Consider the following 144,179-nt stretch of genomic DNA (forward strand, 5'->3'; position numbering starts at 1 on the left):
CGCTGTTTAGGGGAATGGGGCCAGGGAAAATCACGTCATTTTGTATAGATTTGGGATTCATTTTCTCCCGTAAAATAGCAATATTCAATTACTAAACATCCCATTTGTAACAATTATTGATGCTTATAGTTCAAAGCAAGGTATGAAAACCAGCATCGGAGCACAAAAACTGTCATAACTTTTGTCATTTTTAACCAATTTTAATGTTTTTGTTTCAGCATCGAGTTTTTTTCTTTACAGTTTGGGCGTACTTTTTTATTAGCGGCGAGCTGAATTTCACCCCCCTCCCCCTCCAAAAAAAAAATAAATAAATAAATGGTGAGATTCGCAGTTTTGGCGTTGTTCTAATTATTTCTGAAATTCTACAAAAATATTAACGTATTTTACTCACCCTTTGTCTTCAACTATGATTTACGTCTGTGCACTGACTGTACACATAAAGTTTTCGTCTGATCATAAGGAGAAATGATTTTCTTTTTCCTTTTAATATACACTGAATGCATGTACATCCATCTGAAAATCTTATATAAACAAGATATTTAACTACCGATAACTTCATTGCTTCTTTTCCACACAAAACTTGGGAACGGTATCGTTTTAAGGGAAGTTTCATGTTTTTACGGTTTTTTGTGTGTCTTTTTTGCGTTCCTTTTCTTCGGAAAGCCAAAACAGTGATTTTTCGCCATTTTTTTTCGGGGGTTGGGGGAGGGGGACGAAATTCAGCTCATCGCTTATCAAAATAGATCTAGTACGCCCGAACTGTAAAGAAAAAAAAACTTGATGCTGAAACAAAAACATCAAAATTGGTTAAAAAATGACAAAAGTTATGACAGTTTTTGTGCTCCAATGCTGGTTTTCATACCTTGCTTTGAACTAAGCATCAATAATTGTTAAAAATAAGAATGTTTGGTAATTGAATATTGTTTTTTTTAAAGAGAAAATAATCCAAATTCGATACAAAATGACGTGATTTTCTCAACTGGGAGGCACCTGGTCCCATCCCCTAAAAGAACAAGAAAAAATATTGCGAAATTCTTAAAATAGCTATTAATATTACAAAGTTCGGATTGAGAAGATTTGTCTTACACAATAACTGGAGGAACAACATTGTTATTGATATTTTTGTACTTCAATTCATGTTAGAAGGTCGAAATTACACGTACTACCGACTACAATAGTATTCAAGATGACTGCGCCTCTCACGATGTCTGCGGCACCATCGAGATGCCTGCGGCACTGGACTGAAAAGTCGGCAGAACGAGGGGATATGCCTTTTCCTTGACATGTATTTTATCTCAATCGATCAGATGTCATGTCTTTATATAATATACTACAGAAATACATCATTTCTTTTTCAGCAGGATATGAAATGACTCGGAATATTCACTGCTTTTGTAATTTTCACGTTACTGTATCCGATAAAAAACACGCGCAAAATAACAATATAACATATTTCTTCACAAACTGGGCATGGATTTGTCGGCAAGACACAACTACATCCCGCTGCATTCCCCGATTTCTAAAAAGGTTTTTACTGTAAAAAGACAATAACCAAAAACATTCAATTTTACTCACCTTGCTCGTTATTTCTGTAAACATCCTGCGCAATGCCTGCGCCGTCGGAAGCGCGATGCCTTCATTTCAGTGCGGCACATTTTGTGCCGCAGGCAACGTTTCATACCCGTGATATAGGAATTTATTTGCCCTTTTTGTGTCCGTAAACCTTTTCAAAATAGCTTTTCTTTTTGAAGTTAAAGGTACATTTTCTATCTTGATTTTTTGTTTTAGTTCTGTAGGTATACTTTTTATTAAAGACATGTATTTGAGGTAGTCATGTTCAGGAAGACTATACAGATTTTTAACGTCTTCATATGTATAGAATAGATTTTTTCGGAAATCATATAAATGTTCGAGATATAACACACCTGTGTCGAACCATGTTCTATAGAAAAATGTTTTATCGTTTACTTTTATTTTCCTGTTGTTCCATATTATCTCTTTATTTACATTTGTGCATTCGGACAGAATACCGATTTCAATCCACGCTGTAATGATACTTCCTAAAATGGGATTTGTCTTATATTTTTTAAATATTTCTCTTTCATTTAAATTACATTCAAAAATCAAGTTTGCTCCTATTTTTTCTAGCTTATTTATGAAAATAGCTTTTATTATTGATTTGTTATTATTATCCAGTAACTTTTTAATCCAACAGGCCTTTAATGCTCTATTAAACTTGGAAAGATCTATCATTTTTATACGTCCATTTAAATAGTTTTTCTTTATTGTTTCCCTTTTAATTTTATCCGGTTTCTTATCCCATATGAATTCAAACATGTTTTTTTTTCTAATTGGTTCATTGTTTGTTTTGGTGGGGTTTGTAAAACAGATAAATAGTAAATCAATTTTGGTAGAGCAAAACTTTTTATAACTGTGACTTTTCCCAGTAGCGTCAGTTTCCTATGCTGCCACTGTTAGAGGCAGTTCTTAAAGGATTCAATTTTTGTTTCTAAATTTTTAGATTGTGACTTTTGTATATCTGTGTAAAAGGTAATTCCTAGAGATTGTGCAGAATCTGATGTCCATCTAATTTTTTTATTTTTACAGTATTTAAAATTTGTATTACGTATTGAACCAGCTTTTAACACTTTTTTTCATTTAGTTTTAGACCGGAAATATTTCTAAAATTGTCTAATATACTTATTAATGTTTCAAAAGACTTTCTTGATCCATCAGTTATAAAAGTGGCATCGTCAGCAAATAACACATTTTTAACTTCAATATCATTGATATGTATTCCTTTTACATCATTTTTTTAGAATAAAGTTTGATAATAACTCTATACAAATAATAAACAAGTAAGGTGAAAGGGGACATCCTTGTCGTACACCTCTTTCGACTTCAAACAATTCTGACATATGACCGTTATTTTTAGTGCAACTTTTTGCTTCTTTGTAAAACAGTTTTATCCATTTTGTTATGTAATTACCAAAATTGAAGAATTCAATTGTTTGAAACATGAAATTATGATTAAGGCTGTCAAAGGCCTTCTCGAAATCCGAGAAAAAATAAAACTGCTTCCTGTTCTGAATTTTCCATTTGTTCAAGAACTTCAAAAATAACACGAATGTTGTCTGCTATGTGTCGCCCTTTCATAAAGCCTGATTGACAATTGTTTATTATCGATGGTAAAACATTCTTAATTCTATTAGCTATTACTTTAGCCATTATTTTATAATCTGTATTCAGCAGGCTAATGGGTCGCCAGTTTTCAATATATGTTGTATCCTTGTTTGGTTTCGGTAAAAGCGTTATTATACTTTGTGTTTGCAGCTCTGTTAAAGAGTTAGTTTCAAAGGAGAACTTAATGGATTTTATATAATGTTGTTTTAAATCATTCCAAAATATTTTGTAAAACTCTGTTGTTAACCCATCAGATCCTGGACTTTTATTGTTTTTCATGCTTCTCAAGGCAATGCAGAATTCATGTTCTGTTAATTCTTCACTTATTGTTTTATTTTCTATTTCACTTAGGGTGTTTATTTGTGGATCCATAAAATTGAATTGTGATGTTTTTTGCTCTTCTTTTTTGTATAGATTTTGATAAAAACGTTTTTGCTCTTTCAAAATTTGCTTTTGATCAGTTATAATAGTTCCGTTTACATGTATCTGTTTCATAGATTTTTTCTCATAGTTTTGTTTTTCTAAGTTTGAGAAGAACTTACTATTTTTGTCATTATATTCAACTTGCTGAGCTTTTGACCTCATAACTATTCCTTGTATCTTTTTCTCATTTAATTCATTTAATTCTGTTGTATACTTATCATATTCCTCTGTTAGGTTTTCAATATTGTTTTTGTCATGTGAAATTTGTTTTTCTATGTCTTGTATTTTTAACTGTAATTCTTTTTCCTTTTCTTTTCTTCTTCTTTTTTTACTTTTGTAGCGTATTTTATAGTTACATTCCTAATGTTTCCCTTGATAACTTCCCAAAGAGTATTTGGATTTGCCTGTTCGTTTAATCTAGCTGTTTCCTTGATTATATCCTTTATTTTTTTTGAAAGTCGTCTTTTAATAAGAGACTGTTATTCAGTTTAAAATATCCTTTTCCTTTCGGTTGATTTTGTATATTCAGTGTTAAACCTACTCTTGAATCATCTGACTTATACCCGACATCTATTTCGCATGAGTTTGTATTATTGACAAGACTTTGAGATATCAGAAAATAGTCTAATCTACAAAAAATAGGCGGTTTATCGCTAGAGTGCCAAGTAAATTGTGATTTTTTAGGATTTTATATTCTCCAGATGTCGCAAATACCAAATTTTTCCATTATATCTTTTAATAATTTTCTGCATTTTTTATGAGTATTTGAATTTCCGTTCTTTTTATCTAATTCTGGATCTAAAACTGTATTTACATCGCCTCCCAATATAACATTTTTGCCTTCATGCTCTGTAAGAAATTCTTCTAATTTACTAAAAATTGAAATGTCATCATTATTCGGTCCATATATGTTTACTATCAGAAAAGATTTCTCTTCAATGTCTAGTTCAATTGCTATTAAATGACCCCTGATTATTTCTGTAAATCTAAAGTTTTCAAATGCAAAATAATTGTTTAACAAAATGCATGTACCTGCACTGTTACATTTTTCCCCACTGAAATATGACCCCTTTCCCCAGTCTGATTGCCAAGTACAACTTTTATCGTTATTTAAGTGAGTTTCTTGCAAAAGATATATATCACATGTTTGCCGTTTTAGCCAATGGAATAAGTCTTTACGTTTCGACTTATTTCCTATCCCTCTGACATTGAGACTACACAATTTAATACTCATTTACATAAAACAAAGTCTCTATTCAGAAACACGACAGATGGATACAAAACGCAAAGAAATGGTGAACACATTAACTTATTCGTTTTTGTTCATTTGTATTTTATTGCAATAGACATGTAGCAACTACATACAGGAACGCACACACACATATATATACCCATACACATACATATACATACATATACATATACATATTCATATATATATACATACATACATACACATACATGTGCGTTCGTGACCTTTACTTTTGTTACAGAAAGCGTAATGCTACATATGATAAAAAAATATGCTGTAAGCTAAAACCATTCATGTTTGACCCATATGTACCAAGGTTAATGTTCGTGAGCTGAATCAATATATTTTTTGTTTGTTCTTGGTTATTTAATGACATTACTTTGTTTTTCAGTGTTTTACAATATTTATATATAGTTTTTTCATGTTTCAAAATAAAGTGCTACTGTACTGTAATTTCTTTTCCTTTTTTCTTCTATCCCTATTTTTTTCCTTACCAGAAAAAAAGAGCGAAAATGGTAAGGTCAATTTAGGATAAAAGTCCTAACATATCGAATAATAATAGATATCATTGTCTTTGCGAAAAAAATCTACATAATAAAGACGTCTTCACTAAGTATTTTTTTCTGTAAAAGATAAATACCTGTGTTTGTCTTTCTAAAGAAAAGTAGAGAACGAAAATCGCAAAGTATAGTATACCTACAAAAAATATTAAATAGATTTACTTTTTATCTATCAATAATTTAGAGAGTTTGATCAGTATAATTTGAATAAGTATAGTTATCAATACAAGTATATACTGAAAAGCTGTAACAACATTCTATATTTATAACCTTTTCTATACCACAAAACCACACAAAAGCAATGTTCACCTACAAAAAATATCTTCAAAAAGTGTGCTCTACAAAAAACATTTTCAATAAGCGCACTCTACGTCTGTTTTTGTTTAAAGAAAGTTTTGATCAGTATACTTTGAATAAATATAGTTATCAATACAAATTATACTGAAGAGCTATAATAGCACACCTAATTCATAAACCTTTTTTATCGAAGAGACAAAAACGCAAAGTATAGCGCCCTTACAAAATATATTTTGATCAGTATAATTTAATAAGAATAATCACAAATATAAACTGAAAAGTTATAACAGCCTACTAAACTCATAATCTTTCTATCGCAAAAAAAATCCGAAGCATAGCATACCTACATAAAATATTTTAAAATATGCACTCTACATCTGACCAAATTTTGAAAAATTTGATCATTGTACTTTAAATACGTATAGCTATCAATACAAATATATACTGCAGAGCTATAACAACTTTCTAGATTCATATTCTTTTCTATCACAAATCAAACAAAGTAAAAGTTTAACTAACACTTATACTTTACATATCTCCATATTTTAGAGAATATTATTTTTATCAGTGTACCCTTAATAAGTATAGTTATCAATACAAATACAAAATGTATATACTGAAAAGTTATACATGTAATAGCACACTAAAATTCATAATTTTTTCTTTCGCAAAAAAGAAACAAACAAAAAACTTTGAAGTATAGTACACCTTTAAAGATATATTATATAAGTGCACGTTTTTATTACATCTTTTCATTTTTAGAGAGTTTTAATGAGTATACCTTTAATAAGTATTGCTTTCAATACAAATAAATAATAAAGTGCTGGAAGAAAACAAAGTATAGCACACCCACAACAACATATTAGCTAAGTGTACTTTACCTCTGTCCTAAAAGTTATCGATACAAATGTATTCTGAGAAGCTATAGCAGCACACTAAAATTCATACCCTTTTCTATCGCCAAATAATAGCAAAAACATAGTGCTCCTACAAAAACATTAAATAAGTGTCCTTTATATCTGTCCATATTTTAAATAGTTTTTTAATAATACGTTTTAAGTGTAGTTATCAATACAAATGTCTAAGTACTAAAGAGCTATGACAGCACTAAATCCATAACATATTCATATGCAAAAAAAAACCCCGCAAAGCATAGTATACGTATAACATATATATGCTGTGCCCTTCCTTCGATTTACTACAGTATTATATTTTATATCTTGTTCACTGTCAATAGCAAGAGAACATAGACTATATTGAGTATATACATCAACTTTCTTTCTATAAAACATCAGTCAGTGGATAACCAAAGAGTATAATATCTCTTCTATACAGACATAAGCTACTGAATTAGTATTTTTTTTTATAAATAATATATGCAAAACAACAAGAGCAGATCTTCTATTTTGTAGTCTGTTCAATAAATTACAATCATTCTAAAGCTATAACATTTTTGTTTTATTCCTATTTTACATGAACTTGGCTTTCATGGGATAGTCTTGAAAAGACCTGAACTTCTCTGCTTAAAGCAAGACCTTTGCATGCCTCATGTCTTTTAACGGCTGTATACCTGTTAGCTTCTGCATGAAGGAGATTGGTGTTGACATTTTAGCACGATCCGCAATCTTGTCTAGAGCATGTTGGTTAGTATTGCAATAGTCGACCAAGCAGTTGAACTATGCTCTAAATGGGGTCTCACTGTTTCCTGATATACTGTCTTGTGTATATGCTCATTTGCTCCCCAGGTTGTTCCAGCAAGTTTACGCATCATGACGAGCTTCCTGCGGACATTCCCATCCGCTTGACTAATGTGGGGTCACCAGGTTTGCCGAAGGTCACTCCAAGGTATGTAGCCTCGTCTGCTTCAGTCGACTTTGGCCGCTCTCTGCTTTGACGACAGGGAGAATAATGTGGCTCACAATTTCACTTTATTTATTGCGACACACCAATATTCAGCCCAAGCTGAAAGCTTGTTGACGGCTTCTTTCATCCTGTATGTGGTTGTTGTGTCATCGAACATAAGAACAGGCACATAACGGCAGAGGGCAAACTGTAAACAGCATATAAAACTTAATATGGACTAAGATGATTTCACAAAGAGCCATAAATAGAAACAACTAATAATCATCTCTGACTCGTCAAGTTAAAAGAGAAGTCCTTTTTCCTGACCATTTTCTTATTTCGGCGTTGATTTGCATTTATAGCTCATCAACTTTTCTCAATATATTCAATACGAGCTTCATTTGATATATAATTATGTCAAGAATACAATGTTCTTTCTCTGGTGATAGGTGTAGATGTGAATATCTGGATCTGGGGTAACTGTTTTGGAGGTGAACAGTTACCCGAGAGCCGGATGTTTCCATCTGCTCCTACTATCAGTGATTGAATCTTTTTCTTATATGCCATATTTAACAAATAATAGTAAAAATAAATTCAAACAAATTACTTTCTTACAGCACCATTTTTACAGAAGCGCATTAATAATGAGCGGATTTTTTACGTCCGTAAACTGGAAGTACGACATGATGTTACAAAGACAAAAGCTTTACCAACTGCAGTGAAAATTTATATTTTCAGTACAATAACGATAAATGAATCGGGAAAATATTATAAGGAACAAAGAGGAACTATCGCGGTATTTGATTTTTACCGGATTTACGTAAAATCAATATAATTACTACACGAATCTGCTATATACAGTACGTCATTTAGAACACGAGATTCATCTTACATCCAGGGGTGTAAGATGGAGTTTTCCAGCACCAGTGAAATCACCAGACATCCCAGTCTGATATGCAAAAACAACGCAAACAAGGCCTGAAATCCTCATTAATAATGCCTAAACAAAAGAAAGGTAATTTACAATAAAGCACACATGGTGATTTACATATTGGTCTTATTAGAAAAAAAAGTTATGTATAAAATGATAAACAGTAACATTTTCGGCTGAAGAAGTATAGTAGTATACAAAAAACTGAAATAATAATCATATGTAAAGTGACTTAAATTTTCACAGGCTTACTTAAATATTGTTATTGAATACATCTGTCATTTGTCAACTGTCAGTAATGTTTCTCTATTTTCTAATCCATGTGTGTTGCAACAAAAGCAATCCTCTGTCCCTTTTCCATTTACGATAAGGTTAAAGTTATATTTAATGATTGTCTGACATTTATCGAAATAAGTTGAATTCTAACTTTGTAATAAATTATATTTTGATCAATAGTATTATTATGCAATTCTATTTTCATTTCCGTTTCTGTCTCAACTATAATACTACTGGGTGCAAAAATAGAGCTCCAAACTGCAACAATCATCATACATATTTTATGATTTCATTGGCTGTTTTATGTTATAAGTAGGCATTAGTAGGCTCGTCTCTGTAACTTGGCAGTGAATAATTACTATAATCAACCTACGTGGTTTTGAATATATCAGATGCGGGAAAAGAAGTAGTGAAGTTATAGTTAATATAATAATTCTACGTTGTTTTGAATATATCAGGTGCGGGAATAATAATATCTGTCATGTGTTTATGAATCGGACAGAAATATCCGTCCCGAGGGCACCTGCGCATTGGGTAATGAGGCTTGCCGAATTACCGTCCATGCGCAGGTGGCCGAGGGGCGGATACTTCTATCGGATTCGTAAACACATGACTGATATTTTTTCTTGCATATCGTATACATGCTATTATTCTATACCTATTTTATCTATCCAATCGCGAACGTTCATTTGCAACACGTGACCGTACAATATATTACGGTATTTGGATGCACGTGCGTACAAAAATCCAGTATTTTCTGTATTTGGACGCACGCGCGTACAAAAAATCCTGTATTTTCTGTATTTGGACGGTTCAACAGTCCCATGTTAAACATACGATAAAACCTGAAACGCGTGAAAATGTTCCGAATGTAAATCGGATGAAGTAGGCGCTCTATGTACAGGGTTTGATTATGCGTCTTGAAATCTGGATTTAATTTGAGTTTTTTTGTTTACAACACACAAAAACGATTCAAGGGATAACAATGCTATCTGATTTAGATATTAAAACGGTCGTTAATAATCAAAAACTTAAAAATACAGTAAAAAGGATCATCAGATGTTGGAATATTTGAAAAGTCGCTTAAAAAAGCCGTTCCGGACCAAACCTAGAAATTGGTATCAGCCCTGACTGTCTGAATAGCCAGCAGTTTTTATTTAACCGTTAAGAAACAAAATGGAGAAGATTATGAATGGCAACGGACGGGCGGTCAGCATCCAAAACATGTCTGCTCTATAATTCAGTTTTGGTCTGATCTTCACCAAACTTGCTGACAATTTTTGTGGGCATTACATCTCGGCCAATTTCGATAACCAGCCAAATTGTAGCAGGCACTCTTTGATTATAGTCCTTGAAATACTCGAAAATCGGGGAATTTAGTCTTGTCCGCTCTTTTAAGTCGAATAGTTTTCATCCGATCTTCACCAAACTTGCTGACAATGTTTGTTGGCATATAATATCTCAGCCAAGTATTATTACCACCCAAATCGCCAAATGGCTGTTGTAGGGAGGTTGCACCAGTACTTTTTTAATGATGATACGCAGAAAAAAAACAACATTCAATGAATTACGTACATTACGTATGAAGTGAAATAAATATAGAAAAATAAAGGTTATTTAAGGTCTAACATTGTTCTGTATAATATATATTTGCACTCATACCAAGCTGGGAAAAACAAGAAAAGGCAGGAATACAATAAGCAGTGAAACATTTTTAATTTAAACTATTATTATAGTAAGATAAAATAGATATTGAATAAAAAGGTTATTTAACATTGTACTGTACAATACGAGATAAATTTGGACTCGTACCCAGCTGAGAAAACCATATTGAACTCGCCTAGCGGCTCGTCCAGTATGGTTTTCTCAGCTGGTACTCGTCCAAATATATCTCCGTATTTTACTGAACAATGTTAAATAACCTAATAGCATTTCATTCAGGCAGATTATTTTTCTTGCATACCGTATTTTACAAATAATAGGTAGATATATTTACGTAGCACTCTTTCTTATAGTAGAGAATGAACACAAAGCGCGGGAAATTAACGTCCGCAAGCAGAAGTGACGTCATGATGTTTTGCGTTACGCACAATAACAAAGTTCCACTTTAGTTTTATCGTTTGTAGCGTAACGTTATGTTCTTACGGTAAACTAACGTATTTTGAATCGAGAAATATACTATAAGGAGCGGAGAGAAACTATCAAGGTACCTGCTTTTTTCGTATTTTACAAAAACAGTATATTATCAGAGCATGAACCACTAGTTGTCCTTAACAGCACGAGAGTCATCTGGCATGGGGGTGCCAGATGGGTTTTGCCGGCATGGGTAAAATCACCGGAAATGCCAGTCCGGTGTGCAAGAAAAGAAGTAGTGAAGTTATATTTACTATAACCAATCTACGTTGTTTCGAATATATCAGGTGCGGGAAAAGAAGTAGTGAAGTTATATGAGCAACTTTTCAAATGTTTACCTGCTAGTAACTCAATGGAAACAATGGTATAACAATTCTGTAATCATCAAATACAAAATCATCATAATTTTGCACGTATATCTCGAGATAATATACCATGAATGTTATAATATCATACAAATCTCCCCACACACATTTAAGAATAATTCTAAGATGTCCCCAAATGGTATAACAGAACTATAGTTTCAGATCCATTTCAAACGTTCATATTTGAATCTGCTGCTTGCCGTTTTGTGCGTTGTTGTGTGTTCATTTTTGCATTGGATTTATGATTTCTCTTAACGTGTCTTGCTGGTGACATTTTTCATTTCCACGTATTCTACAACATTCTGAAATTAAAAGCAACCCATTTATGTATGGATTAAGGACGAGAGTATTGCTTTCTTTCGTCTTGTGTCTACCATGAGCTTACACGTTTGTATTATTTTCGATTTTGAATTAAGTGCGTTTAACAACAACTGAATAAAATATTCTGTCAAACAAACAGTTTGGCGTATGGGACTACTGTACCCTTGAACCTTATGATGTTATGATGACCGACATCTACCCTCTATCGAAAACACGTATTGGAACTGCTGCAGGGTCAAACCGAAACAGATTTTTAAAGAGATGTTTAATAGATTTAGTGAAATTTCCAAATCTACAGTACAGGTAAAAGGTTATTTTTAAAAGAATGTCAGTCTAAGACGCATGGTTCTGATCGATGACCCAAAGAATTCGTGCACAATTAGGTTGTTTGAAAATTGTCTTTGAATAATAGCAATGAAATTGAAAAATGCTAAAATGTTTCCAAATAATTGTAGACTGTAAATTTGTACATAATCACAAAAGCGTCTCTTTACGAATGTTTATTGTCCTGGACAGGGGCACTTGCTATAAATTTATATGTCATTAAGTTTATGCAAAAATATACTTTTACAACACATATTGAAAGGACTCTAGTTTTTCATAAGAACGGGAACGTGTCAACAGGAGCACCAAATTTTGCAGTCTGAGTATAACTTTCATTTTCAATTTCCGCCGTCAACTTACAAAAATAATCTAAAGTAGCACTTATCCAGTAGGGTGGATACTGTAGATAAACTAGAGCACCGCCTGCGGTTGCTATCGCTCGTCTGCAAGTGCTGGACAATATGTAATAAAGGAGTTGTAGTTATTTGCCTTACTACTCAAAGCTATAGCAAATATTCAGAAAAAAAGTTAACTTAAACAAAAAAAATAACCAACCAAGAAATACTGATTTCCTAAGTAAATAATTCTGACAAAATGCGGGTTAGAGTTACGGTTCTTGATCTACTTACTCATCTAACGCTGATAAACAAATTTCCAAAGTTTCAAACTGTAGCTGTTATAGAATTTGGAAAGTCTTAAACAAAAATTTAACCAAGAAAATCAATTTTTCTTATTTCAAAAAGGGCCATAATTCTAACTAAATGCAAACAGAGTTACGGTTCTTGGCCTACATAGTCGCTACAAAAAAAATAACCACGAAAATAAAATTTCCTAAGTAAAAAATGGGTCATAAATCTGACAAAATGCATATCAGAGTTATGGTTCTTGGTCTACATAGTCACCTGAAGATGATAAACCCTCAACCTTCAATCCATCAGTGAGTGCCCTCCATCTTTCTATATGTCATAATAAATACCGTAATTTGAAAGTATCACTGATACATAAGGTTGGGGTGGGGGTAAGGGGTGAGCAATTTATTCTGGTTACGCTTCATTAGGGACTAACAAACATACCTATTAAATCTTACTAACTTTTATCTTCAATTAAATTCATACTATCGTGTTATTCTGGAAGGCAAAAAGACGACGTTCAGCGGGGCGACATTCGGCGGGGCGACTTTTGTCGGGGCAACATTCGACTGGGCGACGTTCGGCGGGGCGGCGTTTGTGCGGGGCGACGCTCGGCTTGACGACATAATAAAACTTGCCTGAATTACTTTGGATAGGCGCTCGTCTTAAACACATTCTCGAACCAAATGAGCTGCTTTTTTGAAAATTTTGGTTTATAGCCGTATAAACATACAGCAAATAGAATTCGGTCCTTATATTTAAATTTTACAGAAGCTTGCTACAAAAATAAGTGGTTTGCTTTCAACGAGTAACAAAAAGACAAAATATAAGTCTGGATATCAATCTTTTTGATATCTACATAGAACAGTAAAAATGACAAACCCACGTTCAGTATCGCTAGACTTTTCATTCTAATTATTAGATAAAGGGACAGATTCCTCAATGTTACTTACAGTGTTCTCTTGGGGCTAGCTGCGTTTTAACGGAATATAAATCACATAATGCATTTCAAAGTTAAATCAATTACATTATATCTCGTGTTTTATTACGAGGAGAAAATATATCAGAAATTTGACTAAATATAAGGAATTGTCAGCCGTAAATACTGTATGACACTCTTATCACGTTATGCTTGATATCTGGTGTGACAGTCATCAATTGTTAACGTAACGACTGAATAGACATTTACAGTCCCCCGGGAAACTTTATATACACACTCAAACACCATTAAATAATCGTCAGATGTGATGTTCCACACGATACTATAACTATTAGCAGTAAGCAATGTGCAAAACAAATTACTGTCGACATATATAATTTATCACTTTCATGTCACCGTCAACATTTTTAATAAGAGCTGTAGAAATGGTTACTAAAAGAGACGGTTAATTACTGTATACACAGAACCCAGCTGAAACGTCTCTATTCAAAGCACTTTAACCATTTCCTCATACCCACTCGTCTTTACACTGAATAACTTTTTCGATGCTGTCTGGTTAATTCTAAATTCTATTGTGGTTGTTTCTGTGTCGATATTAACAGTGTGCTAGTAAGTCAAAATGTATATAACACAATTAATACATTTTAAAATCATCCGCTTATACTATTATTTCTAACTTAACCCTTGATACGGGTGTGAGCTAAAAGACTGGTGTTTAAAAATAAGAATAAAATTAGAATAAATAAGAATAACAAAATAAGAATAATATCATTAATGTTCACTCACGACTTAGTCTTTATTTTACAGGTAAATTTAATAGACATTTTTATTATAAAATCTTTTTATTCATTATCATCATTATTATGATTTATTTTCAATTGAATACTCCTGTGACTTTAGAAATTATATTTGTACTATATAGATAGTTACCATATGAAATTTCTACATGATAAGCTTGTATTCTACTGACTTGGGTTCGGAAGTTCAGGTATCTCGGCCTGACTGTTCGGGCCGTTGATTTCGAGGTATGCTAGCTTTTTGAGTTAGTACATTGAACTACGCGGTTCAAGTATTCACGAAACAACTAATAAATTACTAGTGATCCTGTAAAACGTCTTTCATTACAAATACTCTGGTGATGATTTTATTTTTGATCGCGATGCAAATAAACAATGATTACCTTACCTAGACCTCTAAATCGAAGTTTGTCAATATATCAGATTTTAGTGTATTTTGATACAGATTCATTTATGGAAGAACTGATGCATTAGATATAGGTAGAACCCTATTCGAAATGTATCTTTTATTGTATCTTATTGAAATTTAAAAGTATAACTTTTAATATTTGAAAGGGCTTAATTCTAAAAGTAAAGAAAAATTCATGTAAAAGTGAAACATTTATTAAAGAATATAAACAAGTGTAAATGATCAGTGAACACGTCCATTTCTGAAACAAAGTCTTATTGTTAACGTTAATAACAAATGGCTAAATGTTCCATTTCAAATACATATATTTTGGTGTTGTCGGAAAAGCAGCTGTGTTTAGCTGTGATATCTTTATACAGATAACTAACTGAAGTCTAGTGTCAAATGTATCACGCCAACAGTATTAAAAGAACTGATCCATTCCTTTTTAGTACCCGTCGGGTTCTTGTTAATTTTGCTGTGTTTAATATACTATTTTCCGGGTTTTTTTTCGCATTGGTGAATGATCCAATGTGCCTTTTTGTTAGTGGATTTGTAATCACTTTGATAGAATTCATTTCTTTCTTCTTTTTTTCTTTCTCCTCTCTACTTTTATCCATATGTAAAGTTATATTAAGATATCTTAGTCTGCGAGATATCAACTCGTTTTCCCCAATGTGAGAAAAGTGTTTGTACAACAAAGGCTTGTTTTCTTCACATACTGTCGTAGTCATTCATTGAATGGAAGAATCATAGATATTGTGTAAAATATTTCTTTAAAAACGGATAGATAGACAAACGAACACATGGACTGGACAAAGTGATTCAGACCGGTGCACAACATTACGTCGAAAGACAGATGATAAAATAAGACAATTGGTAGAATGGACATGTGACCGAATACGACAAGTGATAGAATAGACATTTGATAGAAATGGTATTAGTGTCGAATTTCGTCGAAACCTTTTCGAAACCTTGTCGAAATTACTTGTCCAAAACATCAAAGGCAAAGAATGAGTTAAAAACGAAAGTTCAGACATAGTCATTTAGTCTAGATCTGCAGCTCTCCAAAAATAAAATAAATAAGATAAAAATTAAAACGTAACGACAGTCATAGAAAACAGATTTTTTGGCAAATTGGCAGTATTATACGAATACAAGTGTATTTTCTTTCCGCTTGTTCATGGTTTGTTTTCCTATTTAGTAAAATGTACTATACGCTTTTTTATTTTTGTTTCATTTTGACAGTGGCCTGGATGCCGTGAAACTATGTTTTTAACATGTCTTTTTTCTGATGGTCTTTATATATATTGTGAATACCCATTTTCTTTAGGTTTATTAGAAACACATTCTGTTTATCTTCTGTGGAAAGTGCATGCCAAAAATAAATTAAATTGGTTATATCATTCTTCAAAGAAAGTAATCTTACTCTCTCAAACGAGACGGAATGATCAAACACTTGTACACAGAATAACACGAAATAGACGTCTGCCTGTTCATTACAATACATTATAAAGAAAATTTCGATTTACGTCTTCATCAGTGAATACAAAATCAATGACATTTCAGATAATGTTTTAAGTCAGTTCTTGTTGTCTGCGAATCTCGATCCATTTATAGAAAATATGTGCATTCTTTCAAGGGAAATGACTTATTTAATGTTTTAATATTTGCAACTGCAACATTTAAATGAATGGAAAATCAATACTTTACGACTTTTAAGCCTTTTGAAATGTCTATATGTTAATGAATTTCATTAGTGTGTGAGCAAACCCTAACCATGTCACTCCTACATACTGAGTGAAGGAGAATTAATTTTTATTACATATCATATGCAAACATCGTTTGCAAGCAAAAAAAAAATGCAAACGCAAAGGATGATTATGACAGGCTTGGTATGAGTCTGTTGATGGGAGAAAATAAAGAACGGATTATCGCTAGACCCCCAAGTGGAATTCTGTCAATGTACAGATAATCAGAGTTTAGAGCTAAATGTGTTATCATAATAACAATTACTTCTCTTTTCTCAAATTAAATCATATGATTATATACACAACAAGTACTTGATTTTTTACATACTCTAGGTAGCTGACAAGGCGATATCATGACGCTTCGCTGATATATCTGTCACAATTTGTGTTGAAAAACTGACAAGATTAAAAACAACTTTTCACGGTCTTTTACGGCGAACGCCGTCTAACAACGAATTCGTGACCTGGACTGACCCATGCCACATGACTGAAGTTTGCAAATCAGACTACTTAATAACGCATTATAGGTAATTTATCAAAGATTTATGCAACACTCTGTCTGATTGGACGAAGGTGTCTTTTCCCCCACTCTGCTGTGCAACGCTGAGTGAAATGACAGACGAACGTTTGTCCTTAATGACGCTTTTTATAGTTTTAAAGCTAAGTTTCGCTCAGTATATTTAGAAGAATATTGATATATCTAAAAATGAGAAGTAAGTTTAATAAATATAATAAAAACCTGTTCAAATAGCAACATATATTAATTTACAGAAAAAGCTGAATATGATCTGCGTATCACATTAAAAAGAGTGTGATTAGCCGATCGATTAAGGTCTTCTGGGTAGAGAGGTGTCTTCCAGACCACTGCTGTAATTATTTGTCGTAGGATAAACGAAATAAAATTGCACCCCTACGAAACCTTTACGGAACATTAAAAGAGAACCATTTAAATTGTTAAAGTGTGGTGTTTAATTTTGTTATTTGAAAAATGTTAAATAGATGACAGAATAACACAAATGATATGAAAACCTCATAAACTTGTCTTATTGCCGACTATCTTTTTTTAAAGGTATTTCTTGTTTATGTATAAGATCAAGATAAGACTATCCCACTCATGAAAACCAGAGATCGCAATTTCACTACTAACTGTGACTATGATGAAAACTGGGGATCGCATTTTCAATACTGACACTTGTGCGCTTAATGCATTCTGCGTTTCGCATAGGAGGAAGTTAGTTTGGTGTTTTATTGAAACAAACAAAACTATATTCTTATTTACATTGACAAAATAATGTAAGCATCGATCGGCCAAAATTAACTCTCAGATATCTATTTTAGATGATGTATTCTAAGATAATGATTTACTTTTTAATGTTAAACATTACAGTTGCTGAAATATTCAGTGAGCTGCACACTTGTTTTTTTTATAACTAATCAAAGCAGCATTTGAGCCTCTGTCCATTCAGTGTTAACACTAATATTTTGAGCTTTACATTTGAAACAGTACGAACGAGGGTGAAGGCGTGGTGGAGAGTCTTAAGTCAGTAGTTCTATTAATATCATGTATACATGTACGATACTAGAAAAAAAATGCCAGTGTAATTTAATTTGTTATTAACTCAAACGTTTAAATTTATACGATATTCACTGCCTTTTTTCTTTACAGGATAGATTAATATCTACAAACATCTGTACAGCATTAGAGCATTAGATAATGTAAATGTCTCTTATACACGACAATATAATTGCAAACGAGAATACTAAACCATAACTTAACACAACTCTAGACATATGTTAGACAAATATGGTCGCCTAGAGGATACATCTAACAGCAGCTGTTACAACTTCATATCCGAGAAAACCAGAAAACAAGCCAAAAGAGATAGATTTAAGAGTTTGTAACTTACGGAAGCTTATTAGGGCCTACAGTTGGTGAGATGTTTTGTGCTAAGTCGACTTGTCTTTACTCGCCTAGATAAGATGTTTTACACATGTCAATAAAATTTATTGACAAAGATTTAAAGTATAGAGGTAATGCAACTTAACCTTTCGCGATATGCTCGATGTTTTTCCCTTTTCGACTTAACTTTTCTCAATATGCTCGATGTTTTTCTATTTTCGACTTAACTTTTCTCAATATGCTCGATGTTTTTCCCTTTTCGACTTAACTTTTCTCGATATGCTCGATGTTTTTCACTTTTCGACTTAACTTTTCTCAATATGCTCGATGTTTTTCTATTTTCGACAAATATTTAATTGAAAAAAAAAATATACATCGTGATTTTCGAGATAAAAATTGTGAGACGGATGGACAGACAGATAGATGGAGAGTAAACCTATAGTAATCTCCAGATTTCCATGTATTCACATACCAAATTACATTAACCTAGCCACTATAATTTTTTGTCATCAAAGGATCCATATGGGAAGACTATATTTTGACTATTTCTGTTGCCATAGCAACATGAGTAGTTCATAATTTCAATATTGCCCTCTATTCACATACAAAATTACATTGATCTAGCTAGTATCAAAGCTTTGATAGTGTTTGATATATTTAGTCGAGCTAAAATGGACAATCATAAATAACTGAATGGGAGGAAGGAGGGGAGGGGGCGGGGGCGTGTGGAAGTGCTCTTTTGAAATTTCACATGTTCATACTGAAATAGAGCTGGAAAATAAAAAGAATAACTGGGGGAGGGATGGCACCCTGGTGGAGGGGGTGCAGGGTGTCGGGATGCGGGGAACTGTTGTTTTGAAATTTCACATTTTCACATGTTCATATTGAAAATATAGCTGAACAACAGATTTTTTTAGGGAGGGGGGGGGGGGGGTAGGTCACCTCAGTGTGGGGAGGGGGTTGTGATGTGGGGGTGGGATGGAAGAGGGTGGAGTGTTGTTGTGTTATTATGAAATTTCACATGTTCATATTGAAATATAGCTGAAAAATAAAATCATAAATGAAACAATAATTCTGTGCAGACAAGACCACAATTTAGACAAGTTTTGCCCTTTTAGGGGATATAACTCTCGAGTCAATCATGGGATATGCCTGGTTCAAGAAAGGAACCAAGATCTTTTGGTGGTAAAAGTTATGTGCAAGTTTAGTTAAAATCAACTCACAAACAAGAAGAGTTTTTGTAACAAAAACACATGTCTCCCCAAGCCTCCATGATTTGTTACAGTGACTATTTATGCCAAGTAATTTGAAAATCCTTTAAGGGGTTTAAACAATACAGCCCGGACACGATTTGTGAAGGACAGACGGACGAACTTACAGGATTTGTGGGGTAATCCCTTATATTACCTTTTATCTTCCTTTGATCCTTTTAACCCCACAATACTATTTTTTAACCCCACAATACCAATTTAATCCCAGAATGACCACAACCTCAGAATGTCAAACTCAACAGAAACGCTAACCCCAAATTTACATGTGGGCACGTCGGGACAGACAGACGGACAGACAGACAACTCTGGGAAAAACAATATGTCTCCCTAGAATATTTCTGGCGTAGACATAATGAAACCATCACTGTGCAGACAAGACCAATATAGGGAATTTTTTAACCTGACGTGTTTAACTATCACGAGACATGCAAAATTATATCGCTTAAAGTAAAAGTTCTCGAGAAAAAGATGTAACAAGTCGAGTAAATTATGTTGAAATACCAAATACATTTATCTTCTTGTTATGTTTCTTGACGACTTCGCTGAAAGATCTAGTTAGACGTGTAGAAGTTCATCGCATTGACAAATATTTCACGCAATTCGATAAAAAAGTATGCGTAATGATTAAAAACATTTACGTATAATGTATTAGTTATCACGCCTTCATCAGATGTTTTTGTTCAAAACGAAAAGACACAAGTTGACTTGACGCGAAACTTTTAGGTAAGTGGAGGCCCTGATAAGCTTCCGTAGTAACTTTCTAAAATCAAGACTGCAAAATTAAATCCAGTCGGATACAATTCTCACAAATTGTAACGTAACTACGGAAGCTTATTAGGGCCTACAGTTGGTGAGATGTTTTGTGCTAAGTCGACTTGTCTTTGCTCGCCTAGATAAGATGTTTTACACATGTCAATAAAATTTATTGACAAAGATTAAAAGTATAGATGTAATGCAATTTAACCTTTCTCGATATGCTCTATGTTTTTCTCTTTTCAACTTAACTTTTCTCGATATGCTCGATGTTTTTCACTTTTCGACTTAACTTTTCTCAATATGCTCGATGTTTTTCTATTTTCGACAAATATTTAATTGAAAAGTATATACATCGTGATTTTCGAGAAAAACATTGTGAGAAAAATTTAAGTTGAAGGTCACCGTGACTATGACATTTGACCTAGTGACCTCATTCTCAGTTAGGGCCAGCTAAGGCACTGGGAGATCGTTGTGGCAAAGCTTCATCAAAATTCATTCAGTAGTTTCAGAGGAGATGCGGAAGAACTGACTCACGGACGGATGGACAGACAGACAGATGGATGGTAAACCTATAGTAATCTCCATATTTCCTTGTATTCACATACCAAATTACATTAATCTAGCCACTATAATTTTTTGTTATCAAAGGATCCATATGGGAAAACTATATTTTGACTATTTCTGTTGCCATAGCAACATGAATTTTAACAAAGTGTGCATAATTTCAATATTGCCATCTATTTACATACAAAATTACATTGATCTAGCTAGTATCAAAGCTTTGATAGTGTTTGATATATTTAGTCGAGCTTAAAAGGACAATCATATATAACTGAATGGGATGGAGGTGGGGAGGGGGCGGGGGCGTGTGGAAGTGCTCTTTTGAAATTTCACATGTTCATACTGAAATAGGGCTGGAAAATAAAAAAAAAATAACTGAGGGAGGGATGTCACCCTGGTGGAGGGGGTGCAGGGTGTCGGGATGCGGGGAACTGTTGTTTTGAAATTTCACATTTTCACATGTTATATTGAAAATATAGCTGAACAATAGATTTTTTTAATGGGGGAGGGGGTCACCTCAGTGTGGGGAGGGGGTTGTGATGTGGGGGTGGGGTGGAAGAGGGGGAAGTGTTGTTGTGTTGTTATGAAATTTCACATGTTCATATTGAAATATAGCTGAAAAATAAAATCATAAATGAAACAATAATTCTGTGCAGACAAGACCACAAATTAGACAAGTTTTGCCCTTTTAGAGGATATAACTCTGGAGTCAATCATGGGATATGCCTGGTTGAAGAAAGGAACCAAGATCTTTTGGTGGTAAAAGTTACGTGCAAGTTTAGTTAAAATCAACTCACAAACAAGAAGGGTTTTTATAACAAAAACACATGTCTCCCCCAGCCTCCATGATTTGTTACAGTGACTATTTGTGCCAAGTAATTTGAAAATCCTTTTTGTGAAGGACAGACGGACGAACTTACAGGATTTGTGGGGTAATCCCTTATATTACCTATTATCTTCCTTTGATCCTTTTAACCCCACAATACTATTTTTTAACCCCACAATAACAATTTAACCCAAGAATGACCACAACCTCAGAATGTCAAATTCAACAGAAACGCTAACCCCAAATTTACATGTGGGCACGTCGGGACAGACAGACGGACAGACAGACAACTCGGGGGAAAACAATATGTCTCCCTAGAATATTTCTTGGGTAGACATAATGAAACCATCACTGTGCAGACAAAACCAATATAGGCAATTTTGAACTTGGCGTGTTTAAATATCACGTGACATGCATAATTATATCGCCTTAAGGTAAACGTTCTCGAGAAAAAGATGTAACAAGTCGAGTAAATTATGTTGAAATACCAAATACATTTATCTTCTTGTTATGTTTCTTGACGACTTCGCTGAAAGATCTACTTAGACGTGTAGAAGTTAATCGCATTGACAAATATTTCACGCAATTCGATAAAAAAGTATGCGTAATGATAAAAAACATTTACGTATAAAGTATTAATTATCACGCCTCCATCAGATGTTTTTGTTCAAAACAAAAAGACACAAGTTGACTTGACGCGAAACTTTTAGATAAGTGGAGGCCCTAATAAGCTTCCGTACGTAACATATTAATTGAACTTGCGTCAGGTCATTTTATATTTAAATGAAGTACGCATATCATCAGGTGTTTGCAATTTAGGAGTTTAAATAGCGTCCCGAGTGGCTTGTAAACTCATTTATTTATTTTTTTGTTAAATAAATTTGTTCAATGTACCCCTGCAAAGAGATTTTATTGCAATATTATATCAAGTGAAAGCTCGAACGTTTTCAGAGAAATCCATTTATGTTTGTTATCTTGTGAACGATATCTCGCTTTCGATTAACATTAAAATATTCCTCAAGTCCAAAACAACAGGTACGTCAAAAAGAAAAAGACCATTAATTTTGTTTTCATGTCGTAGAATCACTGAGACCTTGTGGCTTGTTTATCATTGACAGAGATCCAGTAGATCTACTGATCTCAATTCCAAGTAAAGAGTCAAGATCAATGCAAATGTAATAGTATTGTCTAACATTACAACAGCTTTCTGCAGTGGGATTCAGATATTTGTTTGTTTGTTTTAGGTTTACGCCGTTTTTAAACAGTATTTCAGTTATGTAACGGCGGGCAGTTAACCTAACCTGTGTTCCTTGATTCTGTACCAGTACAAAACCGTTCTCCGAAAGTAACTGCCAACTTCCCCACATGAATCAGAGGTGAAGGTTTAATGATTTCAGACACAATGTGTTTTATCAAATCGTCACGGAGAACATACGCCTCGCCCAAGGCTCGAACTCACGACCCCGAGATCCGTAGATCTGCGCTCTCCCTATTGAGCTAAGCGGGAGGGCGGGATTCGGATTCAGATATAGATAGTTGTTTAAAATAGTGTAGGCGAGGAATAATGCTTTTGTATATTGTTTCCAAATGAAAGTATTTATGATCATGTACATGAAACATGTGCAATATGTCATTATATTAGTCGGTGTCTAGTTCATGTGATATACGAGTAGTTCTTTTTCAGTTCGAAAGCCGAAGCACAATCCTCCAGTATAATGTTGCCATTTTCGACGAATTTCTCATGGGATACATGATCGATCTGGAAGCATTAGCAGTATAAATTTCACATACGCCCAGATGTTTCCAATAAGATAAGCGACAGTTTCTGTTCTTTATTATGCCTCTCTATGTCATGCTACCAACACAAAGGACCACAATGGAAATAAGAGTTTTCTCCTTTTTGTGTAATCCTTGGTGATGATGTGCCTGACTGTGTGCCTGTCATGGCTATTTATAAGTTCATGTATGTTTTATGTTTTATTTATTATACATGTTGTTTTAAATGTCCAATGTATGTGCATTCCTTACCGAAATAAATCTATTTTTATCCATCCATCCATCCATGGTACATGGTATATCCCTTAAACAGATGCTCATGTCCAGTAAAATGTTATTTTAAACTAAATTTATTCAAAATACTGACTTGAAAATGGAGCACTGATGCATACTAGAGAATTGTGAGAAATGTGTTCTCTTTAACGACTACCTAAATTGCTTCTTACACAAATAATTGTCCTTGATTATTAGCCAGACAAAAATTAACACTCACTCAGTCTGATAATATTGCAGCTGTTTGTTGTTAAAGAATTTATAAATCGACCACTGTGCCTTAACCTAGCTCTAGGTACAGTTACTGAACTCATAGACATTATCAGTAATCTTCGCCCACATATCGTGCACATATTTCTCAAGAATAAACAATATATTATTATATTGCCTCCAGTATAGACCCTTTTGTTGTACCAATGGTGGTGATCCATTGGTAGGGCTCGTTCGTTCTATTCTTTTCTGGTTAAACAATTTTGTTTGTCAGTTATTAAATTTGACAGAGATCATGTAGTCATATATATTCTTAATATGTTTCTTAATTTTCGTCTGCAATTGGTTAATGCAAGGACAGGAGGACTGTGACGGACGTCGGATGATGAATGATCATTGTAGCACTCCCATGAGCACGTTTTGCTAAGGTGAGCTACAGGTTGAAGTTATTGTGTAAACTTTAATTTAAATATTTCCAGGATTGAAATCTTTATTTGAACATTTAAGAACATCTCAATATTACAGTCACTGAGAGAATATTGTCACAGATGTATTTTCTATTGTCAAACCATCGGATGAATATTTAACCCTTAGTCTGCTGTCGGCAAGTGATTCTGCCTTTGCGACCAGTGCAAACCAAGATCAGCCTGCACATCCATGCAGTCTGATCATGGTCTGCATTGTTCACCATTCAGTCAGTTTCTGTTTGGTAAACAACCCTTCTTGCAGTTAATGGTACAGTCCAAATTGAAAGTAGGACAAGTTCATTATAGAAACATAGCAGGGCAAAGGTTAAAACAATCCAAACATAGAATGTGTTCCTATCAGGGATGTGCCTTATTATAATTGTAATTTAATTATTAATAATCATAATTAATTACAAATTTTGATCTAATTGAAAATAATGAATAATTAAGCACAAAACTAAATTAAAGTAATTGAAATTAATTAATTGCTGACTTAGATTTGGATTGTAATTGTCAATTAAATCTAATTACTTTCAATTACTTTGGCATTTTTACTGATCAATGGGCGTGTGAAATTTTCACAGTGACAGTAAATAGCTGACAGGTATTGTTGTATCAACAATCAGGTGTTAGAGGTGTTAATCCCTATTCAGTTCTGTTAAGTGTGATCACTGGGTTAACATTTTAGTCCTAATAATTAGGAATGTACAGAAAAAATGATATTGACACTTTGAATTGTAAATAATTATGTTGAATAATAAAAATTGTTTTACAAATGACTGAATTGTTAGAGATAAAATAATTAATTATAATTAATTACTTTTGGCAAAATAATTGTAATTAATTAATTACTTTTTAAAATTGGCTTGTAATTTAATTTAATTTAATTAGCAATGTTCTCAATGTAATTGGAATTAATTAATTATTGAAAATAATTAGACACATCCCTGGTTCCTATTGTTGCTTGAACTTTGATTTCTTAATTGAGATTATCACGGTCACTGAAGTTGATTGCTTTGTGTGCGGGTTACGTAGTAAACCTTTTATTGTAGGAGCTATAGTGATTTCACTAAATGTTATGTTGTTTTTTTAATCAGGGATGGTAATATATCTCCGGCTTTCAACAATAACTTGATAAACATTCAATTTTCTACGCTATTTGTGAGAATATTAATCATGAATTACAAGCTGTTGTCATGTATTCCTCTTTCGTTAACTGGACACAAATTATTTTCAAAGAATGTGTTAGCAACGTTTTGTAAGTCACATTCATTATTATTCACAACTCATTGAGAGAATGACAATAGATGAACAATCCAATACAGTCTGGTCCATGCTAATGATTACTGGATAATGGAGATGAAAGTCATTAACAAGCTACTAAAAACATGATCATGCCAAATACATGCGTTTTGTATTGTTCAACAAATACACTAGGCAAATTATCAGAGACTGTTGCGGTAAAACCAAACTGTAAAATTAATGACGTAAGCTGCCCACATCTTTATGATGATCCTTATTGTGTGTTACTTTTATATAAGATACTAGTATATATAAAGGTGTCCGATTTACTTTTGACAATATATCAGTATTTTTCCAGCAGCAAAATCGGAAAATATTATAACTAACAAACTGTAATTTTAGACTCGTTTATTCTATATCAGAATTTATACCGCAAAAAAATCTGTTTTTATGCTGTGGTGAAACATTCTTGAGTCTACCTTTATTCTAAGAAAAACAGTAATTAAAGTAGTTTAAAAGTCTAAGTGGAAAAGAAAAAGGACTTTTAACAGCTTACAAACTTGACCATGGATTTTAGCAAGCCAGCAGATACTGTTTTGTCAAGAACTTTAATTTCTTTATATAAAGAAAATCAAACACATAATATCACAGACAACTTGAGGAACAAAAGTCATCACGGTCTGTCAAATGGCGTTCAGCTAAGAAACAACCAGTCATCTAAAATGTTTGGCGAATTTGACGAGACTTATCTAGCCACAGGGTCAACATTGTTCATCGAGAATGTTCCAAACTATGTGAAAGCCATTTTTGGTTGTGTATGCATTATATCACTAATGATCAGCAGTTTCTCACTTACTGTTCTAAAAAGAACAAAAAGGATTCCGTATGCAGCAAAGTTTCTCTCGACAGGACTATTGTGTTTCGATTCATTGTACATAACTTCAATTACCGTAAGAAAATTCATACAAGATCCGTTGTATAATACGAGCATCAATGTATTGTCCACAACTGTATTACAGCTGGCCTACGTCACAGTTGGACTGATGTCACTTGAGCGCTTTTTAATGTTTTACAAGCCGATGAGATACATGACAAAATGTACTGAATCATTTCTGCGCACTGTTGCCACTATACTTTGGATTTCAACAGTAGTAATATTCCAGTCTGTAAGGTATGGCGTTTGCTATGGAAAGTTTAAGTCCCCGCTCGTCTTTGTGCAAGCAGGACAGTGTAACCAAATTGTCACTTTTTATTATGCCGCTCTAGTGGTCCTAGTTCTTTGCGTATCAATGAGCTGTTATTTGGGTATATTTAACATTGTTAAAACGCAGCTGGCCGATATCGAGAAGAAGAAAAGTTCATTTGCATCAACGGCTAACCTACTGCGGAGCTACAAATCAACATCGCTCGTCCTCGTTTACTTACTAGTAATATTTGTTACGTCAGTGACCTATGCACTGATTATTGTGTACATTCGATACACGAATCTTGAAGTGCCAAAAGTGCGCATTTCTTTGGAGATCATTTCAACAATTAACTGTATTTTAGATCCATTTCTATATGTTATGTGGTTTAAAGAGAGCCGAATGGAAGTTCTTAAGCTACTTTCACGATTCAACAAGAAATTTGAGAAAAAGGCGGAAATGATGAAATATGAAATATTCTACATTGTAACAGCAAGTTTGGAATCTAGATCTTCGACTATTGATGGTCATTAGTCACATGCTTACTACATTATCCTCAGTCAGTGCAAATGGTTTCTCTTATTGATATACCACTGTGGTAACCTAAATAATGTCAAAGTAGCTGCTTTGAATAGAAAACTCAGGGAAAATGCTTTATGTTTCTCATATATTTTCAATGAAGCTTGTTTACTTTCAGTATTGTTAACAAATACATCATGTAGACTTGATCTGAGTTTATAATACTCTCTCTTTTTCTATTAAATACAGACAGAATATATTATTGCCTACGCTCGGTTTATCATTCCACACTGTCCCTAGGGCAGTGCATGTAAGGTTCTTATAGTCTTCAATGAACAAATGTAATACTGGTTAAGAATTGGCCGTAAACAGTAGATGCTAATGGCCTAAGCATTTCAAACTCTTTGGCAATACACGTAATAAAACAAACCCGTCCGCTTAGCTCAGTAGGGAGAGCGTTGGTGTACGGATCGCGGGGTTGTGAGTTCAAACCCCGGGTGGAGCGTATGTTCTCCGTGACGATTTGATAAAAGACATTGTGTCTGAAATCATTCGTCCTCCACCTCTGATTCATGTGAGGACGATGGCACTTACTTGCGGAGAACAGGTTTGTACTGTACATGACTTAAATACTGTTGAAAAACGGCGTTAAACCCAAAAGAAACAAACAAACATAATAAAACAAAATTTAAAAAAACGCAATATCTAATCACTGGACGGCGTTGTTCCAGCAACATTTCCCCTATGCGTTATTTATCATATTTACACAAGAAATACGATTATTAATGGGGAACGCAAGTGTGAATACCGCTCATAAAAGTCGTATTCGATTCCATTTTATTCGGATATACAGATATCCGGTCGTTGGTGAGAAATACCGAATATTCGTAAAGTCGTGACACCGTTAATTGATAAATAGATTGACCAAAATTACAACTTTAAAAATTTGAGTTGATTTTTATGTTGCAAAACGTTTTCTTATGTAGCGTGACGTAATAAATAATCTCTACGCGTTGATGTCACATAAAGTTTCCTACATTACAGTTTGCACGGAATACCATCGGTGCCCCCTCCTTCCGGGATAAGTACATGCAATCGGTGAATGGTCTTGGGCGTTACTACGCATCAATACGAGACTGTTAAGATGCGCCTATTTTGATAAGAATGATCAAAATATTTACTTATAATATGGTAAATTTTAAAAACTTTTAAGGTTTTTCAGTTTTGGCTCGTGAGTTTTTAATTGGCTTAAACATGCAATTACATTAAGTTGTGTAAATAAAAAATACGGATTTTGTACTAGAATATGATTTAAAACCGGACTTTCGCGTGCATCGACAACTACACAAAAGAAACCATCAAATAAGATATAATCTAATAAGCAACAAAAATATATAGCAAAATGTTTGCCCACAAGTTACAAGAACATTAACAATACATGAATTGTTCGTTTTTACTTTTCTTGAGTGTTTTTATTATATGACTACAACAAATTGGTTTTTCCTGCCTGTGCATTATAATACCGACATGCACATTATTTGACAGGAGTGTAATTAATGGACATTACAGAAATCCTCATTTACTCGTAGTTTTCGGTCTTATACGACCTTTCACTTCTAATAACATATAATTTCTACTGCGCCGCCACAAATGCTAAAGAAGTGAACTTTTTTTTAAATATAAGAGTACATCTAATTCAAAACATTTAAATTTTCATGTTTAAATTCTCAATAAACAAGGGGTTTCACAGATCTCCAGTCTATCTTATGGCCATGGTTCAAACAAATGTTTATTAGTATAGTATTGTCAAACATAAGACTGTTTGAAATTGGTTCGAACTGCATCTCAGTGTATATCAGCAGGTATAAATGTATTTTATTTCATACATGTTCCTATATTATACTGGTGAGAAAACAAAATCTTTAGTCCGTTTTTCTCCGTGTAACTGGCACTGTTTTGGTGCACCGAAAAACATAAACATTTAACTAATTACAAGCTCGCAAAGTAGTATGCATTTAAGACGCATAGTATTTTTTTTTCATAACGAAATACACTCTGCCACGAAATAAGGATGAAACCATACATTATGCTCCTAATAGTCAGATTATTTGTCTAGAAAATACCAATTTTATGATGACATTGCATATCAACGATATGTAGCCTATAAAATGATTTATTTATCTTATCTTCCTGCTGAGACACTATAACTTTGTTTAAAACATTCATTTTTGAATTGTACATGTAATATAGTGTTTTACCAAACACATGTGAGACTGTGTTCAATAAAACTACTGTCTTGAATTCAGTCTTGTTATATTTCCTGGTCCTTTGGTGTCATTTTGTCTATTTAATACATGTGTAATAGACTTCCGCTTAAGCGGGTGCCGAGGGCGTGAGGGATGTTGCATTTTCCATTACCTCTCATGATCAGATTTAAACCGAGTCTGCTATTATTCTGCCTGGTTGCATTCTATGCTTCCACAGGATCTGTTTACAGATCTTATCTAACAGATTTCAATTTAGGAATAAAGAGACATGTCTCTTTTCATATGAATATAATTGAATTATTAAATTAAAAAGTTTATGTTTAACAGTCCGCAACTACTTTTTTCTTAAGCAAATCGAGTGTAGAAACTAATGTTTGATTCAAGATCAAAATACCTATCAATTACAATAAATGCCGACAAAAACGAACGCTTATTGTTCTACTAAACGTTAGCACTGCATGACACGTACTGTACCTATCATATCTTTGGGGTACATGTAAATGTATGTCTTTACAGAACATTCAAGTACTATCACAGGTTGAAATGTCTGGTATCAACAAAGTGGAAAGAGAATTATAAATTTCCTTTTGGACTGAATTAGATTTTTAAACACCCTGTACCAAGACGCGTCTTGGTACATTTTGAGTCTCCTGGACTACAGACTACTAATACTTAGTAACTACTTATAAATAATCACAAAATGTGATGTTCTTCGTGAAATGTAACTTATAAATGCACATTAAATGTACTCTCGCTTTGTATTCAGTACATGTCACTTTCAGGAAACAAGATTGGTAAAATATGTGCCGCACAAGTGACTGCTTCCGGTTTCTTTAAAAGGCTCTGAAAGTTAATGTTGTTCTGAACAGATTTGTACTGAAATATCTCCCTCACACGTCAGATTTTGAATAGCGCGAGTGTTGTAGTATGTTACATTGTATTCTTTGTTTCGGCTATTAAGAATCAAAGTTATTGTGTAAGGTAAGTACATTTAGGTAAATATAAATTTGATAATTCATTCAGTAGTTTGAGGGTTTTACAGAAATCATCAAGCTTCGATCATGATTCATCCTGAACCCTTTGTTCAGATTAGCAAGAAAAACAATGTTTAAATGTACGATAACATTTCAGCAATAAATAATATTTTCTAAATGTTTCATTTGTTTCCCTGAAAATGATTTAGCGCACAATTTCGCGTTAATTAATACCTGGTAGCTGTCACGATAATATTATTGACCTTCCAACAAAGTTGTGCATTTTTTCTGAAAACATTATTGCAATAAATCAATTTTTCTATATACGTTTTTTTTTTTGCAAGAAACTTAAAAACATATCAGGATAATTTCTGAAAGTATCGAGAGATAGCTATCTAGCTAATAAATGGCAGCTGCGGGCACTTACGCATACCGTACAGAGATAACAATGTAAATTGTCGCAATAATATTTCCAGAAAACTTTCAACTACTGAGATACAAAAATACTTTGCAAATTTGCCGGGAAGCCGATATCATAGTGACGCCATTTGCTTTTCTCCACGTTACTCTTGAATATAAATGACAAACTTTTCCACTTTCTTTCCATACTTTATCTTATTCATTTTTCTGTAACTAACTGGAAATCCCTTTTAAAGGACTTTAGAGCGAGACATTTGTAAACGATTTTGAGCAATCATATGACGTTCTCTCATCACTGCGATGAACAAACTTTCTCGCTGCCGGGTGCGCCTTGTTAGCTTCTGGCATAACTTTAAAATGTGTGAAAGTATGTTCACGTTACCGTAGGGTCGGTTCTTGAGCATGACCTTCGGACATGCTATCTGAGCTCGCTAGTACATATAACAATACCTAACATTGCGTCTTTTGGTCGATATGTTTTTATTTCAATATACCTTAGTCATGAAATTTCCGTTTTTATTTAAATATGGTGTCGTATGCGGGCCATAATATTGCGGAAGTTTTAAAGGCTTGACCATCAAGGTAATGGAATATTAACTTTGCATGTTATTATAACTTCAAAGTTAGGTTGATAAATAGTTTCTACATGTTTCTGGCTTTTTAAACTACCACAATACACAAGAATAGTCTTAACAAAGCCTTAACAAACTAATGCGATAATATACCAGTTTCAATTTTGACTTGTGTTAAGAGTAGGCTAGCCAATTTTTGTTTCCATTGCTGTGAAAGTCAGTGATATATGTGATTTAGAACAACACCTAAATAGCATTAATATGTCTTTTAACCTCTACCCTACTAGATTGCTATAATGGACTGGTCCATCGCTAAATTTGGGCAATACCATTTATTATTGAAAGGGGTGTTCACTGAAAATTTACAGACTGAATAGCGACCAGTGCAGACCAAGATCAGCCTGCAAGGATATTATTCGCATTAAATGTGGGGGAAAAAAGTTGTAATAAAAGTTTATCAGGCCTGACTCAATTTTAGTTGCCTCGCATATTGAAATGATTTCATTCAATTTTTCATTATATTTTCAATTTATTTCAATGGAATTTAGCCTTTTTAAATAAAATAATGATCAGTATAGGGTTCCGTAAGGAGGTAAATAAATAGATGAGTTCTCCGATATGGAAGAGTCAATCAAGACTACATTACGGGCCTAAGCGTTTAAAGCACTACTTTGAGATAGCAGATTCAATACCAGTCGATTATGTACTAATGGAAGATAATGTCATTATCTAAGAATTATTATTTCATGTAATATTGGTATGTAATATACAACGTTCTGTGTAAATCAGCATTATGATAAAAACCAGGCTATACATTTGGTCAAGTGAAATTTCGCTGGCAGTTGCCGAATCAATGATGGTATTGCCCTATCTCTGAAAACAAATCAATGCTAACCTTTGAAACACCAATCTAGGAGCAAATTCAAGTATTTTCACTAGACACGAACGATTTATTTAAAAAAAAATAACGTTTCATTGTATATATAATTATGATATTATTTCTTACTACTAGGAATAGTTGTCAAATTATATTTAAAATGTCAGGTTTGTTTTGTAATGTGATACTCCCACTGGCTTCAACATGACAAAAATATGGTCCGATTTAATTTCATTTGAAGTTTTGAATAAGATCAATAAATATAAAATGTTGTTTTCATATCTCTTGGTTTACTTGTGATAGCAATATACAAATCTGCAAATCATTCTCACTGCCTTTCTTCTATTCTAGGAAAATAAATGTTTAATATTTCCATTGTTTATAATGCCTCCAACTTTGAAATTATATATTTTTTCCAACTTTCTTCACATATGTAAACAATATATTTATGTAAGTTTATTAGCCCTCACATTGCTAATGTATGCTTGACCAGACAAACATTTTTATTTAGATTCGGTTCTGACGGATCAAACTTAGATAAACCTAAAATGTAATCTAACTGTCCGAGCCAAAAAAGACACATTTTCTTTTAAAGTAAGTTAATATCTTCATGAAAACGATATCTCTTACGTGATGAAGGCTTACCACAAGTTTTAAGAGACTAGAAAAATGTTAATCTAAGCTTATAAGGCAGCCATGAGAATGGTTGTTTTTCATAATATTGCTTTAATATTTCTCTAAAACTAAGTCATTGTTCGCAGTTCACATACAGGGCTCATTACAATAAAACTGCCTTTCCGTTATATACATGTATTAGCAGAAATTACTACCAGTCATTAAAACTTGTATTAATTCTAATACGTGATCATTAAATTACAGTAGTGTACCTTGGTCTATAACTCAATTTAAATCATTTTAAGCACTAAGTTCAGCTGATTCGGTTTTATGTCTGCTAAATGGGTCTATTTTGTACGTTTTTATAGACGCTCAAAGCATTTTGTAACGAAGACAGATAGATATTTTCAATCTATATTGTCACAAGAGAAAAGTAATTAATGTCAACAACATCGCCAGATGTTATTGTTTAAGATTCTCTAGGTCAAGGCATAGTACATAATTGCTCAAGGGTAAGGCATTTTACAATTACTGAAGACAAAAAATGGTTGTGTTTGTGTTCATTCGAAATGACTAGAAGAGTAAGACAAATAGTCTATGCCAAACTACAATGCCACCAAGGACATCTAACCATGTATAAATGTCTTAAAGTCAATACGGACTGTATCAAGGTTTAGAAAAGGATTTCTATCATGTGAGGAAACCATCCAGCTGAGTTAAGGAAGGTTGGTGCTTCTATCTTGTAGCCAGTCGTGCCTTAAATTATGACCATATGAGCCTGGGATCTTCCCTGCCATCAAAGGCTGGACAGTCGCCATGCGACCTATAATTGTACTAGGTCTTACATTAAACCCAACGAAAAAAAAATTCACTTTTCAAAAACATATTCGATGCAGCGTATGTTAGTGAGTGAAACAGGCTGTAAATGTTAAGCTCTTTATATACAATATCTCAAAATGTTTTGAAGATCCATATCGGACGACTGAACAGTTGTAATTTTGATACAGCGAAGTACGTACAATTGTAAGTAAAACATATAACATAAACACAGAATGTATAGAAAGCCTACTGAATCATTAACACGTGAATCGCACATTTATAAATACTATAAACAGCTAATAAGAGAAAACCATATAAATGACCATATATTGGTCGAAACATCTCCCGGAGCATTACGCTATAATAATTCCATTTTTTCGTGAACTCGTGTCATTGGTCGATCTTAGTTTTAGCCGAAGCTGTCAAAGTCTCGGCACAGAGCGTTCTAATTAATGATTAAAATATACATTTATTCATGTAATTGTGTTTGATACTTTTGGAGACGATTTGTAAACTAAAACTATTCCTTTGTGTCAGCAAATATAGAATTGTAATCCAAATATGACGATTGCAGTTGTGTCCTTTAAGGTAGACACAACGATGTAGCTGTCTTTGTACGTGGTAATTCATGAATGAGACATGATTACAATCACACATTCTAGCTTTGCCAAGAACTGATTGATGTTACAAACTATGGCGCTAGACTTTACCACTGGAATAAAATATGCTCATAAAGTCAAAACGCAACAGTTTGGTCTACAATTAATAAGGTGCAAAGTAACACAGTGAAAATTTCTATCCCACTTTATCAAGACAAAGATGAATGCAACGGCTATTCGTATATAATCAAATGTCAAAAGTGCATGCAGTCGAATAATAATTGTGCACTCTGAAAAGAATATTTATCATTTCAGCACAAACGTTCCTTAAATAATAGTGTTTGGAAGTGTGTTGTCAAATGTCCAGCGATTGTTTGTTTCATTAATAACGCAACATCCCCTACTTATTTTGTATGTCTTCCCAAGAGTATCTTATATCAGTTAAAGTGTACAAATAAAACACAATAAAATGCCAGTAAGTTATTTGCATAAAAAGTCGGGAAATGATTCTAAAATGGTTTGTAACATTGCCTGTAATTTATGGATGAATTCAATAATTAAATATTCCATGTATAATGCATTCCATTATTTATTAATCATATACTTGTGATCGTCTGTTAATGGTAGATAATGGTTCAATCTGTAGAAAAATAACTTGCATAGCTATAAAGCATTGTAATTTGCTTTAAAATGCTTAACCCTATTCCATGAAGAATCGTAACACACGAAAGAAGCATTGAACTTTATTTGTATACTGTTTCTAGTTATCTAGCAGTGTGTCTGGCTATCTATTACTGCGATTCTGTCTAGCTATCTAGCACTGCGTCTTTTTTCTTGCGACCTAGAACTATGTTTCGTTCTAGTTATCTAGTGTCATGTCTCGTTCTAGTTATCTAGTATGGTGCTCCTTTCTAGCTGCCTCGGACTGTGTCCAATATGTATTGTTTCTCTTTCCACTTATCTCTTTTCATGGTACTATATCTATTTCTATCATTCTAGTACTATGTCTCTTTCAAGCTATCTAGTATTTTGTCTCATGTTAGCTATTCAGTACAGTGTCTCTTTCTGGCTATCTAGCAATGTGTCTCCATCTATCTTTCCAGTATTTTATCTCTTTCTATCTCAATAGTACTGTGTCGCTTTCTAACTATCTGGTACTGTGTCTGTTTCTAGCTATATTTCTTTCTAGCTATCAAGTAAGCGTGTTCGTATGGAATTTAGATCTCTTAATGTTACGTTACAGTTCTTTATTCCAAAGCATGTCTGAAAAAGTTGTCTTAAACCTTTGCGAGTAATATTAATTAGCTTCTAAGCGGGATGTTACAGGTTGTTTACCTAACATATGATGGTTGGCGAATAGTTCTGGGGCCGTATTCATAAATCATCTTAAATATAAGAAATTGATTATTTACTTAAGTATTACTTAGGTAAGAAATTTATTTTACTTAAGTATATTTGTTATTCATAAAACAATTTAATAAGTAATTCTTGGCTTTTATTGTGGACGAAAACATTAAAAAACAACATTAATTTCAGACAGATACAACATGCACAATAATGTTTAAAGTGCTTTTATCTGAAAAACAACACTTTAATCGTACTACGACGCCATTTTGTTTTCTGACTTAAGTCATTTCTTACGTATCTTAAGTTTAAGCTGTTTTATGAATAGGACTTAAGTTTTTTACTTAGGCTTAAGCTGAAATCACCACAAACTTAAGTAAAATCTTCAACTTAAGTCAAAACTTATACTTAAAATGCTTTATGAATACGGCCCCTGGAGTATTTTTTACTATCTTTTTGCATGATTTCTGTTCGATGGTATAACAGTTTGTTACAGAACTGCAGTATAGGATAAAGGCTATGTATACCTAAATATTGTCACTCAGTATTGTCATATATACTTTTGCAATGTAAAAAAACAAAATCGGAATTTTCAATCACTTTATTAATCTCTATCTACCGTTTCAAGGTTGGTGCAAAGACTTTTGAATAGCTGTACGGGTACAGAATCAAAGAAAAACCTCGTAACAAAAAGCACAAAAATAGCTTTGGGGAAAACAAATTTGTATCCTACAGCGTTCGGGAGAGACATAATAACAACGGAAGTCACTATAACAAGTTTCAAAATGTATTTTGTGATAGTAATGTAATATAAGGTGTTTAAAAGGTAATACAATTTGAAACATTATGAAAGACCATTTCAATTTGTAACAAAATGACAAAATAGTTTGTGACATAAGTTATATATATCATATATGTTTATAAATTTAACAGATATTCAAATAATTCATACTGAAATACATACTAATCACTTGGTCAATCTATTGCATAAAGCCATGCACCTTTAGGTTCTGACAATATTATCTTTTTACATTGTAGATAATATTAGTTACACTGCTTGTTGGTGACAGGATACGGGATATACGCTGTGGAGGAAATCCATATCAGGCGAGAGCGAGGCTCGAGCCTGATATGGATTTTCGAGACAGCGTATATCCCGTATCCTGTCACCAACAAGCAGTGTAACGATTTTATCTTGCCGACTACCCTTTACTTTACCCTTAATCAACATATTTTGTAAATTAACAAAGCTACTTACAGTGCAGACTGGAACCCTACAATCATTTGTTTGGTCATCATGTTTTGTTTATGGTTGATTTACACCAGCCATAAAACGCACAATGACCTGTGTGTTGGTTAAATCAAAAACACAAAAGCTCATTTACACAGGTTATGAACTGGTTTAGATCAGAAACACTAAAAAAATCTTTTTGTTCCATCCCTCCCAAAGTCACCGGATTTCTGTCACAAATGTCTTGATACTTCGGCTTTCATCCAGTTTCCTGTTAAATCATTTATCTTGCACGTAGATTAAATGATCCTAGAACAAACTGCTGAGTAACAAATACGTCAGTTCCTTTATTTTACGATGATTTAACTTAAAACAAGATTTCAACGTCCGTGTATCCCATATACAGAGTTATTCCGCTTTTACGACTAACTTTTGTCAAACTTCATGAGCTCAACTTAAATAGAATGAAATCGGCAAGAAAACACTAAATTTTCTATCGGAAACGATACTATCGCTGGAGCTAATAAATAATCTGACTTGATTCAATTACGCCAGCAGTGTGGCAGCCATTTTGTTTTAATCAAAATTCATATCTGAAATATACTAGCAGGATATGGAATATACCCTGTCTCCACGTGACGTCTATTGACCAATAGAAATGCAAGAAACTTGTAGGAGGCAAGATAAGTACAGAGATCTGTCATAATTAATGCAGGAATAATTTTTCCTGTTGTTCATATAAATTCTCGCAAAATACTTTTCATATAAAAAGCCTAGGAAGTGCTTTATATCAAACATATATTTTAATGGGCAGGAACATAATATTGACAAACAAAATTATATCCGCTATGATTTTTCCACTTTAAATAATTTCATTCTCCGAACTACAGTGCTCTAAAATAAATTTTAACAAATTTTCAATTAAAACCAAGACCAAGGCAGATAACTAGGTGGGTATTTTTGAAAAACTAAACAATGTCTCCCAATGCATTTGACCATGCTAAGGCAGTTTGATAGTAATTGGAACATGAACAAAAGTATTAACATTTTTTAAACATCTTGGAAAATTATGAATTATAGTGCTATGTAGATTGTATTCATAAAATTCAAAGGGCCATAACGGAGTAAAAAGTCATTCAGCACTCAAACCTGTAAAATACGCGCATGTTTGCTAGCTAATTGAATTCCATCAGCTGTATGAGAGAGATAGTCCAGACAATTTTTATTCAGAAATTGTCTTTAAGGGACCAGAAATCGGAAAGAAAATATCAGTGTCGGACGCTCCAACGCTATGCACATCAAAGCTTTATACAAGTAGCTCCAGTGAATAAAATCTGTAGAAAGAGCCGTTGGAAGCATAAAATGCAACAAAGCAAAATAATAGCAGACTCGGTTTTACTGAGTCTGTCCAATGAAGATTCTTTGAAATCTGGATGACAGTTTTGGAGATGAAGCGCGGGCAAGAATATATACATAGACTTTACGCATAAAAATCGAACAATTGTAAAACCAATAATTTATGTACAGCTACACTTGCAGGTGGATCTATACAAATCATACCTGGAAAGTTCTATTGAAAGCCGGTCAGTGGTTTTTGAGATGAAGCAAGGAGACGCTTAATGTAATCAGGCATACAGATAGATGGCTAGGGCAAAACAGTCTGTCTCCTATGAAATATGGAATCATATTGAACTAACTCAGAAAATGATTGCTCACAATTTATGTTTGGTTCAGAAATAAAAACAAATTATTGTTGTTTTATCGAATAGTATTGTTGTTGTACATGATGCAACATTAAAATGAGAGCAAAAATACAAATCGACTAGGGATTCATCAAACTTAAGAATGAATGTTCTGGCTACACCAATCAAATTGCTCAAATTAACAAATATTAGAATCTTATTTAAGATTTTAGCAGTATATCACCAAATCACAGAAATGTTTGGTAAAGGAACAAAATTTTACCAACAATCTACCTGTCTAATACATATTTTACCTTACTGTCCTGTACCATTGGATACTTAAAATATTCATAAAAGATGTCCACCTTTATAAAAGAATGCCATTTGTAAAGAAATACAAGTAAACATGTTTAACCTAATTACGTGAAGTATAAGCACTGGCAATTGCATCACAGCTAAGACATGTAACAGTTCTTTAAAAAATGATAAGTGTCTAAAGGCGTTGAAATGTCCAAAAGTATGGTCCCTTCATGCAGTCTCTTTCCAGAATTCAATACATATGTGAGCAAATCGATGATGATGCTTTTATAGACTTATAGTAAACCGAGTCTTCTATTATTCTTTTTGGTTGCATTCTTTGCTTCCAAAGAATCTTTTCTTTACAGATTTTATTATATATATGTTTTATATGCTGTTTAATTTTCATGTAAAACAACTCTTTCTTTCTATGATTTGGTGATGTTCAAATTTCTTTTCCAAAACCTGGACCTAACTCTTAAATATCTGACGCGCTTACAGTGAATTTTGACTACATATTAAACTCATATCTGAGCAGCGCCACGGGAAAACCAACATAGTGCTTTGCGACCAGCATGGATCCAGACTAGCCTGCACATCCGCACAGTCTGGTCAGGATCCATGCTGTTCGCTTTCAAAGTATATTGCAATTAGAAATACTGTTAGCGAACAGCATTGATTCTGACCAGACTGCGTGGATCCATGCTGGTCGCAAATGCGCTATGTTGGTTTTCTCATGGCGCGGCTCATATTTACTAGCTACTTGAAACTTATTCTTTTGATACTTTGACGAGTCTGATGCGAATGTGTAATACTCCTTGAACTTATTCGCTAGATACTAACTGATAACAAAATGTCTAATTAAAGGTATTGAAAAGAAGACCCCGACATGCAAGTACGAATCAGTTTATACGTCGAGGATTCATTCTGAGATGATTCTACAAATATACTCTGTAAAGAAGGGGATACAATTCTTCGTAGATGAACGCGAAATTTGTATCACATACAGGCATTACTTTCAGCAGAATTAGAATTTCAAGGAAAAGTTTGTAGCAGAAAAAAAAGATACTTTTATTTTTACTTAAAGCTTATTCCAAGCAATATATTGAAAGACATTATAATGTGTTTGTGATTGATAAAATATCAATGAATATGTTAAAATATGAAGGTTTCTACATACTATAAGGGGTGAATATGAATGAAAGACGATTTATTCACAACGCCAACGAACTAATAAACAACGAACCAAATTTATGACGCAATTTCTGTGACGTACTAACAGTGATTCCTTTCGCATAATAACACATAATTCCAGTCTTCTTTATTAAATAAGAAAATAAATCGGGTCATGATAGAATGTTTACAACGTTTATATGGAAGCAAACATCGACCACCTTTGGAACAGTACATATTAGCGCAAAAACTGTCAGTATTTAGTCCGAGATTAGGATGTTATTTCAATCCTACAAAAGTTTATACAAGAAAATGTACAAAAGAATTCTTGCAACGTGATAACATGACATGTTCTTAAACTCAAAATGGTTATGATCCTAATATTAGTAACATATGACCCTAATATTAGTAACATATGACCCTAATATTAGTAACATATAACCCTAATATTAGTTACATATGACTCTAATATTAGTAACATATGACCCTAATATTACATACATCAGACCCAATATTAGTAACATATGACCCTAATATCAGTAACAAATGACCCTAATACTAGTAACATAAATTATGACCCTAATGTTAGTAACATATGAATCTAATATTAGTAGTATTCTGGAATGTAATTTAACTTTATTTCTCGAAATGGCATGGTGATAAACATGATTTAAGGTACTAGGTCACTAATAGTAATGTTTACAAAATGGCATTTGCTTGGTATATTCTGAAAGGTAACCGTGTTTTGCACTATTTTGCAATTTTTAAACAATTTTTACCGTGCCGTTTTTTTATAAATTTTATATATTAACTTATGGTATCTCCTCAAGCACAAGTAGAGACAAATTTCAAAGTGGTAGCCACTACCAAAAACGTTTGCAGAGAACTCGTTTTACCATTAATTTTAATAAAAGAAACATCAAACTATTGGTAAACAGTTATTAAACACAAAATAAAAATGTCAATATCATTTTTTCTATGGTGCCTCAAGTAAACGGATTTAATGAGACAGAATTCATACTTCAACATTGAAAAAATAAGGTCGAATGCTGTGTTTCTGTTTTGAATTTTGCTTACTCCATTTTAAAATAACCTTAGGGCAGACGTAAAATCTACCTAAATTTCTTCCACAATATATAATCTAAGAGTGAAAGCAAAATAGAGAATTTTCACCTCGTGTAACTCAATATGTTTAAAGATGTGTAACTCTACCCCTTCTGATTAAGTAGTAAATTCACTTTGAACACCAAGAAATCGCTTATAAGATTCATCTTTTTGTTCATTTTTGTACAAGAAATCAATAATAATCTTGAAAAAAGTAAAATCATACTAGAAAAAAAAAGGAATATAAGGGGAAAAAAATTAGTGATCTAATACCTTAAGTGTTGGTACGATTTAAGAACTATCTCTATGTACTGAAAACAATCAAAAATTGACCTGTCACATATAAATAATCAATAGTGTGTTGCGCAAACATTATAATATCATTTCTTGAATACGACTTTCCTTAAATTTCTTTTGTAAAACTTCTTGGGGTATAAATACATGAATTCACATTTCTTGGAATCGATAATCGAGGGAACATTCGTTTTTATATCATCTATAGAAAATGTTCAGGAAAAACAGTTTTGTAAATGTAATTTGTACAGTGTATTTGAGGTGGAACATTACATTAAATGGTGTAATACAAAAAGAAAATGGGTGTATTTACATCTGAATTAATGTTTGTAAAGTGTCGTCTTTCAACTGTAGAACACACATGCAAGAAGACCACAAACGTTTGAATAAACCAAACTTTGGATAATTTTATTATTCAGGTCAAAAAAGTATAACCACGTCAGTCTAACTATCATGTACGTAGTTTTCTTCAGCACACGCTTTTAATGATACATTTGCCGCTGCTACAACAATATTTCATTTCCACACCGGTATTTGCCCGATTAATTATGTTGCGCAAACACAAAATAGCATATTTTCTTCAAAACTTGGCGCACTGCCAGAGATGACAATTTGAGCCACCTACATTGAAATGACTCTTTCGTGAGTTTCGTGCTCTTTTACAATAACCAAAGAATCCATCGTTGTTCGAAATACCGCCAGTTCAGTCCAGAGTCAAACATATTTGAGCAAAATATCTCTTACTTCCGATTTGAATATTTTCAGGTGCGTTTAATGATATCAGCTATGAGCAACATTTTTTTTTCGGACGAAAGATGAGGCAACTGTGTAAGAAGCAATTATGCATTGATGAATTTGCATACGCAGTGTTAAATATTCGTTAAGACCGTTCATGATGTGCTTCCAGATGTTTTAATCAGGAACCTTGAATGTCGTTACTGCACATTCCACTGTAAGATGTCTTTCATCATAGGTCAAAAACGTTGTCACAACTTCATTTTGCACGTCACTATGTAGCTGACCTAGATTTCTTTGTAAGTTTTATCTCCATTAGTTGTATAAGTCACGAAGGACTTGGCGCCAGAGAATAGTATGTCCAAAATATCGTGTTAAATATTAAGAAACAAAGGGGAAAGACATATCTGGAAATTTTATCTATCCTCCGCGCAGCAATATGGCATTCATATCTCAGTAAAGTCACCTTGTGCGTTGGAAATACTTGGCCGTTTTCCTGTAATAAAATACAAAGATAACATTTAAGTACTTTTTGGACAATGACATATTATTTACGGTAGTGATTCCGTAATGGAAATCGGAAATTTCCGTACGATCGGCGTTTTTCGGCATTCTTTGGACGAATATGTAGCTTATACGAGCACATGACGTCCGGTTAATACCGGATGACAATATTGCGAACGGAGCATATGTAACCGAACGGAAATTTGTGGATCCATTACCTTTAGCATGAATATTATAAGATTCTTTCTCTGGTGGTAGGTGCAGATGGGAATGTCCGGCTCAATGGTAACTTTTTTTGGCGGTAACAAGGCTCTGCCGAGTTACCGCTTAAACGGTTACCCGAGAGCCGGATATTTCCATCTGCACCTTCCACAGTGATTGAATCTTTTTCTTGCATGCCATATTCAACAAAAAAATAGTAGAAATAAATTCAAGTAAATGGTTTTCTTATAACACTTTTTTCTTATAGAAGCGTATTAATAAAGCGCGTGAATTTTACGTCCGTAAACAGGAAGTATGTCACGACGTTACAAAGACGAATTCTGGTTTGGTTTTATCATCTGTAGTGAAGTGTTAGTTATTCTGTTATATGACTTTTTTTTTAATCGAGAAATACGTTATAAGGAACGAAGAGAAACTATCAGGGTATTTGATTTTTATCCCGTTTTACGTAAAACACAATTATTACTACACAAATCTACAACGCAGATGTAGTTTGTAATATGTCATTCACAGCACGAGAGTCATCTTCCACCCCGGGGTGTAAGATGGAGTTTCCCAGCACCAGTGAAATCATCAGAAATCCCAGTCTGGTATGCAAGAAAAAAAGCTTACTGTTGTGTATTATGCAAATTACAAGACCAGACTGAAAATATATCAGGGTTTTACCGCCTGCCATATAATAATATCCCTCAAATATCTTTGAAACCCAAACTTACATGTTTCAAAACAAAATCATTTGGGAAAAATATTTATTTATGCATCCATTCTGACAAAAAGTAGTATCATTTACTTCAATGATAATTATAACTATTATCATAATTATTTGAACATTTCAGCAGTCAGGCAGACGATAAAGATACTAAAAATATTTCCATTGTTGGTCACGACAGAATCTTACCTCTGTATTTTGATCTCCAGTCAACTGAAAATAATACAATATTTCGTCATTTTATCTGTTTAACTAATAAAAATGGATTTTTTGACGTATGTACAAGTTCCATAAATTAATCACTTATTTCAGCAGGTTTTTTTCGTGAATTTCTATATACATTTGCAAAAACCGAGTTAAATAGCACGTTAAGTGTCGACTACTTTTAAAGACATCTCCAGTAATGTATTTGTCGTCCAAAAATCACTGTAAAATGTCTCATTAAAATACTATACTGGCTTGGAACCAGTAGCCGTACAAATTTTTATATTTCGTCTCTTATTTTCTCAAAAATATTTGACATAATTTATAAATGAAGCCCACACTGCACTCACTTCAGCTCCTTCTGCATCTGATATCGTAATCAGCATCATGTTGTGACGTAAAATATGGACTCAATGGGGCCTCAAATGGGATCACAAAAGAAGTTATTTTCCCCGTTAGGTAAACCAATAGCTTGACAAATATTTTGACAATGGTTTGCTGTTATTTTGATATCGAAATAAGTAATTAAACTTTTTTTTAATATTCTTTATCATTAATCTCTCCAACAATGCACATTAAAGAAAACTTGACTTTCAATAGCAGCGAAGAAAGCAAAGAGATGCTAACTCTCAAAACCACGAATTTCGTCTAACACGAATTCTTGATAATTCAAATAGAGATTGAATAAGATTAGTGCAAAACTCAACAGCCATCCATTTTATGTAACCATTACCGTGAAATTAAAAGAAACACATGTCATCAGCAGAAAATTAATAAGCAGTTTAATTATTTCTTCCCCACTTGATACATCAAGAAGTTGAAAATACTTGGTATGCGCAATGCTACCTTCACGCCCCGTTAACACTGAAAGTTGTTTTGTAAACACAGGTGAGGTACGATCATAAAACCTAACATTCTACAGTCTTGTGAAACAGTGGTTTTTGTAGACATGAAGAAAAAACATCCAAATAATCCAGATGAAGCAAGTGCGTGAATAACACCAAAATAAAGCGGTTATTACATGAACTGGAAGCTGGTTGTGTCCGGATACAGGTTCCTAACAGGTACTATTAATAAGAATATGCTGGTTTCATGCCCACTAAGATTTTCTGAACGTTTTATTAGAACTTAAGGAAAAGCAGGCGTCAAAAGTGTTTTCTGCAAATTTTGAGGCATTGAATGGCTAGAAGTTATAACGAAACGTTCAGAACGATACATTAACAACGCATAAATATTCATCCGCTTACCACGCGAGATGGGACTCTACTTACTGGCTGCAACTCAAGTTGTTTTCGTTGTTGTAACAAAGCTTTCGTCCTTTTTCTTGTCACCACGTTGACGTAAGAATATTCTACCAATGCCATAAATACAAATAAGAGGCAAGTGAACATCCACACGTCTATAGCCTGTAAACACAATCTATATGATAAACCCGTACTTCACGTAAATATCCAAACGTTTATAACCTGTAAACACAATCTGTATGAAATTACAATACTGCAGGAAAGTGTATCCATACGTTTATCGCCTGTAAACAAAATCTGTATGATACAACAATCTTGAACGTAAATATCCGAACATTTATAACCTGTTAACACAATCTGTAAGAAAATACAGTACTTAACGTTTATATCCACACGTCTGTAAGCTTTATACACAATCTGTACATTAAAACAATACTGCACGTAAACGTACTCACGGCTATAGCCTTTCAACATAATCTATATGACAAAACAATATTGAAGAAATGGTAAAAGAGGCATGTAAACGTCCACACGTTTACGGTATAAAAACACAGCTGATATGATAAAACAATACTGTTAAAATGGTACAAGTAGCATGTAAATACTCATATATCTACTGATTGTAAACATAATCTATATGATAAAACAATATTGTGGAAATCGTACAAGAGGCATGTCTTTAGAGTGAAAACTCAATCTATATGATAAAACAATACTGTCGAAATGGTACAAGAGACGGGTGAACACCCACAAGTCTATAGCCTGCAAACATGATAATTCTTTCGAAATGGTACAAGAGGCATGTAAACATCAACACGTCTATAATATGTAATCACAATCTATACGATAAAACAATGCTGTCGAAATGATACAAGAGGCATGTAAGCATCCACAAATCTATAGCCTATAAACACAATAGTCCTGTCGAAATTATACAAGAGGCATGTAAACATTCACACTTCTATAGTATATAATTACAATCTATACGATAAAACAATACTGTCGAAATGGTACAAGAGGCATGTAAACATGCACATGTTTATAGCCTGTAAACACATGCATGTAAGCATCCACAATATATTATCATTATTATTCCAGATTTATATAGCGCCCTTTTCATGATAAACACGTTCAAAGGCGCTTTATATATAGCAAACGCAGCCACACAGAGCGCGAAATTTATCCTGTAGAACAGACCCAGAGCGATCTGACCAGAGAGACAGAGTGAGATAAAGCCCCCATAACAGATAGAGAGAAATCCTTTTTAGATGCAGGCCTGTCCGGCTAATTTAGCCTAGCTCTTTGCGAAAAGGTGTGAAGAACCAGTACAGGCCTCTTAGTAAGGTGGGAGACACTCAAGAGCATCTCAGAAACTTCCAGTGCCTGGACCGGGATTCGATCCCCTGACTGGACTGATAGTCAAGCGTGTTACAACTAGACCTGCGGCCAACCTTTAATGTTACCCACATGTCTATAGCCTGTAAACACAATCCTTATGAAAAACAATACTGCCGAAGTAGTATAAGAGGCATGTAAACATCCACATGTCTACGGTTTGTAAGCGTAATCTATACGATAAAACAACACTGTAAGGCATGTACACACCGACACGTCTGTAAAAATAATCTATATGATAAAACAGTACTGCAGATATAGTAACAAGAACAGCTGATACAAAACTATAAGGCATACAATCACATAAACGGTCTATAAATACAGTCAATAAGCTACACATCGTTGTCGAACCAATACAAGGGAAGTGGATACAAACTGCAGACTTGTTAACATGTAAATACAAGCAATCGCCTTTAAACAAAATCTAGTTGTTAAACACATTTGCAGAATTTATACAACAACAACAACACAGCCTCCAAACAGGAAGTATATAACACTCATATACTACAAACATATATGTACAAACTGGGATCAATATATTGAACTCTACTGATCATTAACAATTAAGAAATATCCAATAAGTGTATTCAAATCTGGTACATCAATATAAATATCAAATGAAAAAGAAAATTGTTTGTTTAAAACAACATTGACATAGAAGTATTTCAGAAGTGTGAACGTCAGTTGTCTTTAAAGACGTAATGGTATTCCTTATTTTATCGTATTTTGATGTTCCGAATTTATTCAATAAAAGTTACATTTGGAAGCTTCAAAACATGCATAGCTAATTATTTTTCATTTAAATATGGCTGAAATGTCAAATCGTCAAATATGACCTTCGGTATTTAACAGCAGTAATGAAATAGTTGCAACGAAATACTGCAAACTGCACGATGAAATATAAGCTGACAGTAAAGGAAGATTATTTATCTGAACGTAAGCTACATACGTATATGTGTATCACAGAAACACTCCAGGCCGTTTAGGATTAACAAAATCATTCGGAATTCTGTGGTGCAACCACATACAATGTATATCATACTGATAGTCATATAAAGAATAAATGATTATTTTCTGCTCTAGTCTTTAATTTGATAGACCATTAATTAATTAATGTAACACTGTTCATATCATGGACACTATTATTAATTTGTTTCATGTTTCATGTTTGTACAAACTTAAGTTCATATCTATTTATTGAACTATATGTTATTGTCTTGATCAAAATTAATTTTGAATGTGCAAGATGACTTATAGGTTCACAAGGCCGGGTGTTATGTGTATATTGAATTTTCTTAAATCGTTGTTATGAATGCTCATGTCACTATATTAACCATTTCTACTATGTATCTATAGAAGAGCCTAGATAATAAGTAAATAATCCCTATTATAGACAATAACAATCGAGACGAAATTCAATGAAAACTGAAGAAATTATAATTAAAAGTGAAACAAATAACTTTTGAAAAGCTGGTTTTTGAGGAAAAGGGTTTCAAGGGTTCTAGAAAGTTATTCGACAGGATATCAACCTTTAAACAAACAATCAGACTGAGTATTCTACTTCAAATGCATTGATTTAGTTTTAGGGCATCCATAATACAAGTTAAATTTGATTTGGGATATCCTAATGGATGCAATAACTGAGTTACTTTGTTTCATCTATTTTAACTAGTGGCAAACATTTTCGTGGTTTTGCCGATCTATACTTAATTCGTTCCCATCTGAAAAGTACTACTACTGGTTGCCAATCTAAAGCTCAAGGCTTAAAAACATCAAAGCTTTTCATACATATTGTATGCTTTAATTAGCTAGGGTTTTATAATTGATAGGCACTTTATCGCCACTCGTCTCTGTAAAACTGACAAGGGATTTATCACGCTTTCCCAAATTACCCATAGCAAGAATACGTTTACTCAACAACAGCGAAATTCAAGGCCGGTAAATGAATAGATATGAGAAACAAACTTCTGGAAATGTCAAATATACCTTATCACACAGAAGCAACAATATTTTTGATACAATATAAAAAAGAAAAACAAACATACTCCCATAACATTATTTAGGGGCATCCGTGACCGAGTGGTTAATATCGCTGACTTCAATTCACATGCCCCTCAACGATGTGGACTCGTGCCTTACTTGGGGTAATGAATTCTTCATACAGCTGGCTTAATGCACGGATGGGCGCCTGGGGTCTTCATTCACCATAAGGCTTGAACGTTGTCATATGACCTATACTTGTGTCGATATGACGGTAAACCCAACGAACCCAACAAAAACATAACAAAAAACATCTATACATTAATAAAATGATGGACATTTCTTGTAAATATCTTTAGAAAACACGTTTAGAAAACACGTTTCAACTGTTTCAACAAGTTATCTAATAATATTTATATGTAGGCTTTATCGTATTTCCGCCTAGAAACGGGAGTTCAAATGATCGATCTCTCCTGGGATCTATTCCAATAAGACCAATTTGTTTGGGCCTGCAGCTAGTAAAAGATTCATTGAAAACACATTTGATATATATAAAAAAAGTATAAATATGAATGATACTCAAAGACTTGATAAACTTTCCCTTATTTGCAATTGTGCCCATACTGTGTGCATGAATGGGGCTTGAGCCATTACCTAGTCATAAATGTCAGTCAGAATCAACCATTCTAACTGCCTTACACAAACTAAATACGTGTCCAGTAAATGCCTTCAGAATCCATCAGACTGCACAGCATTTAAAAGCATTATCTTTGAAAACATTTCAAGTGGGACCCCATCCCCAGTATTAGGATTTATTTTCCCTAAAACCCCAATTCCCCCTGCTGGGGCCTACTACTTTTCAAAGCAATCAAGAAAATGTATAAATTTAAAGGTCCGCATCAGTTTTGGCTATTATGTTTATGGGTTTAAAAGTTGGCTATTGTTTTTTGAAGGCCAGTGTGAGCCCTGAATGAGTGGTAACCGCATGGTTGCTAGCATTCCATGAAAGGGAGATACGTGCGTTTAAGGCAAAGGTGTATCATAAGTAAACAATTATTCAACACAATAATTAAACAAACACTCCACATTACCTGTTTCATTAACGTGTTGCTTTCATTACCTGGTGGATTATAAATTTAAGGCGGGTTTTTTTTTTGACAGCCTGTTATTTGTCCAGCTCGTGTGTAAATAAATATTACCAACTTTTACTAAAAGCTGCACAAATGTGATTATAAAGCTAAACTCACCTTGACGTATGACACTTGTGGAAGTGATTGTTTTGCCCCTGAACTCTGTGTAGTCATTGTGAGTACAGTCAATACGCCAAGTGAAACCCGTGCTGGTACAGCGTCATGGTCCATCCAAAATGACACCCAGGAAAGCACGACAATCAGAACACTAGGCACAAACACCTGAACTATGTAGTAACCAACCTTCCGGTTAAGGCGTATCCAGGCTTGAAGACAGGCAAATTTACCCCATGTAATGAGAAAATGTTTTTACATATTTATATGCATCTAATTTTGTCAGTCTATATAAATATATTGCAAATAATACGAGTTACATTCCAAAGGTTGGAGTTAACACATTACAAAAATCGAACAGACGCCTTATACAAATAATACAATACTGTGAAATCATTAATATTCTTGAGGGACTAATCTTCGTGGATTTCGTGGTTGAGTCAATCCACGAAATTCAATCCCAACGAACAAGTAAATTTCCAGTTCATTTTATGTTCAAAAGTTGAAATCCGCGAATTCATATCCCCACGAAATTGCCGTTTTGACCAAAACCACGAAATTTCATGCCCAAGAAATTAAATGATTTTACAGTTATATAGTAATGTATGTACATGGGCCTGTAATTACATTGTAAATCGAGACACTGGCAAACAGTTGCTTGCTATCAATAAGGTCCAAGAGATCAATATTTTGTTTTCCAAACTACATGAAGTCCTAATTTGGCCTTCATCAAACTAAAATTGTTTTAACAATTGAAATACCGTTTTCTTTTTCAATACTTCACAAGCATTGTATGTCTACATTCTAGTTTGTTGATTTTTAATAAATGTGTACAAAATCATTTGTGACAGGTTCAATTTGTATGACATTATCTATTTAAATGCCATTTTAATGATTTTATCTATTTAAGGTTAATCTCGTATGCCATAATCTGTACAAAATGCATTTGGAATGCCATTACTAGTTTAAGTTTTATTTCATATTGAAATGTTTCATTCAGTTTCACAAACAAAACAAAATGTGTATTTTGTGCCTTAAAGTAATACATAATTAAGAAACTCATGTGATCTGAATCTGGAGCATAAATACACATACAATATTGGGATAATTTCCGAACACAAATATAAAAAGAATCTTATCACAATATGGCACAAATGTCACGCAAAAGCCGTCCGCCAATACACCGAACAAGCAAACATTAGGAGTTCCCTGGGTAATATTAAACACGAATGGAATTGCTGGTTTATATAACTGTGGCGTTCGGCAACATTAAGTACATCAATTAACTCTACAATTACGTATAACGAACAGAGTCAAACTTTAATAAGATTTTGTAATAAATGTAACTGAAATTGCAGCTTTTAAGCATCAATTTTACCATGATCAGTTACAAAATTGCTTAATTCTCCTATGAAAATGATTATACACTTGTGCGTCAACAGTCTTGTAATGAAGACAAACCGAGATAATTGAGCCGCACCATGAGAAAACCAACATAGTGCATTTGCGACCAGCAAGGATCCAGATCAGCCTGCGCATCCGCGCAGTCTGGTCAGGATCCATGCTGTTTGCTTTCAAAGCCTATTGCAGTTAGAGAAACCGCTAGCGAACAGCATGGATCCTGACCAGACTGCGCTGGTCTGGGTGCATGCTGGTCGCATATACACTATGTTGGTTTTCTCATAGTGCAGCTCATATATATTCAATAAATAGTCTATAAATAGTCTGACGACTTTCCCACAATACATTACATTTAACAAAAGGTTTGATTTGTTATTTAGATTAGAAACATAGAAAAAAATAATAAACAGGAAAAATAAGCCGAGGTCTGTTAACTATATATACGGAATTCATTACTTGCGCGCGTCAAGTTAAAACTAAAACTAGACAAAAACGCATCGATATGGTTGAAATTATAACAATTCATAACAAATTTAAAAAAAAAACTTAAGAAATATTGTTTTGCTTTTACTGTTCGTCTTAAGCATTTACCGTTGTGAGAACATCGGTCCAAGTAAAACACTTCTATACGTTTAAATGACATTTACATTGTAATGTTTTGTGATCAAGAGTATGCTTGCCAACATTTCAGATATTGAACTCAAAGCCATGAGGGATGGGTGATTCGGCGTCAGCAACCTTAACCACTTGGTCACAGAGAGCCCATGGAGATATCTTATTGATTGTTAAATTCTATTAGAGCTTCAGCAAAGAATGTTTTGTTTTGTTTTTAATGTTAGCTGACGAAAAATGCCAATTGGTCAACTGGTCGCTAAACCGTAATATCATACTACGTATACTTTTTGTCATGGTCCCTCATGTTTTAAATCAAGTTTTCTGAGACCTTAAAATCTTTTGCTTTACCAAACAAAATGGTAAAGGTGAGTACTTTCTGCATGAAATTCCTTGCATTCCGTTGACTTTGGTGCATCCACATAGGCTTGAAATTGCGGCATCTCGACGTCACTGTTATTCAGAATTTTCACGGGGTATTCAATATCCCAGTTGTACACAACGTTGTCTATTGTGTATGCATCTACAAATATATCAGTGTTAATGTATATTTCCGATATCTCTGTTTCTATATATACAGATGTGCATGTATATAACCAACGTGTACAAAAGCTTGTTAACACTACATGTGTCTAGACACTGATGCCATACATCTTACGTATATCATTTTTATTTAAAAAAAATAATCCGAAATTTTATGACTTCACAAACTCAAAATTTCTTAACCAATCATACAACGTTCCATTCATGGCTATATAAAACATGTTTAATTCAACGTAAAAGAATACAGTATTGATCGGAACGCTTGTTCATCTGTACGTCCGTAGACTGTAACGCTTCTTTTTGCAATTCGTCACTATTAAGCACAGTGACCTTACTTTTACCATTTCTCTCCAAGAGTATAATCAATTACTTGTAGACAATGTATGACGACATTAACAATAATGTCTTTATTGAACTGGCGCTTGCCTGTTTATAACAATGCATTAAACGGAAAATTGCATTTTACGTCTTCATTAGGGAAGAGAGAATCGATGGATAATTGGATTACGCTAGAACTTCATTTCGCGTTATCCGAAAATTTGGATTCCATTAGCATTGAAAAGATGTGAATTGAACTTCAATCTAACTGCAGAGTGTTAGCAAATGAAATTAGAGATTAGATTCAAAATGTGTCATAAAAGTATTCAATCATGTTGCTTTTTTTAGTTGAAAATACCTTGCCATGAATAAATGACAAATTATTTTCGGCCGACTTTAGCCTGATATATGAATATTGTTGATAAAAGTGCATTAGTTAATGTACCATGTGTGTAACAAATATATTTAGCTGAAAAAAAATTTTTGTTCAACATCAATATTTTAATATACACTCCTTACACTAAAATACATTGTTTAACCTTTTGGTAAGCTACTAGTTATTTCGAACCACATAAATTCCTAAATCTACCTAAAACGGAAATGTGTAGATCATTTTTTGTTATACACTCCTTACACTAAAAATACATTTTTAAACCTTTTGGAAAGCTCCTGATTGTTTTTAATCACATAAATTCATTAATCTACTTAAAACGGAAACTTGTAGATCGATGCATTTTAGTACAACCAAATACATAACTCTGTACGTTTCTGATGCCTTAAAACTTTAATGTTAAAGAACAATAAGAAAATGTTATTGTACGTGTACAGATATTTACTGACTGTAAACACACATTTATCAGAAAGTAATAGGGTATAAATAGTATGTAAAAGATATCTGATGCAAGTCTTACAATCAAAAGTTCTACCTTTCTGCCTATCAGATGCATTTAACTTCACTTAATATAGATATTTTAAATGTGCATGAAGAATTACATATAATATTTAATTGTCATTCAGTAATTATGGAACGTTAAAAACACTTCCAGTGGTTTAGCGGTGGGACACGTTTATACGGTGTTTATCTGCTATACATATACAAAGTGTATACTTTTAACGTAATGCATATAAAAGTGTTGTTACTACACATAAACTTGTTTCTTTTATGTTTGCAAAAACTATGTTAAGTAGTAGTTCCTATTATTAAGTATGAATTTTATGTCTAGTATACCTTTAATTGCATTTAAGATACTTTTCATATATTAACCTCAACCTTAAATCTACTTACGATACTACAAACGAAACTTTCACTGTAATTCTATTCCTTATTACCTCAGTAGTGTACGATATTCCTTGCCTTTTACCGTAACAGGAAACATAAATGTCTACAATTCTAATACACTTGTTCCTGTTCAAACACGATTACACTATAACGAAGTCACATTAACGGACGATGACGTCAATGTTTTAGTTGCCACCAAGAAAGAGCACTACTATATTTAATCTTCTTTTTTCAGGTAAAAGGCATATTAGAATCGAAGTAATGTATAGCAAAATCTTGTTTTACCTAAATTAATACGCTCAAAATCGGTTACACGTCGCCGGAATAATTCAAATTTTTTTAAATGCTTCCGCGGACGTATAACCTCTCTTTCGTGTATTAATAACGTTAAATCACGATTGTTTTACACATTATTTCTTAGGTATTGTCATTGCCTTGTAACAGTTTAAATCATTTTACATAAAGGCGAAAAATATGGAAATGTAAACATCGGACTATACTTACAGCTCTCAACTACAATGGGACATATTTGTTCGTCCAGAGGATATTTCTGCAGCTTCATGTTACAACTTAATGTCAGCGATAATCTGAAAGAATCAGAAGAAATATATATAAAGTATTCATTGCTGTTGCAATTTGTTTTCTGCTTATTATCAGTAATGCAAATTTTAACAGTTAAACCTGTCCTGCCGAAAGACCAATTTCGATTTTAATATACTTCGCTTTAAAATTTGCAGTTTTGAATTTTTTGGAATTACACGAAAATATCAAGTTAACAATATAATTATTTCTGCTTTAATTCATATGTGAAAGGTGTATTATTTGAGAGATATGTGTATCTGATTTTAGAACGTCTTAAGTTCAAAGCTATCGAATAGGTTCCCATATTTCAGCTTTACTTACGCGCTTTATAACTTAATCTTCTTACATGTCTTTAAAGCGATTGCATTTATCCCTAAGTTTTGAATTATGACCCATATAAAAGTCTAGAATTGACTTAACTCACGAACTAGTCTGTCGTAGAATATTTGACTATTTTGTTTTTGTTTACACATAAACATAAACCCATTTGGTTTTATCTACTGCATTAGAAAGATAATCAATACAATTGTAATCTGATCTTTTATCATGACAAAAGGATATTCCAGTGGGATGCCTTAAAGACACGGATCTTGAAAATAGATTAACCGAGATCTAAACTGTTACGTATAACGAAAAGAACATTAAACATATATTTCACCACAAGCATTTCGATAACTGAATGTTTATCTACTGTCTCAATACAAACTGGCAACTTCAGCGATTAGTAGTTACTAAATTTTCATTTAGGATATTGTTTATATGGTTTTCGATGAAAATTATATAAATGCACTTCTATCATTAGCATTTGATAATAAGAACATGACCAATAGAGGTCACACAAAGTTGCGCTAGAAAGAACATTACCAAATAAGGACGTATCGTATTTTACTTCAAAGAGCATCAACAAAAGAGAACACACTTTAAAAACACCAGCAAATGAGAACATGTAGCAACAAAAGAGGGCATGTTGTGTTGTTCTTGTAAAAACAAAACGAATTCATGGTTACACATGTTAGAACACGATCGAAAAAGCAAACATAGTTTTACTTGCAAATTACAAAAAGAGAACATTTTGTTTTTACTTTTAAGAACATGACAAAAAGGGCACATGATTGGTAACTTGTAAAAACAATGTCAATATTTTGCTTCCAAGAGCATGATCAACATGGTCACATATCGTGTTAACATTACCAAAACAGAACACATTGTGTTTAGCTTGTGAAAGCATGACAAAAAGAAACCACAGTGTTTCACTTATAAGTACATGCCTTAAACGTCTTTCACTTGTAACAGCATCGCCGAAAAACGATATTAAATGGATAAAGGAGTACATATCAGGTTGCTCTTATAAGAATTAGGCCAAAATAAGACATATCATGTTTCACTAAAGTCGTGTAGGAGCATGATTAAACGATTGGCACATCGTATTTCACTTGTAAGTACATGATCAATAGAGGCCCCATCGGATATTCGCTTATATAACCACAGCCAAATTATGATACATGAAATGAAACTAAACCGTATCTGCAGCAGTGTTCTACCTAAAATTAATTTTGTCAAAGAGGCGCTTATCTGACAAAATTTTATAACCATCTAACAAGCTGACTTTGTCATATGTTAGTTAAAATACAGTGATTTGTAAAGTTGTAAGTCGTGATAACTAAGCAGTTTAAATGAAACTTATAATTTGTACTGCAAAATTCATGCTCCTTCCGTTTATTAAAGGAAAATGTAAAAGAAAAGAGTATTATTGTTTTTATATGCTTTTCCTAGTAGTTGTTCCTATCAGCTAAGTACGTTATATTTTCGTTGGCCTTAATATCTACTTTATTACATTTTTCATATGCACAGCGACAATGTATCACTCTCTTTTCATTTTGTTGTATATCTTACTAGGTAAAATATATTTTGTAAACCTTTTCATATAGCACATTACCTCGAACTGTATAGAACGGTTCCATTCTTATATAGGTGCATCATTCTATTAGGAACTGTAACGTCATGAACGCTGGCTTTCTTCTCGTTAGAAAAGTATGTATCTGGAACCTGAGAGTGTATATTTATTATATACTTTTATGATATTCTGTAAAACACACGACTTGCATTTTACAGATAATTAACACGAACGAACAGAAATTAAAATCCGTATTCCATTATGTGGAGCTTCAATTTCGTATCAAGTTTGTGCCTGTACTACTTTAATTAATACTTCTGACTTCAGAAGAGTCTTCAGTCAATTTTGATAAAAAAAAACAAAGATAGAGGCATATGATAAAAGAGTAGTTTGTTCTGGTTCCGTAAATTTTGCTGTGCTAGATCACAATCGGTGCTTGTGCGCCTGTAGTAATTATGGCTTTCCCGTTCGTCTATTAGAATATCGAGATAACGCAACTTTTATAATAACTCAGTAAATTGTGAGTATATTTGTACTGTAAATATTTTAGATTCAAATATTTGTTTTAAAAGCGCATCATTTGATAAATTACTGATTTAAGGTAAATGTTTCTCATAAGCAAAAACGACAATAAAATCATAAATATTTTAAAATGTTTCAGTTGTTATCACTGATTTCGAAAAGTTTTGTACGAATGTTGTATTACCCAGACTTTATCCATCATTTTATTATCCATTTCTAGCCACTCCAAGTCTGTCATGTTTTCGTATTTCAGCCGCTTATCTTCCCATTTTTGGCGCAAGAAAATATCAAGGGAGTAATCCTGAAAACAAAATCAGAAATATTTTGCACAACATTCATAGAAAATATGGAATTAAAAAAAATACTGGAGATGAATATAAACAAGACATGAAGTTATACATTCTGGAAAATACCCGAGAAAAAATGAGAAAGATTTCTTCAAAAATATCTTTGAAGTGATTGAACTTTCAAAATGTCATGTCAGATCTCCATTTTCTAATATTTACAATCAAATAGTCTGAACTAAAGTTGAGATAAAATAATATTGTTTCTTTTAAGGCGGTGTATTCATGTTGCATCGTCATGAAATCATATTTTAAGATTTTTGTTCTAGAACAGTTTAAAATTATATATAAAAAATGAAAATATATAAGAAAAAAACTTAGCCAATGTACTACCCTGCAATTCTTCTGACAGCTTTTGTTTATTTAAGAAATTTAATGAAACTAACTATTTGACAACACAAATGTTTTGACAGAAATTTGTTCCAATCAAAGTAGCAAAATAAGATTTCTTTTACGAACACCAACAAGTATGGCTTTCTTCAAAGGAAGATTGTGATCAAAAAGCATTTACTAAGTTATCTATCAAAGCAGCCGTTTTGCATGGAATAACACAATGATGACAAATAAACTTTGACTAAAAACACAAACGGTGTCAGCGTTAAGAAAACCAACATGTTTTCAAGGTACATACATTCAAATGAACAAAAATAATGCGCTATACGTGTTACAATGAATATGTTAGACGTAGACATGAATATGGATTTTTATCACATATAAATAAAGGTTGTTTGGAAGACAACTAAAGCAATATTGTCTGGTAAAGCTAAAAGTAGCGATTATCCCTTGATGACGTAATTAATTACATACGTCACAAGGTTCTTTTTCGAAAATTACAGTAAGGAAAATAGTCAGAAAAAAAATTGTCCTGGTTATTATTTTTTGATAATGTTACCATCACTTTCTACCTCATATATTTCTTGTTTCTGCTGTCTTTTCTGTAACTGTTCAGGACTTCTATGCCATACTCTATTCATACGGTCTCTGCCCTTATTGCCCCGGGTTATTCAATTGTTTTTTTTTTGAGGGGGGGGGGGGGGGTGGGGGTTGGGTTAGCACAGTACCGGAAGAAAATTACCCAGATTGTGAGAAAGTGTTCTCAGTGTTTTAACGCCATGCTTGTTGTGGTTGTAAAATAAGCCAACCTTTTTTTTTTCTCCATATTTAATTGAATCAAAACATAAATTGCAACATAATAAATGTAGACTAAATAGATTATCTCTGTTCATTACCTCTCCTGACAACCAAAAAGCATAGGTAACAAATTACACACCACAAAACGATAAAATACTTACCATGGACGATTCGCTGACGGAGTAAATATTCTGTATGAGAATTTGAATTGTCACGTTTGTAGCGACATCTGAAACATAATTAAACAACACTGTTACAAAGTTAACGTTTTTAGGGTATCTCAATGGTAATTTTACAAAATTGTTACACAAAGTGAATGTTTGTATCAGCATTTGAAAGCCACCTGAAATAAAACCCTACAACACTGTATGTCAGACCTGGGGTCAATTACTTTAAAATATAAGACGGTAATAAAATTAAAATTACATTGTAAAATGTTCAATTTAATTACAACTGCATAATTTCTAAAGAAGAAATTGCAGTAAAGTACTTCTACTTTTCAAATGTAATTAATTACATTCAATAACAAGAACAAATGGGACAATAACATAACACGCATTTTAAATAAATTCTCTACCAAATTTCTTTACTGACAAGTTATAACCCAAACTGACGCCCATGTACATGAAAATACGTATACACACTACATTCAATTCAATTATTTCAAAACTATATTAAAATAAAAAAAATGTTGCAGGCTCGGTTTGATTGAGCCTGTTCATGGACGGTAATGGAAATGCATGCTACCGTACACGCCTTCAAACATCTGTGTCTTAAAATGTCTGTGCGAGAACATCACTCAGTCCTACATATTTTGAAATAAACAAGATCAAAGAAAGCCATAAGAGCCTTCAGTACAAAAGTTCTTGTATACAAAGATCTGCGAACTTCTTTTTTAATGTTTAAGTTTGTGATGAGATCCTTAGTATCCTTTGAACAGTAAGTATACATTTGAATACTGTATGACTGTTTTTTTTTCTGTTTTTATGTTATCAAGGCAAAAATCTGAATATACATATCTCAAGCAATCTTTGCTATTTTCTGTGATACCTATGTGATTTCGGCAGCTGTTTAGCCAGGCTGCATTCAGCTTCTTTTTTTAAATAATTGTTTGAATAAAGATCAAAATAGGAATGTTCACATTATCATTTAACTATTTGATGTCTAAAACAGGGTAGCAAACGTGTTCTCGGACAATCATTGCTTTTTACTTGTACACTATTTATCAACGAAATTAGTTATGTTTACAGAAGTCAGTTTTTGTTTCATGTAATTCATTAAATAATAAATCAAATGTAACTGTCAATTACATCCCTAAATTACACTGTTAATAATCAAATATAATTAAATCTAACCGATTACAAATCACCACCCGTTGATAAGGACATATATTATGGTTAAAATGTAATGGTAAGGCTGATAAAGTCCGTTTTTTAAACTGCTTATGTTAACTCTAGAAAACTATTTGAGAGAGGTTCAAAGAGCCAAGAGATTCCATAAGTTTTCTACTCGGACAAAGCTTACAAATTTGGCTAAAGAAAATGATGTAGAATTTTGGAAAACAATTGGTACTGTTGGGGTTGGCCAAGAACGTAAGAATAGTATTCCTGTGGAGGTGGTGCTGGACGATGGGAAGGTTTCTTCCAAATTACCAGATGTTTTAGAAAGGTGAAAAGGTGACATCTCAAATCTCTTGAATCAGACGAGTAATGGTTCCTACTCTAATCAGTCATTATCGGGAGAAGATAGTCATGTGTTAGACCCTGAGTTGGATAGTCATATTTCAATTTTTGAAGTGAAAGCGGCTATCGATAAAGCAAAATTAAATAAGGCCTCTGGCATTGACCGCATTCCTAACGAGCTTCTAAAAAATGATATGTCCGTCACTTTTTGCACTTATTATGTGTATGTTGTGAGACCGGAATGGAACCGTCTCTTTTGGGAAAGACAACCCTATCCCAAATTCCAGCACCATTGATACAAGAGACCCTCTCCAATATCAGGGCATTAGCCTGGCCTCTAGTATGTATAAATTTTATGCAAGTGTTCTTAATAATAGATTATCCCGCTGGTCAGAGTTAAATGCTAAAATTGTGGATAAACAGAATGACTTTCGAAAGCGACGTAGTACAATAGATCACATTTCTACTCTTACAAATATCATTTTGATTCGTAAAAAGTTACGTAAATCAACATTCTGTTCCTTCATTGATTTTAGGCGAGCGTATGATGGTATTGATAGAGCGTTATTGTGGAACAGGTTGAACAGCATTGGTGTATCTTCTAAAATGTTGTCGGCAGTAAAGTCTTTATACAATTCAGTATCTGCATGTGTCCGGATAAATGGTTTTTATGACTAGTTCTCGGGAAGTTCCGGCTTACGTCAGGGATGCTCGATGTCGCCTTTGCTTTTCAACCTGTTCTTAAATGACTTAGCGTTGCAGATCAAGGCTCTAGGTAAAGGTATTGTTACTGATAATGAGCAGGTTTGCATTTTGTGTTATGCTGAAGATTTAGTATTGATTGCTGAGAATGAGGAGGACTTACAGTCCATGTTAAATGTTCTTAACAGTTGGTGTACATTGTATAGTATGGTTATCAATTGTAATAAGAGTAACATTGTTCATTTCAGACCACAACCCTTGTCAAGGTCAGATTTTGTGTTTAAATGTGGAGATAATATATTAGGATATACTACAAAATATACATACTTAGGAATGCTACTCACTGAGCATTTAGACTTTAATCTAACTGTCAAATCTGAGGCTCAAAGCGCCAGTAGAGCTCTTGGTCTACTTATAGCCAGATATAAGAGTCTAGGTGGTATGTCCTTTTCAGTTTTTAGTAAATTGTATAATTCAACTGTGTGGCCTGTCATCTCGTATGCATCTGCCATTTGGGGTACTCGGTCCTACTCATGTATTAATGCAGTAGAGAAAAGAGCATTACGTTTCTTTCTTGGCGTTGGAAAATACACACCGACTGCCGCTATGGCTAGTGATATGGGATGACTACTACCTTTAGTTAAACAATATAAAACAGTGTGTAATTTGTGGTATAGACTAATTACAATGGAAAACAGTCCTATCAATAGAAAAAATTTTCTCTGGACTAGAGATAATGCAAAGCCTAGTTGTAAGAATTAGGTTTTTTGTGTAAAACAAACTTTTATAGAGTTAGATTTAGATATGTGTTGTAATGGTCATTTGACTGTATCAAAAAGAAAACTTTGTGATAAGGTTTTCAGTACTATGTTTGAAAAATACAAAAATGACTGGAAAAATATTGTAACCAGAACAAATGCTGTAAGAGGCAATAGTAGAAACAAACTAAGAACTTATTGTCTTTTTAAAAAAGAGTATTGTACTGAAGAATACTGTAATGCGGTTTTACCTCGTACTCATAGGTAAAACCGCATTACAGTATTCTTCAGTACAACACTCGTTTTAAAAAGACAGTAAATTCTTAGTTTGTTTCTACCATTGCCTCTTACAGCATTTGTTCTGGCCAAGTTTAGATGTGGGGTAGCCCCACTTATGTTAGAAACTGGTAGAAACATGAATTTGTCTCTTGAGAACCGTATTTGCCCTTTTTGTATCGGGAGTGTAAAAGATGAGAGTCATGTTATCTTACAATGCCCTATGTATTCAAATATTAGAAACATACTATTTACTATTTGCTATTTGCCAAAAGGTAACAAATTTTAACTTGCAGTCTGATACTGAAAAAAAATGGTAACTTAGTTCTCCAACAATATGTTAATTAGAAGCTGTGCCAAAGCCTGCTATGATATATTGCAATTAAGAAACACACATTTGTATATATAATGTTATCTCACCACTAATAAGCTGTTTTATACTGTAGAAATAAGTCTTTTTAATATTGTAGAAAACTGGAATGTTTTATCCTTGTAGTTTACGCACATGTATACATATATTAAAATAAGTCCCTGGTAATGATATGTATGTTAATTAGGAAAACTAGGATTTAGACGTAACATCTCTTTTTTATACTCAAAACTAAGTTTTATTCATGTGTCTTAAGTCTTATGTTTCAAGTTTTCTCTTAATCTATCAAAGCTACATTCTGAATATTTTGAAAACTTGCAACACTTGTTAAAATTTCTTGGTCAAGTTTTGCCTCTAGGTAAACTTTTCTACATTTCGCCAAAGCTATTATTTTAAACATAGAGCAGTTATTCGTTGCACAGCAAGTACTGTAACTCTGCATTGCTCTGCTAGCATTATGGCCCCTTTTGGACTTTTAACGTCTGCACCTGCAAGACACATGCTCTTGTTTTGAAATGTGAATGACCAGTATATAGAGATAGCTGAGCTAGATATCCTTTCTAAATTAATTCAATTTGGCAAACGAATGAATAAACTCAGTACTTTTTCCTGCCTTTAGTAAACGCATAATATTAAATCCTATGTTATAATATAGCTTTGGCCTCACTATCAGTAACATGTAGTACATTTTGTGTAATAGTTATTACATACCAAATCCCTCTTTTTATTCTAATTCAGTGTGTGTGTGTGTTCGGGTTTAACGTCTTTCTCAACAATTTTTCAGTCATATAAACGACGGTGTCTACTTGTAGCAGTGAGCACAATGCCCAACTTTATAGTGCTGCCTCAATGGAATATCACGCCGTAGACACGTGGCATGATACCCCCCACCCAGTCACATTATATTGACACCGGGCTGACCAGTCCTAGCGCTATCCCCTTAATGCTGAGCGCCAAGCGAGGAAGCTGCTAGTACCATTTTTTACGTCTTTGGTATGACGCGGCCGGGGATCGAACCCACGACCTCCCACACTCGAAGCGGACTCTCTACCACTAAGCTACCGATGCGGTTCTAATTCAGGGTTAATGTATAAATACATAAGTATGTATATATAAAAATGTAAAGTGAATTTTAATTTGAATTATTATTATTTTAAATGTGTAGTAATTATTAAAAACTGTGATAGTATTATGTTTTAGTAGTCTCTTATAACTCTACTAAAAAGACTTAGTGGCAAAGTACATGTATATATAGAATTTCATCATGTATTTAATATTGATTTGTATACTTTGATGAGACTTTAATAAACAATAAAACTATATTACAGTAGAAATAATTACAAGAACATTTTAATTACCAAGGTATGGTGTATATATGGATGTGTAAACAATGCATATTTACATAAAATACTGAGGCATATTGTATAGAAATACTGTTTTTTATCATTAAAAAAAGTGTTAGTACATGTTTTGCTTTATATATTATGAACTGTCATAAATAAAATACACTACCAAAATAAAATATATACTCGTATATATAAATAAAATAGTCTCAAATATCTTATTTCATATTTAACTCTCTAAATCATACAAGCTCAGATAAGCAATTCGTGTATTCTCCTTAAGCAGCATGCCTCCAGATTTGGCTAAAACATAATCTTTCTTTCAAATTGAAGTTTGGTCATATTATGAACATAAGAATATGATTTTTTGTTTCTAAAATATTTTAAAAATTCCAAATCAAGAAAAAACAAGAAACGCGGCAATGCCACGAAACCAGGTTTTCAACACTTTTCATAAGAATAAGAGTGCAAGAATGTCACAATATACGCCCGTCACAGCAAATGTCTTTACTCTAGCACCTGTATTTGCAGATGTAATTTTAATTTTGTGGTTGTTTAGTAATCATTGTAATTCTTTTGTTTTTCTAAGCCCACAAAAAAACTCCTTACCAGGTAGAGATACCTTAAAATACACCTAAAATTAGAAAGTAACAACTATATTGTACCTCAGAAAAGTGGTCTTGGTTTTTCCCTACGGTCAATTATAAAAAGTTACAATATAAGTTATTTATAGTAACAACTAAGTGAAGTTAATCTTAAAAAAAAATACAAAAAAAAATTGTAAGTCCACACAGAAATCCTTACCAGGTAGAGATTGGTCAAAATACACCTCAAAATTGGATGTAACATGCATGTTGTACTACAGAAAAGTGGTCTCGATTTTTCCCTACGTCTAGTAATGAAAAAGTTACAATATAAGCTATTTATAGTAACAACAAAGGGAAGTAATTCTAAAGAAGGGAACTGCGCAAGACACTTCGTCTCATGATGGTGTATAATTGTGCCAAGTTACATCAAAATCCCTCTATGCATGAAGAAGATATGCTGCGGACAAAGTTTTCATTCTTGTATCCTTTGACCTCTAAATGTGACCTTGACCTTAGACCTAGGGACCTGGTTCTTGTGCATGACACTCCGTCTCATGATGGTGAACAATTGTGCCAACTTTCATTAAAATCCCTCCATGCATGTAGAAGATATGCTAACCCTAACCCTAACTTATTTTTAGTAACAATGACCTTGACCTTGATCCCAGAAACACCAAAATCAATCCCAAGCTACAACTTTATATAAGTTTTCTATACACCAAGTTTCATCATGATAGCTCATTCCTAAGTTGTTATTGACCGGAAACCCTTTTTCTATTTTAAGTAACAGTGACCTTGACCTTGATCCCAGAAACCCCAAAATCAATCCCAGCCTTTGTCTTGATATAAGCTACATACATACCAAGTGTTATTCAAATATCTTTACCGAAACAAAAGTTATTGACCGGAAACACCAGTTTGACGCCGCCGCCGCCCGCCCGCCCGACCGACATCTACCCCAATCTAATAACTCAGGTTTTCGTTGGTTAAATATGACCGCGCCGGGAATCTAACCCCGGTAGTAAAAAAGTAGTAAAAACAGCAAATTCTCATGTGTTTCCGTAATATAAAGTTTGTCAGTAATTAAATTTTAAAGCCTTCTTAAGAAATATAGCATTTATCTCAAGATATCTAAAAAAAATATTTTTTGTTGTTGTCGAACGATCTGGAGGCATGCTGCTTTAACCTAGCATGCTTTACTAACCTGTTCACGTGTTAGATTGGTAATTCAGTTTTATTCTTTTACGTTTGTTCATTTCCTTCAGCTTTCAATCAATCTGCTGACTTAATTAATTGCTTAAAAACAGGACAGTCAACGCTCACCTATATTAGAAATGTAATCTTTCCAAGTCATTCGAAGAGACATAATTGTCTAAATTTGGACGTCTGTTGATTGGCAACAAGGTTATTTATTAAGTCAGACCGCGTCAAATTTAGGATAGTCAATTCTTGCGTTTAAAAGCGGCGGTAAACAAAGTTGTCTGGGTCTGAAAGCATTAGAATATGAGTAAGCTAGCTCTAATTTGAAATGACAGTAGATGAAAAGGGTCTAATATATTAATCTACGCCTATGTGGTAAGTTCTGACAAAAATGTAAGCGAAGTTATATTTGAACTGTATTACTGTTTTGGTGGTTCGACATTTAGAGAAGAATATTCCCTAACGTCAACGGGTTGAAGTTTTTTCATGTATTTATGTATTAGACAGTGCCATTCTAAATCCTTAATAAAGCAAGCTCGATTTCAAGTCTCTTTCCTTTGTGGTTTCACAGATAAGAAAGATAAGTCTTAAACGGGCAGTTACGAAGTCTGCAAAGTACAATACGAAAATCAGTTTGAACACAAATACTTTTAGTAATATTTCAAAAAAAATACTCTTAAAAAAAGTTATTTCGACAGTGTATTGACCGTAAGCAATGCTGTCCTAGATTTACATCCCAATACAATATTTTGTGTTTAAAAGGCATTGAAATAACCTTTTGTCGTCTGCTGTTTTTATTGAGAATTGTTTGCATGCTCAAAGGTGTGTCAAGGTTATATTTTATACTTTAACACATTGGTAAGAAACTGTACGTGATTTCTATGCAGATAGCTCGGTCTTGCAACCATTATACAGACAAAAAGATGTACTCTACACGAGGATTTTTGATATTGTTTGGCAGAAAAAAGCGATCAAAAAAAACTAACACCTTAAATTTCAATGACAACAATGAAAAATAAGAATTCGCCAAATCAGCGTTACGAGTTATCTCTGCAAGTATCATTGTCATCTCTTTATTCTAAGCTATGCATCAACTTCCAATCTCAAAGAGAAATAATGTGCTGCGAGTATAATCAATATCTAGATGTCCCAGTAGACTTCTTAATCGTTCTTTAATACAATAATAAAAGTTCCATAAAGATTGAAAACCTTGTTTACTCAGTTTTTGAGGAAACCCGTACAAAACAGAATATTTGTTAACGACTATATTTAAACCAGAAATATCCCTTATTTCTACAGACAATAAAGATGTCTTATCATAATAGAATTTATATTTCAAATAATACATAAAACGCTTCTGTATAATGACATTCAAAATCGACCACTTGTAACAGGAATAAGAAATGCGAAGAAAAGGATTTGTAGAATATTGCTATGAAAAATCTCCCGCGACGCTGAAATTGAATATATTATTCTATGTTGTCATTGCAATGTATTGCTGTGACAAATAAGTTCAGAAGTTCAGGAGTTCTGATATTTCTTATTACTTTGATACATGGAAATGACAGCTTCCAATCCAGGTCATATTAAGCGAGAATGAGCTTTGTGTTCATCGTGCTATATACACATAACGATGTTCGTGCTTCTAGAATGTTACTTTAAGGTAACACTAAACAGTAGAACGTTCACCTTTTGCATTACAGGATCTAAAATGATTTCTGCCCCAAATACAATGTATCCACTGACAGATCATAAAATGCTGTGGAATTATTTCAGCATATACACTTTAAACAGGAGCAGAAGAACAAGCACTTAAAAGTCTCGACGGATCACTTTACTAATGAACATATTTATATTAAATTACATTTATATATGCGATTTTGTAAAAAAAAACGTCATTAAATATATAACTTCCTTACAATGTACCTGCAATAATATTAAAATTGTAGAAGGCTCTAGCAGCTCAGTTGAGAAAGAAATCCACGAATAAAGGGATAATTAGATGCGTTTTAGTGTATTAACGTCTGCAGGAGCTCGTGGGATTTGTTGGTGACCGAGATAGAAGGGAAAATGTGCTCGATCGGTCTGTCTCTACTCTAGCATAAAACATGACATGAAGACAAAATGTATTATTTTCATAGGTGACGACTTCACGATTCTGGAAACGGTCAACATGTTTTAAATAGCCATTACCGGGGTACACTAGTCGGCAACACCTACCAAAAACACATCTTTATTTTTTAAACAAATATTTTTATTTTTTGGACATGACATTAATCATATTTTTTGTATATCATTTAAAATTCCGGTAAACAGGAACACAATTTCAAAAAGATATTATTTTTATAGTTATTTTGAGTAAGAATAGTCATTTTGAGTAAGGATGAGTACGAACATATATTTACCTGCTTTCAAGATTTATATGAATTCTAACATGAATTAAATAAAACACACCAACTAATACTTCCCAAAGTCGTTGATATGATGCATAAAAACAAACAGTCATACAAGTTACTCTCGATTCAATACATTCACGGTTATAGACAAAACTGAACCGACGCTGAATTAGGGAGTAGCGAGTGAGCGCACTGGCGTTCTGTAGGAAAGGCATAGGCAGTGCGTATTGGGTTGGTTTCTGATACAGCAAAATTAATCATACCATGGATTAGATTGCATCTTGTTTACAAAAAAAAACAGATGTAATTATGGAAGAAACAAGTCGCATATAAATCTACCAGACGTATATCTGCGCAGGAATATTCGTCCCTGACAAAGCATTTCAAGAATAAAAATCATTTCTTTAACAGCAGTTAAATTGTCTTGTTAATACAAGATTTTCTCCCGTTAATACATTGGCGGATCCAGTCAAAAAGTAGTTTTTATGCAAGGATAGCTACACATAGGGACGCAAATGTAATTTAGGCAAATTTTGATTTTAATCTTTCAAAGTACATGAACTTTCCAAATAATTACCTGTGGGGATCGGATCATTATTATATTGAAACAATCTTATTTCTTTTTGATGAGAAACAACATACACCAACATTACATCTATTCTAATAGACCCAAATTTATAAATGAAGTGTTTTTTATGTAAACGTATATGATCATGATAAGAAAAGCGTTGTTTGATCTTCATACCTCAGTACAATTCTTTGTCTTCATTTATAGAGATTTGTTTTGTTTAAACATAAGAGCTATGCATAGCAAATTTTAAATTTTATGTTAAATAGAAACTTTTCTTGCATATCACATCAGGGTTGTTCGAAATGTATCCACTATATTAGCTATCAAGTTTGACGTATTTTGTCATTCCATATTTAGGGTGTGATGTCTTTTTCATATTTCAGTTGTTTGGCTGACGTGCAATTCTTTCATTCAAACAGGAAAAGAAAATGCTCACGCTGAATTTCCTGTTTTACACGTCTACCTAACGAATCAACAATGACATTTTAAAAGAGTTCTAGGTGTCATGCTAATTCTGTATTATTACATTAGCATTATGAGTTTTATCGGCTTTCCCCTGAATTAACAAATCATCAAAATGCATTCTAAGTGCTTTTAGATCAATACCTGTGCAAAGTTGCATCAAATGTTGGAAAATGATTTTGAGAAACGCCGCTGTGTGTGATTTTTCCATGTAATCTATATGAATACCATCTACATTTCACACTGACCGCACTGATTGAAATTTTCGTTTGAAATTTAACATGATCTTGACTAGTTAACGACTTTGCCATAACGACATGTAGTACTACGATCAGATATATAACTTTATCTAGTCTTAATAAGACTTTATGTTGTTTATGGTAAGAAGTAATAGCAGAATAGTTTTAAGTATAAATAGTGTAAGTGAAAGGGCAAAGTCATTCTGACAATGGTACATACTTAGATCTAAACTTAAAATATTACAGTTAGGTATTCATGTTGAGCACAAATTATCAATTGAGACGTTTTCGCTTTATCAGAAAAAATCGTCTGCAAATTTAATATTTGAAAATGCTTAACTTTTTATACAAAATTGTAACAGGCTACTTTTTAGTGATAATCTAACTGAACTAGTCGTGACAAAATAAGTAGCTATCTATTACTAACAATGTTGCCATATACATTTCACAGAAAAGTGGTGCCTTTTACATTGTGCCGCGTCTGCAATGAAGCCACTCGGGACTTATCTGAAAAAGTTGTATACGACGACAGCTACACAATAATATAAATAACTATTTCTTTCGGATTCATAAGAAGATTTTCAAGTGATATTATGCAAAGCGTTCTCGTTACATTTTCTGAGCAGTTGGACATTACCAGTGCATATCAAATTTTTCACACAAACAAGAGCTGTCACTAATGGTGACAAATGCCCCCGCAGCACCTTGACCTTTGGCCTGGTGACCCCAAAGTCAGTAGTGGTGGTGTACTCAATAAGTACTATCAGCATGTGAAGTTTGAAGGTCGTGGGTGCAGTGGTTCGCGAGTAAAGTGCCTTCATGCAAAAAGTTAACGTTGGCCCCTGTGACCTTGACCTTTGACTTAGTGATCCCAAAGTCAGCAGGGGTAGTGTACTCAATAAGTACTACCAGCTTGTGAAGTTTGAAGGTCCTGGGTGCAGTGGTTCGCGAGTAAAGTGCCTTCATGCAAAAAGTTAACGTTGGCCCCTGTGACCTTGACCTTTGATCTGATAACCCCAAAGTCAGTAAGGTTAGTGTACTTAATAAGTACTATCAGCAGGTCAAGTTTGAAGGTCCTGAGTGCAGTGGTTCGCGAGTAAAATGCCTTCATGTAAAAAGTTAACTTTAGCCCCTGTGACCTTGACCTTTGACCTGGTGATCCCAAAATCAGCAGAGGTGGTGTACTCAATAAGTACTATCAGCATGTGAAGTTTGAAGGTCCTGGGTGCAGTGGTTCGCGAGTAAAGTGCCTTTATTCAAAAAGTTAACGTTGTGACGAACTAACTAACGAACGGACGGACAGTTGAAAACTAATATGCCTCCCTTCCGACTTCCAAAGAGTTGGAAGTAAGGTTTTGAAGTTGGACGTCGGAAGTCAGGAAGTTAGAAGTCAGAAGTGCGGTAGTTTGAAGCCAGAAGTGCGGAAGTTAGAAGAGGGAAGTAAGAAGACAAGAAGTCGGAAGTAAGAAGTGTAAAAGTTGGAAATCAGAAGTCGAAAGTAGCAGTATTCGTATATTAAAGACAGATTTGACTTGACTGTGATTTAAACAAGAGTATTCATCTAGTTCTGGCCTGACATTACATCTCCTTTAAGTTTTTGTAGAAGAATAAGGTTCACAATTACGTATCTTAAATGTATTTCTATATATTTTATGGGTTTGTATGCATTAACAGTTTCGTGATAATTATTACTACTGAGTAAGTAGTCGAGCATTATTAGAACATTTAAGGCAGATAAACATTCAACATTTGGCTTTGCTGAATTTAATATAAGAATATTTGGATTCCTTATGCCAGACTCTATCTACAGTTAGAAAAGTGACGTTCACAAGTACGCATTTAATTTTGTATTCATATTTTATGCTGTTTTCCCCATACAGTGTTATCCTTTCGTTATCAAATGGAAATTGCCGTTATCCATTTTAGAGCTAGTTTTCATTATATTTTGAATTTAATGTTGTTACGGATGAACGCGTTGAGTCGAAACATGTTTAACAAATATATATAAATAGGAATATTTATAGTTATAGTTCTGTTTTGGGTAATTAAATGATTATATTTTGATTCTAACTGGAAAGAATGTTCTGTTTTACACGCTATGCAATTGTTGTGATTTAATTTTGTGGTTGTTCAAAGAAGCTAATAGAGACCTGAGTGGTCATTTTATATGCTGTTTAACTAGATTAGATGAAGTCAAGTTATTACATTTTTCTTTTTCATTCGGGACATAATAGAAAACCCATTTTTATTGTTTAGATTTTCATGAGCATCTGATTGTATTTTTGCCTTAAATTTTTATAGTACATGTATGTTTTTAGGCTGAGTGGTGTACAAAGATAAAGATAACCGCATTTACCCTCTTTATACAGGTCGATTATTACCACATCGCACAACGTCGTAGCAACTGGCATTTACAAGACAAATATATTCGTATTTTTTGGACATTGGAATGCTGTCAAATACTAAGACCTGTATCCTATATTTCTTGTTTGTTGTTTTTGTAGTTAGGAACATGGAATTGGTGAATAAGTGATTTACTCACGATAAAAAGTGAACAAATAAAGTTATGCTGTTATTACTAGATAATTGCTTTATGCTTAAATATTAAATAAAAGATGTCAGGCAATACATATTTTTTAGCCAAAATGTCACAACTTTCTGTATTTATTACTTTGTTTGATATATATACACTGAGACAAAGCAATACCATTTAATAGATATACACCATCAGCAGCAAAATGTTTGTCTAGTCAAAATGTGATACTGACTATATTACCATTGTTTTCTTCGTTAATGCAAATGCAATGTTATCGTTTCTAGACTGAGATACGAAGATTGAATTCAATTGATAAAAGATCGATACCTATATGGGTTAAAAAAGCCCGTCAGCAAAATCAAATACAAACACACAAATAGACTATAAGCTAGTTTAACACCTTCGTCAAAATTATAAAAACACATCGTGGAAACAAAAATAAAAAATAAAAAATAAAAAATAAAAATAGAAATCTGTAAACATATATTTTAAAAGTTACTGTTTAAATTGAATTATTTCAAAATACAGAGAAAGATTTTCGTGAAATTTCTGCTAATGTTCGAGAATAAAACTAAATGTACGATTCAATAGGTGTACTAAAGTAGATGTATGAATGTTTCATAGGAAATGAATTGTGTTGTTCTTCATCTGATTATCCACTCTAATTTTGTACGATATGCTTTATTACAGTTGATACTGAATCTTGTTTGACATGTTTGGTCTGCTAAGATACAATGGTACCTAACTTTGAACAGTATATATGTGCCTTGTAACAATACGATGATATAACTGGTTCTCCAAGACAATATATAAGCCGCGCCATGAGAAAACCAACATAATGGCTTTGCGAACAGCATGGATCCAGACCGGTCAGGATACATGCTGTTCGCTTTCAAAGCCTATTGCAATTAGAGAGATCGTTAGCAAACAGCATGGATCCTGACCAGACTGCGCGGATGCGCAGGATACGCAGGCTGGTCTGGATGGTCTGGATCCATGCTGGTCGCAAAGCCACTATGTTGGTTTTCTCATGGCGCGGCTCATATTGTTTAAAGAAACATGATTTCACTAGAATTGTATGCTAATAAAAACAATAGAATAAGGGTCATGTAATACTGAAGATCTTTTGCAACTGTCAACCGCTTCTATTCATGGTTAAAACTAATGATATGCTCCAAAGGTACTCAAAGCTGACAGCAAATAGTAAAGTATATTCAATACCTTGCTTTCTTGGAATACCTGCTATTTTTACCTCAATACTATAAATAAAACCCAGAAAGGACATAAGTATTACTAATCTTTTTCAATTCACCCTAGAGCACCATTATACTACAAGTATCGAGGATACCACGGGAACATAAATCTCACCATTTTTGTAAATATCGTTTGATGACTTGCAAGGATATTGGACAGAAATATAACAGAAATGAATATCTTAAATTCTAGACTATAGCTATTGGCTATATTTGCATACTGAAGCAAGTAACCGACCTTCTCTTAACCATCTTATATAAATAGATATATAATTAATTCTGTGATTCATTCGTTAGACATCTATCAAAAATTATTAATTAACTATTAAATTAAATAATGTCTTTAGCTAGGGAAAGACTGATATCATTTCTGATTAATGTATTCACACGAATGTGCTGTAAACACTTTGTCGGTTCGCATTAACTTACAGATACCGAGTAAAGTGTAAATACTGCAAAACATTGTCTTCCGTGGAAGCCTTCGAGATAAATGAATTTCTTTGCAAAATCACAATGCCTACTAAATATCTCTGTACTGTCTTTTCCTACAATGCTGATAAATTAATAAACTACATGTCTGATCAGTCCTTAGTTTATTACAATTCCAATTTCGGACAAATAGTGCCACCACAGTGAAGCATTATTAGGAAACAAGCCTCTTTATTAACAGAGTCTCAAAAATTATTGATTTTTAAGACTCAAGCAAGGACATTCCTTAATAGCAAGGTTTTTTCGTCTTTTATCTTAAACAAGCATCAAACATAAAGACGTCCATACAAGCAGTTATTGCCATATAATATTCTATTATGACCTACGTTCGTATATAATAGTCAATATAAATTGACAAGTTAGAGTTTCCATGCTCTTGGTTTTTCTTTTATTCCATATAGAGCATATGCTAAGCAAAACACGCTAAAGTTTAATAAAAAGAAACAAGAAATAGTGTCAAAGACATAGTTCCGATCTTAAAACTAAGAAAATTCTCAGCATGTCTGAAATAGCGTTTTCTTAGAAGCATAACTGTAATACAATAAAGAACAAGGTATGACTTCTGTATTTTATTTGTCCGGTTTTCAAAGGAATGGTATTTTAATTGTTTACGACTTTCTAATAAACACTACTAAAACGCGGAATGGTTTACTTTAGCAGGCAAACAAACCGATGTGGTAATCCGATGTGGTAGTAGTGCCACCATTCATTTATTTTGTCCAAGAATTAGATGCGCAAACATTAACTGATATATCATAAACATCTAAACAGAGACATTATTTTAGAACGCTTGCGCCAAATGATCTATTTAAGACCATTGTTTTATTGCAGGATTCTTATGCTTGTGTATTGGAAAATCACATTTAATAAACAAATATAATAATCTTCAATATTTGCGTTTATTTTCTATTCCCCACACCAATATGGGGTGGGAAATGGCGCCATAAACAACAGAACTGAGACTTGTAAAATCTTATGCACTTAACAAGCGTTTGAACCAATACGTTTTGAACATTTACTTTGCCGTCGATTATTGATTTGTCTTAACCATGGTTATTTATCAAATTAATTTGAAATTGCATGCTCATAAAATGTGTATTAGAAAAGTTGCAGCGGAAAGCACTTTCTGTTCCGAATTATCTTAAGTGCAATGCAAATAAGGAAATATGTTGAGAATACTTATTCATTTTATCTCGATCGTGAAGACAGCTTGAAGCTTATTCAGTAACCATTCCGCGGCTTTGTGGGCTAACACACACTTCCTCCAAGTTGAGCAGTCGTTACCCTAACCACTAGACCTCCGCTAGTTAGTGAAAGTTGATATCTTTATTTCAAACAAGTAATTTACATTACTTTGTTGTTACTCGTTTCTAAACTCCTTAGGATATGATTTACAAATATACTATAATTTTAATCCTATAATTTCAACATTATTAAATGCCAAATGAGCCGCACCATGAGAAAACCAACATAGTGCATTTGCGACCAGCATGGATCAAGACCAGCCTGCGCATCCGCGCATGTATTGCTGTGACAAATAAGTTCAGAAGTTCAAGAGTTCTGATATTGATAGATGGAAATAGCAGCTTCCAATCCAGGTCATATTAAAACAGAATGAGCTTTGTGTTCATCGTACTATATACGCATAAAGAATGTTCGTGCTTTTAGAATGTTACTTTAAAGTAACACTAAAGAGTAGAACGTTCACCTTTTGCATTACAGGATCTAAAATGATTTCTGTCCCAAATACAATGTATCCACTGACAGATCATAAAATGCTGTTGAATTATTTCAGCATATACACTTTAAACAGGAGCAGAAGAACAAGCACTTAAAAGTCTCGACGGATCACTTTACTAATGAACATATTTATATTAAATTACATTCATATATGCGATTTTGGTGACATGAAGACAAAATGTATTGTTTTCATAGGTGACGACTTCACGATTCCGGTAAAGTTTTATTTTTCATTCTGTTGTTCTTGGAAATGGTCAACATGTTTTATATAGCCATTACCGGGGTTCACTAGTCGGCAACACCTACCAAAAGCACATTTTTATTTTTTAAACGAATATTTTTATTTTTCTAACATGACATTAACCATATTTTTTGTATATCATTTAAAATTTCGGTAAACAGGAACACAATTTAAAAAAAAATATTTTTATATGAATTCATTTGAGTACGAATAGTCATTTTGAGTAAGGATGAGTACGAACATATTAACCTGCTTTCAAGATTTATATGAATTCTAACATGAACTAAATAAAACACACCAACTGATACTTTCCAAAGTCGTTGATAGTCAAAACTGAACCGACGCTGTATTCAAAAGGGAATAACAGAGGGAGTAGCGAGTAAGCGCACTGGCGTTCTGTAGGAAAGGCGTAGGCAGTGCGTTTTGGGTTGGTTTCTGATACAGCAAAATTAGTCATACCATGGATTAGATTGCATCTTGTTTACTAAATCAAAGGCCTGAAGGGCCTGAGAGTCGGCTAATGACTGATGTACTGGTAGTATAGTCTACCAGTTTCAGTCTGGTTTTAGTTTTTTTTTCCCAACTGAACAGAGATTTTGTTACAATAGATGAAATGGACATTCAATCGATGCCTAGTAAAACTTTGATTGACATTATACAAGTATTTAAACCCAATATATTTCTCTAAAATTGAAGAGTGGTTCGCAAAAATAAAAGTGTTGAAAGTACAAACTACAATTTGACAGGTGACACTATGATACTGCCCATGACTATAAATATTTTTCCAGTAAACATTTGCCTCCGGCACTACAAAAACAGGCAATTATCGGCTGGTATATATTCGCACATGATAAAATTTGAATATGAAAATTTAAATATTGAAATTTTATAGCGCGGATTGCCACATACAATTTGTAACGGATGGACGAAAGAACTGTTCAGATATTTTACAGATAAGGGGCCTGGCATTAACCGTGTCACACGCTAGGTATTGTTCAATCATATTATAAGGGATGTGAATTTAAAGTATACTTACTTTTGCGTTTAAAGATATGTAAATGTTGCTGAGTGTCAATATATAGTGTCATGAATGTTTACACTGACAGGAAAATTGCGCATTCGAAACATAGAGAAGTTACTCGGACTAGCTACCAATTTCGGAAAAGATAACCAATATTAATAAATGCAGTTCTTTTTTTGTTAAAACCATCATTTATTCTATTTCAGACCTGTTAACCCCTTCAAAACCATTTCAGTAGTCCCCAAGTCTATGTACTTTCAATTATCCGTTTTGATTCATGTAGACAGACAGGCCCAGACTGGGCTGAAAAAATATTTGAGCCATTTTTACGTGGTCGGTAGCAGGGTGGGTTTGCGGACGGGTGTTCCTTCCCCCTTTGAACTGCAGTCAGATTTTGAAATGGGCATTGTGGCAGGTGGTAAAAGGGCAAATGTATCAAACCGATCGCCGATTTGTTTATTTCTCGAAAAATAAGAAATAAAATCATTTTTAAAATCAGTAGTAATTAAACAAATCAGTAAGAGCTCTTTCTCGGGATAATTTATCCGCTTACTGACTGCAAAAATCAAGCCATGTGTCATCATGAAAAGCAGAATGGGTGACGGTTTAATTTTTTTGCGAACCAGAATCGTAAATTATCCAAACCAGTCAAAATTCCAGAAAGGCTACGATCTAGATTCTTTCTAGTATTACAATATCCAAAGTATGACTTCACTTCATCTTTTTACTTTCAGATCATGCCTCAGGACTAGAATACCAGTCTGACATAGATTATATGTACGTGTAATAAAAATAAATTCTAGAATCATTTCTGTTACAATAATATCTATCATGTATGTTACATGAATGTTAAAATTTCATAACACAGCTCGATATTTACCCAAAATATTATATCCGGATACGATTACACTTTTCTCCATTTTAAACAATATATTTTACAAATTGTGATGATACGAAGACATTTAGCAGCAATTGGCAGTATCTGACATTGAAGTTTACGGTTAAATTACCTCTTATTTAAATCTTTTCATAAAAAAGTTGTTTCGTTTCCTGAAAGCAGCCAAACATAGACGATCTACTTTCGATTTCAAAAACTATAAGAAAATACAATTTAATGTTTCGCCGATTTGTTTATTTCTCGAAAAATAAGAATTAAAATCATTTTTAATATCTGTAGTAACTAAACAAACCAGTAAGAGCTTCTTCTTCCGATAATTTATCCGTTTACTAACTGCAAAGTTCATGTGTGTGTGTAGAAACCCACGCAAAGTTTATAGAAATCATACGATGCGTGCATACGTTCAATGTGGGAGAATTAAGGCTGATCGGGATCGGCTATGTTACCTAACGCATCCAGACGATTCAGATTTTGTTTTTAAAAAAGCATGGTGTGCATTTCTGTAATTTTATATACGTTTTTATACGCTTAGAAATTATTAGACATTCGTATTTGCATTATTTCTATACGTAATTTACGCTAATAGGCATCTTATCTGGAGCCCTGTGGAACTATTTTTTATGTCTTTCGCTGGATGTTACGCAAGCTTTGTAAGCCTGCGCAATTCATAAAATGCACATTTTTGCTTAATGAGTTACATTCGAATATTGCACAATTACAAGTCATAAATATGACAGATTACATCGTATATTGGTCATAGCAAAGGGAATTCACACAACTTAACTTCATTCATGCAGTGAACTGTTTGAAGTTTGAGAAATCTAATGGAACTACATCCCTTCACTGTGTTATTTGGTCCATTTAGACTTAGAGAATCGCTGGATAGCAAGGACTCGGCAAAACGATTTCATCGTTTAGCCGACTCAAAAAAGATGTAATTATGGAAGAAACAAGACGCATATAGATCTACTAGATGTCTATCTGCGCAGGAATAAATATTCGTCCCTGACAAAGCATTCCAAGAATAAAAATCATTTCTTAACAGCACTTAAATTGTCTTGTTAATACAAGATTTTCTCCCGTTAATACATTGGCGGATCCAGTCAAAAAGTAGTTTTTATGCAAGGATAGCTACACATAGGGACGCAAATGTAATTTAGGCAAATTTTAATTTTAATCTTTCAAAGTACATGAACTTTCCAAATAATTACCTGTGAAGATCATTATAATATTGAAACAATCTTATTTCTTTTTGACGAGAAGCAACATACACCAACATAACATCTGTTCTAATAGACCCAAATTTATAAATGAAGAACTTAGTGTTTTTATGTAAACGTATATGATCATGATAAGAAAAGCGTTGTTTAATCTTCATACCTCAGTACAATTCTTTGTCTTCATTTATAGAGATTTGTTTTGTTTAAACATAAGAGCTATGCATAGCAAATTTTAAATTTTATGTTAAATAGAAACTTTTCTTGCATATCACATCAGGGTTGTTCGAATTGTATCCATTATATTAGCTATTAAGTTTGACGTATTTTGTAATTCATGTGATGTTTTTTTCATAATTCAGTTGTTTGGCTGTCGTGCAACAGAAAAAGAGAATGCTCACGCTGAATTTCCTGTTTTTACACGTCTAGCTAACGAATGAACAATGACATTTTAAAAGAGTTCTAGGTGTCATACTAATTCTGTATTATTACATTAGCATTATGAGTTTTAGCGGCTTTCCCCTGAACTAACAAATCATCAAAATGCCTTCTAAGTTCTAAGTGCTTTTTGCTACTTTTTGATCAATACCTGAGCAAAGTTGCATCAAACGTTGGAAAATAATTTTGAGAAACGTCGCTGTGTGATTTTTCCATGTAATCTATATAAGAGCCGTGCCATGAGAAAACCAACATAGTGGGTTTGCGACCAGCATGGATCCAGACCAGCCTGCGCATCCGCGCAGTCTGGTCAGGATCCATGCTGTTCGCTAACGGTTTCACTAATTCCAATAGGCTTTAAATGCGAACAGCATGGAGCCTGGCCAGACTGCGCGGATGCGCAGGCTGGTCAGGCTCCATGCTGGTCGCAAATACACCATGTTGGTTTTCTCATGTCACGGCTCATGAAAACCATCTACATTTCACACTGACCGCACTGATTGAAAGTTTGGTTTGAAATTCAACATGATCTTGACTAGTTAACGATTTTGCCATAACAGCATATAGTTTTACGATCAGATATATAATTCTTAATAAGACTTTATGTTGTTTGTGGTAAGAAGTAATAGCAGAATAGTTTTAAGTATAAATAGTGTAAGTGAAGGGACAAAGTCATTCTGACAATGGTACATACTTAGATCTAAACATAAAATATTACCGTTAGGTATTAATGCTGAGCACACATTATCAATTGAGACGTTTTCGCTTTATCAGAAAAAAATTGTCTGCAAATTTAATATTTGAAAATGCTTAACTTTTTATACAAAATCGTAACAGGCTACTTTTTAGTGATAATCTAACTGAACTAGCCGTGACAAAAAAGTAGCTATCTATTACTAACAATGTTGCCATATAAATTTCACAGAAAAGTGGTGCCTTTTCCATTGTGCCGCGTCTGCAATGAAGCCACTCGGGACTTATCCGAAAAAGTTTTATACGACGATAGCTACACAATAATATAAATAACTATTTCTTTCGGTTTCGTAAGAAGATTTTCAAGTGATATTATGAAAATCGTTCTCGTTACATTTTTTTGGAGAAGTTGGACATTACCAGTGCATATCAAATTTTGCAAAAAATAAGTCTAAATATTTTCATAGTCCAAAATGTCTTCTTAATCATTACTTTGTATTCCGGATGAATTAATGACGGTACGTTTTGAAAGGAAGCGACAAAAGTAAAGTAAACCTGTTATTTATTGAATATCTGAATTATTACACCTACAAGAAGACTCTTTGGAAGCATATAACGCATAAAAGGAAACTAATAGGCTAATAGCAGACCCGGTTTGGCTGAGTCTGTTCCATTGAGTCTGTAAACCACAGTTTACCGTTTTATGAATAGCACATTTTGTTTGTTGGTTTCTATTCATTTTTAATTACAAACAAACTTGCATCGTTATGAAGGGTGTTTTTTTTTTCAGTAAACTGAAATTTGTTACTGAAGGTTTTATATTGAAAATTCTACCTATTTAGATAAACACCAGGAACGAGATGCTGAAATTTTAACTGATTTATAAGCACCTACTAGTTGAAAATAGAGAGTGCGATCAATTCGTAACAGAAAATGCCAAAATACTTCAGGAAATGGGAAAAGCAATATCTCAATATTTACCTTTCAAGATTCTAATGAAAGGTCATTATATTTACATTCATCCCCAAAATGCACCAAATATAAATGTAAATGAAAAAATAAATCCTAAATTTCCTAAATGCAAAAATAACAATTCAAATGATGTTAGTTTCTTTCTGTTTCCATGGTAACGGCTAAAATCTAGCCCTTAAAACTTAGTTTAATATTATCATTGTGTGGTTTTCATATTTTAAAGGATATTTTGTTTTACTATATGTAATTTATATTATTTTACTTGCATTCCCTCCACAGCACAATATTGAAACATTGTTGATATTCTCTTACCAGTGTTTAGCCAGAGGACCCTTATGGGTTGCCCCTATATGCATGTCAGCTATGCAAATTGGGATACTGCAATAACTTTAAAACTACAGCAGATTTTTTCATGATACCTCGTACATGGATAGATGGCAATCTGGAGAATGCCAATGTCATTTAAATTTATTCCTGTGACAACAAATGTTGTTGCTATGGCAACAAATACTGCACGAATATGACAAAAAGTGTCATCCTGCATTTCTTCAAAACAAGGAGAGATTGTTTCTTGAGAAATTTTACATAGACAGAGGAAAAAACTGAAAACATGGCTGTTATCTTATTTTCTCCTTTTGTATATCATTTTGTCCGTCTGTATGTCCGCGTCCAGCATTTGCAAATGGCGGATTCTTCAATAACTTCAAAAGCGCAAATTCTAAAGACTTCTTTATGAAACCTTGTTTATAGATGGTAGGTAATATGGAGAATGTGAAGGTCAATTAACTTAGTTTCTATATAAAATTGTAGTTCCTATAACACCAAGTATGACAACTACCCCTTTCGGTTTGGGACTTCGAAATGCAAGAATAGATTATAGCGACGGGCTAGTAGGATCAAATGAAACAACGTTCCTTATTATGCACCCGCAGTCACAATATCTGCATAATAAATTGATCACATAATCATTGATTATGTAATGCTAACTGTGTAACAAAGAAGAGTAAGGCTGAAAATATAAAAGTTGCTTTCACGGACAACACTTAGTAACTATTCTGTGAAATATATTACTCTGAACAGTGAGCTGAAATCTGAAAGAAGGTACATGTCAGATACTCTTGTCAGTACACACAAGCACGAGATTGTCGACAACTTTAGTTAACTTGCATAAGGCACTGCAGAGCATTTCAGCACTTTTGACAAATTACATCTTCCTCGACAGCCTTTATCGAGGTTGCAAATGCACTTGAGGAGCTATTGGTATGAGACTCAGGTACTCGAGGCAAAAACTATTAGAAAGGTTCCAATATATCAAAGATATCTCTGGTCAGCCTTATTTATCTTGACTTGGAATTTTAGGAAAATGATAGAACACCTGACCCCCATATGTGCCCGACCTAATGGGCAACCTTTTTTAGTATGTTCAAGAGGTGTACCAGACGATACAGGAATGCACACTACAGCCCTAATCCTTGTGTGAACAGACGGTTGATCAGCTACTTGACATGTTTTGTTGTAAATAAGAGTATCGAAAGCCTCCATCTATACCACAGAAATATTATATGAACAGTGTGTTTGTAGGAAGGTGTAGAAAATGCATTTAAAAGCTTGATTTACCGGTAATCGCGAGCTGTACTGGTTAGTTTTGTTTGACAAGACAGTATTATTCTTACATTGGACTGCTTAACTGGTAGTGGCATCGCCTTACAAATGGTAAATAGGTAATAATTTGTTGTCTTAAAACTAGCAATAAAAATGGTACTAAAATTGTGTTTCGAATACATGTGCTCATTAGATAAATCCTCAAGTACTCACATTTAATATGTCCTTATCTAATATATTTTAATTTCAGTAAAAATGTCCAGAAATAGATATTAGAGCACCTTTTTCTGCCCCTAGATTCTGCCCCTAATTTATACCCCCATCACACTCAGCCACGTTCCCACTACGTCATAAAAACTGGCAGGACGCAGTAAGAACTTGTACAATGTAGAAAGAATACAGTAGACACCGATAAGAACATGATAATTATAGTCTCCACGAGTGTAGAGGACTAGGTCGAACTTTGGACATGTTCAAAACAAAAGTAGTGAGGACGTGGTCTAATCAGGAAGCAGGAAGAACTTAATGATGTAACGAAAACCTAGTAGGACATAGTACAAGCGTGGTGCGGACAGGAAAGACTGCATGGCATGCTCATTGCGCTGTCACTGGGTTGCCATAGCGTTCTTGCTACGTCAATGGAGTTCTCACTACGACTTATCTGCGCGTGTGTCCTTTGACCATGCTACATCCATGCCACGTTGTAGTATAACACATTAGGTTATCAATACGTTCTTTCGGTGCTTAACATGTCTGTGTCACGTTTGCAGCAGGTTCTCATTGTGTTTGTTTCAGATTCTGAGGATGAGTATGACGACTGGATCCAATTCCCCATCACTTCGTTTTCAGCCAGCAATGGGGCAGGAATTGCCACATAATCATGGACTCAGCAGACTGGCAGCTTGTAGTGGACTTCTGGACCTTCGTATACCCTTCAAGCTCCACCACGGCCTCCCTATAAGACTGCTCTGATTTCTTCGTGGGGGGGTGGGGGGCTTGTCGTATATTGTATTTGATTGTTGTTGAGTGTAGATGCGGACACAATATAACTTGCAGAAGGAATGAAAAAGAGGCGCGTGGCGTAGTATTTATAAGTAGACGACGAACGCAGTGAGAAGGAGATAAGCGCATGGTTAAAGAATGGTAAGCGGGAGGTGACGCAGTGTGGGCTTCATGGTCTTCGTCTGAGAGTCATCAGGGCATAAGTGACTGTACATTATATGCTTATGACATTAAACTATAAAACTATTGTTATGGCACAATGTGCTACAATTTGAGAAAAACAGAATATTACAGGAACATGCAAATGTAAATTTGATTATGCTGATTAACTGGCAATGCCTTTTCCCAAAGAAATCATGATGGTGTGACAGGCCAGGGATGTTCACATGGTCTATCACACTAACATAGTTAATGAATTATTTAGTTTTACTAAGTGGCATTAGTTCTCTTAGTTTAAATAAATTGAAATGAATACAGCAACACTAACAAATTCTGAGTCGCGAAAACTAATGACAAAGTGAAACACATGTCATTTATTCACTAATACACACTACAGACAAACTTCGTTCGCTCAAACTCTGAAAAATTGAACACCATTCTTCACTTGAACCTATCGTCAGGTCCCAACCAAATTCCTTTATAATATATTAATCGATCACTCAAACTACCGATAATTCGAATACATTTTGTCGGTCCTGACGGGTTCCAGTTAACGAAGTTCGAATGTATTTATAATAATTTACAATCGTTGTAAAGTTCTGCACAGGACTGTTGCCATCTTGATATGCCAGTTACCATTATATACTTAATTTTGACTCACATAAATGCATTCTGACTTTTCTTCTGCTTAATAGCAATTTTATCTAAGGGAGACAACTTTTTTCATATTTGTTGGAAGAGCGATATTTTTGTTAATATAATATGTTTGAATTTATTCAAACATGTGATTTTAGCTAATTATACTGATGACTGTAAGTGTCTATAGAAGTTTTATAGATAATATTAGGTATTTCTGAAAATATATACATGCATGGCGGCCATCTTGGATTTTTCGGCCATATTGGATTTTTCGGAGTGGGTCTCATGCTCATTTTTAGTGTTTTGCCCTAAAGTAGTTATGTACCAAGTTTTGTGCTTTTCCCATTTTCTGAAGTATTTTTACACCATTTTACTGGACTAAGAGACCTTTATCACTAAATATGGCGAAAGTATGGAAGCCCTGGAGAGACAATAGATTTTCGTACTTCCCATTTCTGACTTCCAACTTCTTGACTTCCTACTTCCTACTTCTAACTTTAGCACTTCTGACTTCCAACTTCCTGACTTTCGACTTCTGATTTCCAACTTCCACACTTCTTACTTCCGACTTCTTGACTTCTTACTTCCTTCTTCTAACTTTCGCAATTTTGACTTCCAACTTCCTGACTTTTGACCTCTGATTTCAAATTTCTACACTTCGTACTTCCGACTTCCAAAGAGAGAATGTTGGAAGTCAGAAGTTTTGAAGTGAAGTTGAAAGTCGGAAGTCAGGAAGTTAGAAGTCAGAAGTGCGGAAGTGTGAAGCCAGAAGTGCGGAAGTTAGAAGAGGGAAGTAAGAGGTCAAGAAGTCGGAAGTAAGAAGAGTGGAAGTTGGAAATCAGAAGTCAAAAGTCAGGAAGTAGGAAGTCAAGAAGTTTGAAGTGAGAAGTGCAAAAGTTAGAAGTCAAAAGTGGAAAGTACGAAGTCAATTGTCCCTCCAGGGCTTCCATACGAAAGTCATATCCGATCCATATTACAGATTTAGAACCTCTTATATTATTACAAGTGCCTATTTAGGAGACACCAATAACTGAGAAGAGAGTTACCGAGTCAACAGCTTTGTTGATCATCAAGGGATGATTTCCCGACCCGGGATCTTCGAGCCGTTGGCTATGAAGGATGTATTTGACTGTCCCTGTACACAATTGTATAATTTGAGCCGGAATAGCCTAAAACATCTAAAATATACTCAAAAAGTACGACTGTACTGAACTATGAATATCCAAGATGGAGATGATAAAACTGTTTGAAACAATTACAAAGCTTTGTAGTTGTAATTTGTTCTTTTTAGAAATTTTGCTCGATTCAGAAGAGTGAGTTTACTGAATATACATAACGTTATTGTAAAGGGCATACCCTTTACCGGAACCCCAATTTGTTGTTTTGGTGTTTCGTACACAAACCGTGACGCGTTAGAATGTGATGTTTTTTTTCAATTAATAAAATGCATTAGATACTTCAGAACTCCATTTCAATATATTTTTACGAACACTGCCCCAATATCTTAGCACGGTCAGCTTGTTACATCTCTTTAAATTTAACTCATGAGCGTTTCCTAATATCGTATAAAATCATGGATCTACGTAATAAATTGCTATGACTTAATTAATAAATGCTTTACCTATAGCAAGATAGCAACTTCAAACACTTCCCGACAAATTAACCCTTAGCCTGCTAGATAAATTATCGTCTGCTGGAAATGTCGTCTGCTAAAATTGTAAAGCTCATTCAATTTGCTCCAAAATTTGAAGAAACATTGTCAGAGTAACAAACAGCTGGTTCCAAGCTGTTTGAAAAGGCTGTTAAATTCGCCTGCAGCAGGCTAAGGGTTAAATGCTATGAATAAAATACGGTAAATGCCAAAATTGTGTTGAGTCGTAGGCCAAACTTTCTTTCTACCTATTTAGTACATTCAAATGTTACTACTTCTGCTTGAGATGTCTGTTTGTAAAATGACATGTTTGCATTTGGTAAAAATGTGACTATGTACATAAAAAATATTGTAAAATGTCAGTGGATGATTGAAAACAACACTTTCGTTTTCTGTTTTATGAAATTATTCACGTTTTCCATCGTCTGCTAACTATTCTTGTCTCCAGTTCCCGGGTAGTTATTTTACCGCGTTTTCTTCTTGCAATTCACGATTTTCTCATGTTTTCAGTACACTATTTATGTGATTGTTAACTGATCATTCTTCACTCGAGGTTGAATATTTGACAGCATAACAAGTATTTTGATCATTTGTTCATTTCCTTCCACTCATCTTTACAGGCATGTCGAGTTTCTTGATAGTTATTGCTGATGGCCTGTAGCACTATTCGTATATTAAAGGCAGATTTGACTTGACTGTGATTTAAACAAGAGTATTCATCTAGTTCTGGCCAGACATTACATCTCCTTTAAGTTTTTATAGAAAAATAAGGTTCACAATTACGTATCTTAAATGTATTTCCATATATTTCATGGGTTTGTATGCATTAACAGTTTCTCGATAATTATTACTACCGAGTTAATTGTCGAGCATTATTAGAACATTTAGGGCAGATATACATTCAACATTTGGCTTTGCTGAATTTGATATAAGAATATTTGGATTCTTCATGCCAGACTCTATCTGCATTTAGAAAAGTAACGTTCACATGTACGCATTTAATTTTGTATTCATATTTTATGTTGTTTTTCCCATACAGTGTTATTCTCTCGTTATCAAATGGAAATTGCCGTTATCCTTTTTTGGGCTAGTTTTCATTATGTTTTGAATTTAATGTTGTTACGGGTGAACGCGTTGAGTCGAAACATGTTTAACAAATAGATATAAAAAGGAATAGTTATAGTGTTAGTTTTGTTTTGGGTATTTAAATGATTATATTTTGATTCTAACTCGAAAGAATGTTCTGTTTTACACGCTATGCAATTATTGTGTTTTGACTTTGTGGTTGTTCAAAGAAGCTAAGAGAGACCTGGGTGGCCATAGTATATACTGTTTAACTAGATTAGATGAATTCAAGTTATTACATTTTTCTTTTTCATTCGGGACATAATAGAAAACCCATTTTTACTGTTTAGATTTTCATGAACATCTGATTGTATTTTTGCCTTAAATTTTTATAATAATGTATGTTTTCTGGCTGAGTTGTGTACGAAGATAAAGATAACCACATTTACCCCACTTATACAGGTCGATCATTACAACATCGCACAACATCGTACCAACTAGCATTTACAAGACAAATATATTCGTATTTTTTTGTACATTGGAATGCTGTCAAATACTAAGACCTGTATCCTATATTTCTTGTTTGTTGTTTTTGTAGTTAGGAACATGGAATTAGTGAATAACTGATTTACTCACGACAAAGAGTGAGTAAATAAAGTTATGCTGTCATTACTAGATAATAGCTATGTGCTTAAATATTAAATAAAAGATGTCAGGCAATACATATTGTTTAGCCAAAATGTCACAACTTTCTGTATTAATTACTTTGTTTGATATATATACACTGAGACAAAGCAATACCATTTAATAGATATACACCATCAGCAGCAACATGTTTGTCTAGTCGGAATGTGATACAGACTATAATACCATTGTTTTCTTCGTTAATGCAAATGCAATGTCATCGTGTCTAGACTGAGATACGAAGATTGAATTCAATTGAAAAAAGATTGATACCTATATGGGTTAAAAATGCCCGTCAGCAAAATTAAATACGAAGACACACAAATAGACTACAAGCTAGTTTAACACCTTCGTCAAAATTATAAAAACACATCGTGGAAATAAAAATAAAAAATAAAAAATTAAAATAGAAATATGTAAACATGTATTTTAAAAGTTACTGTTTAAATTGAATTATTTCAAAATACAGAGAAAGATTTTCGTGAAATTTCTGCTAATGTTCGAGAATAAAACTAAATGTACTATTCAATAGGTGTACTAAAGTAGATGTATGAATGTTTCATAGGAAATGAATTGTGTTGTTCTTCATCTGATTATCCGCTCTAATTTTCTACGATATGCTTTATACACTTTATTTGATTAGTGTTTATAAACCTTTTTAATGTACAGTTGATACTGAATCTTGTTTGACATGTTTGGTCTGCTAAGGTACAATGGTACTTAACTTTGAACTGTTTATATGTGCCTTGTAACAATACGATGATATAACTGGTTCTCCAAGACAATATATGAGCCGCGCCATGAGAAAACCAACATAGTGGCTTTGCGACCAGTATGGATCCAGACCGGTCAGGATACATGCTGTTCGCTTTCAAAGCCTATTGCAATTAGAGAGACCGTTATCAAACAGCATGGATCCTGGCCAGACTGCGCGGATGCGCAGGCTGGTCTGGATCAATGCTGGTCGCAAAGCCACTATGTTGGTTTTCTCATGGCGCGGCTCATATTAATTAAAGAAACATGATTTCACTGGAATTGTATGCTAATAAGAACAATAGAATAAGGGTCATGTAATACTGAAGATCTTTTGCAACTTTCAACCGCTTCTATTCATAGTTAAAACTAATGATATGCTCCAAAGGTACTCAAAGCTGACTGACAGCAAGTAATAAAGTATATTCAATACATTGCTTTCTTGAAATACTCAGTACTGTAAGGTAGTTAAAGCTGACTGACGGCAAGTAATAAAGTATATTCAATATATTGCTTTCTTGAAATACTCAGTACTGTAAGGTAGTTAAAGCTGGCTGACGGCAAGTAATAAAGTATATTCAATACATTGCTTTCTTGAAATACTCAGTACTGTAAGGTAGTTAAAGCTGACTGACGGCAAGTAATAAAGTATATTCAATACATTGCTTTCTTGAAATACTCAGTACTGTAAGGTAGTTAAAGCTGACTGACGGCAAGTAATAAAGTATATTCAATACATTGCTTTCTTGGAATACCTGCTATTCTTACCTCAATATGATAATTAAAACCCCGAAAGGACAGAAGTATTACTAATCTTTTTCAATTTACCCTAGAGCACCATTATACTACAAGTATCGAGGATACCACGGGAACATAAATCTCACCACTTTTGTAAATATCGTTTGATGACTTGCAAGGATATTGGACAGAAATATAACAGAAATGAACATCTTAAATTCTAGACTATTGGCTATATTTGCATACTGAAGCAAGAAACTAACCTACTCTTAACCATCTTATATAAATAGATGTATAATTAATTATGTGATTCATTCGTTAGACATCTATCAAAAATCATTAATTAACTATGAAATTAAATAATGTCTTTTGCTAGGGAAAGATTTATATGATTTCTGATTAAAGTATTCACATGAATGTGCTGTAAACATATTGTCGGTTCGCATTAACTTACAGATACCAAGTAAAGTGTAAATATTGCAAAATATTGTCTTCTATGGACGCCTTCCAGATAAATGATTTTCTTTGGAAAATCACAATGCCTACTAAATATCTTTGTACTGTTTTTTTCCAAAATGCTGATATATTAATAAAGTACATGTCTGATCTGTTCTTAATTCAGTACAAACGCCAATTTCGGACAAATAGTGCCACTACAGTGAAGCATTATTAGGAAACAAGCCTCTTTATTAACAGAGTCTCAAAAATTATTGATTTTTAAGACACAAGCAAGGACATTCCTTAATAGCAAGGTTTTTCGTCTTTTATCTTATACAGGCATAAAACATAAAGACGTCCATACAAGCAGTTATTGCTATATGATATTCTATTATGTTCTTTTATGGCCTACGTTCGTATAATAGTCCATTCTGTACTAATTTGCTTAAATTTACAAGTAAGAGTTTCCATGGTCTTGGTTTTTCTTTTATTCCATATGGAACATATCGTTGCCTCAATGCAAGAAGTGAATAACTGCATTGACTTAAAGAAGGACTTATTCACTTTTTGCGCTAAGGTGACGATATATTAAGCAAAACACGCTAAAGTTTGATAAAAAGAAACAAGAAATAGTGTCAAAGACATAGTTCCGATCTTAAAACTAAGAAAATTCTCAGCATGTCTGAAATGGCGTTTTCTTGGAAGCATAACTGCAATACAAGAAATAACAAGGTATGACTTCTGTATTTTATTTGTCCGGTTTTCAAAGGAATGATATTTTAATTGTTTACGACTTTCTAATAAACACTACTAAAACGCGAAATAGTTTAACAGGCAAACAAACCGATGTGGTAATCCGATGTGGCAGTAGTGCCACCATTCATTTATTTTGTCCAAGAATTAGGTGCGCAAACATTAACTGATATATCGTAAACTTCTTAACAGAGAAATTATTTTTAGAACGCTTGCGCCAAATGATCTATTTAAGATCATTGTTTTATTGCAGGATTCTTATGCTGGTGCATTGGAAAATCGCTTGGTAATAAACAAAGAAAATATCTTCAACATTTGCGCGTTTTGTATTCCCCACACCAATGGGCTGGAAAATGGCGCCATAAACAACAGAACTGAGACCTGTAAAATTCTTATGCACTTAACAAGCATTTGATCCAATACGTTTTAAACACTTCCATTGCCGTGGTTTATTGATTTGTCTTAACCATGGTGATTTATCAAATTAATCTTGAAATTGCATGCTCATAAAATATGTATTAGTAAATTTGCAACGGAATATATGTTTAAATGAAAGCACTTTCGGTTACGAATTATCTTCAGTGCAATGCAAATAAGGCAATATGTTGAGAAGACGTCTCGCATTATATTTCATTAATACTTATTTATTTTAGCTCGATTATGAAGAAAGCTTGAAACTTATTCAGTCTCGAGTCCGCTTCTTTGAGATGTGACCGTGACCCCATTGGGGCTTAAATATACATCCTCTAAGTTGAGCGGTCGTCATCCTAACCACTAGACCTCCGCTAGTTAGTGAAAGTTGATGTCTTTATTTCAAAGAAGTAATTTACATTACCTTGTTTGTTATTCGTTCCTTAACTAGAAAAGTTATTTATTTGTGTTCGGATGAAAATTTATTTATTAACAGGTATGCTTCGAACCCAGACTCGTGCTTGATATCCTTAGACAAGCCTTAGGATAAGATTTACAAAAAGACTGTAATTTATACATCATTAAGTGCCAAATATTAAAAGATAAAGAGACAAATATTTAAGCAATTTAATTTAATTTTTCATTTAATGCATACAGATAAAATACCTAATGCATCTCCGAGCTCCGGTGGACACGAGCATATGTGAGAACTTTTTCAGCCTATCACCGTGACAGAAGTACAGATGTAATGTACTGAGCAATCGATCATCGGCAATTTCCGTCAATGAAAAGACCAATAAATTCTTTTGAAATTAAAAGATAATACTGGACGCACCCCACGCGCGATCCAATAAATTCAAGAGTAATATAAGGCACTTTTTGAGCACCAGACTTCACAGACTTCGAGATAAAATAAACCAAAGAGGCGTCAACATTCAGAATCATTAACAGTCTATTACAATTTAAAGACATTAAATGAAACCGAAGCTATTTGGTCTATACTCTGGAAATTACGATTTGAGAAGATATTTTAAAGATATGATAAAACAAATTCTGCGAGACTGTCGTCCGTATATGATTATAAAAGACTATCCCTGTACCATTATCTCTTTGAAAGACTATAGTTGTGTCAGCTATGATAATATAAATGAAGCTTAAGATCTAGATTCAGGTTTACAAATGAACAGATTCAACTTAAAGAGAATGTTTTACGTGATGAAATCGAACAAAACAAAACAAAACATTGTTATTATGCTACTTTTGCATGGTTATTGTATTGTCATTTGCCTCAGAAGAAATTATTGTCATTATTATTATTATCATTATCATTGTTACTGGGTTTAATATCGCACCGACACAATTATAGGTCATATGTCGACTTTCCAGCTTTAATGGAAGAAGACCCCAGGCGCCCCTCCGGACATAATTTCATCACAGGCGGCACCTGGGTAGAACCACAGGTCTTCCGTAAGCCAACTGGATGGCTTCCTCACATGAAGAATTCTACGCCCCGAGTGAGGCTTGAACCCACATCGATGAGAGGCGAGTGATTTGAAGTCAGTGCTTTTAACCACTTGACCACGGAGGCCCCAGAATCCGGAAAAAGGACTCCAGGCTGGTATCAGTGACAAACATTATAGCACTGCGGCAGCGGAAGATATAAGAATTCAACTGTCTCAGCCTTACCCCGTATGTTTCTGTCATATGCATACAGTAAAAAAAGAAATCAATATATGATAAATGTCGGGCAATACATATCGTCCAGACAAAATATCTGTCTGTCAAAACTGCAAATGCAAGTTGTTATTTTTATTATTTTGTTTAATATAGATATCAAGGGACATCATTTGTGCTTTAAGCATATAATATTTTGGCTAATTTGAATATAACCATCAAACCCTGTGACACATTTTCCTCAAGCAGGAAATGCAGTATAAATTGAGGAACAGGGATCACCGTTTTTTCACCAATCTGCTAAATTATAAAACTACCCAACTAAGAATACGTCAAAGTTAAGTGTCAAAGCTGAAATTATTTAATATTTTAAACTAGAAAGTTCTGACTATATATATGAACGTATTTTATACGAGGAATCTTTCAAAATTCATGCCACACTTAATTTACCCATCATACAAAACATTTTTACTGTGATAAAATAATTAAGTAAAATAAGAACTGAATTTTAAGATCGGTTGTAGAAATTTACCGGTGTGTCGTAACCATGGAAACGGTTACAGAATCTGGTAATCGCGGAGACTCAAAAATACTTTCAAAAAGTAGTGGTATTAGAAACTTTATTTTTTCATATTTCCATTAAGTTATGAATACCTATTGTTTGCAGTGATTATATTCTATATATCTTATTAAATTTTTAATTGTCGTCAGCTCGTGCAATTTTAATAATTAGCACGTGCATTCAATTGTGAACCAAAAAGGTGCCTTTTTCTTGGTGCGCCATGTTAACTGTCAATTGCTAATATCAGAAATCAATGCTAAATGCTAAACACCTTATGCAAAATGTTTTGAGAACGAAATGACATTTATTAAGTACAATGGAAGGCTATGGAAAGCCGGTGCACCATGCCAATTGCCAAATGCTAAATATAATAGACCTAAGTTACTTTACCCACATCACACAAAACTTTTTTATTATGACTAAACAATTGAGTAAAATAAGAACTGACTTTTAAGATCAATCAATTCAGATTAAAAAATGATTTTAAACTAAAACTACAGAATATTTTAGTGGAACTTAACATAGGTATTACAACATCAGTACCAATAACATGGATTTAACATAATGGAAATTACTATCTCAATGACCAGATTTGCGGCGCACGTGCGAAATTACAAAGTTGGCACGTGCATAATTATTAATTTGTTTTGATTTTAGGATTTCTTCTTTAAAATTATATTTATAGCGTTATCTAATGTTACTGCTAATCCTTTATGCTACAATCTCTATTTAAACTGACAGAAAAAAGGTAATATAACAAGTATGCCCACGGGCAGAATGTCGAGACCGCCAGCTGTGACGTTGACCTTAGACCTAGGGACCTGGTTCTTGCGCATGACACCCCGTCTTATAATGGTGAACATTCATGCCAAGTTGCATCAAAATCCCTCCATGCATGAAGAAGAAATACTACGGACAAACGTCAATTTGAGCTTTGACCTCCAACTGTGACCTTGACCTTTGAGATAGGAACATGGGGTTTGCGCTCGACATTCCTTCGAATTGAGGCAAACATTCATGCCAAATATAACAATATTGGTCTATGCATGTCAATGTTATGGTCCGGACAAAATCGGACGGACGCACGGACGCACGCACTGAGTTGTCACTTCCTATTTGGTGTAAGCAGTCCTACAAGATACGGACTACGAGAAATTGAGGGTAAAGCCCTAGCTTCGTTCGCTCTGTGACTATGTCTGATGACTGAATTGCGAAAACAGATGGCGGCCAAAATGTATTGATCATCTAAAATTATCTCAAATGCTTGGCGAACTTCTCTTTTCATAACACTGGGACTCATTGTCCCTGCGGAGTTAGTGGAGACAGATGCGCAATGCTAACTGTCAAATACTGAATAAGAAATAGTTAATGCTAAATGCCAATAGCTTAATGTTAAATGTCACATACTTAATGCTTAAGTGCTACATACAAAATACTACATGTCATATACTAAATGGTAAATGTCAATGCTAAATGTTATAAAAACAAATTCTTATTGCCAAATGTTAAATGAACAATTTTTATGATCTTTATCTCTTCAACTAATGAATGTAACTTTTACTTATTTCGAAAAAAGAAAGTTCTGCCTTTCTAATTTAAGGCAATAACGTTGAAGCTGTTACGGTGGCATGAAACCGAAACAGTTTGCTGTAAAATGTTTAGACTAAAGTTTGTAACAGAGACAAAGTTATGCAACGAAGGGCAGTGATTATATAACTGATATATTCCGTTCATTATTTCAATGAAAACTTAGTAATGAGCATTTTGACATTTATTGTTTTAACAAGCAGCATTTTTCATTGACAATTACCTTTTCAATATTTGACATTAAGCAGTTCGAAAGAAGCATTTGCATTAACAACTTCGCAGTTAGCATGGCGCACTGGCCTATAGCAATTTGTATGTTGCATTTTATATAGGGTATTTGACGTTTTGCATTAAATTATTGGCTTTTAGCATTAAATATTTGTCATTTAGCATTTGGCAATATTTATGGCGCACCGGCTTCCATACATATCAAATGCCATATGCCATATCCTTTATGCTAAATGCCAATTTATTTTGTTGGGTTTAACGTCGCACCGACACAATCATAGGTAATTTTTGCGACTTTCCAGCTTTAATGGTGAAGGAAGAACCCAGGTGCCCCTCCGTGCATTATTTCATCACGAATGGGCACCTGCGTAGAATCACCGACCTTTCGTAAGCCATTCGGATGGCTTCCTCACATGAAGAATTCAACATACCGAGTGAGGCTCGAACACACATCGATGAGGGTCAAGTGATTTGAAGTCAGCGACCTTAACCACTCGGCCTCGGAGGCCCCACTAAATGCAAAAGGCTAAATATCAAATAGCCCATGGTTATTGCCAACTGATAAATGCTACTCGTCAAATGTTTTAACTTTGTGAGTTAATGATCTGTATCCATTAAAATAATGACTGTTACTTTTAATCACATGTAAACATATGGAGTTATATCAGCCTGATTTGAAGCAATAACATGTTCTAAAGGTTATGAGATGACGTGATCGAAACTTTTCACTCTAAAGTGTTAAGCAATTATTTCAATAGAGACAAAGCTATGCTACATAGGCCAATGACTATTTAAAGGATGCATTTATACACTGATATATTCAGCTCGTTATATGAACAATTACTTGCATTTGACATTTATTGTTTCGTATTTCGCAATTAACAATTATCACTTATCGTTGGACAATTACCATTTAACAGGCAATATGTGACATTAAAATAACGCATGGTTTTTCGTGTTATAACATCTGCAGAATCCCGAGGGATTGGTTGGTACCCGAGCCCATTACGACCAGGGTACAAACGATTCCCGAGGGATTCTGATGTAATAACACGAAAAGAACATGCCTTAACGCGTAAAAACGTTGTTTTTTCACGTTGACCTCATTTCCTTTTGAACTATCCGTTTTGGTACCGTAATACGTTTACACTTTGCCACTGAACGTGCATATATAAAAAGGGGTTATAAAAGCACGTGAGCGCGAGAATCTCTGTTAACACACGTTTTCTCTCCTGTTAAAACACCCCGAAAAGTGACAATAACAGCAGTTTTATGCTAGAATAGCATTTTGCAATAACTGTTTGCCATTTAGCATTTGTCGATTAGAATGGCACAATGGCTTTTCATAGCCTTCCATTTTACTTAATAAATGTCCTTTTCAAAAAAAAATTCATATGGTGTTTTGCATTTAGCATTGATATCTGATATTTAGCAATTGACACCAGGTTTCCATAGAAACATGAACATGAACATTAGCATCAGTTCACTTTGGTAGAACGCTTTACACACATTGGAAGTCTTTACTCTAGGTCTATACAGGCACTACTACTGGTACCGCTGAATTATGGAGAGAAGTCCGGTAATATGATTAATCATTAAAGTGATAGAAGTATCAAACCTAAAATACTAGATTTTGTAACAGTAATAGTACAAATATCAACGAAAAAGAAAAAAGATTATGCATGCGTTATACGTTAAGCGTATCTATACAATACTGACGGCTAACAAAAGGCAGTGTCACAAAAAAACATAATTTATCCACATGTTTTCCAACAATTATTTCAATAAACATTGTTTATTTTTCATATAATTTACGTTAAATATTCCAAGCAGAGATTTAACAAGTTAATACTTAACTTCATTGTCCATGTGTATTGAAAAGGAAGCGAATTAATAACCTATATGGCATGTAATCCACTGCATTGCTATATAAAATGATGTTAAATTGACGTATCCAAATTTTTAGAACTTTAATTGCATGCCTATTGTACAACATTTTCAAGCCATAAAACAGCCATAGTTGTAATTAAGTCCAAATAATATTTTCTGCTTAAAACAAGCACCTTTTTGGTTCACAGTTGAATACACGTGCTAATTACTAAAACTGCACAAGCTGACGACAATTAAGAAATTTAATAAGATAGTTAGAATATAATCACTGCAAGCAATAGATAATTATAGCTTAATGAAAATATGAAAAAAAATCAAGTTTCAATGTTCCTTCTTTTTGAAATATGACAAAAGAAAGTTTCAGCAATTACAGGCTTCAGCAGCCGTTTCCATGGTTACGGCACACCGCTAAATTTCTACGACCCCTTTAAAAACCTCATTTGTTGCTATACTGTATTTCTATATAGGTGAAAAAGTTTTGTATGTTGGGTAAATTAAAATCCTTACGGAGGGCCCGTACACACGAAAGCTTCTTCAGTTATTTACACTCCGTTTTGCACTTATTTTCATTTTAAAGATATTCATGCTAGCTTTTTTTTCTGTTATTAATAGAAACTGAATAAATGAAATGTAGCATAACCAGTTAAAAACTAAACATGACCAACATTTAAAATATTTTGAAACCATAAACTATTCCTTACAGCTGAGAGGATTACAAAGTCAAATTTTGTACTGATTAGTGCTGAGAGTAAATAACAATTTTTATTACAAAATAACTATTTGTCGTGTTAATTAAAATCACTAGAATCTTGTCAAGAAGTCACAACGACGTCTAAATGTATAAAGAGTAAACAGCATCAACTAGTGTGATGTTTCTACACAGGTGAAATAACACAGTGTGTATACAAAACACTTACAATCTGCGTGGCCCAACACAGCCTTTGAGAAAAAATGACACGGAATGATAGTATTTCCCTTGGGAGAGCTAAGTGCCAGACCAATCCTGTTTCATTACATTAGGTTTTATTAGTTTTTTTCCTGCCTTTGCACCATGCTGCTGTCATAACTGTGACAGGATAGTCATCTCCTAGAAATATTTCGAGTCCATTCTAATTGTGCCACTACGACTGTGTCATGTCCTTGGGAGTGAATTTTTCATAGAATGGGATGTGCAACAAAGTAACATGAAATAATAAATGTTTGATTGCCTACAACTTGTACCAGGTTCTCACTTTGACATCACAGTATGTTGCTGAATGTGTTGGTTAACAAATAAATTTGACATATTGGGTAATCAAGATGGTGACGGGCAAGACAAAGGTATTCATGTGTATTGCAAAAGCTCAGGTCTTTTTTTAACCACTAGACTGAAAACGGCGTTTTAAGCAATCAGACTGAAACTTGCGAAGACTTTGTGCACTAAAGCCTGTTACAGGCGCTAGCACTGAAACAAATGTACATGTATCATCTTCAGAACGTATTGATCTGAATCATTGCACTCCATTAATTCAAGCCAATAAATATGCAACAGAATATACAAGTATGTGAAGAACGTTCGACATCTGCAGCCAATAACCTTTTAAAAACAACTGCAGACAAGATACTATGCATCAAAACCGCAACACACAAAAGGGTTTTTATCATTTGTTTGTAATAAAACAATTTTTATTATCAAAAATTTCCTTCAATTTATCTTCTTTTTTGCTCAGTAGGTAAGAGCGTTGGTCTACGGATCTCGGGGTCGCGAGTTCGATCCTCGGGCGGGACGTATGTTCTCCGTGACTATTTGATAAACAACATTGTGTCTGAAATCATTAGTCCTCCACCTCTGATGCATGTGGGGAAGTTGGCAGTTACTTGCGGAGAACAGGTTTGTACTGGTAAAGAATCCAGGAATACTAGTTAGGTTAACTGCCCGCCGTTACATGACTGAAATACTGTTGAAAAACGGCGTTAAACCCAAAACAAACAAAAATCTTCTTTTTTTTTTCAATTTTCTTACATACATTTCATTACCAGGAAGATGACTTAAGATGACACAAAGATTGTTGAAAATCCTTAAGACTAGTGTTCAAGGAAAGAAACAAAACTGTGGATACACGAGCCGAGCTGTTAAGCTTTAGATTTTTCGGACTACTTTTTGAAATGATGCTGCTATATTCTTTACCTATAAAAGACAATGAAGGTTTTATTTAGAGTCATCAGTACATTAATGATATGGACCATTCTTTTCTGTTAATCCCAAAACAAACATTAAAAAGATTATTTACGTCAACTGCAGTAATATCAGTAAAGCTTCAAACGAATAAACTACTCGACATATATCCCTGTGGATACCGTTGTTCCATACTTCTACTTTCATTCAGAAAGGAGTATGACAGAGATGGCAAGGTATATGGCATAATAAGGCTTTACTATTTTGTTTCTCAAAAGAGTAATAAGATTGTCTTGAATATCTTATTTTACGTAAGTGCAATGTAGTGCTTATACACATATCACTTTTACAAATGCTTTATATTCAGACGATATATAGTAAATATTTTACTCGTATTAACACTTGCAAATCGAAATACACAGTACAATTTGTCAACGCGTTCATAGATTTTCATACAAGAATAGACCTTAAGTTTAAACAGTATTTTCGGATTAACGTAGTACAAATATTCAAGGGTAAGTATTATTTAATTGCAGACTAAACTGACGTATTATACGGTTCTCGCAGTATTTGCTATTCTTACACATGTCTATCATTTTAGAAGCTGAATTTTAAGCTGGTTTATACTTGTTTGCTTTAGCTCTATTTTGACGAAAGCTTCGGGCATATTTGCCGTACTCATGAGTCTGCTTTGTGGACAAAGCAGTACTGGTGGCTTTGTGAGAAGGTGTGGTCGTGACCCCAGTGAGGGTGGAATCAACAACCTCGAGGCTGACCGGCCGAAACTTCAACTTCTATACCACCGTGTTGATATATGACAGGCTTCTGGGTATAACCAAATGGCGGAAAAGTGTGATTTGAAATACCGTTTCTACCAAATATAAAACAACTGACAACGTTTGGACACCAATATCCTTGTTCTTGTTTCGTTTCTGAACATCTTATGAGAGTAACGGGAACACTAACTAAGTTTTGAAGTCAGAACATATGTTTAAAATAAACTAGATATGAGTATTATTCCCTAAAAATCAATGACCAAAAGAAAGGATTAGCACATGAAACATAAAGGTATAAATGACGCCTACTGATAAGCTATAATATATATCCCAGCGGACATGTTGTTATAACTTTCTTCTTATTTATTCTTAATGAAAAGTGACGGGCCGTACGTTATAAAGTATAATCAATACCTAGATATCCCGATATACTCTTAAACGTGTCCTAACTCAATAATAAATACTCCCGAGAGGAACGAATATCACTAAATATACTTAACAGTCCCTATTTACTTGATATTTGATAACAGCTGTATCATAGACACGCAGAAATATGGCGGTTCCGTATTTGTAGAATTCGTTAAAAGTATATTCGATTCATAACTGAAAAAATATTCAATGTTATGTGCTGTTCTTTGTTTCATATACAGTTAAGTCACTTGAGATCTATTTACAATAATTTCTAACTTTTCCCCAAGTAACAGACCTATTTTCCACAAAAGACACACATATTCGTTTGAAACCACAAAAAAAAGAAAAAAGAAACCCGCCCGCTTAGCTCAGTAGGTAAGAGCGTTTGTCTACGGATCGCGGGGTCGTGAGTTCAATCCTCGGGCGGGACGTATGTACTCCGTGACTATTTGATAAACGACATTGTGTCTGAAATCATTGGTCCTCCACCTCTGATTCATGTGGGGAAGTTGGCAGTTACTTGCGGAGAACAGGTTTGTACTGGTACAGAATCCAGGAACACTGCTTAGGTTAACTGCCCGCCGTTACATGACTGAAATACTGTTGAAAAACGGCGTTAAACCCAAGACAAACAAACAAAAAAAGAAACGAAAAAAGGGTGCTAAATATTACACAGTGAAATGCAAGTAACTAAAATGTTGAAAATAAAGCTATATATCAAGCACTTCCGTTTCTCTTAGATTGTTATTTAAATTTCTTTGCATCTTAATTCATTTCAAAGAAATTAGGAATTTCCAAACCTAAATAACACTACAGAAACAACCTTTGGTCCGGCATTAAAATGATGTCAATATTTCTTTTTCTTTGTGATAGTTGAAAACATTGCATTGGTTTGATCATGTCATTCATACCATTTTAGAGCAGGTGCCTGTTAATGTAAATAGGTCTTAATTCCTTTCCACTAATAAACTACATGTATGTTATATAAACAAACTTAGAGTGAGAGCAATAAATTAAAATATTGTGTCGAGGTAGCAGTGAAATTTTACTTCCAACTACTGCATTCTCTAAGACAGGCTCGCTGTGATTACTAATATCCGGACCCGTACCTTTATCTACTTTTCAATATTGTGAAGTCTGAGGTGACCAAGACAAAAAAAAACATATTCAAGGTTGACAAAAAAAAAACGAAATTAACTTGCATAATTTGATATCAGTAGTATGATTTGAAACATATGTTACTAGTACAAATTTCGGAGAAATATCATCGGAAACAATTGTAATGTTTTTTATTCTCCGCTACACAGGCTGGATATTGAACAAAGTAGGAATTTGACTTTTTTCTGAGGGGCAAGCTTTCTCAGAAGAGGTAACAAATATGTAACTAACCTAAACAAAACGTTCGAGGCAGGACTTATTCCGTTCGTCGTTCATGCATATTACACTAATCTCAGGTATGGTTTAAAACTCGTGTACACATAATTGAATCAAACATCAGAAGAAGATAAGAAAAGTTTTATTTTGAGATGGAAAGACAGTTACACAAAAAATAACCTCTAAAAAGTTTTTACAAAAATGAGCCCTAAAGAGCTTTTACAACTAAGCATGATATTTTACGTAACACAGGACAGCGGGGTCGTTTTTAGAATATATCCCAACAGAAAACACGACAAATAGTTATTTTCATTCAAACATTATATTAATGGTTTTGCCCATTTGAAAAGTTTCAGCAAAAGATAATTTCCAAAAAATAATAATGTATGATTTTAAACAGCAAACCGAAAGAAATACTTGTATCCAAAACAGTTTATTGTGAAATGTTATGATACTAGGAAATACGGTCGAAAATATTCAAGATATACACTTACTCCAAACTCTTTCTTAAATGATAATAACTTCAGACAGATAGCCAGTAAAAACGGACAAATAATTCAATGTAATCTAATGTTATAGATATAATGCTACACAAGATAAGATAAGAATCATAACGACATGATCGCATAAAGGCATAGAAAATCATCAACGTAACAGATCCTATCATACAAATTGTAGTTTGTCTCATTTTATTGAAAACTCGATTTGATCTTTTTAAAAAGCAGATACAGATAGTGTTCCATCAAATTTATTTCTTTCTTTAACGTTAAACCTCATTGTCTGAACAGTATTACAACAAAACAAACTGGGATCTGAATCGTCTTTGCAATGCATGCCATTGTATATTTGCGAGACAGCTACTTATCATCGTGAAATACGATTAATCATTCCAAGTTAACGATTTCCAAACAACTTGAAATTTTGTTATAACGTTCAAATATCAAATTGTCATGCTTAGCCAATGTGTTTCATTCAGCAAAGCTTTAATTTTAAAATTCACATGACTTTATTGCCTTAAAATGTCCCAGTGGGATTTCCAGCTAGGTTCCTTATTATTGCTGCACATATTTGTGTCTTCTGGTTACATCCTAATTGCTGTTATTCCCTGAATCTTTTATTGGTTTATATTTGTTTACAGTCTGTGTACACGTGTATTCGTTTCCACGTGGAGCTCTGTACGGCTGCTGCGTTCATTGAATGTGGTATTTCCTTTTGAACCCTAGACATCTAGTAATAATTTTATAAAGGATGCTTGCGCATTTGTTTCCATTTCATTTTGATTAAATTATCCTAAGAGATCTATGGTATCGTAAATTAAGCCAATGTTTAGATCTTTTGAAATGGAACCAGTATTCATCACATAGATGTTTGTTGCATGATTTTTACAATTATCAGTATGATTATTTCACAAATGCTATTCAGAAAAAAATACCGTTTTACATTATCTGGAAAAAAAAACAGTGCACTTATGTAGATTTTGCTGTACTTGTTCATGATATGTTTGTTGGATATTTCAAATGCAAATTAGTTGTGTTGACAATTGTCTTATTAACCTCGAAGTCATTATCCTTAAAAGCTGTTTCAGTAACTTTGGTTATAGGATCCGTATAGCCTTTATATACAATTGTAGAAGTTTTACTCGAGTCTATTATTCTCCAGAAATTATTATGACAACGTACATATTATACCATAATGGTAAACAGAGTAAAAGATACGTCATTTCGTACAGTTTATTTTCTTGTATCTGACGTAAAAGATAAATTCCAAACGGTTTGAGACCTTGATTTAGTTGTATTTATCAAATCAAATGGACTCCATCTAAACAAAGATGCAAAATACACATACCATATTCAAACCTGTGAACAATAATTATCATATTTAAAAGACAAGGCTCACTTAAGTCTTCTATGACCTACTCAATTTCGATAATTTTCAAATTGGTGAATTTGAATTTTGAATTTAGGTTTTTACACAAAATTGTTATTATATTCAAGTTATACCACTGAATATTGCTGAAATCACAGAATGTTTAGCAGAATACACATTATTGCTATATTGAGGTCATATGAGACTGTTTAATTGTGAGCTGTAAAGGCTCTCAAAAATGGTTTGACCATATGTACAGTTTCTTTCACAGAATTTACGGTCACTTTTAGGTCGTGGTCGATAACAGTATCCGTACTGAATACTCCAGTTTTGTTTAACAAATCGTTTACGAATTGAAGGTGTCCCATTAATGTTCTCCTTTATATCAGATATGTTCTTCAGTTGTGAATAAATAGCAAACCATTCCATGCAGTTTGATAGACGTCAGGAAACTTACTCCGTTTAGAAACTCGGATTTTTGGCTAATTTTGAGCAAACAAACTTTACCCTTCTCTTTTAGAACAACTCTTACCTTTTTCAAAGTCTGGTGCTATGCTTGAGTCATATTTAGACTTTGTGTCTTCAGAAATCCCTAGCAGCACGTTCAAAACTGCTTGTCTGTAACAAATAAACACATGTGCCACTTTAAAGGTCCAATACTAAGGAAAGTGAACATTTTAATTTCTTTTAAAAAGCACAGAAACTATTTCATTTTATTGGAAAATGAAAGTTGGTATGTAGAAATTCGAAATAAATCGCAGTATATGTACAATTATTTTTCTATGAAGTATGAAGAAAGTTAAAAAGACCTGGGGGTCATTCTGTCGATTCATTGAAATTTCAACATAATACACATACATTTCTTTGAGTTCCAAAGACCTTCTGTAAATTTTGACCTGCCAATCTTCATTATTTAGTGTCTTGCAGAAGTCTATGCACTGGCTATGAAAAAAAATGCCAACTCACTTTCCCTTAGTAATGGACCTTTAAAGTGTGTCTTTAACAATAATTTGACGAACGATTTTTTAAATTAGAAAATATCATTTGTTTTCAGATGGAATGTTTTAAAAATAGTACCTTTCCTTAAAGTTAATGTCACAGACATACTTAAAAACAGTGAAACAATTTAATATAAAAAATAATATGGAATTGTTTGGCAATTTCAGTTAAACTTTTAATAAATCTTTATCTCTAAACAAAATGCCTATATACATTTTCTGATCTTGGGAATTCCTATAAAGAAAATGAATAAATGTTTTCTGAAATTAGATTCTTTGGCATTTTCATAAAAATTTGGAACAAAATCACAACTCGTCATTTAACTAAAGCTTTTCTAATTCCAGACAAATCTACTCAGACACTAAGTTTCTTTGTGCAATTATAAGAAAGCAAAAGCTGAATTTTGAAACAAGATATATAGATTTAAAGAAAATGTTCACATGTTTTTTTAGGTTTTAGTGCTTTCAAGATTGTGACCTACATTTTTATTGGTGTAATAAGCAAACATTCAGAAGAGGAAAGTGCAGACACCAGAAATCATCTGTACCAAAAATTTGGCTGAGCAATGTTTTAGTTTTCGTTAGAAGCAATTTGTAGTTTGAGAAAAAATAAAATTAAAGATTTGGATTTGTTTGTAAGAAGTACTAAAAATAAAAATACCCAAATATATCAATTGAATGGACCCATGATCCGAAATGAAATATAACTATAGTGAGTTTAAGTATATATAAAATGTGCAACACCCTCCCCCCACCCCCCCCCCCCCCCCCCCCCCCCCCCCCCCCCCCCAGCATCGGGTGAAGCGAAACTGTATTATACGTATTAACTAAATAAACACCATGTTGGCAGCGGACCAGGAAATATAACAATACTGAGTGCAAGTTCGTAAAGAGTTTTTACGACCGCCACAAAACTCTTGACAAATGCACTTGTGATAGTTAGTATATCCTCTCGAAGCATAACATGCAACCTTGACATATAATGGCAGGCCCGGATTGATTAATTAAGTCTGTACGTGCCAGATAATGGAAAGTGCGACATATTCACGCCCCGTTACATTAACTGAAGCGTAACTTTTTCATACACATTAATTGAATGGGCTCCTGATCCCGAAGTACTAGAAAAGATAAGAATACTAAGTAAGCTTTTACCTAAGTTCAGTTTGTGAAAGGCACACATATTAAATGACATATTAGACTTGACCATCCAGTCAGATAAGAAATGTATAAGAAGATATGGAATTTCATAACAAATACAGTCTGAACAATACCTGAATTTTTGCCAAACCTGGAGATAACACAATCTTTATTTAACAGACGAAACATTTTTCTGGAAAATTTCTTGTCTGTAACATTTGATATTCAATAATACAAACTGAATGAGGATTCTATGTAAATTCACAAGTATTCTATTTTGTTAAATATATTCATCAATGTCATAGAATTGTAAAAATAATATATATCTTCTCATACAAAATTCTATACCAACGCTTGTTAAAGACAAATACAACTAGACGACCTACTTCTTTTCCCAAAATGAACTACTTTTATACAGCTAAAATATAGATATACTGTAGTTTGATAAGTAGACATTTTAAAATCCCCTGAGTTATTGGGGTTTTTTGTTATTGTTGTTGTTTTTTTCCACAGCTGTTTCTATGCCGATCATGTATAATTTCCAACACCAAAAACAGTAAGTTATAGATATTTGGTGGGTCTGTAAGCTTAAAAGTATTGTCCTGTCAATGATATAGATATCAACCTGTATTATGACATAACTCCTTATATATGCTCACAGTTTTTGCTATATCAGAGGCATTTTACACCTGTTTTTTGGACTAATAAGCAAAACAATTTAAAGCAAAAGCTGTGAATTTAATTTCAGATGTCATGTTATACAACACTAATTCAACAAGACGGATAGGAAATGGAAAAAGACGGTGTTTGACAACTCAACATGAAAATGGCAATATTTATAAATCATGTGTACTTGCACAGTCGGAAATGCAGTTTGCGTCACAGACGAATATTAACTTAAAGTCTTTATTTAAAGCCCCAATCTTTACTGCCCTGGTAGTAAATTTTGTCGGAGGAGCCTATCAAATAACAATGCTAGTCTAGGCTGGCTGTCAGCTAAACATAGCTCTCTAGCAATGTAAACAATGGGCAGTTGAAGAAGAATGTTTTGGTGGTTACAAATTAAGTAGTATCCATATTTTGTGCATCCATATTAGAATCAATCTTAGGGAAAATTCAAAGTTGAGACTAGCATCCTGATATTTAAACTTGTTATTGTAAACTGACCAGTGGAACTTCAAAATCAAACATTCATTTAGCTTTTCTGGCATTGCTGACACTGGCCCATTAATTGAGATAATCTTGCAATCAATGTAGAAAAAATAAACTATTTAAATCTGGGACAACCCACACTTAGCACGTGTTGCTGTGATAAGGCCTTGAAAATGATAAGCTATTTGAAATAATTTATCACTGTATGTCTGTAGTTTAGTTCTCTACATCTTGAATTAAAACTTGATTTTTTAAATAACATAAAAATATAACTGCAGAAATGATTATGATATTCTATTCAATTTAAAGATTCAAAAATTCTTTCCTGGCAAAGCTTTACAATATGTTCTAGGTGTTAATTCAATTGATACATGAAGCCTTCTGCCTATCAAGTTTGTAGATAAAATTAACCACGTGGGAATTGTTTACATTCTCTATTTCTCCAGGGTTCATGACCTCGTTAGCTCGTCCCGGCAAATTCAAATTTTTGACAGTTAGTTTGAATTATTTTTTGAAACTCTACTTCACAAAAATTGTTTCAAAAAATAATTACACCAATTGATAAATAATGTTTTATTGTGTATTTATGCAATTTTTTAGAACTTTCTATTCTGTAGTTTATTAAAAATTTTGAAAAGGGGCTCTCTGATATGAAGCATGCATAATTTTTATAAAAACCTGGCTTTTATATCGCAGTTGGGAGTTTAAGATAAGACGAGCGTTTGTTTATACCTTGTATTCCTCACATATTCTTATCATTTAGAAACGCAAACTATGGCGTAGTTTAAGGACCATATGTCAATTTGATTATACTTTTGATAATACGTAAATTATTTATTATTATATGAAAGTGCAAGGACACCACTCCAATATGTTTTACTTTATTACTTTAAAATTTGTCATTGTGTTCAGTATCACCAGTACTGTTCATAACAAATCAGGTAAAGATGTCATAATATATAGGGAAACGCTGAACAGTAACTACATAATCTGGTTATTGACTAGAACTGATTTGCATATCTCGTGCATATCTCGGGCATGATAAGCCTACAATATACAGAATGTTAATGAGCAGACGATTAATGAAATGAGGCAGTTTATAGGCAAAAAACGACAAATAATACAGTCAGGCAAATCATAAAGAGACACACTAGATGGTCTTTTTTATTGACAGGCTCCATTCTGCTGTCTGCTTTCTAAAAGTCACAGACTGCTACACGATTATAGTAAAATTGAACATATAATGCTACAGCGTTATTGTCAAAATTATAACTGCCTTGGATTCAATGGAAACAAACTTGCACCAAATTTAAATGTTTGTTTCAAGACAATCAATTTCAAAATCTGTTTAAACACCGTTTTTTCTTCAAGATTAAAAAAGGTAAAAAGAACCCAGACTTTCCAAGACTCTTTCTCAGAGCAAAACATTCATGGTATATGCCAGTGTAACTAGTTTTCGCTGTTTTTTATGAGCTCACAATATACGCACACGAGCAAAAACGAAAAATGTAAGTTTTCATCTAACTGATGAAAGCATTAGACGGTCTCGTAATTCATGCACAAATGCAATTTTTTTTTTCTCTTACAGACATTAACAACGTTGCATCCGGAACATGCTTTTTTCTGAAGGACTCGAGATGGAAAGGTTATGCCCATTGGGACAGACATAAATTATTGTCATGTTATTACTCTAAATGGAATTGTTAACATTTATCATCATTAACAGAACATTACAACCATATTCAAAAATATCACATTGTGTTGGCAATGCATTCGTTAGACATTATGTCTTAGACTAAATGTTGATGGATTAAACAAGGAATTACATCGGTGTAATTATGTACAAAAATGTGAAACGAAAGCGTACTTGTCTAACTCGCAAAAGAATGTCTTGCTTTTTGTTTGTAGCAGACTTCTGAACACCTTTACCATACGTTTGTTTTGCAAAATATTATCTGTTTCATCTTTTGTTATCTTTTTGTGGCTGTAATCAAACGTTGATGCTCGAACATGTACATTCTTCTTAGACCAAAATTCACATTTCTAGTGTTCGCAAACAACAATATATGAAAGACCAACCGTTGTGCTAACTTAAATGCGTGTATTAGCTTGAGAAGACTAATTTTCAAAGGTAAAGAAGGTGTTACATGTTATCATCTAGAATTTTGCGGACAAGTTAAATATTTGAATATATAATGCCGTTGTCAGAGCCATCAGGATTTACGCGTGACTGTGTACGTGAATATAGATGTAGGTTAAAATCTTGGCTGGGATTGTTTTTAAACTTGGCTTCGAGATTATGTTGTAATTAATCGTCAAGAACATATCGCTCTCCCTTTTTGTTCTATGGCCTTTAATTCAAACAATGCGGAGCTTTTGCGGAAACCCAGGCGTATACACTCTAGTCTCAATAGAATGCACAAATTGTTTTGGTAGTTTCTATATTACTATGGGCTTTTTATCACATCAAAATTATACAACAAAAGAACGTAAACACAAAAAGGGATGACATTTAATAGTCAGACTCCTTCCTACATGTAAAAGGTTGTAGTTCACTGATAGGTACTGCTCGTTACCACCTGCGGGGACCTCTGTTACTGTGTAACCCAATATTGTTACAATTGATATTTGATTCATGGAATTACCTATTTTGTTTTGTAAACATTGTAGTACCGTTACAGTAACTGTCACCCTTTTGCAATGATTTACCGGAAAGCAGCTTCATGGCCAAGACAAATGTTACTAAACTTGATCAAATAATGTTGAACTTTATATAGGTTCAATGTGTTCTTAAAATGTTGTAGAATATGTGATGTACTATCTATCTACCTATATTTAAGTTTAATAAGGGTCCATCCGACCTTTCAGGCACACTATAGCATTACGCAATGTATAGAGTATAGACCCCCGGCATGTCACCAGGCATGCCGTTAAAGATAATTTTTGAATCCAAAGTGGTGAAGAAAATTTACCTCTAACCAATTTCCGTAGAGTCTAGGCCAAAAAATCCAAATACTTTTGATGTCACTTCCAATGAGACCATAAACGACAGTGACCCGAGAAGAGACGCGGTTGCAAGACAAATACTGAGGTCGGTTGGTGCCGCAAATTATATGATATGTGATGTACATATGGGACAAGTCGCTTTATACCGACCAACTATATTTTCTGTTATGATTATTTCGATCAAATATGTTTAGAACTGCTATTTGTTACCATGAATATATATTAAACCAATTAAAACTTCACAAAAGAGGCTAAATTTGGTATTTTGCATATGAAGCTTAAATATATGTCTGTTTCTTTTGAAATGCGCCTCGTTACTTGTTTGTTCTTTTCTTCCTATAGAATCTACCTTAATGCCAGTATACAACTAAAAGTTAAAATAATTTTTAGATTTCAGACAAACACGCACGACTGGAATGATAAAAACAATTTAATTTGCTTTTGTATTTGGAAATTAGGGGAAAATGGTAGTGTTACCAAGAAAGCCAAAACATTTTATTTAGATTTTTAAAGAGACACGCAGGCGGGAATAGTAGATGAAAAATTAAAATTCTTTTAATCATTGCAAAATCGATGTTTTGGTCCACAAATAAACATATTCTGTATAACTGGGCTATTGAAATAAATCAAATATTGATAAGTTTTGGCAAGCATATATTAATCTGGTACCATTTGAAAATTTATTGTCTATTGAAAAAGAAAAAAAGAAGATATAAATTACAGGACAAAAATATGTTATAGATTTTTTTTACTTGATACTTTTTAATGATACTTCGACAGAAATCCTGTTATTACAGTGTAAGATTTATCATTTCGCAGTCAAAACACATGACTGTAGTGGTTTATGCATATCATTATGGTAATCTTATTTACTTATTCTTGTTCAGCAGCCACAACTCTTTCAAATGATACCAAAAACATGGGGTCAGCAGGCATCGAAATGTTCTCTATTTATGGATCTGATACCTTAATTAAATTAGAGTGACTATTTCCTACTTTGACGTAAGTGCGCCCTTTCCATTATTTTACGAAGTATGCTACTTAGGCCATGGACACACACACAAATTGCTTTAAAATGTTTTGTTTCATTTTACATTTTTAAAGTAATTCATTTTTAAAATTATTAGAGTGAAATTTTCAGATTATTAATCGGAAAATTTGTCACATGTGTTCGCGGCTTCATGTATAGTCATATAAGTGACTATCGTAGCTAGATTTCACTCTATAAAACAGGCTCCTTTTCTGGTTCCTTTACTTGGCTGAGTAACTTAGCACAGATAAATGATGGACTTATACTTTTGAAAATAAACTTGAGTATTCCTTGTTTAATTTACGTTAAAGATTTTTTATTAATCACCAATACCAGAATGGAAATAAAGCACTTTAATAAGGCCCGTGCATTTTTTGTCACTGGTGTTGACATCAAATACGGTGGCAATCATTTTATATAAACTTATCATGTTCTCTTTGTTACAAACGCAAATAGACATATTTTATTTGTTTGCTGTTATTTTTTGTTTGTGTATTTTAAACATCATTTACCTGTAAACTTAACCCCTAGTCCAAATATAATATCAGTCATTAATGTAAAACTTATCCATTTCTACTTGCTTGTCTGTTTCTCCAACACATATTTTTTTTTTCACTTCAGAACTCATATCCTATCGAAATCGTACACATCTTTTGTAAAACAAATATTAAAGACATTCTTTGGAAGCATAAGACGTAATCTAGCAACATAACAGCAGAGGTAATGGTATGTTTTGATTTTTTGACGGGATTGATTACTTTAATAACAAAATAAGATTAATCGATCGCTCACATTTACCATAAAAAGTAATGCTAGATTTTTACATGCCGTATTGCTCTAAATATTTCTAAATCATAATTATTTCAACTGAAATATTAAGAAAATTATATTTTCAGAAGATGAAAATATGAAGTGTTTTCATAATGTTTTCTCTTCTTTCTTATCATGTAAAACCGTATTCTTAAAAAAAAGAAAACTACTTTACCTTGACATATTTCCGCTCGCTAAACAACCAATAAAACTAGACACAAATATCAAGAAAACAGGAAAACAATTTCCCGCCATACTCTGAAGTTTTTTGTTAATCGATTAACTTTACTGCTTGTATCGAACTTCCCAAGAAAAAAACACACGTTAACACCGTGAACACAATAATTTATTGAAATTGAGGAACGTCTTTAAGCGTTCCAAATTATCTCCACTAATGAATAATTCGAGGCATACATATCCTCCTGGAATAGATATACTAAATTTTCACACTTATTTTCATTGTCGTCCGCCTATGTCTTCTGTGCATGGCACCGCGAGAAAATAGCAATTTCTGCTGACTCTCTGCTCAAGACAGATAGGACATTCAACTAGTACGCATTAGGCAACTCGGCTATTGAATGAAAATGTCAATATTTCACAGCAGCCATAGGTACTACTTGCATGGTCTGGAATTGATTGCTTCCAATCTATCTTTATTCGAATTAACTACGTTTGAGTTTAATATACAATACCTTGCAATTAACAAAATTGCTTAAATTAAGAACCATTTGTCACTATATCTACAATATATTAGTATAACAATAACCAGTTCTTTACTTATGTCATTATTACGCAAGGATGTGACTAAAAGCTCGCCCACTTTGCTCAATACGGAGAGCACAGATCTACGGACCGCAGGATTGTGAGTTCGATCCTCGGGCAAGGCTTACATAACGGTTTGATAAAGACAACGTGTCAGAAATCATTCGTCCTCCGCCTCTAAAGCTGGCAGTTTCTTGCGGAGAACAGGTCTGCACTGGTTCAAAATCAAGAAACTCTTGTTGGGTTAGCTTCGTAGCATAACTGAAATACAGTTGAAATACGGCGTTAAACCCAAAACATACAAAATCAAATGTTTGGATCGTATTGTAACAATTACCATAGTAACACTTGAAGATGTCTTAATTAACTGGGGAAAAGATTGCAGAGTAACTACACAGCAGTACTTAACTGTGACTGGTCGGCATAATCTCGTGCATTTATTGTGATTATCGTACAATATGCAGTTTGCTTGTATTCAGACGGTTATTATAACGAAACAATTACAAATGTAAAAACATATATTTGACTGTGATGCAAAAGAGCCATAATTGGTTTTTTGGAACAAGTTCCATTCTTCTGTCAGCTCTCAAATATTTTTCTCAGAATGAAGGACTGCACTTCGAGTATTTTGTAAAGATTAGTATTGACATTGTAAACGCTTTCATTTCAATTTATAATCACAAATACACATTCCTCAGATATTTTCCATGAAATGAATACCAAATCTGTTTACACAACAGCGTATTTATTTACTTACGCTTATTTATTTATGTATTTTACTTTACTTTATATAATCAGTTCAAAAAGGTGATCATGGACGTTTCTCTAAATGTATTGATGTACATGCTATTTAATCACATTTACAGGTAATCAAACACTGGTGTACTAACATGTGACGAAAATCTTCGCGTAACAAAAGTCATTTTTCTAGTGTTTGTGGACAACTTGTAAAAACAAAAACAACGGCAGTTTGTAGTCTCCCTCGCAATGATTGCTCTAGATGTCAGCTACGAGTAATCAAATAATCTTTCAGCACATGGCTACCATTACATCTAACATACGATTGTGCATGAAATCATGATTTTAGATATATTATAAGCGCTGTGTCCTATTCTAAAAATGTTGATAAATTTGTGGTGTGGCATTACGTTCCACAGACTAAACGAGCTTTTTGTTCCTTGCATTTTACACAACTGCTGTCATTTTGCATTATTGTAGTTAGAGAATTTCATACATAATGTAACTAACTTTATAGTATCTTTATAGTATTTATTGTTTTGTCACCCTTTTCCGATCTTTGCGGTAACTTGAAAATGCTGCTGCAAAAGGTGTCCTCAGGGAGACAGTATGATTTCAAGGCATTTCTTAAGTGTATGAATTTAATTAGAAATTTAGATTTTGCCTTTTACTGTATGAGAATTAAAAAGCTTTATCAATGCAGGCGTTAATAAAATGTAGACATTTCAATTTTTTAGCCAAAAGTGAAAATATTAATAAAACGTTAATTGCGGTAACAATTGCAACAGTAAAAATATTAAAAAAAGACAAGCTACTTCAACCTTTGTCTGTCTCTTTTACTAAAAGACCGAAATAACTGATGCTGAAACTTTGAGGCCGAAAAGGAAAAAAGGAAACAGCTCACTATGAGAATAAGGTGATGTAGTATCTAATTGTACATTATTCATTTGTTAGGTAAAACAAGAAACGCAAACAAAATAACAGCAAATAAACGGGGGAAAATGCATTACCTTGACATAGTTTATACTACTATGCTCAATGACAATCTAGCTTATAAACATTGATAGTATAGAAAAAAGCTTCTCGATATATTCCGTAGTTTTGAGACTTTATTTGCACACAGAACTTTTCTCCCTGTTTTTTTTTTTTTTTTTTTTTTTTTGGCTTGGTTTGTATTCCCCGAGAAAAAAGATACGTGAACAAATCACATTCCGTGAACACACTTATTAAGTGAACTTTAGGAAACAACATGCACACACTAATCAAGTAAAATTATTATCATACACAACAAAATCTACTGTATTAAAATCATTGTCAAGAGGCTAAAAGGCAGCGATCATGACGACATTGATTACTGTATGTTAACACAGTTACATAAATTCATCTGCAATACAATTTGCATACATGCAAATACTTTTTAAAAATGGAGGAGTAAAAAGATCGAACATCAAGCAAACAGCTTTAGGCGTTCCGCATTATCTCTCGTAATGAATAATTTGAGACACGGAAACACGAAGGGTTGTATTATTTACGAATGGCGTTTATTTTCATTGTTGTTGACCGATGCTTTCTACGTGTGATACCGCGAAAAAAACAGTGATTTCTGTTGCAGACATGCAATAAGTACTTTCTTGGCAACGGATATACCACAACAGCTACAGGTACTGGCATTGTTTGGAATTTAATGTTTTATTGAACTTTATTGTTTATTCGAAATAAAAACGTTTGGATAATTATAACTGATTATAACTGATGGTACATAGATTCCACTTGTAGTTTTGAAACAAAAATAACGACAGTATGTACGACCTATACGACTCTGCAATTAAATTACATAGTGGCATATGAATATTTTATTTTAGTGTATGTACCTTCCTCGGATGTTTTGACTGTATAACTATATGATTACACTTGTATTCATAATGAGTCCAATCATTCACTTAATTGTCGGCAAATTATACGAACTTTGGTCCTTAACTATATTAAAAAAAATAAAACCAAGCCATTCATATAATTATACACTTAGCATTAATATGTAGACAAATCAATTATATCAAGAATCATGTTCTATAGAGAATATTGTCCCATTTTTTACCAGTAATAATCAAATCATGACGAAGTTACACAATCAACAATACTTTCTCATATGAAGTAATGAACAATACCTCTGATTATTGGGAACTGTTGTACAGTACCTTACTGTAATCCAGTAATTGTCTGGGATTGATTTGCATATTTTGTGCATATCGCGGGCACGATAATTCTACTAGATGCAGGATGTTTGTCAGCAAACCATTAATCTAACGAGGCAATTATTATTGGCAAAACACAACGACAATTTTCGGCTAACAGGCGATTCATAAATATTCATAGGTGGTTGCTCCAAAACATTTTATGTACTACACTTTTACAGGAAACAATGATAAATATCAAAAAGGAAAAACCACTCACCTTCCCCACGCCACCTCTCAAACAAAAACCATATCGCAGTGTACGTATGGATACTGATTATACCAGACACCTGAGACTTAAATCCTTATAATGAACTATGTCGCTAATATAGAAAAATCAAGTGGTGTAAACTTTTATATAAGAAAGTTACGATTCATACAACCCTCTAAATTTACTCTTTCGCTTCTTTTCGAGACATAAAATTATTACGCCGCCATTTTATCCAGCATGCGTTAGGAACATGCAAATTCCGGTAAAATGATTTCAATTCATTCTGAAACGCAACAGAGTAAAAGAAAACCCGATGCTACTGAGAAATGACACAAGGGAAGGGAGAAAGATAAGGACTATTTATATTTGGACTACTTGTGACTGGACCTGCATAGGCTAACGTGATCAACATTTACTAATGGGAACCTTTGGCTTCTGTCGAATGTAGACGTCTTAATAAAATCCAAATTCATACATAATGGCAATGCTTTTGTGCAGACACAAAGCAATTATTATACACGTATACTCTTTGTTACATTTTGACCGGACAAATCTATTTTGTTGCTGATGTAATGTCTAATGATATTATTGCTCGGTCCCTTGGTATCTATGTTAGCAAAATAATAACTTACGTTCATAAATTTTTCTGTCGTGACATATTGCCTTCATAATATGTCTGGCCTGATATGCACAAATAATTTTTTACCTTACTGCAATAAAGTCACCCCAAAACAGCACACGAACTTCTGCGAATGCAGTGACAGACGCCGTAAAATATTTTTCATTGCAACATGTATTCACACATTAATTTGCTAAATTACTAAAGAATTTGGCCTTAGGCATCTTTCCTTTATAAACATGATTAAAGAATGCGGATGAATTTGGAATTGTTTTGTCTTACTTACCTATTCCAAAATGAAATATAATCTAAATATATGGCGACATTTCTGTACATGGTAAAATGTAAAACAAGGACAAAGTGACCAAAAGAAAAAGAAATAAAGAAGGAAATTACTCAGACAGCGTTACACATGGAAACCGAAGTATGTGCAGATACATCAGAAACAGAATATATTTGTTCAGTCAGTATGTGACAGAGGATATAAATGTATAATAATTGTGTTTTGTCTGCAGTGGTAAATGACTGTGATCATGTATACCTTAACACAAATGTACGCAATAGTATCAACACAGTACTAACAAACAGACACACACATTATAGAAGAAGAAATAATTAATGGGAGTTTAAATAATTTAGTGACGCCAAACCCAACCCCTACATTGTTCCTATATTAAAACAAATTGAAAATAGAATTACTCTCCGTCCGTGGAAGCCCTTACACACGTAACAGTTACGAAAGGGACACGCTGTAAAACAGAAGATGCTCATGAAAATATAAATAAACAAATACTATGTGACTGTAAAAGAACGTATTCAATGACGCGACGAAGTAAACCGGGGATAAGACTCAGCGATACAGACTTAAAACAATAAACATGCTGTATAAATTTAGACGGGCAGTGTTTAAAAAGATCAATGCAGCATGCTTTAGCAGTTTATGCATTGTACGCTTTGACTTAGAAATACTTCGTTGAAACTGGGTGAAATTGCCCCTCTCCGTAGATAAAAGATCGAGCGAATGAGTGACGTGGTTTGTACGGCGACTCAAAACAAAATGACATATATAGGGTATTGAAGAAATTTATAATCAAACTTGATTTTGGGAAAGCTGTTAAACAACAGTCCCTTTCTGTAATGACATTAATCTGGATACAAAACATTAATGATATATCATTTCACGTAGAATAGATAAGTATTATTTTGTCGTCATTATGGCTTTAAATGTCAGACCAAATCATCCAATCATTGCCATATGGTATATAAAATGTCTTGCTCTCGATGTCTGCATAAAATGTAAACGTATTCATATTAGCGTGTTTGGAGTACAAGCAAAAACGTCTCATTTGCCAACACCAGGCAATGATACACTAATAAAGCTTTCTTATGGATGTATGTCGTCATTAGAATAGTCGGATGGTTTTGTGAAGAATGTTTTCCCCGATATGGCAGAAAAGCAATGTCCGTTGTTCTCACAACAATTTCTAACAAATATTTTGTGACAAATGTCAAATGAGTGCCTCTATATTGTAAAACATATATTTACTAGTGTTTTATCCTAGTCAGTATTAAAGTTTAAATGTTAAAATTTTGTCACAAACTTACCAACTTTTTTCCAATCAAATTATTATCAAGATATTTCCTTGATCTGTATTAGATTTCTATATAAAATTCGACGTCTCACTCAAATTACATTTTCGGAAAAAGTTGATATATATGCTTGACTTCTATAGCGTAGAATGATATTTTAAAACCGGGATATTATCTTGACGTATTTCCGCTTCACGTACAAATGGAGAGATTAAACAAGAACAGCATCAAGATAGAAAAGTAATTTTGCGTCTTAGCCTATTGTTTTTTCATGCGCAGACACACCGTCGTAGTTCCCAGTATAGAAACACATAAACATTTCCAATTCAGTGAATAAACTAATTAAGAAAACTTGAAATAACAGCTTCAGGCGTGTCAAATTCTCTAGTAATGAATACATATAATTTACACCTACGCACACACGCACGCACACAGATATAAACCATTATCCCCCTTAAACTGAATCACCAAGGTTTAACATTGTTTTCTTTTTAAATGATACTTATTTCCATTGCCGTGCTCCAAAACAGATTGCGTGTGAAACCGCGGGAAAAATATCCATTTCCTCTGCACAAACTCCTCAAGTGTCACAGACATACAGATCACTCAGATATAACAGCTTTGTGTACTTGTACGTTTTGAAATTAAGTAAGGGATTTACAAAACAAAGAACATTGTTTGACATATCAAAGCCTTTATGCCCCACTTTAAGAAATATGCGCATTATTTTATTAGATTAACTTGCATACATGCTATAGCTGTATGACTACTAAATTATATATATTCAATGTCATCAATCTTCTCCAAAAGGAGAAATAAATAAGGAAACGTGGCACGGTCACTACACGCCCTAATAATAAACTGCAATTAATTTGCATATATCGTGCAAATCTCGTGTATAAACCGTGCATATCTTGGGCTAAAAGATCTTACAAAATAAAGGATGTCGGAAGGCAGACGTCAATGGCCGAAACTAGCAAAGATATCATGCATATCTTGAGCATGATAACCTTTCAATATGCAGAATTAAATGAGCAGACGATAAATCTGACAAAGCAATTTACATGCAAAAACCACAATAAAATCTTTGACTGTCAACAATATCTTATATTACTATCTGTGTAAGACATGCTTTCAAAAACACTAGGTATAGCGTGGAATGGAAAACCGAGCAGTAGCGAGGGTTTGTATCCGCACTGTCCCGAGGGTTGAGAAACACTTCTCTTACTCGTGTAGATATGTTAGGTCATTCTCTTACCTACCCTTAATATTATAACATTATTTTCAATGATATTGTAGATTAAAAATCGCTCATACACTATGACGTCAATATTTGCAGGTGTAGTTCATAGTTTCCCTAGAGAAAGATATTGTGACCCCAAACCCCGGATAACCTTTTCCCGCAAGGTAGGCAAGAAAAACTTTCATATACATAGGCACAAGGTGTTGTCCCAAACATGTTCCATTCTGATGTCTTCCAGCTAACATATAGTTTTATGTATTAGATCTAATAACCTACGGGCCCTTCAGTTATGAAAATTGACATGTTATGCTAATGACTTATCAATATTCTAAATTCATTTGTTTCAATGTTCAAAGTTAGGACCAGTGAAACGGACATAAATAATTGTCGTGTTGTTATGCTAAATGGAATAAGTTCATACATTTAGGCAATATTATAATGGATAGAAATAATTGCATACATTTCCGCAAATATCCATCAGTGTTGGAGACGCATCTGTTACACATTATGTCAAGATGTTGATAGATTACACGTGGAGTTACATCAGTTTCATTTATATACAAATATGGGAAACAAGAGAGTACTTTACTAATTGTCCGGGCCACTTTCTTTATATGTTTGATTTGCTTACTATTAGTATGATCAATGTATTGATTTTAGTATTTCTTTGGCATTGTTTGAGCTCATATGAAAGTAGTCAAACGATGGTGTTCTAGCGTTTTGCGAAACATCTCCGGGTACCAAAAAAAAGGATATATTTGGTGTTTGTGAAAAAGAATAACGAACGCCCATCTACTATTCAGAATAGTTCATAATGAAAATTCTAACGTCAGACAACATCAGCTCAATAGATCCTTAAATATATCCAATGTGCATCTTTCATTAAAATAGTTTATGTTTAAACAATAACTTTAAATGTAAAAAAAATCTCATTATATGGATTTAACTTGAGTAAATATAATAATATATTATAAATGTGTAAGTAAAGCTACAATCATTATTTAATCGTGTATAACAGTCATTTGTTAAAAACACACTTCCAGTTCTTTTAGTGGTAGTACACATTTATATGATATTTAGCTATATACATTGGTGTGAAATAGTTAAGCCCAACACACAGTTCTGTTGATATGCACATCTGTATTAAGGTTATGTTTACATATATGTACTATGAAGTAATTGTTACGATTTTCATATTTCATTTTGGATCTAATATTCTTTAAGCATCTGACCAATTTATTTATTCATTTATGTTTTTAGGTTTAGAGTAACACAGGCACAATTTAGATCAAGACTGTTTTCATCGTACATAAATTGATTAAGATATTTTTGTTCTATTACAGATGATTCTGTTTTTAAAATATTGATTAATATTAAAGTACATCAGGGGAATGTGCCTTTACGCGGCTGACAAGTTTTTCCGTGCCTGACTTGGCAACTACTGTTATTTTGTAGACATGGACATACTCTAATACTGTATAATTAAGAAAGGTTGCAGTTATTTGTCTGTTACTTTTGAAATGTCGTGTGCACACTTTTCCTGATTGGAGAAAATACATATTTAAGTTAACTTGACTTGTAATATTTTAATAAAATCTGTAAAAAAAAAATCCCCTTGGAAGGATAGAATGCAACTAAAAAGAATAATAGCAGACTCGGTTTGATTGAGTCTGTTCGTGAGAGGTAATAAAATGTTCAACACCTCCCACGCCCCCTATCACCGATTTAAGCGGAACTCTATTACACATCTATTGAATTGACTCCATTCCATGATCTCAAAGGACCAGAAAATATATCAACACTGAATCCAAGTACGGAGAGATTTTTACTTTTTATACGCCCGTTTGAAAAACGGGACGTATTATGGGAACGCCCCTGGCGGGCGGGCGGGCGACGTCCACAGACCTTGTCCGGAGCATATCTTCTACATGCATGAAGGGATTTTGATGAAACTTGGCACAGTTGTTCACCATCATGAGACGGAGTGTCATGCGCAAGAACCAGGTCCCTAGGTCTAAGGTCAAGGTCACACTTAGAGGTCAAAGGTCAAATTCAAGAATGACTTTGTCCGGAGCATATCTTCTTCATGCATAGAGGGATTTTGATGAAAGTTGGCACAATTGTTCATCATCATGAGAAGGAGTGTCATGCGCAAGAACCAGGTCCCTAGGTCTAAGGTCAAGGTCACACTTAGAGGTCAAAGGATACAAGAATGAAAACTTTGTCCGGAGCATTTCTTCTTCATGCATAGAGGGATTTTGATATAACTTGGCACAAATGTTCACCACCATGAGGCGGAGTGTCATGCGCAAGAACCAGCTCTCTAGGTCTAAGGTCAAGGTCACACTTAGAGGTCAAAGGATATAAGAATGAAAACCTTGTCCGGAGCATGTCTTCTTCATGCATAGAGGGATTTTGATATAACTTGGCACAAATGTTCACCACCACGAGACGTAGTGTCATGCGCAAGAACCAGGTCCCTAGGTCTAAGGTCAAGGTCACACTTAGAGGCCAAAGGTCAGATACAAGAATGACTTTGTCCGAAGCATTTCTTCTTCATGCATGGAGGGATTTTGATGTAACTTGACACAATTATACACCATCATGAGACGAAGTGTCATGCGCAGTTCCCTTCTTTCGAATTACTTCCCTTTGTTGTTACTATAAATAGCTTATATTGTAACTTTTTCATTACTAGTCATAGGGAAAAATCGAGACCACTTTTCTGTAGTACAATATGCATGCTACATCCAATTTTGAGGTGTATTTTGACCAGTCTCTACCTGGAAAAGATTTTTGTGAGGACTTACAATTTTTTTTTTTATTTTTTTTATTTTTTTTTTTTTTTAAAGATTAACTTCCCTTAGTTGTTACTATAAATAACTTATATTGTAACTTTTTTATAATTGACCGTAGGGAAAAACCAAGACCACTTTTCTATGGTACAACATAGATGTTACTTTCCAATTTTAGGTGTATTTTAAGGTATCTCTACCTGGTAAGGAGTTTTTTTGTGGACTTAGAAAAACAAAATATTTAGTTATTACTAAACAACCACAAAGTTAAAATTCCATTTGCAAATACAGGTGCTAGAGTAAAGAAATTTGCTGTGACGGGCGTATATTGTGACATTCTTGCACTCTTGTTAAAGTTACAATTGTACTCAACAATCAAATCAAAATCACAAAATGAACTAAGAGGAAATCTCTTTATTGCTTTAATTATTGTGATAAAATGAATATTGATATTGTTGTCAAGAAACAATTTCTCGACTCGAAATGATGCATCATTTAACACATTTACCAGTATTAGTGAATACATTCAGCTGCAACACGTCGCTCCGTTGTTGGCATTTATCATCCAGGAAGTAATACTAAAGTTTGAAAAATGTTAAAACCAGTATATTACAATTGCTTGAATTGTATGCATTATCGAATAGCGACATTATAGTTCTTCAATATGACTTCCAATTTTTCGGCAGTATATTTTCCACAGTGATGGGTGCTTTTGCACTAGCGTTGCATGTGTTCAAACTATGATTTTAAAAATCAGTTTCCACAAAAGGATTCTTGAAAGAGTATATATCATATGAAAGTAAGATAGATTTGTAGTATGTATCAGTGTTAGATTTAACTGTTAAATAGCGTTTAATATGCATTTCTCGAGGACTGGCATGAGAATCTTAGCCATATGTGAGTAATATAATCAAACATGATCTGGTCCGAAGATATTATTAATCTGCAGTTAATATCTAATATCTAACGATACTCATTTACTAACATCCTTTATAGGGTTTTGAAAATACGTATTAGATAACGCAGTGTCGATATTCCACACTATCTGTGCTTGTAAAAGACCTTTAATTAAATGCTTAACAGAGGAACGTTGTTTTATCCAAATTAAGAACGCCATTACCTATATTACAAACTGTCCATTGGTATCAAAAATTAAAACTGGCCTGGTTTAATCAAAATTCGCAGGTCACTGTGCCTGCATTGCATTAATACGAGTACACACTAGGGTATAATTACGTTATTGTTATGCAAAGATGAACTGCTTCAAAGACTGTATAATTGCAGTTACTGTTATATTCAATATCACCAGTATGCACGTATTAACTACATAATCTAATATATGACTTAAATTGATTTTGATATCTCGTGCATACCACGTGCAGTTCTCCTTCATGGTAATCTTACCAGATGCAGAACGGTAATGCGCATTATGTTTTGTCTTCGTCTATAAACACAAACCTGCACAAGTTCGAGTCAGATGTTCTATAGTACCATTTCTGATGTTTCTAATGTGGAGACATCAAATAAAGTGTCATTTTACTTGGTACACAAAAAGCAATAAAAGGACGTTTGCTAATGTTAGAAGACGTTGTGAAGTGTTTTGCAGTACAATAAAGTTTTGATAGAGATTGGTAATATGTCCCACGCGGCAAAGAAAGAACGTGACAACAACTTGCAAAATTTTGCATGAAAACTTACCTATTGAAACGATGTCTTTTGTCTTCTGTTTTGGAGAACTTCTCCTCACACCAATATAAAATGTACAATATACTTTCTTTTAATTACATATCATAGATAATAATTTTGCTAACAAAATCCTCCTGAAACGTTATAAGCCTGGATAAATACATAATAAAATAACTGTAAATAGGACTGCAATCATATCTTTAAATGTTATATTTAGTGACAGCCATTTGTTTAAAACCAGCTTTTAGCGGCATAATATATTAATGCTTCTTGACCTACACATTAAATATCGTTTATTTTTCTAAACCTATCGCAACTTTTTATTAATGTTTATATATTATTGTATTCTTTTCACCTTTCAAATTTGAAACTAGGCGCGGAAGACATTTAAGCGCTATGTGAGATAAACTATATGATTCTTGTGTATTAAGGAATATTTATATATTATACCAGATTTATTACCGTATTTAGAAAAGATTAATACGTATAGTCGGGCAAGTAGGTATTGATCATGCCATAAAACTTGCTATCCTTGTCATATTTCATTACGAATGAAACTTAGAAGTAACAACAGCAATATCCGCTGGGACAGTATATCGTATAGCTAAATATACTTGACGAAAACAATTCCTTTGGAAGCAAGAAAAGTATCTGTAACATTTATATACCGATAACATTATCGTAGAATATTCTGGGGCCGATTGCTGTGCGGTTTATGCAGCTCCTCATTTGAACATGATGACGTGAAACATGGAGATTATCTAACTTTGGAAATCAAAAGTAGGATATGTTTTATTCATTATTTTTGCTTTTACGCCTATAACGTTGCCGGCGACACCGTCCACCAAGTGTCTAACCAAATAAATGTTCAAGTCTTTGTGTCGTTGGCTCTGTTAAACCACTGCATAAGCAGCTCAATATTCGACCTCCGTGTTACCAGTATTAGCTATTAAACCCATTGATTCGACTCGTTCATATTTTCTTTCAAATATAAGTCCTTGATTAAGTGCTGCTCGGCTATTTGATGACCATTTTGTTAATGCAAAGCATGCTTGAGCGTTGAAAATAATGATCTTATAGAGTTGTAGAGAGAGTTGTAGAAAAGGAAAAGTCTGAAGATATACAAATAATTACAAATATTTATAACAAGTATAAAATAACACAAACTATATATTACTTTTTTAATATAAACATAATGTGGATCTACTTGGCATATACAGTGTCTTTAACACATTTTTATGAGCCGGTGATAAAGGTCCTGAATCAATGAATACCAATGTTTCATATAAATGAAACAATCCTAAACGTAAAGGTGCTAACTCTAGTACAATTCACTTATGTTTTTCTTTCTATCCAGATTAAGCCTTACCTCAAAGTATATGTTGCGAACAATACGATATGATAGCTACTAATGTAAGTCACACACTTTCATAATTTTTCATATTAAAAATCACAGCGACTATACAAAAAAACATACTGTAATAAACAGGTAATTAATACTTTATCAACATCTTGAATATAACATACTTTTCCCGACAAACAGTCATTTCATTGTCTTTATAACAATCAATAAACATGCAGTTTAATAACTGCTTCTTGCAAGTTTAACATGCAAATATCTTTACAACCTGACGTAGCAATGACATTTGACAGTTTTCTATAAAATTTGCCAAATATTTTGAAAGTATATATTTATTTGTCGACATCGAAAATACATAACCTTGATATCATTTTAAAAACTGATGCTTTACAAGTAGGAAAATTGGCAAAATACTTAACCTTTTGTAATTCCTGTAAAAAAAGGTCCAGGGTCACATTTGTCTAATGTCAAAAAATATTCTATCAATTGTATGATTCCTGAGGAGGCTTTCATCTTTATGCATCACAAAAAATCATAAAATTGTTGAAATTTGTCCAAGTATTGCAAAAAAATATTATTTTCTTACATTTTCAGACCTAAAAAGTATATTTTATATTATATTTCGAATCAAAATATACTTTTCATTATTCTATGTGTGGTCTTCTTCAGCTTCGACCTAATTACGTTATATTATCATTTAGGTCAAAACTATGTAACATTACATATATCACATAAAACATAATTGTAGTACATGTTTCTCACTAGCTTGGCAGCAGTCCAATCCAATCCTATAGTGAAACGCTTTAACGGCAAAATCTTGTTAAGAGACACTGGGCTTCTTTGCTTAACATGAAAACATCTGTATATGCGTGCTAGTAAGAATGAAATATTACAATTTATCTTCTAGCAAAATGTGTTCAGACAAGTCATTTAACTTTACCACAACCATTTTAAAGTCTTTTAGATTCAGAACATTGTTTCCCTCTTGCCTAAGCTATCATGTATAGTATGTATAGATAAGTTCGTACAACATGATTACTTTGGGCAAGCACGAGATTGTTATTTTATACAATTTTGTCTGTTTTTCATACATAAAATAGTAACTTTAACTGTTTTGGCTTTTAATCATTCATTTTATAAATATTTTTGAAATCTCAAACTGAATTATCAAGGGGCTGGACGTGAAGTGGTTGCACACTGGGTTCAAGCGAGCGAAATGGTTGCAAACTTACAAAACGGCGGAAATTTTCATCGCGTGTTCGCTTGTTTTTTATCAGGTAAGTAGGTTTCCATGGTATTTTAACTCTATGGATATGTGCATGCATCAGTTCTATGTCTATGTCACACTCGGTTTTGCATTTCGGCGTTGTAGATTTCGAATTCTCGAAGTTATTGAAGTTATTGAAGTTATAAAATGGTCATGTTCATGTTTTGATATTTGAATTGCGTCGTTTTTTGTCGTTTTTTACATTCTAATGATCAAACTAACTGTTTTGGGGCCCTTAAACGAGACAAAACAACTAATTGTGAAGAATTCTATAAACCTTTGGCTCTGCATGTTTTCGGGATAGTGCTATACCCAAATAAATCTTGTTCAAGCTCTTTTTTGTTGCAAACTTGTACTTCAAGCAATTTCTGTTGCAAACTTTTTCTGAAAAAATAGTGTCCAACTATCAGAGAATGTTTATTGTGCAACTCGTGTACATTTCTTTTCTGTTTAGGGTCGTACATTTTTATAGCATCAAATGGCCCTTTGATATTTTAATATTAACTGTTGATTAAAAACCCTTATCATGTTTTCATGAAACCTGGTAGGGTTAGGGTTAGTGTTCCTATATAATTTTAACATCTTCCCTGTTTATATATTTAGCTGTCTAGATTGCAGGCAGAAATAAAATTGAACTTTCGGAGACATTGTTTATAGGTACATTTTGTCTTTTGGATCTTGTCCATTTATACACACTATACAGAAAACGACTTTAACATGCAGTTGTTTTCTTTCAGATCTTTTCAGGTCTAGATGCTATGAACATCAGACACTATTATGACCCGAGAGCATGAACATGAATCTTCATTAGTTGAACAAACTACGCTAACACGTATATCAGAAATAACCGTTAGGTAAGTGTTATTGGTATCAAAGACAATTTATAAAATTTTGTAAGCCTATTCTTATTTTCTATTCCTATTCTGAACCAACAATTTTAGCAACCTAAAGACAGATACAGTTTTTGCGTAATATTATAGTACAAACAAGCAATGTTGGTTACCAACCAGTAATGAAAAGTAAATTAATTGCAGTGCCATAATACAGAAGACATATAAGTATTGCTACAGAAATGAATGGCAAGGACAAACATTGAAATGCCATTTACTTGCAAAATTTATTTTAATTGTTAGAAACAAAACAAAAGCGTCAAATGCAACGGTGTATAATGTTGAATGTTCAGTTCTTTATATTATATATTGTTAATTTTGCATTACATTGCAATATATTACACCAATTACCAGTGTTACTTTAAATTGCAGAGACCACGAGTTTAACCGAAGGAAAGGAAGCGTACCAAAGTATGGAACATTAAGAAAATTGAATGATATATCAAGAGGTGTTCGACCAGTTAAGTAACATTACAGAGTTGACGTGTCCACTATGACTATATTTTGAGCAAACTCACAAATTAAAATACAGCGCAACAGTTACGCTGTATACAGTGGATTGAAATTGATAAACTATAACAAGAAAATGTTCGGTTGCGATTAAATCCGTCTTCTCTGAAAATGAAACATAATTATGATGTTTTCTGTTGATTGCCACCACATATTTAAATTCCAACTCTACTGTTTTCAATTTTGCCTTAATAAAGTTGCTTGTGTCCAAGATTTCATCTTTTTGGATACCGTACAACTTGGGTTTTGCCTTTACCGAAGTTGTTTGTGGTACTTCTTCTTTCTGTTTAAAACCATTCAATTTTCCAATCAGAAACTTTAAACGACAAAATTAAGCACGTGATAAAATGATGGGAACAACATTCATGTTTCAGCAGATGTTACACTGTAACACAGATGAGTTAAACATTTTATCATAGTTTTACTCTCATTGTACATCGTCCATATGCATGTGTTTTAGTGTTAGTATCGAATTATTTATTGTTTTGATACACAGTAGTATGACTTATAAGATATTCAAAGACGACGATTTATGTTTCAGAAACAAAATATGAACTATACCGCATGTCCCTCAAGGGGTATTTTACATGCATCTTATCACCAACACTCAAAAGCCTTGTTTCATATTGTGATCATGTTATATCGACACAAGATTGCGCAGGTGGATAAACAACTACTATAACTTCTAATGAGTTCAAAACATTTTGCATCATAATCATATCTTAAGACTGGGATATGTTTTTGTACATTTAATCTAGAAATAATTACAACCATTACTCAATTCATAGATTTGCGCGTTTCTGATTGGCTGCTTCAGCACACGTGACCAACTTTCATTTCTCAATGAAGCCGTCACGTATTCATTAGATCTAATTAATATTCATAATTCTACGGACTACTTTTTCGTTTCTGGGTCGCGCACTTTCAGTTTCAATTCGCCGATTGAGTACATTTTCTGACCATAAATCATGGAACAAAAAATAAATATATAATAGGAATTATATTTGTTTTTATTCACTCCCTTTTAATCTTTTATTAAACATTTATATATCCGATAAACATAGATAATTACTTCCGCATCTGTCAACCGTTCTCACGGTTCTGTAAACTTCGTCTGCACAACAACAACAATCAGATTTTGTTTTGTTTAAGCAATTATTTGTCACTTTGTATGAGCCAAATGAAAGTAGTCAAGAAGAAATTCCCGAGGGCATTCAGGCCCTTCGATGATGAACTTGAAATCGAAAGTAAAACTAAAACTGAATGTGAAACCACAGTAACAACCCGGAGTCTACAGCTGTCACCAAAGACGAAAGTGAAAGTGAAGTCCTGGTGGGGTGGGGGGGGGGGGGGAGGGGAGGAATGCAGAACAACTAGAAACTGTTATATGTTGAAGCTACATATATTCATGTAACACAAACTGCTGCTCCCCACAGATTTTAAAAACTTGTCACCAGGAGAAATTGAAAAAATCAAAGAGAACAAATATACCCCCAAGACTAGGGGTGACTATTGAGGCAAATTTTGACAAATGCCATACTACTGATACAGTATTGCTGAAAAACTTAATGCGGTCTGTTCTATTGCAGGTTACTATTGCGATACATGGACTAATAAATGTGCATGTGTTAAATACGCGTATAAATATCAAAAACATCTATGGCAAATCTGTGCCACCATAATTAATAAACTCTTATAACTCTAATAAACTCTTTTTATAACTTTCGACACTTCGTTCGTTTAACATACTTTCCTTTCGAGCACTGTTTATAATTGCTGTTAATACACATTAAGTAAAAAATCCATCTTTATACTTTCTCAGTATCTTCCATAGAAACTGAAGAAAGTTAATCTTGTCTTGACAACATGACAGTTTGCACAGCCAGACCAGGATTCGAACCTGTAACCTCCCCAAAACACATATTACCATATGTAATTTCCACAGTGTTGGGTTGCTCTGCCAATTGAGCTATCTGGCCAGTGGAACTGCAATATGCTAGCAAAAACATAAGATTATTTTTCGATTTCTGGTTTATACAGCAAAAACGGAACGTTAAGATGGGAAAAGAAATTGGTAATGGGATTTTCAGTAATCATTCTACTAAATCAACTATGCATTAAAGCTGATTTACCACCTTTTTCTAATTAGCCCACTGAAATTCTCACAAAAATATTACATAAAATCCTATTTTAATTTTTAACAAGCGTGGTCATAAACAAATACAAATTAGGCGTAGAAAAAAATGTTTGATTCCGGTACTGCAGTTATCTTGAATTTCACCCACAGTTAAACCGCAACAGCCTTCAGATTTGTGCTGATGAGGAAGGCAGGGAGTACATTTCTCTGACCCATGAAGTGAAAGAAAAATAAAATCAAAGTGACGTCGCAAATGAAAAGAAAATTTATGCTATAGAAGGTGACAGTGAAAATTGTCCTTTCAGAACTTCAAGGCTTGTATGCTCACTGTGACCCAAATGCTTAAAAGCTATTTTGCCATGTAAACATGTTTGTCAGATTTGGTACAACACTAAACCAGTCAGCATAAAAAAAAATCGCCAGTTTTATGGGCGATATTTCTAGAAATGCACGTCTTGACACACGGTAACTCAAAAAAAATCAATACTAAACATTTCACACAGATATAAGAATTGAATGTTACTTTTCTGCAGTCCATTATGTATTATTAAAACTGTCAAGAAGTTTACGACTAATTGACATAAACATCGAAGACTGTTCGTTATTGTACGGTACTATTGCATTTTCTGATACACCGCACACTAGTGCAACCAAGGGGCTAGAATAAGATGATGCCGGATGTGAGCTCCGGCGTATAATGCTTATGACCGGATATCGTAATGATTTTTAAACGAAGCATCTGTTTGGTCATACAGCAGAGAAACGACAACAGAGCAGAAAATGAATGTCAAAAATCCTCATCGGATTATCAACTGGCACCAAGGAAAATTCTCAGCTAAATTCAAATGCAGTTCCGGTTCCCATCTCGGAAAGTCCAAATCCAACCTATGAAGATAAAAAAACACCATGTGCCGACAAGATTCCGGAATGGGAATGTTTATTCGTCTTCATGCGCATTTAACAACTGCACATTCACTCTGCAAAGTACCCTAAATACTCAAAATTAAGCTCAGATTCTTCAGTTATTAAAACTGAAAACACAATTTCAATTTGAAAAACAGATTCAGAATTATGTTCACTTTAATTGTTATCTTGTAACAATTCATTGTCCCAGTGCTAAATTTTCCATACCTGATCTAATTCACAGAACACGGGTACATAATACTTGTTGACTTGTTGACAGAAAATCAAATAAATTGATATAAAGTTTAATAAACACATGTGAACAGATGAATTAATTTAGTAATTAAATTTAATTTAAGGCCATGCAAAATTTGCCAAAAAAAAATGTTCAATTTGTGGAGTTTTTCCACGTTTATTGATTTGTGAAATGTAGATACTTTTTATTGCAATAAACAGACATATAATGAATTAAATTCCTTACCTATCGCTATCATCGATTCAAATTTTTCCTTGCTCCAGTTTCCAAAAATAGAATTTCCAGATTCCAGCTGTCAGTGTCTGACTGACCGACTCTGACACGTGTTTTCTCCAATCATCCTTTCGAATGAATTTCTTGAACGTTATATTCATAAAAATAGAATATCTTTGATAAAAGTTACAGATGTTAAACCACAAATTCCAGCCTAGCAACCTCAAAAACTCCGATTTTAATTTAATCAAGCCTAAAACTCCAGACCGTCACAATCGCGACGTTGATGTCGGCCATCTTTCTTTTGCTTTTATGCAAATGAGTCGTTCGCTTGCGTCCATGACGACGAAATTAATACGCGTAACCCCAAGTACTCTTAAAGCTTGCATTTCAGTATAAAAGTTTGGATTTTTCAAATAGGAAACAAACTAAAAAAGATTTGAAAGTTGTAATTATAAGAATTGAATGGTGTTTTTCTGCGGTTCATCGATGTATGAACTATCGGGAAGTGTACACCTAATGCAAATTAGGTGTAAACTTCCTGACAGTTCATACATCGATGAACCGCAGAAAAACACCATTCAATTCTTAAATGAAACATAACGTATGCATTTATGTCATTATGTTATTACATCACTGTTGTATATAAATGTGTTGTTGCTTTTTTCTATCAAAACTACATGTACTAATATTTTACGAAAAACAGTTTTTATGAACAATTAAATCATGTATCCTGGTAGTTTGTTGTTTCATGTGACGACAAATGCGTTGAAGCACAAATTCTTTTCGCAAATACCACATTCCAGAGGAGAATTCCCATCGCTGTCTAAGTCTTGCGTTTTTGCCTGAAAAATAAAATTGAACAATGAAATACAGTACTGTAGATTTCAGATCGATTGAAATTAAAACATAAGTTTGCTATATATTAGTTTGATTATAATATTTCTTTTATGTAAAATATATTTAACAAATTTTCTGTCAATTATAAATACAGGTCAATGGAGATGGGAACTTTGAACTGGGACTAAGAATTGAGACGAGAACTTGTCAGATTACCCGGTTTACATTAAGTAATTGCTTGGAAAATATACACACAAGGCTATATATAGTGCACACCATAGCAAAACATCGACCATATTATTTCACTGATCTTCCAAAATCACAAAAAGCTAAAAATAAGTCTCTGTTTTGTGCCCAAACGTCGTTATACGTGATTAGAAATAGAATTATGAAATTTCGCGCTATCTGCTGCAACTTTGAGGAAATTTATGATTTGCCTCTTCAACCAGTTGCACAATAAACATTCTCTGAGAGTTGGACATTATATTTGCAGAAAAAGTTTGCAACAGAAATTGCTTGAAGTACAAGTTTGCAACAAAAATGAACTTGAACAAGATTTATTTGGGTATAGCACTATCCTGTAAACATGCAGAGCCAATCGTTTATAAAATTCGTCACAATTAGTTGTTTTGTCTCGTTTAATGGCCCCAAAACAGGCTAGTTTGATCATAAGAATGTTTAACACGACAGGAAACGACAAAATGCAAATTTCAAAACATGGACATGACCATTTTATAACTTCAATAACTTCGAGAATTCGAAATCTACAACGCTGAAACGCAAAACCGAGTGTGACGTAGACATAGAACTGATGCATGCACATATCCATAGAGTTCAAAATACCATAGAAACCCACTTACCTGATAAGAAAACAAGCGAACATGCGATGATTTCAGAAAATATCCGCCATTTTGTAAGTTTGCAACCATTTCGCTCGCTTGAACCCAGTGTGCAACCACTTCACGTCCTGCCCCTTGATTAATGTCACAAATGTTAATACAAAATTAACTTGGTTTCCGGATGATTTACTTTCGGGTAAATTTTCCGGCAGTCAGAGATGATTAATATCCTTAGGAAATACAAATGAATTTTTGATAATTCAACAATTTTATGTACACGGAAATGCGTATTCTGATGCTAAGTATTATATCTCTTATGTTTCGTAACACCCCATCAATAATTACTGTCAAACTATTTTTTTTTTTTTTTTTTTTTTTTAATTTATTAAATTTGGCTGACATTTACAGTGAACTATATCCGCATTTACTTGAAATTTATTCAATATTCTTTAAAATATATTAAGGCAGTTTCAATTTTGTATAATCAACAAAACGATATTTTGGAGTACAATCGTTTTGTTCATAAAAGTTATGAAAATTGCAAAAACACTCATGACCAAAGTACCTGCTTACATGGAAGTCATGCACAGAAACAAGTCATGAACATTCTGTGAAGTAAATAATCATATATTACCCATCGTCTTGTAAACCAGACAACCACATAATGTTAGTCAATGTATTACTATAATCTCTCCATTTTATAATTTTCTCCATAATCTGCATCTCCTGAATTGATAACAAAATAAGAAATTGTCAAAAAGAGCAGCATGTATTCTTCAAATACTAGTACCTTGAGCACCAGATTCAGTGATATGTATTGCAAGGTAAAGGCCGCTAAGTCTTATCCATGGAATGTTGGTACTTTGTATCAATTTAGCAACTCGGCGTAGATGGACGAAACTTTAACGATTAGATCATTAGTTGGTTACAAATCACATTCAGAAAATGTCTTCTCTCCAGACGCACATAACTAAAACAGTAAATTAAATTACTTTCGCCACAATACGAATTGTTGCTATTAAAATGTTTGATGTACTAAACATGCACGTAATTCAGCAGCTATGGAAGAGTTTGATTAATATTGTATGAGTGGGTTGCCTATTATGCAGAACCATAGATCACTCATCAGTCTGTATATCTTCAGCAGTTTTTGTATGACCGTTCAAGCAATTTCATAGAAAGGAATATTCTATACATGAAATGAATGTTTTAGCACTGAGAAGAACATTTTAGTAATGATACGATGATTCTAGCAATGGCTAAATTCTAACAAAGGTATAACCAATTTAGCGACGATCTTAACATTCTATCATCGATACAAAACGTCTATAATTGAAACGAACATTCTAGGAATGAAAGGAACAATCTAGCATTTATATGAAAATCTTAGCATTTAAAGGAACATTCTTAAAATGACAGGAATAATCGAATATTGGTAGAAACATCCAGCACTGGAAGGAAAACTCTAGCTAGCTAAAGACATTTTGCTGTTTGTTTGAGCAAGAATTGAATTTTAATTTAAAATTGAATTTTTGAATTTTACGAACGTGTTTTCCTTAAGACAGAAGAAATGCAATCGTTATCAATTGTAGACTATCTATTGAAATGAGAACTAGACAGAATCATACATTTATGCATCATGTATGGCACTCTCATTTGTGTCGGGAGAAGTTTCAATATTAGTTGTGCCATTGCAAAGATACAGTAAAGAGCAGCCTTACGTTCACTGATGTATTTTGTAGACTACATTTTATCACAAAGAAAGATTGTTTGTCTTCTGTCTGACTTAAACACACAAAAACGAAACCTCTTTTGTGTCGGGAGAAGTTTCAATATTAGTTTTGCCATTGCAAAGATACAGTAAAGAGCAGCCTTACGTTCACTGATGTATTTTGTAGACTACATTTTATCACAAAGAAAGATTGTTTGTCTTCTGTCTGACTTAAACACAAAAAAAACGAAACCACCTGAGAAAAGTTATTTGTTTTATTTAAAACAGATGCTCATGGGAATGGCAAACACCCTTTATTGAATATACAATTCGTAGATGAATGTTTCGTTGAAATGTTTCGATAGCAAGAAAAAATAAATAATTTGTACCCAACTTTGATGTTTCAAAAGTCACCAGGTCATATAATTTTGGAGCTGAAGATATTTTCTTAAGTAAAGAAAAAAGCAACGCCTCAAATCGAGCACGAGGATGTCAGATTTTAGTCATTATTTGTTTAAGCGACAGTGTTCATTGCCATATGTATACAAAGTTGTATGAAATATGTACACTTCAATTATTAAAGAAGTTTTGCCATCTTTATAACTTTGATGAAAATATTAAAGAGTGTACTTTAGATCACTATATATTTCAAGCTTTCAATCGCATTATTTCCGACAGGCATGGGCACAAGGGTAGAACCACAAACCTTCCGTAATCCAGCTGGACTGCTTCTTTCTGTATCCAAACCAAGGTTTCAAGCCCAAAGCGGCCGGGATGGGCAAGTGATTCGACGTAGACGACCTTACATACTCGGCCATACAGGCCTGACAATAAAAATTCTAAGACGCCCAATTTATAATTCAACGAAAAATGACTGAATCTATTTACAGTTGCCATTACGAAACGGATTCAACCTTTTCATAAATGGCAAAAATATGTGGGATATTTGTAATAAAATGCGGGCCAATATACCGCATTTAACAAAATATTTATAAAAAAATTCTGAGTAAAACAAATAAACTTTTGAAACATCAAATACAGTTACTGTTTCTTTCCACAACAATTTCATCTAGTTGCGGGCCTACTTTGCGAGGCATGGTTTTCTATCTGTATTTGGATCTAGTTGCGGGCCTACTTTGCGAGGCATGGCTTTCTATCTGTATTTGGATCTAGTTGCGGGCCTACTTTGTGAGGCATGGCTTTCTATCTGTATTTGGATCTAGTTGCGGGCCTACTTTGCGAGGCATGGCTTTCTATCTGTATTTGGGTCTAGTTGCGGGCCTACTTTGCGAGACATGGCTTTCTATCTGTATTTGGATCTAGTTGCGGGCCTACTTTGCGAGGCATGGCTTTCTTTCTGTATTTGGATCTTGTTGCGGGCCTACTTTGCGAGACATGGCTTTCTATCTGTATTTGGATCTAGTTGCTGGCCTACTTTGCGAGACATGGCTCTCTATCTGTATTCGGGGTGCAATGTGCTTCTGGGAAATCTGCCCTAACCTTTTTTTAAAAGATGAGAATAAATTAAATCATATTGGCAACAGCTGATTAAGATTTGACAATAGTTCAGACTTCATTTATAAATTGCTTTTATTTTGTTTGTTTTGGATTGACTTTGGTGCCATTTTGCAACAGCATTTTAGTTGTCTTATGGCGAACCTGCAGTAAAGCAGCCTTGCAAGTGTACCTAGATTCTCAACCTGTGCTAATCTGTTCTCCGCAAGTAACTAAGGTTTAGTTCGAATGACTTCAGACACAATGTCTACTATCAAATCAGCAATTAGAACATGCAACCCGCCCAGGGTTTGAAATCATGACCCCAAGAGCCATAGATCTGCATGTTCCCTATTGAGTTTGCCGAACCATCATTCATAAATTACATTTTCTTGATTTGTTCCCGGATTGCAAGATTCTCAAAAGCATCTTTATGTGAAAATGCTTTTGCAATATTTATGCATATATCAATTTATTTGGATGCGCTCGTCGATATTTCTCGTATACACACATCATTCGAGGTGATTGATGCTTTTATGAGATTAACTCTTACGGCATCAACCTTGTTCCATCTATAACATTAAATATTTCATGGGCATGAAATTCTCGGTTTTGCAATCAATACATCATTATACTAGATTGCACCTGTAAGTAAGTGATTGGTTTATTCTTCTTAATGCCTTTATTTATTGTCTATACGTAAAAACTGATCAAATGCAATGCACACCGTCAATGAAATAAAAGTTCGTACATGAAAAACAGTACTTTTGAAAACAAATGTTTTAAAGATTTCTCTGCGCCATATTACCTCACATTTGATCTTTTCATGTATTTTTGTCAGTACATGTAATTCCTTATACGCCTTAAATATTTTATGAGCATGTAATCTCAACTTTTAATATCAATATTTTAAATCTAATATGGTGAATATTTTATTCATCATCATGGCGTTTATATAATTTATCGAAAGATGGTGAAAATCGATAAAATTTAATGCAATGCAAAACAATTTGCTTTCTATTCATTTTTGCGAAGAAAATAGTATTTTCCCCTGACAAAAATACTTACATAAATCTAAAAGAGAATGCAGAATAAACGAATTTTGTGAAGTAAAGCATGATTGGAACAATTCATTTTGAACAGATACTTTCTCGTTAATTATATACTCAGAGTGAAACATCTTTAAAAGGATCGGAGGCAGCTTGTACTGAAAAGTATTTATGAATGTTAAAGAAGTTCGTGTAATGTGGAGGCGAGTCTGCATCCTGTCAAAGACTTTCGCCGCACCTTTAAAGACTTGGCTCTTTGCTTTTTTTTTTTTTTGCACAATTAAAGATTTCTTGATGACTTTGTTCTTTTCCTGAATATCGCTTGCAAAAAAAATAAGTTGTGTCGATTCTTCAACTTTTCTCTCATAACTTCATTTTTTGATTTACTTACGATATCGCTCTGACTTACTAAGAAGTTATGATTAAGTTCTCGATACACATTGCTACATATTTATTACAGGTTGCTATATGATACCGGCAATAGTTTGTCCAGAAATTTCAGACTATCAATAAACATCAGTGTTTTTGTTTTGATCTGACTCGATCGACTTTTTTTAAATCAAATTCCACAACAGACTGAATATATCGCATCAGCGCATGTCGTCTCTTGACAAAAAGAAATGCCGGGAACTGCAGATGGCGATTTGTAGAATTGTATGTAAGGCTTATAATTATTATCATTATACCTCACATAAATGTCCAATGCAAATTTCCCATTAGTTTAACTTGAATAATTTATCATATTCCCCAGTGATTTATATCACATGCGCAAAATCGTTATTTTCAATTTCTGCTTCGGTGATATGATCCATAATTTCATATCACATGCGCAACAGCGTTATTTTGTTTTTCTGCGCATGTGATATTATTGTTTCATATCACCAGTTGAGAGACTAATACTTTCGCATTGATTATTTTCTTTTTTATGCTACGTGCAAAATATTTCGAAAACAATTTTTCATCAAATATTGAATCGAAACTACAACAATAAGTTTGGAAATGATCTAACTAAGAAAATGAGTACTCACACTTATTATGTTTCATTTAGAAAAAAGAAAGTTATCGCCGTTTTTCTGTTTGACGCAATGTTGAAATATTAGAATAAATATAGAGGTCAGCGATATGTAAACGTCTCGACTAAATCTATCAAAAATGTCTTATTACAGCAAAGTCGCCACAGATTATGAGTCTTAACAAGTAAAGATTCTTTAATTCTGTCTTTATTATTTGGTTAGTAATTACTTTTTAATGTTAAATAAATTATGTTGATTTTCCAGTAAATGCTTTGACCCTTATAAGCTTTCGGTATAATAAAATAAATATTGCATTCCTGAGAGGGTGATATGAAAAATGTTCACCCCTCGAAATATGAATATAGACCTCGGCTGGCGCCTCGGTCAATATTCATATATCTCGCGGTGAACATTTTTCATATCACCCTCTCAGAAATGCAATATTTATATATTATGATGGTATACGCCTTACTTAAATACCTAGAAGGAAATTGTGATAGAACCTATATTATTTGAAAATGAAATATTATCGAGGATATACAAACGAACGGCCTCCGCATTAAGATTGGTTGATCTTAGAACAACTGGGTGACATTTTATGGATAGGTCCAGACCTACAAAACAATATAATTATTTTCTAGGTTGATATTTGTGTTAGTATTGAAGGAACCGCATGAACCATCATTTGTTTTTTCTTCTGTTTTGAACACTCGTAATTCCCCGGTATTGCACAGACTATGTGATAGATGTCAAACACTCTCCTCTCCTAAAAGTTTCAAGACACTTATTTACTAGTATTTCTTTTGACCAGTTTATGTGAATCTTAGGGTTTTGATTTGCAAATTCTGCAACAAATATCAGTAGTTTGTCCAAACAAAATAGTAATATGTAGATATTCACTTAATATGTATTCCAGAATATCTCTAATGAACCCAAGCCAATTCTTCCTATCTAATTGGTTATAACGGAAAGGCTGTGTACATTGAGAGGAAGAAATATATTCATTTCATTTTTTACCATATACAAGCATATTGCTTGATCAAGAATCTAAACATTTAACAATTGTGAATAATAATCTAGAAACGAAAATATATGATAAATGGGACGATTGTCAACTTCCCCACCTCTCGAGCAACATCATACGGTGTCTATATTTCACAACTTATTCGTTTTGCAAGAGCTTGCTCAAAGATAAAGGATTTTAACGATAGAAATCTTCATATCACCAAGAAATTATTACAACAGGGTTACCGTTATCATAAGCTACGGAAAGCTTTCGATAAATTTTACTACAGATCGTCCAAATTGTTAGAAAAATATAATACTAACCTAAAAACACTTAAAACTTTGACTTACACACCCGGAATACTATGGAGATGTAGTTTATAAAATTCGGAAAATTAAACATAGTCCTTATTTCAATCAGATATTTGTAAAATGTGTTGAAAAGTTTATCAAAAGAGGATACGATGCGAGAATCATGAAGCACATGTACAGTACATGTTTAGTGACTGACCCCTCTACAGTAAATCGCTACGCTTTCCTATTTGATGGTGCGATGACTAATAAAGTGTAAGACTCCATGAATGCTTTTCTCCTAAATCCTACATACAACGGACGGAGGGAGTGTAATTCTTTCTTGCAGCTTTCTTAGTCGTGCCCTTAAAAGTTCTTAAAGGCTCTTGGTGCTCTGACTTCAGACAAGTTGTTGAGAACATTGGTGTAATTATACCTTAGATTTACCTTAATTTTATGTTTTACTTAATTAATCTGGTATTTTTTCGCTAATGTTAGAGCCTTTCTCAGAGGGGATTTTATTTACACTGTGTTGTCTAACTTGTTGAAAATAGGGCGAGGTTGGCATGCCCTAAACGCGTTTAACTCCCCCCCCCCCCCCCCCCCCCCCCCCCCCCCCGTGTCCTTTATATAGGTTACTGGCCGTTCCAAGGCGGTGCCCCTATTTTCAACTGGTTGAAATCTTGTCTATCTTGTATTTTTTGTTGCGTATGTTGTCTTTTTGTTGTAAGCGTTTTTTCCTCCTCCTCACTCCCCCTATCGTCCCCTCCTTCCCCTTGCAACTGCGCTCCCCCGTTTTTTTTGGAGCATCCCCTCCCCTCTTACTATGAGTTAGTATTCGTGTCCCCCTTTATTTTGGCTGCCGGAATTCTAAGGCGGAACACGATTGTTTTTCCTGCTTATAGGTGAGCGTTTGTGTGCTTGTGTGTCTACAGCGGTGCCCTACAGTGTTGTTGTGTCTTACTTGTCTGTTTTTCTATGTTAGTTAGTTGGGTGTGCTTGTGTGTTTATCTTTGGTATATGAATGTCTGCGCTATTGTGGTTTACGTTGCAGTGTAACTGTGATTAAGGAACGTAGCATTCCCTTTGTATATTCATCCTCGTTCTACTTTCCCTTCAACCTCCTCGCCCACCCCCACCCCCTTCCCCTTTCTACCCTTTACCACTTCCTCTCCCTCTATCTATATTTGGCATAAATTTATATGTACTTGTTAGATTTTTGAAGCAACCCGTCTGTAATATTTTTCCATTACAGCTTCTTTTTGTTGTGGGCCTACATTGCAAAAGCGTGGCTCTGAGGCTGTGTTTTTAGTGCTCTGTGCTTCCAAGAAATCTACCCTTACCTATTATCTTTGATAACCATGTACTGCATAATTATGCATTATAACTAGCCTTTCGTGTCACTGCATTTCGAGTTAAAGAAGATGAATTACCCAGACGTAATGACAGCACTATCCACTGGGACATACATACATACATATATCGTATAGCTTGCGTGTTTTAAGCTTAATTTATACTATTACAGTTGACGTTTTAATATTATTTTTAGAGGCTTTGTAAATAGAAAAATTATGATGTACTATCATAGATACAGAATGTTACATAAACGCTAGTGTAACCAGTAACTGTATTATTTTAATGTATAATTGATCAAAGAAGTATAAAGATTTAACTATTCGCTCTTCATCGACAGTGTTGTCGAAATCGCTCAACTAAGTAATGTTTTTAAAAGTTAAGTTCTTTCTTTTTGCAACACAGAATGTTCAAAATAGGAAAGGAGCACTTAAAAACAAACTTACAAACATAATGTTCAACATTTCACATTAAAGTAAAATGAAAGACAAAGTAGACGGAGGGCTTTAGTTTTTCTCCTTGTGAAATTGCAAATCAATCAATAGCAGGTAATGTAAAGATGGATTGAACTCTTCAATAACATTCAAAACATAAACTACACCTTCTCTGTCTACACTCCTATTTGGAGATCCAAACCTCTCGGATTATTCAAACTGTGAAATCGTCGCACATGTCCATTACATCAGAACAACCAAGCGTTTTGATACATAGCATTCCTCTTTATATACACTATAATACAATAAACTATTAATTATTGGATACTATGTATCAATCTTGCTCAATTTTTCCATGCTGATAATTATAGAACCAACCGCACTTCCAGCTCGTGTACGTGAAAAAAAGGCACTAGTTGTTTATACAGAAAGAGAACCGCTCTATATAGAATTCTTCAGTTGAAAGTAGAAGATTCGTCGCAATGCGATGTCATCTGACAGTCAGACAACAATTTCTATGCCGCTTACTTTTCGAGCCATATCGATGTTTCCTAGGATTCCATTCGTTTCCTTTAATGTTTTATATAATTGAGTTTTGAATTGGATATTCAGTACAGTAAAGGGCTAATTATTTGTATTTTGCGTCAGCCCGGTTCTGTTGTAATTCTTAAATAAAATAAATAAAGAGCCGTGTTTTCGATCAATACTTTATCGTGACAGAGCATTAATTTGAAATGATTCGAAAATATTTTTGTTTGGAAAGAACGTGTGTGTGTACTGGATGTTTAAAATCATGTTTTGTGTAATCGGAAAACCACAAGAGGTTCATAAAGTAACTGTGTTACTCATAAATACACAACTCCTAATCTATCGACGCCGAGAAGTATAACTTTAAATATATGAAACTGGCAGCACAGTATCAAAATTAAAAATGTTATTTTGTTTACATTTATTATTAAAAAACGAAGTTTCATTAACATTTATAACTCGAAAACATTTATAATTAGAAATTTCCACGTGTCATCAATTGAGGTTCTAATGTCTTTCCGTCTTTTGTCATTAAAAAAGTATAGCTAACACATTGCCTCATGTTTTGATCAAGATCGTACAATCTTGTTTTATCCTGACTGGCAATCAAAATTGACGTATTCTTCTCTTAAGGACACGTTGTTGCCGATCATTACATGTCCAAATTTAGACTATTGCGTCTCATCGTATTGCCTCTGCTTGTAACTAAGTTAAGCGTTGATTATAGAATTTCAGGCTGTTAGACTGATGGAAAGCCAATTACCCTAACGTAATTAAACTTAATTAACCACGAAACACATGATAAAGGTTGGTCAAGATGAATATAAAGAGAAGCTACTATTCGGTTAAATGGAGACAAACTATATCATAACGGAAGTTATACTTAAAGGGTGTTTTCAGATGTTTAGGTAACTTTGGAAGGTGTTGGGGTTTGACCGGCTTGAAATCAAAGGTGGTGTTTCAATGTAGCAATCGCAAATGCAGTGGTTTTGAGAATATTTGTATACAATTATCTCTAAAATGAAATAATGTCTCCTCGACTTTACAAGGCTCAAGCACGTATTTTCGAAGAACGTTTTCACAATTGTTTTGCGATTTTCCAGAATTGACATCTCTATATTTTATTTCTGCTGTAGTTCGATATTTTCTGGAAATGTTGTTAAAATATTTTGATATTTTTAGGATTACTCCCTCGATATATTTTTCGCCTAAAATGGTAACTGAATAATGGAAATAGTCACTGGCATATGCAACTGCGGATGTAAATATTTCAACTCCTTATCTTCTTTAAGGAAAGAGGGTGTTAAGCATAATCCAAATCTTATACAGGTACTTATAAAAGGTATTTACTTGTTTTACAGAAATACAGCTCTACTACCAACACATTTAAAGCTTTTTAAAATATTCAACTATTCAAAGTTTATTTTTTAAACCATACATATCTAACATGAAATGCATGGCAGGCTAAAAGTTGCTATACTCTATGTTTTTTATTCAGTACCTAACTTTTATCTTGATAAATGTTTATATTTTCTTGTTATATGTTTCGCTTTCTATAGTCAGTTTTCATGCTTATTGTTTCACAGAGAAGTGTATTAACTGCTTTCTGTTTGTATTGAACATTTTGTGATAATCTGATCAGCTCAGCCTTCACGACTGTATTTTTTGGATAACAACTCTTAAATTGGAATGTGACATAATGTTCATTCAAAAACAAACAGAATGAATGAAAATCAAATAATGTTTATTTTTAATTACACGAATTGCACATTCTGATTTGTACGCTCATAATAGAAATAAAAAAAATATTTAATTCGAACATAGCGCAGTTAACAAATACGAATCTAAAAGAGTTTCCTATTAGTCAATGAAGCATGCTACAAAAATGTATTTGTTTAACGACACAATGCTTACAATATAGCAATGGTTGGCCTTCAATATGATGCTGAAGTGTAAGATATCATATTAGTGTTGTTCCTATTAAAATTTGTCGTCTTTGAAACCCTATAGTTGATCGTATAGACGAATATTCATTGATAAGTCATATTTGTTGCATTAAGCAAAATTGAGATCAGCCATTGATGTATCATATGGGAGTAATATTACTAAGTGGTGTGATATTAAACATGACATTTATTTCATATTCTGCTATAACACTTTTGAACGTAAATAAAGCCAAACATCACATGCTCAGTAATGGTCACCACACACCAGGGCCTGTATTCATCAAAATTTTAAAAAATCGACAACCGGCACCCCCTTAAAACCACCCCCTCTCCCTTCCCACCAAAAATAAAAATTGCCGAGCATGCATTTGTGATATTATGAAATTGAGATATCAGTGTGTTTGGTCAAAAATGTCGGCTCGCTTCGCACGCAAATTTTTATATCCATAGTATTTATAGTTAAGGATGTGGTTGAAGCAGACGACAGTCAGATCAACTTGGTCAAATGCTTTCTTTTGGAAAAAAAACCACAGATTTCAAGGATAGATTGTCTCAGATATGTCGTATATACGTCAGATTGCACCGTTATGGTATACTTGCCTAAAATTGTCTGAGTGGGGTCAGATCCCCAGACTCCCATAGAAACTACGCCTCCCCCTCCTTCTCTCTCACACACACTTGCCCGCCCTGAAAGAGGCACCATAAGTGTGACATCATGCCATATATCACCCTCTTAACTTCACGGTATGCTACAAGTCAGGGTTGCTTTCTAATTTAAGTATGTAAGTCCTACGTCATTTAGCAAATAAAGACAGACTGTTTTTCAAGACTGTATCTAGATCTATATGATGTACACCCATAATCTGATAAGGCATTGATTTCCTCTTCACTGATGAAGACGTGAATCGTAATTTTCTGTTTAATTCATCTTTATGAACAAGCAATCATCAATGTCGTCTTATATTGTCCACAATTTCGTTTTATATTGTTTACAACTATTGCATCATACTGTCTTGTAGTGCAACTCAGATGAGTGAGTGAGTGAGTGAGTGAGTGAGTGAGAGAGCGAGCGAGCGAGTGAGTGAGTGAGTCAGTCAGTCAG

At 33.6% G+C, this 144,179-nt stretch overlaps 1 protein-coding gene across 1 annotated transcript; it reads right to left on the reverse strand.

The window, feature by feature from the left end:
* Positions 1-36,655: 36,655 nt before the first annotated feature.
* Positions 36,656-111,879, reverse strand: LOC123558438 (glycine receptor subunit alpha-2-like). The gene is made up of 11 exons (XM_053544617.1): positions 111,339-111,879; positions 103,563-103,648; positions 58,690-58,757; positions 57,238-57,354; positions 56,574-56,683; positions 54,560-54,642; positions 52,266-52,438; positions 49,906-50,154; positions 45,311-45,445; positions 44,025-44,048; positions 36,656-42,896 (listed from the first exon to the last, which is right to left on the reverse strand). Exons 1-11 carry the CDS (start codon positions 111,416-111,418, stop codon positions 42,729-42,731), a joined length of 1,293 nt encoding a protein of 430 aa, XP_053400592.1. The 5' UTR covers positions 111,419-111,879; the 3' UTR covers positions 36,656-42,728.
* Positions 111,880-144,179: the final 32,300 nt, after the last annotated feature.

The sequence above is a fragment of the Mercenaria mercenaria genome, chromosome 5, assembly GCF_021730395.1.
Source record: "Mercenaria mercenaria strain notata chromosome 5, MADL_Memer_1, whole genome shotgun sequence".
Classification (NCBI taxonomy): domain Eukaryota; kingdom Metazoa; phylum Mollusca; class Bivalvia; order Venerida; family Veneridae; genus Mercenaria; species Mercenaria mercenaria.

Coding starts and splice junctions, on each gene's coding strand:
- LOC123558438 (XM_053544617.1), bottom strand. CDS start 111,418: ATGGCGGGAAATTGTTTTCCTGTTTTCTTGATATTTGTGTCTAGTTTT. Junction 103,649..111,338: donor GCGAGCGGAAATATGTCAAG/GTAAAGTAGTTT, acceptor TATTTGTTACAG/ACAAGCAGTTTTGAACGTGC. Junction 44,049..45,310: donor AACAACTTGAGTTGCAGCCA/GTAAGTAGAGTC, acceptor TATTATTTTCAG/TTGACTGGAGATCAAAATAC.